The sequence below is a fragment of the Carassius auratus genome, chromosome 2 (genome assembly GCF_003368295.1).
Source record: "Carassius auratus strain Wakin chromosome 2, ASM336829v1, whole genome shotgun sequence".
In the NCBI taxonomy this organism is placed as follows: Eukaryota; Metazoa; Chordata; class Actinopteri; order Cypriniformes; family Cyprinidae; genus Carassius; species Carassius auratus.
Window position 1 is genome coordinate 20,120,302 of NC_039244.1, and position 126,010 is coordinate 20,246,311.

The 126,010-nt window shown below is 37.0% G+C and overlaps 13 protein-coding genes across 21 annotated transcripts; 6 read left to right on the top strand and 7 right to left on the bottom strand.

Moving 5' to 3' along the window:
- Positions 1-6,480: 6,480 nt before the first annotated feature.
- Positions 6,481-20,490, bottom strand: LOC113119896 (apoptotic chromatin condensation inducer in the nucleus-like). Of its 4 annotated transcripts, XM_026289609.1 has the most exons (19): positions 20,278-20,454; positions 19,322-19,387; positions 19,093-19,204; positions 18,482-18,540; positions 16,564-18,282; positions 15,340-16,500; positions 14,562-14,711; positions 14,325-14,413; positions 12,261-12,321; positions 10,403-10,448; positions 9,799-9,947; positions 9,546-9,686; positions 9,265-9,442; positions 8,980-9,125; positions 8,750-8,857; positions 8,561-8,668; positions 8,124-8,439; positions 7,566-7,666; positions 6,481-7,463 (listed from the first exon to the last, which is right to left on the bottom strand). In XM_026289609.1, exons 1-19 carry the CDS (start codon positions 20,413-20,415, stop codon positions 7,158-7,160), a joined length of 5,154 nt encoding a protein of 1,717 aa, XP_026145394.1. In that variant the 5' UTR covers positions 20,416-20,454; the 3' UTR covers positions 6,481-7,157. The 4 variants fall into 4 exon arrangements, with proteins under 4 accessions (XP_026145394.1, XP_026145420.1, XP_026145410.1 ...); XM_026289635.1 differs by having other exon boundaries at positions 15,340-18,282; positions 18,482-18,534; positions 20,278-20,490; XM_026289625.1 differs by having other exon boundaries at positions 15,340-18,282; positions 20,278-20,486.
- Positions 20,491-20,496: 6 nt separating this feature from the next.
- Positions 20,497-23,378, top strand: c2h14orf119 (chromosome 2 C14orf119 homolog). Of its 2 annotated transcripts, none has more exons than XM_026289712.1 (3): positions 20,497-20,629; positions 21,824-22,242; positions 22,969-23,378. In XM_026289712.1, exons 2-3 carry the CDS (start codon positions 21,826-21,828, stop codon positions 23,140-23,142), a joined length of 591 nt encoding a protein of 196 aa, XP_026145497.1. In that variant the 5' UTR covers positions 20,497-20,629; positions 21,824-21,825; the 3' UTR covers positions 23,143-23,378. The 2 variants fall into 2 exon arrangements, with proteins under 2 accessions (XP_026145497.1, XP_026145487.1); XM_026289702.1 differs by lacking the exon at positions 20,497-20,629 and adding an exon at positions 21,203-21,483.
- A 278-nt stretch (positions 23,379-23,656) lies between these two features.
- Positions 23,657-37,295, bottom strand: LOC113119913 (myosin-11). 2 transcript variants are annotated; one of them, XM_026289657.1, is made up of 47 exons: positions 37,178-37,295; positions 35,306-35,332; positions 35,169-35,212; positions 34,576-34,614; positions 34,427-34,436; positions 34,160-34,234; positions 34,000-34,065; positions 33,809-33,892; positions 33,626-33,715; positions 33,452-33,508; positions 33,209-33,274; positions 32,985-33,071; positions 32,796-32,885; positions 32,579-32,665; positions 32,401-32,478; positions 32,201-32,290; positions 32,034-32,096; positions 31,692-31,754; positions 31,511-31,570; positions 31,335-31,409; positions 31,153-31,239; positions 30,983-31,060; positions 30,656-30,718; positions 30,353-30,442; positions 30,113-30,202; positions 29,941-30,030; positions 29,740-29,829; positions 29,507-29,596; positions 29,325-29,387; positions 29,177-29,236; positions 29,024-29,083; positions 28,783-28,851; positions 27,832-27,918; positions 27,667-27,747; positions 27,490-27,558; positions 27,261-27,350; positions 27,094-27,171; positions 26,543-26,632; positions 26,330-26,419; positions 26,105-26,194; positions 25,702-25,848; positions 25,452-25,541; positions 25,283-25,360; positions 24,882-25,028; positions 24,713-24,784; positions 24,598-24,630; positions 23,657-24,481 (listed from the first exon to the last, which is right to left on the bottom strand). In XM_026289657.1, exons 6-47 carry the CDS (start codon positions 34,209-34,211, stop codon positions 23,928-23,930), a joined length of 3,834 nt encoding a protein of 1,277 aa, XP_026145442.1. In that variant the 5' UTR covers positions 34,212-34,234; positions 34,427-34,436; positions 34,576-34,614; positions 35,169-35,212; positions 35,306-35,332; positions 37,178-37,295; the 3' UTR covers positions 23,657-23,927. The 2 variants fall into 2 exon arrangements, with proteins under 2 accessions (XP_026145442.1, XP_026145434.1); XM_026289649.1 differs by lacking the exon at positions 37,178-37,295 and having other exon boundaries at positions 35,306-35,466.
- Positions 36,938-41,050, top strand: dhrs1 (dehydrogenase/reductase (SDR family) member 1). 2 transcript variants are annotated; one of them, XM_026289681.1, is made up of 9 exons: positions 36,938-37,021; positions 39,100-39,243; positions 39,330-39,473; positions 39,602-39,681; positions 39,783-39,915; positions 40,068-40,211; positions 40,319-40,388; positions 40,523-40,603; positions 40,707-41,050. In XM_026289681.1, the coding sequence occupies exons 1-9, from the start codon at positions 37,001-37,003 to the stop codon at positions 40,841-40,843; spliced, it is 954 nt and encodes a 317-aa protein (XP_026145466.1). In that variant the 5' UTR covers positions 36,938-37,000; the 3' UTR covers positions 40,844-41,050. The 2 variants fall into 2 exon arrangements, with proteins under 2 accessions (XP_026145466.1, XP_026145475.1); XM_026289690.1 differs by lacking the exon at positions 36,938-37,021 and adding an exon at positions 37,343-37,476.
- A 139-nt stretch (positions 41,051-41,189) lies between these two features.
- homeza (homeobox and leucine zipper encoding a) lies at positions 41,190-46,654 on the top strand. Its single transcript, XM_026289667.1, has 2 exons — positions 41,190-41,920; positions 43,820-46,654. The coding sequence occupies exon 2, from the start codon at positions 43,849-43,851 to the stop codon at positions 45,823-45,825; it is 1,977 nt and encodes a 658-aa protein (XP_026145452.1). The 5' UTR covers positions 41,190-41,920; positions 43,820-43,848; the 3' UTR covers positions 45,826-46,654.
- Positions 46,655-47,465: 811 nt separating this feature from the next.
- On the bottom strand, positions 47,466-50,503 carry LOC113110961 (RING finger protein 212B). Its single transcript, XM_026275296.1, has 13 exons — positions 50,251-50,503; positions 49,956-50,077; positions 49,788-49,840; positions 49,060-49,134; positions 48,810-48,916; positions 48,673-48,733; positions 48,559-48,587; positions 48,436-48,479; positions 48,314-48,338; positions 48,176-48,224; positions 47,996-48,056; positions 47,827-47,857; positions 47,466-47,725 (listed from the first exon to the last, which is right to left on the bottom strand). Exons 2-13 carry the CDS (start codon positions 50,053-50,055, stop codon positions 47,650-47,652), a joined length of 711 nt encoding a protein of 236 aa, XP_026131081.1. The 5' UTR covers positions 50,056-50,077; positions 50,251-50,503; the 3' UTR covers positions 47,466-47,649.
- A 210-nt stretch (positions 50,504-50,713) lies between these two features.
- On the bottom strand, positions 50,714-53,143 carry zp3f.1 (zona pellucida glycoprotein 3f, tandem duplicate 1). The gene is made up of 10 exons (XM_026289763.1): positions 53,034-53,143; positions 52,728-52,906; positions 52,211-52,308; positions 52,000-52,091; positions 51,744-51,924; positions 51,512-51,617; positions 51,354-51,442; positions 51,199-51,290; positions 50,977-51,055; positions 50,714-50,891 (listed from the first exon to the last, which is right to left on the bottom strand). Exons 1-9 carry the CDS (start codon positions 53,092-53,094, stop codon positions 51,006-51,008), a joined length of 948 nt encoding a protein of 315 aa, XP_026145548.1. The 5' UTR covers positions 53,095-53,143; the 3' UTR covers positions 50,714-50,891; positions 50,977-51,005.
- Positions 53,144-53,758: 615 nt separating this feature from the next.
- On the bottom strand, positions 53,759-56,165 carry zp3f.2 (zona pellucida glycoprotein 3f, tandem duplicate 2). 3 transcript variants are annotated; one of them, XR_003294538.1, is made up of 11 exons: positions 55,938-56,165; positions 55,454-55,635; positions 55,275-55,378; positions 55,094-55,185; positions 54,837-55,017; positions 54,627-54,732; positions 54,463-54,551; positions 54,276-54,367; positions 54,106-54,181; positions 53,970-54,009; positions 53,759-53,871 (listed from the first exon to the last, which is right to left on the bottom strand). XR_003294538.1 is itself a non-coding variant. In XM_026289737.1 (11 exons), the coding sequence occupies exons 1-10, from the start codon at positions 56,011-56,013 to the stop codon at positions 53,973-53,975; spliced, it is 1,020 nt and encodes a 339-aa protein (XP_026145522.1). In that variant the 5' UTR covers positions 56,014-56,165; the 3' UTR covers positions 53,759-53,871; positions 53,970-53,972. The 3 variants fall into 3 exon arrangements, 2 of the variants coding, with proteins under 2 accessions (XP_026145522.1, XP_026145530.1); XM_026289737.1 differs by having other exon boundaries at positions 54,121-54,181; XM_026289745.1 differs by having other exon boundaries at positions 54,116-54,181.
- A 150-nt stretch (positions 56,166-56,315) lies between these two features.
- Positions 56,316-57,457, top strand: nedd8l (NEDD8 ubiquitin like modifier, like). The gene is made up of 4 exons (XM_026289777.1): positions 56,316-56,459; positions 56,700-56,747; positions 56,834-56,916; positions 56,998-57,457. The coding sequence occupies exons 1-4, from the start codon at positions 56,442-56,444 to the stop codon at positions 57,089-57,091; spliced, it is 243 nt and encodes an 80-aa protein (XP_026145562.1). The 5' UTR covers positions 56,316-56,441; the 3' UTR covers positions 57,092-57,457.
- A 369-nt stretch (positions 57,458-57,826) lies between these two features.
- LOC113119957 (AP-1 complex subunit gamma-1-like) lies at positions 57,827-68,079 on the bottom strand. The gene is made up of 22 exons (XM_026289724.1): positions 67,830-68,079; positions 66,473-66,681; positions 66,141-66,265; positions 65,355-65,496; positions 65,135-65,231; positions 64,948-65,024; positions 64,770-64,865; positions 64,576-64,656; positions 64,397-64,495; positions 64,226-64,281; positions 62,979-63,092; positions 62,743-62,883; positions 62,242-62,296; positions 61,580-61,702; positions 61,272-61,361; positions 61,009-61,136; positions 60,317-60,421; positions 60,089-60,233; positions 59,871-60,003; positions 59,440-59,591; positions 58,644-58,742; positions 57,827-58,546 (listed from the first exon to the last, which is right to left on the bottom strand). The coding sequence occupies exons 2-22, from the start codon at positions 66,671-66,673 to the stop codon at positions 58,427-58,429; spliced, it is 2,379 nt and encodes a 792-aa protein (XP_026145509.1). The 5' UTR covers positions 66,674-66,681; positions 67,830-68,079; the 3' UTR covers positions 57,827-58,426.
- A 7,785-nt stretch (positions 68,080-75,864) lies between these two features.
- On the bottom strand, positions 75,865-84,589 carry LOC113119990 (protein arginine N-methyltransferase 5-like). The gene is made up of 16 exons (XM_026289789.1): positions 84,376-84,589; positions 83,322-83,440; positions 81,947-82,032; positions 81,460-81,594; positions 80,460-80,572; positions 80,204-80,253; positions 79,961-80,124; positions 79,728-79,889; positions 79,550-79,627; positions 78,935-78,993; positions 78,695-78,817; positions 77,978-78,153; positions 77,666-77,869; positions 77,450-77,560; positions 77,108-77,172; positions 75,865-76,569 (listed from the first exon to the last, which is right to left on the bottom strand). The coding sequence occupies exons 1-16, from the start codon at positions 84,471-84,473 to the stop codon at positions 76,417-76,419; spliced, it is 1,896 nt and encodes a 631-aa protein (XP_026145574.1). The 5' UTR covers positions 84,474-84,589; the 3' UTR covers positions 75,865-76,416.
- A 1,222-nt stretch (positions 84,590-85,811) lies between these two features.
- On the top strand, positions 85,812-87,070 carry psmb11a (proteasome 20S subunit beta 11a). Its single transcript, XM_026275310.1, has one exon. The coding sequence runs from the start codon at positions 85,838-85,840 to the stop codon at positions 86,999-87,001; it is 1,164 nt and encodes a 387-aa protein (XP_026131095.1). The 5' UTR covers positions 85,812-85,837; the 3' UTR covers positions 87,002-87,070.
- A 778-nt stretch (positions 87,071-87,848) lies between these two features.
- On the top strand, positions 87,849-96,350 carry LOC113120000 (proteasome subunit beta type-5). Its single transcript, XM_026289799.1, has 3 exons — positions 87,849-88,109; positions 90,111-90,417; positions 95,529-96,350. The coding sequence occupies exons 1-3, from the start codon at positions 87,894-87,896 to the stop codon at positions 95,813-95,815; spliced, it is 810 nt and encodes a 269-aa protein (XP_026145584.1). The 5' UTR covers positions 87,849-87,893; the 3' UTR covers positions 95,816-96,350.
- The last annotated feature ends 29,660 nt before the right edge of the window (positions 96,351-126,010 follow it).

Consider the following 126,010-nt stretch of genomic DNA (forward strand, 5'->3'; position numbering starts at 1 on the left):
AAACCAACATTACCAAAACCAACTTTAGGGTTATTGCTAAATTCAAGTTTTTACACATTTGTTAACGTAAACGATGACAGAATTAATTTTTTTTTTTTGGGTGAACTATCCCTTTAACATGTTTGTTTAGCTCACTCGCTCTCCTGCACAGAAGAGAGGTGAAAGGAAAAGCGGTTCTCGGTCCTAATCTCCAGCTGCTCCTCTTAACCTGCATCCGAGTCCAAGCCTTCTTGCCTTCTTCAGCCACATTTTCCGAATCGCTTGTTACCTCCCAGAGTCCCCTGTAAGAAGCGTGTCTCACATTAGCACATCTTATTCTGTTCCTCAACTTATGACCACGCAATAAGACAAACACCCTGCTTAGATGCCCATACATAAGCTTATTTCTTTTGCATAGAATTGCCATTTTTTCCCCCTTGTCATTTCTGTCCATACTACTTTCTCCTACTTTTTGCTGGCACTCGGAAACACTTGGCCATATAATTGGGACGGAAAAAGCAGGCTAGGTCCAAGGATTAAGTGAAACCAGGAATGATTATAATTCTGTAAACCCTTTTGGCATTCTTTTCAAGGAAACATATCTGCTATAATGTGAGTGTGTGCATCTCTGAAAATAATTCAACTTCCAGATACTTATTGAGGCTCAAATGTGTGTAAGAGAGAGATGATACTCAATTAATTGTGTTTTTATCCATTTTTATGAAGACAGCCGAATGTACTTGCTGTGTGGAATAAGCGTCTGGAGATGGATAATGTTTTGGCACTCTGGGTCCAGTCACGAGGCTTTGGGGATGCAAGGTGGGGGCGGACATTCAGAGGCCAACGATCAAGGAGAATTCCATCAACAACATCTGGAACCCAAACTGCCTCAATACCAGCACACAACGGGAGAGAGGGAACAAAAACAGCTTATCTGTACTCATACTGTTAATGTAATGCAAATTATACAACCTTTAATTTGATCAGACATCTGTCTAATCATAAATGTTGAGTACAACCCTAAATTTTTTTAAATAGTAGTGCTTTTGTTGTTCCTAAAGGCACTGTGTTTTGTATGTATTGCAGTCAGAGTGTATCCTGCTACACAAGTACTCCATCTTTTTCTGTCTGCACGTTTTAAGCAAGTTCAGACTTTTCCCAGCTGATTCTGCAGTACGAAGAACAACCTCAGCACTTTCTGCTCTGCCCACAATTCCCTCCATTTCTCTCTCTCTTTCTCCAGGCAAGTAGAGTTGAGTTTCCTCAGTTTGTGCTAAGTGCCTCACTTTTTTTTCTTAAACAAGGCTTAACTGAAAACATTAGCAGCACCACAAACACTTCAAGTCTATCTCTTATAACACATTATTATTTTTATTTTTTTTATTTTTTTGAAGGTCCCTGGGCAAAGAAAAGACTACCCTGCTATTTGTGATCCAGTTTGTTGTCATGCTGTTCTGATGTGATCTGTTCTCATTCAATAGCAAAAGATGAGATTTTATTTTCATTAAAGAGGTTAAACAGACAAAATGCACAAAATCAAACCTGGACCATGGCTTCAGAGATAGCTTATTTTTAGCCATTTTGCTAACCATTTTGGGGAGTCGGCTAGTGAAGACTCATCATGTATTTATAAGGTAGATGGCTCTCATGAATGTTTTCATTTTTTAAAGGATCTGTTAATGGGAAATGTCAAGAAAAGAAAAATAAAGAAAAGAACTGTGTTGAATGAACATGAGGCATATGAACATGATGTTCCTCAGTGGAAACACATGCTTTCCACAGCATGTATGGTATGGAAATTAACATCAATAAAGCAAAGTCAAAAATATGTATTAATCTGGGATACATATGGGGTTTTATATCATTATGCCATAAAACAGTGAAATGGAGGTTGTATTCTGTTCTACACCTACATACAATAACAACAATAAAATTGGCAATCTCATCTCTATAAATACACTTCAGTATGTAAAGCACTAAAAGTTTAGGAGCAGTAAGATTTATTTGTATTTTTTATTTTGAAAACAATAAATACTTTTATTTGGCTAAGACAAATCAAATTAATCAAAAGTGACAGTGAAAAATATTTATAAATAGAATTAAATAAAAATATATAAATAAAAAAATAAGTTTTCTTCTCAGCTATCTGTTCAAACCCTGAACAAAAGAATGTCTTGAAAGAATGAGATGTGGAAGAATGTAACGGGCCTATGTTAATTGAAAATGGCAAATTAGATGTATAAACTGTATAAGTGTATAAAATCATTTTATTCTTAAATGTCATGTTTGTGATTTTTTTTTTTTTTATTTGTTAATTTGTTATTTAAATGAGTAGGCCTACAAATTAGGAAACAGTAAATTGCAAGCCTCAGTCACAAAAATTATTTTATTATTTTAATAATTACTTTAATTATTTTATATATATATATATATATATATATATATATATATATATATATATATATATATATATATATATATATATATATATAGGAAAGGGGAAAAAATCATTGTTTGGACGACTGGCAACAGCTGGTCTTAAATTATTTTGACACTGCATACCAAACAACTATAAACACCGAATGAAAATGCTGACTGAGTTCAAAACATTCATAATTGGCCTGACAGTGTTTCCCGGCTTCACAGAATGAACCGGTCCGCGCGTGGAACTGAAAGTTGCCTACGCCCCAGGGTTATGCTGAGTGTGCTAGAAATGCACATAAAACAAAAGGGGCACCTGCATTAACATGTTGGGCTATGGGAAACATGGCGTCTACACTTAGGGTGTGGTGTGTGAGCGGAGCAGGTTTTTTCCCTGTTGTTCCAAAAAAGAGAATGTGGGGGGGAAATAGGTTTTAGGAAGTAAAACAATCAACATCTCTAAGCATGTTTTATACAGTCTATGCTCTAAACTCATAGCATTGGTTCTTTCCCTCTTTGTTTAAAAGGTAAACACTTCCAGAGTGGGCAGGAAAAGACTCCCCACCAGGAGCTGCTGAATAAGTCTTTTTACCCTCCCCCTGCCTACTGAACCAAACCAAGCTACCCTCACCCTGACCCAGTCACATCCTCCAGGAAACCCCCCTGCTTCAGCTCAGGCCTACAACAGTTAACTGGACTCTTTCTTCACCTTATGACTTTAATGACTGGTCTGCCACATCAGAAGCATGAGGAACATGTTCCCCTCCTTGTCTGTCTTTAATATTTCCTTTTTCTCCTCAGTTCTCCTTCAGTTCTCAAGTTGAGTTGCGTTAGATTCTTTCGCCCCTCCTCCAACACTAAACCACATATGGTTCTCATATATAAATCCATGTCATCAAAGTCTAACTCAAAGCCAAGGAAACGGATGGGAAACGGTGCACAAATACACTAAAAGTTTACATCTTTTTGAATGTGTCCGTTTAATGTCTAAAAAGCAGTGGTTTCCAGATTTCATGCCATAAGCAGAAATTCTGCATGAAGATTTCAAGTTTTACCAGCTTGAACCTAGCGGCTTCGGAGGTAGCGAGAGAAAGAAAGGAGGTTAGAAAGAGTTCTGAGATGCCACATCAGAGGGGGGCTTTGAAAAAGGAGCCTTGCGGTTAGTTTCTCCAACTGCTGGACACAAAAGGCAGTGTGGTGGGAAGGGGCAGCTGCTGAAGATTGCTTAAAATCTGTTGACACTGCTCATTCATCAGCAGTTATCACAGAAATGACAGGATGTGGTAGTGTAGCATGATCTGAGGGCTGGGGCAATGGGGGAGTATGCTATCCTTACATTACCTGTCCTAGACGATATTTAAGATAAAAGACACAGTTGTAGTTCTCCCTGTAGGCAGGTTCATACGAAGTTAAAGGGATAGTTCACCCAAAATGTACAATTCTGTCATAATTTCTTCACTCTCATGTTATTCCAAACCTATATGCTGTTATTTTTTTAATAAAAATGACACATTTTGTATAATTCAGTGACTTAATTGAGTTACAACAAACACAAGAACCATTACTGAACAATCCTTGTGTGAAAATTAAATAAGCTTATGGAATTGGTGAACGTCAACAGATGGGAAGACTATTAGTGAGTATAATTCTTTGATCTTGAAAGATGGGTTTTGAAATGTTGACAAAAAACTTTTTTTTTTTTTTAAATACATTCTTTGACATTAATACATTTTCTATGGAAGTCTATTTTTTATTTAAAAAGTTACTGATTGATTTTATCTTATGATCACATGATAAAGGTATGTTTTATTGTTGTGGATATACTCTAAAAAGCACTGTAGCATTTATCTCAGTTAGACTGACCTCCATTGTAAATGCATTACTGTAAACACAATTTCTGCTTGTTTTTATAAAGTGAGATACAAGCCAAAGTAATTCTGTGGTAACTGAAAGTATGCCACAGATTCTGTCGGCAGCTTGTACTGAACCTGGAATATTCCCATGTGAAGATATGTTCCCATGTGCCCTTTATATGTGGTTTGTGAATTACCATACTGCAATAAAGCTGCAATAAACAAACCAGCTTCTGAGGACTTTTATTTTGGACAAAAATGAACACAGACTCTCTTCTGAAAAGAATGATGCAACAAGTGCTGCCTAATCCCAGTCTCCGAACTGTCTGACGCACACATAAACATGTGAACTCCCTGCAAAAATGAACTCCTTTCATCAAGAACTGCAACAGACGTGAGTAATTTCTCTGATAGAATCTAGTGCCCGAGCTTCTGTGAAGGAACTGTGGGTCTGGGCTGGGCTGTGTGTGGGCACGGGAGGGTCGACCCAGTTCAGCTGCCCTATGCAGAGCATGTTGCATCAGGCCGGAAAAATGCTCCACTCAGCCACCAGGGCAGTAATTACAGAGGACCTATGCTGAGCTCGACAAGAAGGACGTCAAAGACCAAGCATGGGGATTGAGGGAACGAGGCAAGAGAGAGAAGGAGAAAGAACATCGAAAAAGCAGTGGAGTGAGGAAGTGGGCCCTTGACGGCTAACAATGCTGTAAAAATAGAAGGGTAGGAGTTGAGACACAGACAGGGTGTGAACATTATATTTACCTTCTTATGTGCAATATGTAACCAGCCAACAATAGGTTTCAGAGATAATGAGTCTGGAGCTGTAACAAATAACCTCCCTGTTCACACAAGCAATCATGAGCTGCACATGAAACACACTCTGCCTATACAGATCCGCAGAGAAGCTGTTAGTAAGGTTCTGTGTAGAACTGAATGAGATAAAGGAGCTGGTTTTCAAACTTTCATCCCAACTAAAAGGGAAGTCTGTGACTTGAAACTGTAGATTTGTGGAAAGTATGCCTCCTTGTGGCATGTGAACAATGATACTGCTTCTAAACTCCTGGCAGGCAGTAGGTAAAAAATTTCAAATGGTAAATCTTTACAATTAAATTAATTTTGTTAACTGTATTGGTATTTACTCTACAGTAAAAAGGTTTGGGGGTCAATATACATTCTTTGGGGGAAAAAAGTTTAATTCAGCAAGGATGCATTGAATTGATCAAAGGTGACTGCAAAGACTTACATTTTTTTTTCTACAATACATTTATATTTATTATTTAGACATTTCCTACTAAAGGATACCAGTTAAAAAAAATAAAAATCCACAAAAATATTAAGCAGCACAAATGTTGTGAACTGATGATAAATCTTTCTTAACCAGCAAATCTTTGTATCAAAGTGGCTCTTTTAGGATTATGTGATTGAAAATATAGTTTTGCCATTATGGAAATAAATTACATTTTTAAAATATATGAAGTCAGTTGACAAATTGTAATATTTAACAACATTACTGTTTTATTTATTATTTGACCAAATAAAATGCTTGGTTAGTATGAGACTTCTTTCAAAAACAAAATATTACTGGCCTCAAACTAGAGTATAAAAAGTATAAATAAACAGGTTGTAATATGAATCTAGGGTAATATTTCTAAATATACTAATATCTCAACTTTTGTTTAAATTAACAATTAATGCATTGACTTGGCAGTGAACAACTGTTTAAATTAACAATCTACATTTATAGAAGTATGAAATAGTTGTGAACTTATAACTAATGCAATAATGCTAAACAACATCGTGAAAAGTTACCAAATTGTAATACTAAATTCGATATATGGTTCAACTGTGAACGAATCGCAAAGATGAGTTTCCACAATTCAGTTTGACTAAAATACACTGTTATAAAAAATAACTATTAAAATGTCTAAATAAAAAAAAAAAGTGTTAAAACTGTATAGTTAGGATTGATTTAAAATAGCAGGCCAAAAACTAGAAACATCAACTTGCTCTGATGCAACCAAGCATAGCAAATAAAACTCATAAAACTGTTCATGAAATATGTAAGTTATTTCAGACAAACAGAAATTAAAGTGGCAGAATAAGCTTGAAAATAAAAGTGGGGCGACTGTCAAATGAATCGGTACATTGGGTTCCATCATGTGCGATGGAGACTTGTAACTCCAGTAAGACATTAAAAGTTGATCAACAAAAAAGGAGAAAGAACTGGTTTTCAGTTCTTAGATGTAACCTTTTTATTATTTGTACATTCATCACTTACAGGAGTAAACAAAAAATTAAGAAAACAAAATGTCAGCTTTTATGCTAAAACAATAATAAAAAAATTTTTAAAACCAAATGTGAAAAGGTTAAATATGCATCCCATTCTCCAATGACAACCTGGTAACAGCAAAAAGGTGGTAAAAAGACAGGAAATTCGGCACCAAAACAAAAAACATTACAAGGAATGAGGAAAACAAGAGAAAAACGCAAAGTAGTGATCAGGACTTAAATCACACCAAAGCCTTTCAGAATATCCCTTTCTGAATCTAGCATCACTCTTTCAGTTCTGTGTTGACTACACCGAAGGAGAAAGAGGATGTCACCAAACCTGGAGGGTGTCCTGCAGTCAAACCCACTTATAACGGAAGTCCATTAACACTGTGACAGAGAAATGAATACCAGGGGTCTTAAAGTTCAATCAAGAGACAATGAGACGAGTCTACATGGAGACACAGCACCACCGTGGTCCCAGTGTGTGTGAGTGCACCCGTGTGTCTTTACGCAGAAAGTGTGTGAATGAGTGTGTTTTTATAAAGTCTGAGTTGGTCCTCAGGAAGGTAGGCATAGAGCTGTTACAGCAAATACAGGAACAGGGGTCACAAAGTGGACAGTTCCAGACTTCCCTTAGCGTCGTCGTTCTCTTGGTGGAGGGTCGCTGCGGCTTCGTGACCTCCTGCTCCCGCTTGCACTGTTTCCACCAGGCCTACGGTATCCCTCCTTCCGTTTATCCCCCTCTCGCTCCCTTTCTCGACCTCGGTCTCGATCTCGTTCTCTGTCACGGTCTCGGTCACCTTCCCCTCCGGTGGGCACGCTAGTCTTCACCTTTTCTCGCTGTTCCTCCTCACGTTTCTTATTCTCCTCTTCCATCTCCTTCCTCCTCTTCTCTCTTTCCCTCATACGCTCAGCACGAGCTGCTACCCTCTGTGCTGCCTGCAATGCAAAGTGCGTTGGGTATTGTGCACTGGCATAACATCATAAAAATGGGGGAAAAAAGTTAAAAAGCTAATAAGTAACTGAAATGTGCAAAAATACCTGCTCCTCAGTGAGGGGGAGCCAGTAAATGCATGGAGCCGCTTTGGTTTTGCGGAAGAGGTCATCCAGCAGTTTAGCAGGTGGATCCTCTGCTACTTTTTCTAAAAAAAAAAAAACACACAAAAGAAAGTTCACTACTAGTAATGGATTTTAATATATTTATAAGACATTTATTTTTAACATTTCAAATTAAATAAAAAATTATACAATTTAAACATCACTAAAAGTTAGCATTTCTAATGCTAAAAAATTGTAATTAAATAATTGAATGATACATATATTAATACAAATGTCAAATAACAATGATAACAATGACAATACATATATGTAATTTTTAAATATGAAATTAAAATATACTATTTAAATATCATCTTAAGTTCAGAAATAATAAATTAAATATTTATATAATACATTAATATATGAAATTTACATATAAATACACATCAATAAAATACTCCTTAAATAAATACCAATAAACAAACCAATAATAAAAACCAGAACAACTTACTCCACTGCACAAAAGGTGACTGAGGGACTTTTACACTAAATTTTCCTCACCTTTCTTATCGGTTTTCCTCTCTTTGCTCTTCCCTCTTTCCTTGCGCCGCCTTTCACGATCTCGTGAACGTGATCTTCTGGCCCCAGCTTCACGCTCCTCTCCAGCTTTGCTGAAGTCTCTCACTTTATCTCTGTCCCATTCTCTTTCTGCACGAGCTCTCTCCCTCCTTTCCATTTCCCTTTCTCGTTCTGCCCACTGATCACGCTCTGGTAGGAGAGGAGGGGGTACGGGACGGCCAGGCCCAGCAGCTAGCGCCCCACGAGACTCCTCTGTTGGCTTTTCGCCTGCTGGACCCAAACCCCTGTGGAAGTCCAACTGATGGAATGTACCAGGATTGAGGGAGAATTAGTTTCCATAAAAAAAGGAGGAAAAAAAGAAAAGAAAAAAGAAACCCGAATCTCATCATTAAACTCCCCCAATTAAATAAAATCCTTACCTCCTCTTGTGTGCAGAAGTCAACATTGAGAAATTTAGGGTTACTCTGGGGCCACTTAACCCCATGTAGTGCTGTACGAGTGGCCATCGCCTCTTCTGCACTAGAGTACTGCAAAAACAGTGAGAGGGTAAGTAAAAGAAATTCACAAAAAAAACTAAAGGTCCGGAGGGATGCGGGGAGGACACTTACTGTAACGTAACAGTGAGATTTAATCTTGTCAATCCAGAAGCTGTCCTCCACTACAGTCCCTGTGCGGTTCAACAGCTCCTTCAACTGCCCCAGCGTAAACGGCCTCACCTTAGAAACAATAGAAAAGAAGCCTGTGGTCAATCAACCTGGAACAATGAATCCCTATGCATGTAGCCCCTCTTCCAGAATCATCTGTGTGTGTGTGTGGTGTGTATATATAAGACACATACCAGGTTGCAGACATGGACAATGTTAGACATCTTGCCACGAGGAGGAGAGGGTTGTTTGGCTGTGCGGACTGGGTCATCGATGGTGACACTCACACCTGACTTCTGCTGGCTAATGGAACGCCGAATCAGTGTGTCACTGGGAGAGACTTAAAGCAGGAAACAAAATAGGAGAAAAGGGTAAGAGAGGCTAAAAACAGACTCTGCTTCAATGGAACACAATGTCAGACTATTGGACACACACACAAACAATTTTTAATAACTCAATGTTCCTTTTGCAATTCTCACCCGTTTTTATATCGACGTCTCGCCCGGGGGACAACGGATCTGTCTCCATGGAAACCTGAATGGAGCTTTCCATCTTTTCCTCTTGGCTCATCCTATCCTGCCCTTCACTTCTTTCTTCCTCGTCCTCACTTCTTTTAGATTCTTTCTGTCCATTCTCTTGTGTGTCAGAGGGCACAACCTGTTCAGATGGGGGTGGGGGATAGATATTTTAACAAAAGATTATTCCAACATAAAAATAATCAAACACACATATTTACTTCTAGAAGAGGAAAAACATGCACCTGTGTTACAGTTCGCCTAATTTTCAGGTCTTGGTCTCCCCTCTCTCCTCCGTCCTCTTCCCCGGAGAGCTGTATCTCCTCCGGATGCAGGTCTAACACAGCCTCCTGACCCAAAGCAGGCTTGATGTCTGGTATAAGAGACTAAAGAATGAAGAATGCATTATGTTACTATTAATCAGATGAAGGATGACTTTTGGTGTGGATATTTTTTTTTCAGAAAAACTCTTTAATTTTTATTTCTTATTTTTCAGACCTTCAGAGAGTCTGTGGTGATACTGATGGAGGGTTTCTTGGCAGTGACAGCTGTACTGGAGCCCCATCTTCTCTTCCTGCCAGCACCAGCACTGCTTGCGGCCTCCGCTTCTCCCTCCGAACTCACCACCCCAGGAGACGGTTTGCTGCCTGAGGGAAGACAGCATATGGCCATCGTCGACATCTTTGATTCTACAGCTTTTTGGATTTCATACTTATCACCAATATATTATTGAGACTCTGTAAAATATCTTATTCAAGAGTTTGCAGGTCAACAAAACTTTTTTTTTTAAAGATATTAATACAGCAAGGATGCATTCAATTGTTAAAAAGTTACAGTAAAATTGTTTAAATTAATTTTTTAAGTTTTCTATTCATCAAACTGTTCTAAAAACAGATGACAGAAAAATTAAGCAGCACAACAATTATAATAAGAAATGTTTTTGAACACCAAATCAGAATATTGGTAAATGATTTCTGAAATACCATGTGACAATGAAGACTGGAACAAATTATTACACAACCTCACATCTTTTAAACAGGAGTGTATACAGTGAATAATCTCTCCAAATTAATCACTTCAGGGGAAACGTGGAGATACTCACTGCCGAGAGAAATCCTTCGGGCCGAGAAGGTCTTTGGCGTGGTGCTCTGAAAGAGAACAAACACACCCAAGATCCGGGGAAAGGTGAGATAGTATATATGGGAAGAAAGCACAAGATTCAGAGTGTGGAAAAATGTGTGTGCATGTATGAAGAAGATAAAACTGAATAACAAATAGAGACCAAAAGAAAGTGAGCCATCAACAAGGAACTGAGTAAACAGATATGAAAGAATATCTATTAGGAAAGACCACTTCTTCAGTCAGGGTGTGTGTACACACACTGTGCGCATGTTCTTCATGTGTTTAGAATCCATCTATTTCTATTATGTAATCTATTTCTGCTCTGAAGATGCAGTCTTGTCCTCTCCTACACAAAAACACTTGTTTTTACATTAGCTCTGCAGAGCCCTTATGTATAAATATACATCTACTTTTTATCCTGTTGTCTAGGATTACCAGGGATTCTTGGCAATTATTCGTATTGTCTAGGCAAAACATTTAAAGTAAAAAATGGAGAATGACTACTTATTTCCCGGTACCATTGACACATGTTCTTCACTCGGTTGGGAATGGCCCAATCGCACGTCTGCATGCACTGTATCTAGGCAACAACAGTCCAATCAAAGAAGGCTGGGAAGTTTGGGCAGAGATCTGGGAGCAGGCTGGCAGAGGAACTCTTATGTAGAACAATGTGGGTGGAGTTTGAGAGGCTCTGAGTGTCCTTTTTTTTTTTTTAAGTCCATCGTATTGGCATGAAAACGGAACGTGGGTGTAGTTTTTCAAACAAACTGCTTTCAGAAGACCGAGTCGCTTCAAACTCCCGTCGGTTTTATTTGTGAAGATGTCCATGTTACGAGGGAGACTGTACAAGGTTTCTGTCTGTTCGGGTTGAATGAAGCAGTTTCAGTCAAGCAGCCACAAAACAATGAAACAGATCAAGTCCATTTTCAAACTATCAGTCAGGTTTGATCATGATAGTCCTCAGAAAAATTAGAAAGCAGTAAAATCCTGCACATCCAGTTGTTGTGCTAAAGTGCAATGATATCAGAGTTCAAAATTTCCTTGGGAATTAAGACAACACATCATGGTTTTTCCGCAGGATAAAGAAATAAACTAGTCCCATTATATAGCGAACAACTGGGTGAGTCGCTGGAATTGGTCTCCATCAATGCCAAAAAAAGTCACGCTGAACAGTTCTGAAGATGTCCATTTATTTGTTTATGGTTACTGGCAACCTCATTTCCACCCTTGCTGCCATCTTGAGCCAAACTGGCACAGGCTCATGAGACACTCAGCGAAACATCCCACCCACATTACTCAGCCTTTCATTATCAGTCCAATCAACAGGTGCTTCCAGCCAAGCCATTGAGGAAACGTGAGCATTGTTGCCTGGTGTGTTGCACTGCAGAGCAGACTCAAGGGTTTATCGGGTAAAGCCATGGTGATTGGAGACAGTGGAACAGATGCTGTAGTAGAAGCAGTAGTTGTATGCAGGTACCAATAAGGGCAATGGAAGAAGCATGAGCACCTTTACAACAAAGCAATCAAGGGGGTTTTAAACATCAGCCAAAGTGAGATAGTGCCCCCTGCTGCTTCTGTCTAGGACAGCTTCAGCAAAGGTTAACACAACATCATCTGTGACCACAAAAAGGGCAAACAATACATAGGGCTGCTAAATTAGCTTATGTAGAAGTGAACATAATTAGTAATGCCTGTATGTACCTGTAATAATGCCTTTGTATTGAAAAATAAAGGGGAAAGCTGACAGCCATTTATAAAATGTTGTCTGCCTCTTAATGTGGGGGATAACTGATGACTGCTAGAGTTTGCGTAAGCCCAGCACTCCTCTGTGCTCTTACCTCCTCACTGCTCTCTGGAACCTTCTCAGGCTCCGCCATGACAGCCTCCTTCACCTCAACACTGAGAAAGACAGAAGCAAAGAGAAAAAAGGGGGGGGGGGGAGAGGAGTATGTAAAAAAATAGCCTCAATTTGCTATAGCCACAGTAACTTTTTTTACAGGGATAAATTGTTATTTACTCACCCACAACAGATGTTAGGCAAAATAAGAGTCTCAGTCTCCATTCACTTTCATTGTATGGAAAAATAAATGCAATGAAAGTGCTTGTGACTTAATTTAATAATCTGCCTAACATCTCATCCTCTTTTCCATTTAAGATAAAGTCATACAGATTGAAACAACATGAGCGTGAATAAACTGACTATAAACAACCCATATATTTTAGGCAATTTAGAAATCCTGGCCAGGACCTGTCTGTGGGAAAAGAGAGTACCTATGGTCAAGCCTACTGAAATGACACTTTTAAACGAACACTATGCTGTATATTTATAACCTTGCGAATGCAGTTTCACATTGACCTCCGAATTAAAGCTCCAGACTACATCTCGACTAAATGTAGCGCTCATCCCGCTGAGTGAAGTGACACGCGTGGAGAAGCGTTACTGTTTTTCTTTTTAAAATCTCTTTTAGATCGTTCAAATGGCTGACAAAAGAAACAAAAAACGAGTCGGTTTTATATAAAGTGCACCCTGATACTAAAAAATTATTAACACAGAGAGACATGACAAAAACCGCTCCGCCGCATTGAGGGATGCGAGTACATGAGTGTAGCGCCGAGCATCATCTCTCTTTCCTCTGCGTCGAGCAGCGTCATGCATTGAGATCACGCACCTATCCGCGCTTCTCTATTGACTACAAACGGACTGGACTTCGCATATTCACTGAACACCGCTCGCCCAAAGCTAACGGACCACTCTGAGCCCCGTTTTATTGGTCAAACGCGTAGGAGCCTACATCCATGTTTAGATGAGAGAAAGGGAGGTGCGCGAGACTCACTGCGGCAGGACCCCATTATCACCGGCTGAGAGGCAGCCGCACTGACTGCCTGTTTTTAATCCACACGAATTCAATAACGTGCTCTTGAAACGATCTACATGCCGTTTTTTGGAGGAACTAAAATGCTAGCGACGCCATTAACTTTTCTACATTAGTAGCGCAATAGTAACTGTTTGAAACAGTGTAATGTAACACCGTGTTATGTTATGTTATATTGTATTGGAAAGTCCGATTAATTTTAGGTGAATCAGTTTGATCAAACTGTTCAAAATGATTGGCAGATTCGTTTGATTTAATTGTATCTTGAGTTTCGACGCAAATTATACAATATAGATGAATATATAAATTAAATGATTGTATGTTTTCTGGTTTCCTCCATTATTTATCCATAAATGCAGGTGAATCAGAGGGGTAAAATTATGTCTCATTCCATCTCATAAATGTAATATCTGAAGCAGGAGAACAAACGGCCATATGCAAATTAATCAAAACAGCCATTTATAACCTCTATTTTGACAACATACAGAACTGTGATGACAGCAATTACAATTCCATCTCATTTTGCATTATCTCACATGTCTATTTAGATTTTTTTTTAAATGTGATGCATGTAACTGTAAAATTCTTCTCTTACCTCAGTTTAATGTGCAAAGATATAAGTAAAATATGTGTAGCATAAACAGCATTTACACTAGCTCTTTGATGTTTCGACATTGCTGTTAGTTTTTGTATTCAAAGAAAGAATTATTGCATATTGCTGATAGACTGGATCAAACTGGCCTCCTTGACAAAACAGGGCAATAATTGCAAGTGACAGGATACAATTTGTATGCGTTTCCTGGGTTCAATAAATTGACTACACAAGGACTCAGGCAGGCAGATCTTTTCACTTAATTTTTCACATTTTACATGAAGACCTTAAAACTGTCAATCAAATTCTTTCATCTTAACCCACTACACAATCTCCATATTTTATAGCCATCCCTTTTCAACTGCATTAGAATATGGTTTTCATTCAATCCCTGATATCTGTTGTACAAATATAATCAAAGTAGAATGTAGACAGACCTGGTAGTGTCTTTGTTAGTGTCATCTTCATCGATATCGTCCTTTCTTCCCCTTGTTTCCTTCTCATCTTGTAGTTCACGACAGGGTTTCTAAAATATATAGAAAAAGTAGAGTAAATAAAAAGGTTTGTTCAGTGTCTTGCACAGACTGAGCCAATGAAAGTACAGTTACTCTGACTAGATGTAGGGTGTTGGAACCATATTCATTTTTTTTTTTTAAATTGGACTGCTTGCTAACCTTGGTTTGTATGACATCCTCATTGCCCATGTCTTTTTCTTCCTGCTCTGTGAAGACAATTTTTTTGCGTTGGGCGGTTGGAGGCTTTTCAGCCACAGTTTGACCAAGTTTTTTCGTGGCCTGAGATGAATCTTTCTGGACCACTTTAGACTGAGGAAAATAGAAAGTAATCTTAAGATATGCTTAAAATGTTGTGCATGTAAAAAAAGCATTTTGCATGTATAACAAACTAAATAAATAAGTGAATTAAAAACAATTGTTGAAATTATATAAAAATGAAAGCATTTTTCAACTCTTTCCTTAATTTGTATTTATTTGTATGCACTGTGAATATAGATTCTGGAATGTTCCTTTTAATGTTTTACCCACCATTGTAGTGCTTTAGTTTAGAATTCAGTTTTAGAACTCAAATTTTAGAAGTTTATGGTCTTGCAAAATGAACAAAAAGCTGAACGTTTTATGTAATTTACACATTCAGAAGAAAATGAGACACACAAAAAAAGCCAAGAATTAAAAGGTGGAGTCTCGAAATAGGAAAAAAAAAATCTTAATAGCTCAGGCAATCTTTATTATTTACTTTATGCCCCGTATGCTAGATCTATTAGTGCTCATGTTCTTCTGTCTTTTATTTCACCAGTGACTTAAATAAGAGCATGAAATTATAGATAAATTCTGACACTTGATTACAATGCTCATGAACAATGTCTCCAAAGTGTTTAAAGAGAGCAAGAGCGAGCAAGCCTAACGGGAAAAGATGAGAAACCTTCGAACCACTCACCTTCCTACCATCTGAAGTCGAATGACTTTTCTCCTCTTCCTCTGATGATGATGATGAACTGGAGGAGCGTGAGGAGGATGAAGACCCAGAATCAGAATTGGATGAAGATGAATCACTGGAGGATGATGACTGACTGACTTTCTTCTCCACCTCTTTCTTTTCCCTTACCCTTCCTCTTTTCTTCTCCTCTGGAGGTGGTAAAGGAGATTTCTCCTTATCCTCAACTCTTCTGACTGTCTTACGTTTAGTGTCTTTGCTTGCCTCACTATCCTCTGATGTCTCCATCTTCTCTTCCTCCTGTGGTGCATGTGTTTGGGCAGACACTTTGAGGGTTTTGCTCTCAAGTTCATGAGGGACTGAAACAAGGACTGATGTTTGACGGACATGAGCAGCATCTTTTTCCTTAGATTTCAACGTTAATGGAATTGACGGGGCTTGTGGCATTGGGCTATCTGAGAAAGTGCGAGGTCTCTTCAGCACAGAAGTTGGAGAAGATGGGAGAGGAGTTGTCAGAGGTGTATCTCTAAGGAAGCGGGACTTCTTAGAAGAAGATTGAGGAGACAGTTGTGTTGCAGCTATGGGTGACTGCTGTGGGACAGGCTCTGTAGATCCAGCATCTTTGCCAGTGCTCTGAGGTTCACCAGTCTCACTCTCGTCTGGCTTCTCTGTTGGACGTTCCAGAGAAGCAGCATGGGGCACTGGATAGGAAAGACCACCGATATCACGACCACGCTTCAACAGAGGAAGACGACTTTCTCTTTCTTTCTCCCGTTCCTCCTCTTTTTCATGTTTCAAAGCCGTTTCTTTTTCCTCCTGGACTCTTTTTTGCTCTTCTTTTAAAGCCCTCTCCTGCTCTTCTCTCTCTTTTTCCAAAGCTAGCTCTCGCTCTTCCTCTGCTTTCTTTTTCTCAATTCTGTCTTGCTCTTGCCTTTTGCGTTCGAGAGCGGCTTCTCTTTCATGCCGTTCTCTTTCCAAAGCCTTCTCTTTCTCCAGCCTTTCCTGTTCTTTGGCCCTCTCCATTTCTTGTCTCTCTTTCTCCAAAGCAGCTTCCCTTTCCAGTCTCTCTTTCTCCAAAGCTTGCTCTCTTTCTTGCTTTTCTTTCTCCTGCCTCTCCCTCTCTAGAGCTTGTTCTTTTTCCTGCCTCTCTCGTTCCTGCCTTTCCTTCTCAAGACGCTCTCTTTCCAATCGCTCTCTCTCTAAAACTTGTTCTCGTTCTTGTCTTTCCTTCTCAAGACGCTCTCTTTCCAATCGCTCCCGCTCTAAAGCTTGTTCTCTATCTAGTCTTTCTTTCTCAAGTCTCTCCCTCTCTAACGCTTGTTTTCGTTCTTGTCTTTCCTTCTCAAGCCGCTCTCTCTCCAATTTCTCCCTCTCTAACGCTTGTTCTCTTTCTAGTCTTTCCTTCTCAAGCCGCTCTCTTTCCAATCTCTCCCTCTCTAGCGCTTGTTCTCGTTCTTGTCTTTCCTTCTCAAGCCGCTCTCTTTCCAATCTCTCCCTCTCTAGCGCTTGTTCTCGTTCTTGTCTTTCCTTCTCAAGCCGCTCTCTTTCCAATCTCTCCCTCTCTAGCGCTTGTTCTCTTTCTAGTCTTTCTTTCTCAAGCTGCTCTCTTTCCAATCTCTCCCTCTCTAGAGCTTGTTCTCTTTCTAGTCTTTCCTTCTCAAGCCGCTCTCTCTCCAATCTCTCCCTCTCTAAGGCTTGTTCTCGTTCTTGTCTTTCTTTCTCCAGCCTCTCTCTCTCCAGCCTCTCTCTCTCCAATCTCTCCCGCTCTAAAGCTTCCTGCCTCTCTCTCTCCAGTCGCTCCTTTTTTTGCCTCTCTCGTTCCAGAGCTTGTTCTCTCTCGAATCGTTCTCTCTCTCTTTCCAAAGCTTGTTCTCTTTCAAGCTTCTCTTTCTCTTCCCTCGCCTGCTGTAAGGCCTTTTCTTTCTCTACCCTTTCTCGCTGTAAAGCCCTCTCTCGTTTCAGAGCTTCTTCTTGTTCCTGTCTTTCCCGTTCCAAAACTTGTGCTCGCTCTTCTTCCAATGCCTTCTCCTTTTCTAGGGCTTTCAGCTGTCTCTGTTGTTCTCGTGGTCTTTCCCTCTTTTTGTTTTCTTGCTCCCATAAAAGATGGCTACTCTCAACCTGCTTCGTTCCATCACTCTTTTCCACCATCACTGACCTAACAACACCAACACCTTGGTTTGAGATCACTGAACTAGGGTATGACAAAACTGAAGCTGCATTAGCTGTGTGCATAATTGCAGACACAACCCCCTCATGGTGGCTTCTGTGTCCATCCATTCCCTCCCTATCATGCTTTCCTGCCCCAGAGAAAGCTCCCTCAGACTCCATCTTGCGTGCCAGTAAGGTCAGTGGGCCTGGTCTGCGTTCTGTGGAGTCGCCTGCTGGTTCAGGGCTACTGCTACGACTGTCACTACTTGAACTACCAGAGCTTGAAGAACTAGATATGCGCTGCCTAGACGGGGACTCTCCAGGACTAGGTGGGCTCTGTTTAGGTGTGTCTGGGAGTGGAAAAGAGAGTTCAGGAGGAGGGGATGGAGGAGGAGTGGGCTGTCTGAGCTGCTGTGAAAGTAAAGGTATGTGTTGGGGGGGTGGCTGCTGCTGTTGCTGTGAGCTACCAGATCTTTCCCTCACCGGTTGGCTTTTTGGAGGCTGTGCTCGACGGCTCCGTTGAACATTGGCGTTCCACTCCTCCTCATCGTCATCATTGTCATCCCCGCCTTCACCGTCATCACTGTCAGCTGGTACATGGCTTGAAGTTGGTCCTCTTTCATCAACAACACGCACAGATAAAGAGGCTATTGCGCTAGGCTTGGCAGGTGTGGAGGGGGACGGCTGCCCAGGGGTTTCTTTTTCTGTGAGCTCAACACTCTCACTCCCAGTCACCCCAAATCCCCCAGACACTGCTGTACCTCCTTTGTGTTGGTCAGCTAAAGAGGGAGCAACATCCTGGTGGAAATATGTGTTGGACACAGAAGGTAAGTTCAGAACCCAAAAATGGCTTTGTTTTTAATCCAAAGTAAACAAAATCTGGAGAATATTTAACCTTACCTTGCATAATTAAAAACTGAAATACACATTTTGAAAGAAATTGTGGCCAAGACCAGAATAAACACTGTAGCAGCAGGGGATTGATAATATTTCTAACCTGGTTAGGGGCAGCACAAATACTGTCATTTGCCTCTGTGTGGTCTTCATGGTCTGTTCCTTAAAAATAAAAACAAATAACATAAACCATAACAACATATGTTTACAGACTAAACAGCACTTTAATTTAAAAGTTCGAAAAGCTAGTATTTCATAATTAAAAACAGTATGTAATTTTTTTACATATCTATTTTGTATAAATATATCTATATATCTAGGTTACATTTTAACAACAAAAATTGTTATATACAACTTCATAATTCCCATCTTTTCAATCAATCATTTTCATAGTACACTGATTTGAATGGTCTCTGGAAAACCAACTACTTTATTTAAGTATAGAGTAAAATTCTAGGAGATATATCAAAGGAAAAAGTTATTTCATCATCATTCAATAAAACCATTTGTAATAAATTACACAACAACTAGCATATGTTGAGAGTACTTGTAATTTATCAGTGTTTCCATATTTCACCTTTACCATCATTTATACAAGGATGCAGCATTTTTGCTGGTTAACAGCATCACACACATGCAGCTTCAAAAAAAGAAAAGAAAAACCACTCACACTGGTACAAGTTAAGTTTATTTGCACTATTATCAGATACTCACCATCAGTTTCAGCTGCCTCCCGTGCTTCTCTCTCCAACCGCTGCCTGAGAAGCTCTTGCTGTTTGGCCAGGTACTGTTTAATGAAGCTGTTCTGACTCATTTCCTCCCCAATCTAAATAAACACACATTTAATCCAAAATGTTTTTTTTTTTTGAGCAGTTAAGCCATCCACACAAGAACAAACAGTAAGATGCTTGTTCATACTGTAAAACATTGCAGTTCAGCTCACCCGGGAGTTAGGTTGAAGGCCAATATTTTGAGTTGAGGTTTTCTGAAGGTTCTCCAACATGAGAGCCTGTTGCACGAGGAATGACAGGAGCACATACTTAATTATCTACACCAAATACTTGTGCACACCTCACAGCAAAGGTAACAAGTATAAGTACTTGGACAACACACAGTGTTAATTAGAGTACATAATAGACACATACATAAGAAATCATCATTCATTAATATTTAAAGTGTGTATGTATCAGAGTGAATGATCAAATAAGGAAAAAATAAGTATAGATATAAAAAGCATGCACTTATTTATGAATCATTATTAAAACACACATATGGATTATTTCTGATAATTTTCAATTATATATGAAACAAGCAAGTGCACGAAATAAGAACAAGACGGTGATAGACGGAGATTTGTTTACATCCGTTCAGTAACAGCAACTTCAGATCAAACTTCAAAGCATCTGCGGCACATCAATCAATCAAATCCTCCCACCGACGCAAAGCAACAGCGATACGACTTCAGTGTTTATTAAAAAAGCACATGTCGTTCACGCAGTAAGAGATGTTTAATCTTGCAATAACTTAATATTTCATAGTTTTTAGCAAGCGCGTCCCCGTATCATAAACCCCCACCCCCCTAACACCTTATGCACTAACAAAGCGCGAGCCCGCCGATAACTTCACAGCTCACGTCCATCCAGATATTTGTAAACACAAACCGCATAGTCCTGAACTCTCAGCGACCTCCCTAAACTCGCATGCATGGAAAATAAACGGCGCTTTTGCACGCCACACACATAAATAGGCAACAGCGGGATGATATTATAACACACTAACAAACTGGATGAGCACCCCAGCTAGTGCGCGCTAGCAGTTAGCGAGAGACCACCGACGCTCGGCCTCCGAATCACGGTCCTCGGACTCTGCGGAGACGAGAAAACAGCAACTTCCACTCACCCCTTTAAGCCTCTTGATGAGTGCATTCTTCTGTCCGCTTTTTGGAAGCCCTCTTTCTTCCAATGCCGCTTTCAAATCCGCCACCCGGAGCGAATGCAGCGGCCTCCCGTCCAGTGTAACGTCTTCGAGGTCCGCCATCTTGATTCCCTTCGCTCGTTCTGTGGCTCACGAGGACCGCAACGCCTTCCCCACCGACGTCAGCGCGCCACGAGCGCTTCCGGAAAAGGGGGAGTGGAATGAGTGGAAGCACAGAGAGAACCTCAAAGTTGTTGTTTGGTGTTTTACAAAGTAACAGTCAGTAACCATGAATCAATATGCTTAAACCACGCTGGACATGATTGAATTGCTTCTTGTAAGTTTCCAGTTCAACATAAAACAATTGCAAAGGCAAAGAAAGATGCCATTAAAACCGTTATTAACATCTTGTTTGGCATTTATATTCTGGATATATTCTTGCATATAATATGTGTAATCATTAAGATTTATACTGAAATTAGTCCTCCAATATTACCGTTTGTATTTTAATCTCCAGGCAATCTACCTCATGAAATGTTTCCTCAATAATATATGTTACTTAATATAATATATACTGAAATTAGTCAACCATTGTTTTGCCCATCACGGTCTAAATTGGTCTAAACACAACAGTTTCCTCTATAGTGTGAAAATCGTGTTTTTTATTCTTAAAAAGAAAAAAATTCAATATGGAATTTTTAAAATTCTGCATACAAATTCATTTCAGCACATCGGTTTCCGTTCTAGTAAATCAGTTTTTAAAAACCATCTTAAAATCAATTCATTTCGCAATCAATCCTATCTAATCATAACAATCCTTGCTATGTTTAGCCTATGTGTGAATCAGACGTGTACCGGCTCTCGCTGAGTCGTTGACTCGACTGATTCAGTTCATATCATAAACGAATCATCCAGTCTGATTCGTGAGCAAGACGTTTAGATCTGTTTTGTGAACACTGTGAAAAGATCCGATCAAAAGAAAGATTCATTCACGAATGAACCATCGCTAATATGCAGAGCCAGGGGGTCTGTATCAGACTCGGAGCCGATGCAAGCGGTTTACTCAACACAGCTTCACGGCTCGCTTTGAGCTTCACGGCTCAGTCGAGATTATTTCCCATCTGGTAACCGACGTAGAAAGCATCTACATGCTGTTTTCGACGAAAGGCGACAAGTCCAACTAAGAAAAGGGTATTGTTTTCTTTAGAATGACATTTTGAGTGAAATAATATTTAAAAATGGAGGTTACTCGTTTGTTTTGGTCAGCTAGCTGTCTGACGTTAGCATGCATAGTGTGTCATAACAAGGAAGTAATATATACGTGTAAATACGTATGGTACGATGCAAAACAAAACTAACAGTTTTATGATGTATGTTAAAAAGCATAAACGTGGTTTATTCAGTGTTCCAGTTTGTGTAAAAAGTTATTAAAATGCTCAGCAACGTTAAGACATCCAGTTTCTTTTAGAGTTATTTTTTAGTACCATCCATGATAATCCAGCTGAGATCTTCCTTTTTCTGTCTTTGTTAGAAATGGCCTGGTTCCACCACGCGTTACAAGGCTCGGGCCAGCCGGATGGATCCATGATGCCCTCTGCAGTGGAAGATCTGTCCCATTCTCAGGTCTCCAAGCACACCATTACACAGTTAGGGATGTCTGATGGACAGGGTTGGTCAACTCTTCCCCCAGTTTCCATCACAGACTTTCCACCTGTTTCAGGAGGCATTGTTCCCCAACGTCTGGACGCACTGTCCTGCACATCCCTCAATGTGGGCTCCAGAGAAGACTCTGTGTTGCTGTCTTTCGTGACGCTGCAGGAGCAACGATGTGTAATAAGTTGGTTTTTAGGATGGAACGCTGTCCAGAAGCAACGCTTCCTGGAAGATCTGATTTCAAAGGCTGTGCCTGGAAAGGTGTCCAGTTTATTAGACCAACTCAACACACTGCAGGTGTTTAAGATGCCCTTTTCTTCATTGTGTGATACTCTTGTACGTAAAGGAATAGCTGACCCAAAAATGAACAGAATTGGAGAAATGTAGAATTAAATCCCTTGCTCATCAGTGGTCAACGGGTGCTGTCAGAACAACAACTGATTAAAAACATCATAATAATCCACAGCCTAGTAATTCACACAACTCTTGTCCTTCAGTTAACATCTTTTCAGTTTAAACAAATTCATTATTACTGTGTTTTAACACTTTCGGACAAAATACTAGTCCAACATCCATAATAACACTTCCTCCAGTGTGAAAGTCCATGTCCTATTTTCCTCTCACATTAAGATCCACCAACATATTTGTTTAGATCTATTCTGGATTATTTAAAAAAAAATCCACTTGATTTGTTCATATTTCTCTCCTGATTCAGATGAGACAGATTTTTCACTCAAGAAAGCAGCATTATGGAAAAAGGACTTGAAAAGGATATATATTTTAGCAGTAAGCAACAGGTTGAAGTTAAAAACATCTTAATAATGAATTTATTACAAACATGCTTTTCTCTTACAAGACGCTACTTGATGGACTTGAGTCGTGTTGATTACTTATGGAAAATCGAGATCAGCTTTTATCAGCTGTTAATGGATATATTTATGCATCTATCTGACACAATCAGATCATGCTAAGCAGGTTCATATGTATGATAACATGGATATCTTCTTTGTCTCTGCATTTCAGGTGAATGATCGCCCACCTAATATTTTTGAATGCCAGTTAAGGCTGTGGACTCAGTGGTTTGAATCATGGAGTGAGGAGGAGAGAAATGCCTTTTTGAACAGCTTAGAGGAGAAGGATCCAGCCTTTGTTGCATTCTTCTATAACCGAGTTGCTGGAACAGCAGGCAGAGATTGAGCGAGTTTGTACAATGTTTCTTGTTTTTTTTCACTCTTCAAAATGAAACCGAAACCAAGTCCTGAAGTAGACTGTTCTACTGTTAAAAAGAGTTTTGAACAGCATTGTTTGTTATGCATGTGACTAGTTTTCAAGCACTGTTGACCCCGTTTAGATGCAAAAAATCTTGTTATAAAGTTTTTTTTTCTAAACGTGTTTTTTTTTTCTAAAAATAAATAAATAAATGCATTTCACTATTTATGTTTCCTCTGCATGGATTATCTTCTACAAGATTCACATTCATACTCTCTTGATGTTGAACTGACAGTTCACCCAAAAATGAGAAATTTGTTATTGTTTACTGACCCTCATGTTGTTCCAATCCTTATATAGGCATGTATATGTTTTTCTTCTGCAGAAAATAAGATATTTTAAAACAGTTCTGGTTACCGTTGACTAATAATAAATAAATATATATATATATATATATATATATATATATATATAATTTCCACTGAATAAATGAAAACACTGAAACATTTTGCAAAGTATCTTTAATGTTCCAAGTAAGAGAGTAAGTCAAAATGAGGGTGTGTAAATTATGACTGGCTTTTCATTTCTGCATGAATCATCCTTTTAAAGGTTAAAAAAGACCAACATATTAGAAAAATATTTGTCTTTCAAATAAAGATGATTTATTAAAAGTAAAGATGTCATTCTAGCATGCAGTTCCAAGTAATAAGCTGAAATATCTAAAGCAGAAAGCATTTTCTTTGGATGCAAAACGAACTCCTATTATCTGGAGATCACTGCTTGAGCCAGTCGGTGGATTGAGGTTGCTTAAAGATCAAGGGAGGCTCATTTAAATTCGTATCACTGCAGGTTTCAATATATGGATGGATTTTTCCCTGCAGCACATTGCCAGTGAAGCTAAAGATTTCAAGCTTCCTCTCTGCATCATAAAAAGTGACCTTATTGTTTCTAAAATCCAACAGTACCCCGATTACAGAAAGTTCACCAGTTTTTAGTTGAACATTCCTGTCAGCCATGGCTATAAGATTTGAAGCTCTTTTCTTCAGAATGACCCAGTAGCCAACTGAAGGGCCATATGTCAGAATACCTTTTCTCTGAGCGGACGCCCTGGCTGCACCCACAACATAACAATTTTTTCCAGTCACACCTATTTCCCAGTAATATTTTCCAGAATTATATCCGTCTTTTCCGAGAGCTGCAATAGCTGTGTCGTAGCGCTCCGGAGTGTCAGTTACAGACTGAGGGAGTAAAGAGGGGCGTGCTTCTTTCACGTCCCGTGACAAGACCAGTCTGCGGTGGGCAGTGTTTGCATCAAGATCCGGCCATACTGACGTGGACACACAGACAGAAGTTTTTACGTTTGATTGCAATTTTATTATTGTCTGACTAATTTTTTTATTTTTTTTATTGCATATTATAAACAGATTGAGATCACAAACTTACCACCCGTAGGGCGTTCATATTTTTGTAGAGTTTCTAGATAAAAGAGTCATAAACAAAATTAATTGTGAAAATAAAGCTAGTAATACTTTTTGCTTAGATAAAATAAATATCTCACCCTCAAGTTCAGCCACTTTCTTTTGAGTCTCAGTCAGGTTTTTTTTAAGTTTCTCATTCTCACTGATCACACCTATAAGTGTTTTGAAAATATTAAAACCTCTCGGATCACCTTCTACACATACATGCAAAAGATTTTCGGTCTCGGGCCATCATTGCACCCCACTTACCATTTAATTTGTTTTTCTCTTCATTAAGCTCGGCCTTTGTATCAGCGTATTGCTTTTGCAGTGTAGCAATTTCATTGTCCTTCTCCTGGAGTTTCTGGTCCTTCTTAGCAAGTTCTTGTTTTTTTGCTTCTAATGACTTTTCTAAATCTGATGAAAGGGATGAAAAAATACTTATTAGTCTTAGAAAGTTTTGTTTTTTGAACGCAATATAATGGACCAAATTATAAAATCTAAAGCTGCAGAGCACATTTTTAATCTGCTGATTGGGCAGTGTAAAAGCATGTAAAATAATAATAATAATAAAATACTGGACGTGAACTTTATCATGAAATAGAGACTGTATTATCATGAAATATAGACCGTATTTTTGCTTCTGTGGTAGTTTTACTGCATTGTCATACCAGAAATTTGTTTCTGTAATTCATTTTTCTCCTCTGTAGCCTTTTGTAGTTCCTTTTCTAGTTTCTTCTGCCTGAGAACTAAAAGAGCAAGAAATATTACAATTACAAAATTATATAGGATTTTTTTTTATCAACAATTCATTGCATTATTCAATGACTTCATTCTTACTCAAGTCTTGGTTTTCAGCATTTATCTCCTTTAGTCTGGCTTCAGTGTTAGCAAGTTGCTGGTCCTTCGTTTTAAGCTCTGCCTCTAGCTCTGGACAAAGAAAGTTAATATCAAGTATCATACATCAGTTGTGTGATTTGTAGATCATTATACTTTATCGATAGCAAATCTTATTGACAATACACTGAATTTGACAATTTTTGAATCAAATATTCATCTAAATTCAAGCGCAGGATGACCGTTTACTGACCTCTGTTTTTGTTCTTTACTTTTTCAAGCTCACTTTTCATATTGCCCTGTTGTTTTTCCAATATATCAATCATTTCATTTTTGTTCTTCAGGGCCAGTTCCTTTTCAGCAAGCTCATTTTCCTGTTTTTTCAATTTCATTTTTAAATCTGAAAACAAAAAGCAGTCTGTTAGTAGTTTTAAATGAATGGTCAAATAGATTCCACCTTAGTATAACGGGTCAAATTTGATTTGAAAGACTGAGGTATGTCATCATTGGCACTACTGTCAGTTTGTTTCTCACATGCTGATCATTGCATCTATTTATCAAGACCAACATGTCTATTCACTCCAGCAATCTTAAATATACTATAGTAACTTTATAATCAAGCTCATATCTCTGGTGTTTTGACAATGTGGTCATACCAGCAATTTCTTCTTGGAGTTTCTGCACTGTAAATTGTTTCTCCTCTTTGAGTTTCTTTAATTCATCATTCAGATTGTTCAGCTGTTTGACTGGAACGAAAGACACAAAGCTGGAATTCTTGGAATGACTAGTAATGCAAAGGTAACATGGATTATAACATGGATTCGAACATAAATGTTGGGTTGATTAGTTTTGCAATGTTGTCTTAATTCAGATTTTCTTACTCAAAGCAGCGTTTTCAGCGTTTGTGTTTTGCATCATCTCTTCAGTCTTAGCAAGCTGCTGGTCCTTTGTTTTAAGTTGTTTCTCTAGTGCTGAGAAAAAAAAATGACATGACATTTGATAACAAAGCTATGTACAACGTTGAATGTGCATCATAACATCTTGTTTAATAAATAAATCAAAGTTATTTGTGAGGGTTTAACAGTGAAACTTACATGCAATCTTATCATCTGATTCTTGTTGCAGTTTTTTAAAATTTCGTTTGCTTTGCTCGAGTTCCTTTTCTAGTTGTTGTATCCTGTCATCTGTTCATGAAAAAGGAGCATAAATTATTAACAACATCTTAGGTTAAAATGCAGAGTACATATCTGGTAGCTTAGGAAATATGCAGTTAGCCATTCCTGTGGGGAAATTAGTTCAACCAAAAAATTCAATTTTATCATCCTTTACTCACCCTAAAGTAAGTGTAGTTACCTACAAAGGAAGATATTTTTAAGAATGTGGGTAACTAAACAGTTTCTGGTCTCCACTGACTTCCATGGTATTTTCCCCCATACTATGGAAGTCAATGGAGACCAGCAACAGTTTGGTCAGTGGTCACTAACATTCATCAGAATTTCATCTACTTACCTCAACAAAAGAAAGAAACTGTGAGGGTGAGTAAATGATGACTGAATTGACATTTTTTGGAGAATTATCCCTTTAAAAGATGTGTAAAATCACTTTCAACAAAATGATTTTTTGGCACCTTTTCATATTTACTTACGCAGCTTTTCTGACAGTTCGCAGTTAGCCTGCAACAGCAAAATCTCTTTTTCTTTTTTCTGTATTTCATTCTCTAGTCCTGACCAACAAAAATACCTGTTTAGTTGTCTTTTACTCCAACAAATGATCAACAATCTTCTGATATTGATGCATTTAAGATGAACTTACTATTGATTTCCTTTGCATATTTCTGTTGCATTTGTTCTTGTGCTTGTTTTAGTTTGAACATTGATTCCTTTATAGACATTATTTTCAAGGCTGTATTAATGTATAAGAAAAACATTTACATGAACACATTTGGCAGACACTTTTAACAACGGTACACAATTCTCCAGTTTATGTGTTCCCTGAGAATCTCTGTGTTTTGCTAGCACCACGCTCTACTGGTTGAACTCACCCAGTCCAAGCCCTTTCTCTCCAGAGTTTTGCAACTCAGCCAGCAAAACATTTAATTTATCTTCCAGTTCTAAATAAAGAGAAGAACATCACTAAGTGTAAGACAATTTATTAAAGGTTTTTTTAAGGAAGAAAAAAATGATTACAAGAGTACATGAATGGGATTGTTAAAACTTACTTTTAATCTTTTCTGAATTATCTTCAGTTGGATTTTCTTGCAGCTTCCCTATATCAGTTAGTAACTCGAGTACAACCAGAGCTGTAACAGAACATTGTGTTAGTGTGCAGTGGTTTCTCTTCACATGAAGAAGTCCCAAAACTGGTAAAATGGGGTTAGACTCACTTTTGGCTGATATTGATCCCTCAGCTTTCAATTTCTGCTTTGCCTCCTCCAGTTCTCTCTTCTTTTCTTCCAATTGTAGTTTCAGTTCTAAGAAGCAGATAACCATATATTGAGAAAAAGGTCCAAAACATCTCAAATCCTAGTCCATATTTTTTTCATTCACATAAATTGAACAAAAACAAAAACCTGATCGAATGATTAGTGTTTTAGGTATTCTAAAGTTAAGGTTTTTGGAAAAAGGCAGTGTATGTCTGTTAGGTCTGTGCATTGTTTGTTCAACTGTCACAATTAATGCTCAGACGTAATATTCTAATAATAATTCTGATAATAACAAATCATTTGAACATAATTGATTTCACCCCTCCATAGCTGCTGTCAAAAGAAAGCATGGAAAGTACACAACCATTCGAATGTTTGGGGTCAGTACGTTTTTTCCTTTACAAAATTATTACATTTGTTCAGCAAGGATTCAGGATTGGATGAAATTGGTCAAAAGTGACAGTCAAAAGTTTAACAATTATCATTTGAGTTTTTCAGATTCAAATAAACTGTTCAAATATGGTTTATTCATCAAAGAATCCTGAAAAAAGTATCTGTTTTACAAAAATATTACGCAGCACAACTATTTGAACATTGATAATAATAATAACGGTTTCCTGAGCCCCAAATTGGCATATTAGAATGATTTCTGAAGGAGCGCGTGACACTGAAGAATGAAAATAAATGTCATTGTCAAAATATATTTAAATGGAAATGATTATTATTAAATTGTAATATCTTACAATAAGTGTTTTTCCTCCATTTTTGGTGAGCATATAAGAGACTTCTTTTAAAAACATTAAAAATGTAAGTGTCTGTTCACCAGTTGAATCTGCTTTTTAAGTGTGCAGTATGTCTAAAAGTACTGCAGTTTATGCGATATCAGGATCAATGGACAAACAACTTCATTACCTGGGACTCCTTGTTCAATTTGCTTATCCAGGTACTGAATTTCATCTATTAGATTTTTTATGATATAAGCTGAAAACAAACAAGATTGGACAGAGATAATTATGTGACAGTAGTAGATATAGACATTAGGTTTAACACAAGATTAGTTTTAGATTATTTGTGTGTGTGTGTATTCATGCCAGTAATTAAAATAATTTGTGATTTCACTTAGTCATTAATTTAATTATAAATCTTCACTCACCCTTCTTAAGAATCTCATTGTTCAGCTTAGAAATGGTATCGTTATATTCAGCTTGCAGTTCTGTAACACACAGCCACCAAGTATTCCGTTCACACAACTGTCCAAATCCAGTTTACAAAATGTCTTTTTACAGCAAACAGAAAGATAAGGTACCTTTATATTTTTTCTGGAGTTCAGGGCATTCAGCATTATCCAAACACTTTTGTTTCAGCTCTAGAGAGAAACAGAACACGGAAGGTGAGGGACTGTTCTTTAGATGATGCCCTATATTGCTGAAGACTGTAGTAATATGATGTTTTACTTTCATTCTCAGCATTAATTTTGGCATTTTCCTCCTGCTTCATCGTTAGGCTCTTTTCAAGATCTAAAAAGAACAGGAGCAAGTTGTGTTCTTGAATTAATGGAGAGCCCCAATGTTGATGTGCTTTCCTTTTAAATGAGTGACAAAGATTGTAACTGATGGATAGATTGAATGAAACTCACCAGCTATTCTGGCATTTAATAGTGATTCCTTTGCTTGCACTTGCTGTTTCAAGGTTCTCACTTCGTCTAAGAGAGTGTTGATCTTTGTAACTAAGGGGACATCAGGGTAAAATGTTAAACAGCAATAATCTGACTGGACATTTGCAGACAAATCCACAAAAGCGTTTTATAATTTATAGCAACGGATATCCTTTCTGATTTGGTGAACTGGGTGAATGTCTTCAATAACGTACTTTGTTGTGATAGTGTGGCATTCTTCTCTTTTATAGAATTATTTGCATCATCCAGTGCCTTGTCACTGTTTTTGAGTCTTTCTTGAAGATCTGTGAAAGAGAAGACAATTGAATCAATTATTTTTAAAATGATTACTTTATGATAATTTTTATCATGAAAAACAATTTATGGATTGCTGTTGAATGATGAATGCGCTCTACCTTTAATCTTGTCCGTTGCAGCCTCATAGATTTCGTCTATTCCAATTTCCAATCTCAAAACTTCTTTCTTCAGAGTTTCAATATCTTTCTCTGTAAATCAAGCATTTTAATGACAGCTAAGATTGCCTTTTCAGTTAATATTTGAGCTCTGAAAATGAAAGGTTTCACTCACGTAGCTGACTGATGTCACCGGTCGCAGCAGCCAGCTCTTTGTTTTTTTCATTCAGCAAATTTTTCATGTCATCCAGCTTCTTTTGGAGCTCTGTCAAAAGTCAGTGTAAATATAGCAATGATCCAACCAGTGTAACAGTCTCTCAATTCATTTATTAATTGTGTAAAACTAAAGAATCTTAAGAAATGTTACACCATTATTTAAAGCTCTTTTAAAGTACTGGAAAGTAACAATGCCAACCAGCTTTCTGGATCTCAGCCTTTGCAGTCACAGTTTTCAGCATTTCCCTTATCCAGGTTACATCAGACTGGAGAGCAATGATTTTCAGCACTGAGACAAACAGAAATAAAGTAATATTGACTGTTCTGCCCAAAATATCTGAACAAATAATGCATTTGGTACATAGATGAACTGATTTAAGTTTGTGTAATACTTATAAGGCATTTAAGTGTAATTATTGAACTATCCATAGGTATGAGTGTGAAGATAACTGCAAATAACATCAGCCTTAGTTCCAAGCATGGACCATAATTCTGCGCTCACTTGGTTTTGAAGCCATTTTATCGTCCAGTTGGCTAATCAAGTCCATGAGATTCCTCTGCAGATCTGAAACCAAAACAGATTGTGTGCTGAAACCGACAGCTGACCGACTACATTATGTTAGTTCTCAGATGTTCCAAGACCTGACAAGCGCTGATTCAACATGTGAAATCACCCAAAAGAAGCACAGACACCAACCAACCCCAAAAGAGGCCAAAGGGAGAAACATGTCTGTTGCCGTTTGTCAGCATCTGTCTGTGTGCTGTGACCTTTACAATCATTTTTTTCCATTAGCGTAACTATTGCATGAGTGCTGCATTATATACTCACTGCTGATTTTATTTAAGTTGTCTGGATCTTCACTCTGTAGCTTCCAGATTTCCTCCATCTGCGATATCACCTTAAGAACTGACAAGCAGAGACAAAAACATGCATGCTTAGATGCGAGTCAGAAGACATAAACCTTTATGGTAGGTATTAATGCAAAGAGAAGCGGTCACTTTTGTCAGAGCTAGCGTCACTTCGCTGAAGTTCCTCCTTTTTCAGCTTCAGTTCTTTGAGTTTTTCATCCCGTATTCGCTTCAAATCTATAAAAAAATGTACAAAAAAAAAAAATATATATATATATTTATCACGCTTTTCAAATTAAATCATAAAAAGTAGTATAAAAAAAGAGACATACCATCATTAGATGAGGATGCTTGAATTTGTTTCGTTATTTGGTTTATTTCGAAGCCTAGCAAAATGATCTGTACAACTGTGGAAATAAAATGTTGCCATGTATGTCAAATTAAATGCAACTAATGGGAAGTAAATTATATATATATATATACTCACCTGACTTAAAATATAACTCACCTGACTTTGAGGTTTTATCTGATATATTATTTACTTGAGCCTCCAGTTCAGCTTCTGCATCTGGAGGAGACAATACAGAAATAATGTATTTATAATGTTCATATCTCCTTCTGTTGCTTTCATGTGTACAAAGCTTTCATATGGCTGCTTGCTGGGAGGCAAGGAGAGTAAAATGTCTCACTCATGTACAGCTCCATCAGGTCTTTGCATTGTTCTGTCTGATCAAACAGCTTTTTGCGTAAATCTGGGTGTAGAAGAGATTACAAATAAATGTACAATAAATGCTTCATGAATATTGTGAATACTATGACAAAGTGTGTGTTTATTTTTCTCGGTTGTAATTTGAATTGGGCAAAAGAGTCTGCTAAATAAATAAATGTATAGTAACGTTTACAGAAAAGTGTTTTTTCATCGTATGGATTAAGCATCCGTGAGCATCCATATTGCATTTGCTTTAATTGTTTTGAGTAGCAGCTAGTGATAAATTGTAAACTACGAGACAATCTCTCTCTATATATCTTACGTTTGTTGTCAGCATCCAGATATAATGCCCTGCTCTGTTCCTTTTCAAGCTCTTTCTGGAGATCTGGAGATAAAATCACATAAACATGACAGTTATTTTAAAGCTGCTTATGAAAGCCTGGCTAAAAAAATAACAATTATTTATTTTCAAAAACATTCAGATCTCACCGTTTATCTTAATTTCATCTGCTTTCACTTGTCCATTTGCAGTAATTAGTGCCTCCATGAATTCAAACTGGAGTTTAAGAATTCTAGAAACTAAAAGTAGCAAAGAAATTACAAATAGTACTGAAGATTCAAAAACAGTGACACCAGAAGCAATAGTTTGCAAGAAATTAGAATTGGGGGTTGAAATGAAAGAAACGTACTCATCTCATCTTTTCCTTTCAGTTTGCCGATTTTGTCCATTATATCAGTTCTATTCGCATCCAACCATTGTGTTTGTTCTACAAGATACAAATGATTGGCAGGATGAAATAGTGATTCCCACATCTAAATATAAAATACTGAATTATTCATAAATAAAAACTAGTCTGAATCCAGTACCCTCAATCTGAACAAGTGTTTGTTTAAGAGCTGATAACTGAATGTTCAGATCTAATATTTCTTTCTCCAGTGCTGCTATGAGTGCATCTGTGAACACAAACCAGAAAACAGAAAGATCATGCTGTAGTAATCAAGAACCTCATTATATATGCTACATTTATTGTGGAGCTACCAAAAAAAAACACAAAAAAAACAACAACACAAACACAAACCATACCAATTTGTTGGATCTTCTCTTTGCTCTCTTCTCGCTCCTCTTTCAGATCTGATAGGAGGCCATTTTTGAACTCCAGTTTGCTCTTAATTACTATAAGACATTCAATATGAGATGAAAGTCTTAAAACTGCAACTTCATAACCTTGCAAGCCTGATAAGGATCTCGTGTGCATCAGTACTGAACACTCACCATCCATCTGTGCTTGCGTCTTAAATTTATCAGAGATACGTGTCTTCAGTTCCATTGCTTCAATTTGCAGTATAACAATCTGCAGCACTGAAAAACAAAGCGAATTGTATAAAGTAACCTATTGTGGAAAGCAATCAAACTGCTACTGCACATTTTAAAAACTTTATCCCCAATCCCTGCTAAAGGCATTTGTGATCCACTGTTCTCTTTTTTATTAATCTCACCCTGTTTTGCAGTGTCCCCTTGTTCCCCTGGTTGTCTGAGCTTGTTTTCCAGGTATTTCTTTAATTCTGTAGATGAGATATAAATAAATAGGCATGTGCAAAACTCACTGTAAAGTCACATGGATGGCATTTCAGTCAGATTTGGGCTTCATTACTTATTTTGTGTATTCACTGATGATGATACAGTTGAACAGAGCATATGGATGATATATATCAAAAGTGACCTTTTTTGGTCATACACACCATTAATAAGAGTTGTCGCATTATCGCTTTTCAACATCTCTGCGTTTATCTTCGAGACTAGATGAAGAAAAATGAACAAACGATTACTTCGATTTCCTTTGGTCAGGAATTGAGCAAAGGCTCAAAACACAGTGTCAGTGTGGTATTGCTCCATGCACAGGGGAGTATCTCTACCTGCCCGCTCGAAAATTTCAACACTTCCTGAAAATCCTGTTTTCATCTCTGCTAAGTCTCTCTCTGTTTCCTTCCGACGCTTGTCTAGTCCTGTTGATATTCATGTAGACACTATGTGTTTATGCATGGAATATGGAAATGATATTCAAGTTAACAATAAAAAGTAATATTGTTGCAACACACTTTCAATCTTTGCTGCATCTTTCTCAGTGTTTAATATTGCATCCATCTCCTGTAGGTCAATGACTTTCTGAAGAATGTTTAAGACTGAATGGGTGGAACACAAAGGTAAAAAGTGTCAACCATTGTCGCTTTGCTAAACATTATATATTAGAAAAATTGTGTGTTCACCGGTATCATTATTTTCCACATACCATCCTTGGCTGGATTCTGGGTTGCACTGACTTGTTTAAAAAGACCATCCAGTTGGCTTTTAAGACCTGCAAAGATTTTTGATGAGCATGAGTCCGAGATGGAACTGCATGGTTAAGATATACTTTTATGTTTGTGTAGAATGAAGATAGGTTGACTTACCATTGATATTGTCCTTTGCTATTTTATATGCATCCTTACATTTAATCTTCATGTCATCAAGATCCTTCTGGAGGTCTAAAGAAGTATAGATGATCTAAACATAGTCCTTTCTAATCAAGTTGTAAAATGTTTTACTAGAATGTAAACCATGATTGAACTGGCTGAAGTTGAAACGCCACATTTTCATATAAGACTCTAATTTGTGTTTAATAACTGAATAAAATGCTTTTGAATAAAATATAATAAGGAAAAATATAATTCACATACCTGAACAGTACTTAGTAGATTAGAGAAAGATAATGATTTTATTTAAAAAAAAAACAACATCAAGTATATTTCAAAGTTTATGCATGTAAAATGAAAATGCAATGGTAAAAACAAACAAAAAAACAACAAAGATTGAAAAACAGCCATACCTCTCTGTCTCGTCTTTCTCTTATGAAAGCCCTATGTGCCTAAAATGGGCAGAAAATTTAACTTTAGAGTTTTTGCACTATGAAATACATTACAATATAAATATAGAAATATAACATTTTCTAATGCTTTAATTATTTAGCTTAATTTATCAAAGCTGCATCGTTTGGTTTTAGACACACAAGATAAAATTCTCATGTACACTAACATTCAATAGTCAAGTAATGTTTTTGAAAGATATTAATATTTTATGTAGTAAACATGCATTAATACATTTATCAAAAGTGACAGTAAAGATATTAAGAACAGTATCACATTTTCCACCAAAAAATTAAAATAACTAAAAAATGTAAAAAATAGTAAGCGGCACAACTGTTTTCATCAATGATAATAAGAAGACATTTTTCTTAAGCACCAAATCAGCATATTAAATTGATTTCTAAAGGATCATGTGACACTGAAGACTGCAGTAATGGCTGCTGAAAATCCATTGCTGCCAACATAGGAATAAATTACATTTTAAAATGCATTAAAATAGAAAAATGTAAAAATATTTCACACTCAGAAGAAAAAAAAAAACGTGTCGGAAACCTACTACAATTTTTTCCACGATCCTAGCTGAGTCTGCATTTACAGGACCTATAACATATATCATATAAATATCATATCAGACAATCATTCCTTCTCTTGTCCGGAAAAACAGACAGAAAAATAAAAGCAATGGTCTCTTACCACAGTCAGCCTGTATCAGCAGGTAAACTGAGACAAAGAAAGAAAAAATCAGGAGATTCTCTGTCCACCCCATTACGGTGTGTGAAAGTAATCTCACAGTAACACTGGAGCTCATGAGTTGTGTGCTTTATATACGGTCTCTTATTGCCCAACTCTCACTTTAACTGGGTTTCGTTTACATCTCATGCAGGAAGAATACACTTATAGAGTGACTTAGCTAGTGCAGTTCCGACTAATTCAGAATGATCTAATACAGGACTAGACAAGAAGAACGTCCCAGGGCCAGACAGATGTTTTGGACCAAATGTTGCAAATTTTAATTTATTAAAACCTTTTTCTTTTTTTATCTGCATTGTCACTACATCTTACATGTGTTGATCATGTACATGAATTTGTATTCCAATTTTTTTTATATATATATTTTTTAAATATGCTACCAAGTCATTTAGCTGGGTATAACATTGCCATAACTGTCTAGCACATGTGTGTGCATTAATAAATTTAAAGGTAAAGTGGTTTAATTTATTGCTTCTGTTGCTAATTAAAAACTAATCAATTAAAAATAAGAAAAAAAAACTTAGCATATGAACTGTATAAGCCACAAAGTTTGGGCATCAAAAAATATGCTGTCAAAAAACTATTTCAGTATACTTACTATTTTCATCAAAACAAAATTTAATTTCAGGTGATTATGCTAATACTGATAGTGATCTTCATTGCAAAAAATTATTCATATTGCACAAGAGGAAAATATGTGTATAAGGCACACCCAGTCTTGAGCTGGTTGATAACAGCGTGGTTTTGTAAACTTCAATGACATTGTCACTTTTATTTGTAATGCAATTCATCAACTGAGAACCAAAAACTTGTTTCCAAAAATGGAAGAAAATGCAGCACCTTCTTATAACGCTGCAATGATTTATCATTTTGAGTTCAAATACTACGCAAAATGTAAATTTCATATCAAATGTTTTAGTTTATATTAAATGTTTCCTTTTTATGACATTGAAAGCTTCGCAATTTTGTATTATTAGGGTTGCAATGAAAATGATCATGCAAGTAAACAATGTTTTGGGTAGCAGCTAGTGATAAAGATGTATTTAAATGTATTTAAAGTATAGATTTTAGGTTTGAGGTTTGGCTATAAACGGCTATTAATAAATAGCTTCTTCGATAACAAACTGTTTATTTGTTATATACAGTATAAAACAAATAATCAGTTTATGAGCTTAAAACAAGTTAACAAGACGATTTATGACAGCGAGGCCTCTGCCAGTACATTCATTCAAATGATGATGCGTGTCACTCTTAACATAGTTTTCATTACCAGGAATAAACACTATATGTGCATATATGTGCATTGATTAGCATTAACCACTGTTTGGTTGCTTAATACCCAACCATGTGTATTGTGCACCTTAAAAACTGTGAAAAGGGGTTACTGGGCGACTATGTGATGCTACAAACTATTAAAAATGGTGGCATGTTGTTGACTTTGGTATTTCATTATCTAATGATGGTAACATGCAAGCAGTTTCACGTGACTCTGCAGAGAGGCATCAAAGTAGATTGAGCACAAAGGTTATCTGGACTGATGAATGGCAAAGTACACATTACCTTTGCTGTCCAAGTGCCCACAATAACAAACCTAAGTTCTAGTTTTATGATCTGTGATCGGGATCTCTGCATCTGAATATGCTAGTTCTCTACTACACAGTATGTGAACAACAGCAGTCAACACCAGAAGAGTAGTATGTCTGAATACACAGTATAAAAATAATAAATAAATAAACAGTAGGCGAAAAGTATCCGAATTACACTTTTAATGGTTGTGAAATAAGTTATTGGTCAAAAGCACGCTAATATACCTACTCTGGTTGTACTCTGGTCCTGGATTTCCTTCTCTGTATGATTATAAAAATAAGTTGAACAAATGGGAGAAGGTCGGAATTCGCGTGACCTACATTTGTGGTTAAGGAGTGGGTGATTTCTAGTCCTGTATGGTTGAAATAATTTTGGGAAAAGAACATTTACAAAACGCAGTGGTTTTATATTAGATGTATTACGGGAATAGGAGGATGGCCATTTGCTTGTTGTTTCCTGGCTCAAGTCTAGATCAGATTGCCTGAGAGACAACAGTTCATCGGAGGTTTAACCGCAGCGTTGATCAGGTAGTCTGTGTGTTGCGTTACATGTAACCTACATGAAGCTAGCAAGTAGGATTGTCATTAAATATATATTCAATATATAGCCTATCATTTATTTGACATCTGCTATCTATCATATACAACACATAAGAAAGTCAAAGTCGAAGATTTCGAACGAGTGGCAAAAGATATTCAAGAATACGTTTAAAACTGCATGAAGCCGTGGTAAATAATTGTGATGATGCATCAGACGCGTTTCCATTGCAGATTTGCGCAAAACTTCGATAAAAAAAAGTATTGCGAAATGACGGCGTTTCCTTTAACCAATGTTATGCGGCTAAAACGTAAGCTTTTGACTCTTGCGATATGTCATGGCAACCGATTTTGTTTATATTTATTAAAGGATACGTATGCAAGTATCTTTACAGAAGCAGCACAGATAGCTGCTTCAGAAACGTGCGTGGCGCGGCTAAAATAAAAACAAGCATTGACGATTTTTATTTTTAATTCGCAATTTCAATTTGCACAATTTGAAGGGTAACGTTAGGCTACTAATGAAAACGCGCCTACTGTTTAATTTTATTATAATTACAAGTTAGGCCTTTTTATGCAAATAGAGGGATATTGCATAAAAAAGTTGAATGGATGCCAAGTTGTCCATAAATTCTAAAAATGCGCATGAAAAATTGAGTACGTTTTTATCCAAAAAGAAAAGATGTGGGTAAACTAATATTGAAATATGCTAAAGTTACATCTATGCACAGCAAAAACTCTTGTGCCTTAACAGATGGTGTGACTGGATAAACTGGACTAACAGCGCCAGTCTTATCTCGAATATTGTTTAGTCATACTGAAGTGCCTGAGCCGACCTGTCATCAAAATGATTTGGTAAAATTGCCACACAGAGCTGTCTCACACGATTGTATTACAAAACGTAAGCTATATTATCCAACGTACAAATTTGCATGGAAGCATAGCTACTGTGAAGGAAGGTGACAGCAGGGTGATGGTCTTTTATTTTTCAATGCTTCTTTATTTTATTTTTTGCAAATATATTATTAATATTAATATTATCATTAAACATGGACTGCAATGGTTTTGGTTTTTAATAAAACCAAAGATAAGATCACAAATCAACAGATGCATAAGTATATTGGATAAGGCATTCATTAACTATAGATGTTTGCTCTAACTGTATATAGATTTTCACAAACAAAACAAAAAACAAATATCCTCATGTGACTGTATTCCTCGTGACTATATTAAGGCTTTGCCACTGATGATTCAAATGCGAGTTTTGAGCAGTGTAGAGTAGAGCTTGTTGTTTATTGTTTCTCTGATCACAAATGCAGACAAAAAACTACGAGTCTCAGAAAGACGGGATAGCGGAAAAACAATAATGTCCAGTCTGTGGAAAATGTTTTTTTTTTAACCTAAAACCGCACATACACAATTAATTACGCCTAATACACAAAACAATATTCTTTTTTGCAACATCATATGACCCCTTTCAGGTGAGTCGGTGAGTTCTTGACTCAAGAATTGCTTGGGTAGATTCTTAAACAACTCGTTTAAACTTAACCAACTCAGTGAACTAATTCTAAAGATCCGACATCGATATCACTGGCATCAATTTGTGTTTGTCAGATGGCACTTTCAGGATGGATCTGTGTGGTGACTGGGGCTTCCAGAGGAATCGGAAGAGGTATTGCCCTTCAGTTATCTGAGGCTGGTGCTACAGTGTACATCACTGGTCGACAGGACAAAACTCTGAAGCAGACAGCAGCAGAGGTGTGGAAACTGATTGTGTCGGTAATAACCCTCAACTTGTAGGAGGTGATACTGTTTTCATGCTTCTTTTATTTTCATGATGACAGGTGACAGAGAGAGGTGGCCGGTGTCTCCCAGTGGTCTGTGACTCATCTAAAGAGGATGAAATCAAGGAACTGTTTGATCGTGTCCAGCGTGAGCAAAATGGTAGACTTGACTTGTTGGTGAATAACGCCTATGCAGGTGTACAGGTCAGTCACAGCTAACTATGAAACAAAAACACATTTTTTTCTGCATTTTTTTAATTTAAATGATTTATACTTTTGAAAGTTTCATAAAATACCTGTTTTACTATTGTTGTGTTATGCCTTTGTGTTAGGTTATCATGGACAACTTGAACAAGAAATTCTGGGAGGTGGATCCAGATATTTGGGACACAATCAACAACACTGGACTTAGGTACAGTACAAATCTGGAGGTGACTCCAAATGAAAATATCCATAGTAATTATCTTATACCTTTCAGAGCCATTCCAGAGATCATGGTCACTGTTTTTACAGGGGTCACTATTTCTGCTCAGTGTATGCTGCTCGGATGATGGTTGCTCAGGGCAAAGGCTTGATTGTGTTCATATCATCCATGGGTGGTCTGCGCTATCTCTTCAATGTACCCTATGGGGTCGGCAAGGCTGCAGTGGGTCCATGCACACAGCATTATAAATTCTATATTTGAAGTCATTTTCAGTATATAATTTCAGATGCACAGAATTCAACATCCATTCTTTCTGTTTGTAAACTATTCCTTCATTATTCTCATAGCATGTATGCTCCACTTTTTTATTTTAGTGTGACCGAATGGCAGCAGACATGGCAATAGAGCTGAAGAAGAAAGGTGTGGTTTCTGTAAGCCTCTGGCCAGGGGCAGTTCAGACAGAGTTAATCAATCAGTATATGTCTCATGGCGAGGGTCCTCTGGGAATTGATCCTAAAGTAAGACTTTTTTTTTTGTCGCATGCAGTCCTCAATTATCATTGCTTTTTAAGTTCATGGAAAACAATAAAACATATCTTCCTAAATATTTAAATCTGTTTTCTCAGTTAAAGGAGGTGTTCAGTAAGGGTGAGACGACAGAGTTTAGTGGACGATGCATAGTTGAGCTGACCAAAGGTTGGATTTTTTAAAGACTGAATCAGTAGTTCATGTTTATATGGTTATGAATTACCATGAAAGTAATTGGTGAGAAATGAAGTGTTTGGAGGCTCTTACTGACATGTTACTTTCTGCTTCTTGTTGACAAACAGATAAAAGTCTGATGTCAATGACTGGGCAAGTGTTGATGACCTGTGATCTCGCTTACCGCTATGGACTCAAGGATGTTGATGGTACGGTGACAAATGTTTATACTGGAGTGATAGTGTTTTTAGTTAAAATAATGAATAAAATTAAATCCAACACAGGGGTTTTATGTGTTTCTTGTTGTTTCAGGTCGCAGTGTAGTGGACTACACCTCTCTGAAGTTCCTCATTTCCCAGATACCCTATGTGTCCTGGCTGTCCGTATTCACTCCTTCATTTATCAGAGTGCCTCGTTCCATTCTGAGTCTTGGCAGTGGCAAATTCTAACATATCTCAGTAAAAAGACAGTGCCTATTATTTTGCCATCTTGTCATTTTTCAAAAAATAATTTTATTCTAAAATTATTGCAGTGTCCATCTTTAAAAATGAGCAAACTGAATATACTCATTTAACTTGAAAGGGAACAATTAACCCTGCTCTAGATGAATGTATACTTACTAAATGAGTATTGTAATAAATACTGATATTTTTCAAGTCTTTTGTGTTGTATTCTTGATAGACTGATATGTCACTCTTAAATACTTGATTCTGATTAGTCAAACGCCCAAGAAACACTACATAATTGCCCACTCATCTAGCAAAACTTAAACAGTTGGTTCTCATGTTTTGTATCTGCAGTCTCTTCAAGTACACAATTTAAAGTACTTTCACTCAAGTCAGTATTTCATGTGCACTGTTAAATAGCCATGTAATAAGTTGGATAATGACAAAGTCTATCATTAGCACAAAACACACAATATCCAGTTTTCCTGGACATTCTTTCTTCTCATATTAAAAATGGTTCATTTCAGATCAATAGTGAAGGTATATTAATTAAATTGTTTGGTAGCCATGTATAATGCAGGATAATATACAGTCAAAATAAACCCTAATAGGATTATCAGGACCCTTATGCAAAGTGAATGACTTTTGTATCACCCTGAAGGATTTTAACTAATTTGTAGATTCAATGAATTGCTGTTTCCTAAATCAGAACATTCATAAAGTTACCTTTGGCATGTCTGATCAAAGAATATTGACATGCATCCTTATCTGCAGACTCCTGTAACTTATCATGTGGCACAATTCACATGGTAATCACATCCCAGATGGGAAGTGCATCCACGGGGCCAAGTTTCAGCTGTGCTCCTCCTCCCATCTCTCTCCTTCCCGGATTGGACCTGCACGGCCACGGCACCGTCATTGCACGAGAAAGAGGGGGCTGGTCCGAGAGTTTCCTGATCTTCTCCGTCTAGCCTCGGTCTGACTGGACAGGCGAAAAACATTTCCAGAACAAAAGCGACATCGGACAATACAAACCAGCTGGAGTGGCGTATCTGGACAGTCTTGAGAGAAATTCAAGCGGTGAGTATTTTTTTCCCAAGCTAACTACTATACAGCTTACATTTGTAAAGTTTTTAAAGCAGAGCCGTGACGGAATTAGGGCTCTCGAAGCTTGTTATTGCGTCTCTAAAGCCACGCGAGGAGTCCGGCGATTTTGTCTTACGTCGCATCGTGTTCACGTTATTTGAAGGATTTGTTTTGCCCAATGTTCAACGGGGAATGTGGGACAACGGGAGTTTGTTTATGTGCGTTTACTGAAGCGTGAGCGGATCCTGCGCCACAAAAGGGCTGGTGTACAATAACTGTTTTGGCATAAATCCCTTGTTTATTACTGAAGGGTTCGGTTTATGATTTCAATTACACCTGCTTGTGTGTTGGATGAACACATTCTCTAGTGATCCAATCTCACATCCTACGACTTGCGTCAAAAGTTCCCCACATAAGCTGATTATATAGAGGCCATGGACAAACATCGACTACTGACGCAAATTCCAACCAGGCTAACCAAGTTTATTAAAAGTAAACCACACTGTATGTCTGTTTCACATAGTGTATACGAATGATGTCAGAAATTATATTAAAATAAATACTTGAAATATATATATCCACAAGTTGATATAGCCTATATGTAAATTGGACACTAATGTACAAATGGTCACCCTGCTAAACAAAAACTGCACTGGTTTCAAGGGACTTTACGCTTAGTTGAGTCATTCCAAGTCATCATCTTATAAATGAGGTCACCACAGGCGGTCGGGAATTTATCCTGTCAAGTTCACCTCCAGCTTGTTTTGTTGATGACTTGCCTGCTCATTGCATGTAGTGGTAAATTGTCTAAATTTGGCAAAGCTTTTCCAAGCAGAATTGCCTAAGACCGTGCTCACGTAGACTACTGGAAAAGTTTGTTTCTGTGGTTCACAGTTCAGCTTTGTTTTGGCCTCATTAAAGTCATAGGATGCCGCATGGAGGTAAAACTCAAGGTACTGTGTTGCTGATTTACAAATTGGTGACCTTAAGTAGTTAAGATGTCCTATCCAGGACAAACTTGAAAATAAACTCATGGCATGATTAGATTTTAAAGTAAAAATCTAAACCTTTTCATTTTAAGCACCAGTGCAGTAATGGGATGGCCAACATCTGCTGTTAGGAAGGCAAACTGCAAAACTAGCAAACAAAGCAGCCTGACAAATTGCACCAACTTTTGTTGCCTTTATTTAACCGAGACAGACTCTTACTATCTCTTGGCCATCTGGTGGAAGGTTAAGCGAACTTCTATATGGTTCTACAGGGTTAGGCAAACGAGGGAAGTGGACCATTACAAGCACTGGAAAGGGGCAGGGGAGCTGTGAAGGGCAGGGCCCCCATCTCTCTTTTGCCCAAGTCCGCCAAAGTGGGGGTTGGGTGTGCATTGGTGTAGAGTATACGACAGGCTTTAATAAAAGGCTAATGTGTGGAAAAGAACAGCAGGGGGAAGGGGGTGACATCTGTCCTTCTTTTAACTTTAGAGAGAAAAGTCATTGGCTGGACTGTAGAGATGACCCAGTTTAATGTCAGCATTTCTCAAAAGTCTCTCAAGTAAGTCACCTTGAGCCTCTGGTAGGCATCAATAATGTCAGATATCCTGAGGATAAGTTTACAAGGAATTCTATTGTAGATTTGTCCAACCTAAGAATGACCAGAACCCCACCCATTAACCCCCTCCCCACAGCACCATCCTAGCACCCATCAGCCAGCAACAGCCCACCACCCCCCAGCATTCCAACCTTTTCACCCTTCACAAAATCCGGCTTAGAAACAAGAAGATTTTAATTGTTACCAAAATTCACTTTTAAAGGCAAGAAATTGCATTATAGGTATCGCACGTGCACTACCATGCTGTATTAATTCTCAGTTAACTGAATCTTTTTGTTATTTTTACAGTCTGTGGCAATACAGGAATAATATTTCTGATGGCGACACACAGTGACCATGACTTGAAAGTTTTGTCTTTAAAAGGGATGGCTGCAAAAAGACAAGATGGAAGCATCACCATTGCACGCCAGCAAAAATCACCACACTACCACAATTATGATGGAAAGCAACATGCAAGCCCTTCTAATCGCAGACCAAGAGAGAGCAATGGTGGTTCTGCAGTAAGCTTCAGCACTAATAATAACTCTGTAGTATGTCTTCCTTTGGTATCTGAAGGACTGAAGCTAGTGTGGACCCAGTCTGATCAAACACGTGAGCTGGATGGTATCCCTGAACTTGTTCAGGCCTTCAATATCTTCCCCTATCCTACATCTCAAGAAGTCACCACCCTTGCCCGTGTCTGCGCTCTTCCGCTAGATAAAGTCAAAGTGTGGTTCATGGTGCAACGCATCAAGTATGGAATTAGCTGGGCCTCGGAGGACATTGAAGAGACGCGGCTCAAGCTGGCTGGACCAGTTCAGATAAGTGAGACTGAACACAAAGAGAGCAGTGGAAAGAGGAAAAATGGTATTGAGGATTTAAAAGAAACTGTAGAAGATCATGTAGAAGATCTAGTGCAAAGTCCACAAGTGCCTCGTAAAAGACAAAAAACTGAAATCACAGAACCAGCAAAGCTCTTTCCTGTTCCCTCACATTTTCGTTCATCTCTCCCACCTCCCCAGGATTCATACTACTACAGAAAGCCAGTAGAAATTCCAGAAAAACCTCAAGTAGTCACTCCACCTACTTCTACAGAGTCTCCTGTTGGATCTGAGCAGCCACGTCATGGGCGCTACAAAAAGTCCAAAGCCCAGTTAGCTGCTTTACGTAAGAGTTTTCTACAAGAGAATTGGCCTGATGAGACCGAGCTCCAGCGCCTACAAGACGAGACGGGCCTTAGTCGTAATGATATTCGAAAATGGTTTAGTGACAGTCGCTACCAGCTGCGAAATGGTCGGGGGTTGTCGACATCCTTTTCTGCTACTCAAGGAGAAAAAAATGACCCCAACTGCAGTCTATCATCTCAGTCTCATGAAGTTCAGCCCCTTCCTCTCACCACTAAAAGGCAAACTACAGAGCAAGTTGATGACGAAGGCAAGGAAAAGTTTCGCGTGAAAGGATCACGAAAGAATTGGCCAAAGAACTCTCAGTTTTTCCAGATTTTCCTCTCTAACACACTTGAGGCATTTGAAGACGGAGCATTAGTTGTGGATGAGGAGAAATGTTCAGAAGAATGTGACATTCAGAACAACGAAGCTGGAAGCGAACAGGAAAGTGAGAGATGTTGTTTGACACCTCCAGTGCCAGCTGCACCTACTTCCTCCTCTTCTTCTCCATCAATCACCCCATCTAAAAAACACTTGGGCAGGTCATTAAAATCTGCACGTTTTGTCAAAGCAAATGCTTTGAACAACTCCCTAAACCCCTCAGACAACACTTCACCTTCTTCAGTATTAACGGCAGCTGGACGACCAAGGAAAACAAAGGAGCAACTGGCTGTCCTAAAGGAACACTTCCAGCGGTGCCCATGGCCAAAAAGTGACGTATACACACAGATTGTTGAACTAACATCTTTGCCTCGTGCCGATGTTATCCAGTGGTTTGGGGACACGCGTTATGCTGTAAAAAATGGCCATGTACGCTGGGTGCATGCTGATGTACGTGACCAAGTGCTTGCTGAGATAGCATTGTTACAAAGTGGTGGGGCTGCTGCAGATGCCACTGGAACCCCAGGAAGTGAAGGCAACAGGAAACGTAAGTCACACGGGAACAGCACACCAAAAACACAGAAGTCTGCAACAGATTCTGTAGATCTCAGTCCATTGGAGCAGTATTATCGACAGACGGGACCACTCCAAGAAAAAGACCTTGACAATCTCTGTCGTAAGTCAAAAATGAGTTATCAACTGGTCAGAGACTGGTTTGCATCTAAAGACAGCATAACACTGGACACAGAGATCACTGTTATTGATTGATTAATATAAGAAATGCTTAAGTCTGTTAATCTGCTGTGAGTCCTGTAATAAGGCAAAACCCCTTTGAAAGCACAGTATAAAATCACTTAATGCAATGCCCTCTACTAAGTAAAAAAATAAAATAAAAAAAACAATAATAATGTGAAGGTTTTTTAACAGCCACTACATCATTTGTTAATTTGTTATATGACAGGAAGAATTGAAATGTAAAATGTATTTTGATCTTTACCAAATATGAAGTAATATTCCTGTGACACTCTCATCTGTACAATGGTTGTTCCTCCAGTTTGTGTTTTTGGTATTTTTGTTAGTAATCCTTTAGAGCCTTAATTGCTGCTTCTTAGAACTAATATGATACTTAAACCTATTTTTCTAGAAACATTGGCTTGGTTATCTATTAGGTACTGTAGTTTAGTTTTTTGGACCAGTAACTGCAGCAATGCCAGACTATGTTTTTGTACATTTTTAGTTTAACTCATAGAAGATCCATATGGCACTCTATATTGATTCTTTGCAAACAATTAACCTTATGTTTTTTTTATTTTTTTTTATTCAGTTTACATATATATATATATTTTCCCCCAATTATGTTTCTTTCTTTAACATTCCGCACTTAGAGGTTTATGGATCCATCTCTCTACTCTGTACTCCAATCTCACTTCTTTGTGAATATACATTTCATTTGAATACATCCCTACTCCACTGCAGTGAAAAGGCAACAAAAGCCATAGTTTTTGTAAAATCGTGTGCCTTATTGTCTGTAAATTTGTGTTTCAGGAAGCGAAACTGTTGCATTGAAATAAAACCTGACCGATTAATTTCAACTCAATGATGCATTCTGTTCAGTTTACCCCTTGACATTAAATGTGTTAAAAATGTTGCCTGAAAGAGATGTTTTTAGGTGTATTTACCAAAAATGGTAAATGTACCATATTGACAATAGTATGCTAATTTATAAATTACATCTCAGTTTTGTGATCAAATTTCACCTATAAAAAAGGACCACAATACAGCTGTTAGTTATATTAATTATACAATAAACGATGCTGAAGAGTTCAAGACTCTCTTCTTTCTCATTCTTTGCGTAATGTGGATTTAATGTTTAGCTTTTTTTGATTTTATAAACTGGGGGGGAATGCAATTTGTTAGACTGATTTATTTCTGACATCCTTTTTTGTTGTAAATGAGCCAGACTAACAAAAGTTTTGATATGGTAAAATATTTTGGATTAACGCCTTTAATGGTTTTCTATTTTTGTAATAATTTGCACAGGTGTAAAGAGTACCTGAAAACCACACTTGAATAAAATGACAAGTACCTTACAGTTAAATTACCTCACTACAAGTTACAAAGTCACCAATTACAAAACAACTTGAGTAAAAGTCTTAAAGTATCTGAAGTGAATAGAACTTGAGTGTATTACTTATACTGAATATAGGTTCAAAGATACTTTAGTCAAAGAGACGTGCAAGTGAAAAACTGGTTGATTTGATTTGCGAGAAGAGCAAATGCGTTTATTTTATAAAACCAAAATAAAATTGAACACCTCAAAAATTTTAGCAAAAAAAATAATCATAAAAATTAAATAATAAATACAATAAAATAATGCTACCTTTTTTTTTGGGGGGGGGGGGGGGGGGGCTTATATAGCATTTATTTACTCAAAATCTTAAAAACTGTATTTTTCAAATAAATTAATGTCAATACAATTAGATCTACTGATATGAAGGATGGATGAAGTAGATCACTCATCTTTTGAAATATTGGTGCGATATTGATGAAGTGGCTTTCTAATGACCCAAATTAGCTACAACTGATTATTGGTTATTGCCTCGGGGACTGGATTGTAGGCCTAGCCAGAAGCTGGAACTGAAAGTTGTTTGGGGTTGTATGTTGGGACCTATAAATCATGAGAAGATGGACAGTGCAATTGCTTAGTATAAAACTTTAAATTTGGGGCATTAACAAATGTTTAGTCTTTGTAAATGCATCGAACGTTACCTTGTCGGAGTGTTAACTGAGCTGGGTGTCCCTTTAAGATATAAAGAGAACATAAGCATACTATGAATCTGAACAGTAGATTGTCCACCTTGAAACAATCCTTACTTTATGCACCCAAATAATGATATCTGAGAGATATGATTAACAATGTCAGTATTACATCACTTACTGAAACTTTGTTCGTGTACTGAACTCATGCTAGACATAGAGATGGATGACCCTGGGGGTGTCTAGAACAGATTAGAAGTAAAACACAGTCACATGAGGATTGCTTATTTCCATACGACTTGAAAACTGGCTATATTAAACTAAAACTATATACTAGAATGTAACCGAGAAGCTAACTCACTGTCATGCCGAGTCTGGAATGTCTAAACCTCTCCAAAGTGTCACCCGAACTTGCACAACATCAAGAATTGAATTGTATTATTTGGAGGAAAGTAAATCTACTATAAAAAAATCAATGACATGATAAAATGCAAGCTACCTGACAGCTCTTGAGCGAGGTGTGACTGTGGAGATTGGAAATGAAATGCCAATATATTTAAAGCTTTACAGCGTTTCAATCTAGGAGATGAAGGTTCTGTCTTAAGCTATAAAACTTGCTACCTGGGGATGTGACAGCCACAGGAAGAATCATCCTTGGAGTTCCTCTATGTATGGACAGAATATATTTTAAGTGTATATTATGTTATGACATATTTATGCACATAAAGACAATTCTGTATTTACCCATTAATTGGGAACCTCCCAGGAGATGTCTGTGTGGAGGGAAGAAAGACTATAGGATTTAAAGAGAACGGAAGTTATCAGGGAAGCATGAGACACATAATAAGAAACTCTCACCCTCCTCTGAGAAAGCGGTTTCTTTAGTTCTTCGTTCTCTTGTTTCAGCTCAGACACTTGCCTTAAATAAACCACAAGTAACTAAACAGTCAAGTGCCACTAAATCTATATTTTAGATCTAAGCCACAAATGACCACCTGTAGCACTGATCACGGACTTCTTTCACTTTTCGTTCTAGTTCCACAGACCTGCTCCTTAGAAATGCAATGACTCGCTCCTTCTGCCTTTTCTGAAAAATAGCAATCTGAAACAAATGCTTCTTAAGTTATAAATGGCAGAATTGTGTTTGCTTAGGGCAGAGCCCCCCCCCCCCCCCCATGCATTTAGATGCAGTTAATTATAAATTAAGTGGGACAAATAAAATGTATTTGCTAAGCAGAAAATGACCTGTGCAATATGTTCCAGTCGAGACTGAACGAGTTTCACTGGATCTTTGAAAAACATCTTTTCCTGTGGCTTCATCTTAAAAAAAAAGAAAAAAAGGAATGGAACATGTAAGGAAATATATGGTTGTTTAAATGTTGGTTTAGGCATAGGTGAGGTTGGTAAAGGTAACCAAAGTTAATCCTTTTTTTTTCTAATCAATAATAATACATGTAACCATAGTGAATATAAATGTTAAATAAATACATATTAGTATTGAACTTAGGATTTTAACAACTCAGTCTGCTTTTATCACCTTTTTAGTTTTAGTCTTTTAAACAATTATATTATCTGCTATTTTCTGCAATTTTTTCATTACAGATTTGTTTTGTTTTTTTGATCATACGTAACACATCAACTGAATTTGTTCTCAATCTGACCTTAATCTCTCGTACATAAACAGTGTATGAACAGAATCATATTTTGCACTCCAAAGAAGCCCACCTCCAGTGTGGTTTTTCCTGTTTAACACTGTAAAGCTACTTTGACACAATCTGTATTTTATAAAGCACTAAAGACGACTTGATTTGACTTGTGTAACAGGACCCTCAGGGTAAGGCTGGAAAGTTGGAGGGTGGGTAGGAGCATAGTTTAAGGTGGGCCAGACTCCCCTGTGGAGCAAATCCTTTCTAAAAAAAAAACAATATTCCGTGTGAATGTTGCCGAGATCATCTGGTTTTGACTTAACGTACCTGATCAGATATATGGAGGTAGTTGCAGTTGCCATGACAAATTCCGCACTGACCTTTAGGAGATTACACTTACTTAATGATTGACACTACTCTCGAAAATAAAAATAAAATGCAATAAAAAAACACTCAAATTAGCAAAATCTCAAAAAGAGCGTGTTGCGTACTGACTTGTATTTACGCAGTTCTCACAAAATATATGGCCACAACTGGACACTACGAATTTTTTCCCCTCTCTCACATAACAGTTATTACAGTGAAACCAATTCATTTCACTTCTGTAAAGAGGCCACCTAGAAAAAAAAAAGAATTAACATAAGAGATGTAATGTAACATGTTATGCTGCAATAACATGCTTCTTGCTAATCTTGCAATGCTAGCTAATTGAGGACTACATTTAAATATTTATTTGTCATAGTAAAAACAATTTACTTTTACGAATGGTATGCTTATTTGAATAATTTACCTGTAACTGTTAAGAGTAACGTAGAAAAGATCTCAACTTAGCCTCGAGTGAGCGCTAGCGTTCCTGAACTAATTTACCAGTCGATGTCGCCATAAACCGTTGGAGAATTCCTGAAGAAAACGGTTTTGGCGCCATCTCTTTGGCAGTGTAGTGAAGTGTAGTGAAAACCATAGACGTGTAAACGTGGTTTTAAAAACGTGTCTGCGATTAGTTCGTGTGAAGGCACAAAATCACTAGCCAAATTCATACTCTATGCTTTTGTCTATCACAACTGCGGGATCAATACAGTGTGCTCATTTGTTTCCAGAAGTTAGAAGAGAGAGAGGAAAAAAAAGTATCATTTCAGAATGTTTTTAGTAGCAGGTCTTTTTTTTTCTCTTCCAGGCCTTATTTCACAAACCAAAATGGTTCTAGAGCGGTTTAATAATAATAATAATAATAAAAAAATAATAAAAACGATGCACATATCCATCCATAGCAGAAGCACAAACTTTAATATAGGTAATGACAAACACCCACTTTATTTATTGTGTTTTTTTTAAACAACACTCACTTCTCTTGAGGTTTATTACTCTCAAGAGAAACAGCAGTTGAACAGGAGCTCCACCCTTAGGATGTCCAAAAAACAGCTTGGATGCAATCTTTGAAAGTAATTCAACATAATAGATGTCACAACATACATATATACATACACATTAGTAAATAAAAAACATTAAGATGGCAAACCTAGTTAAATCCAAGGTATGACCCGGTCCTCAGTTTTTAATAACCAGAGGCCCAATAACCGAATTTAAAGCTGTGGAATCTGTAGATCATGCAGTCAAGTCAGTTCATGACCAGTAGTAAAACTCAATACATGATTTTCACACTTGTAAAATAGTGCATAAATTTGATCTTCACTTAATTGCAAGTTAACATATGGTAAGCAAAAATACAGTAAACTGTGACCTGCTAGTATTTCTCGTTTCTTCCTTCCTTGACAGTTAGTGTCACAGCAGCTGCAGAGAGAACTCTGGGATGGATCATCAGTCAGCACCCATCTGCAAAAACAAAAAGAGCCTATTCATGTAGTTCTGCAAGAGGCTTTCAATTTGAAATTATACCGTGAGCTGATCCGGTCATATTGACAAGATTTCTTGCTACCATCCAGGTCGCTTGGGTCCCATGCCACAAGCCTGCAGTGCAGGTAGACCTGAGGATGATGCAAAATAAATTCACACATTGAAAGAAAAAAACAAAAAAAAGAAAGAAAGGAACTTGCTTCTTCTCCAATGGCAAACTTGAAAGCTTGAAGACTTAGCCTGATCTCTGACAACTGCTTTCTTGGCAGAAATCTTGAGTTTGTATTTTTGCTGTCTACAAGACACCTTGAAAGAGAGAAGAAAAAAAAAAACCTTGAAAGGGTCTCAAGACTAAGCACTGTGCTACTCACTCCACTGCTGTGGAACAACATTTTTGGCTCCAGAAAGCCTACATCTTGTTTTCGCACATACCCATTATTGGTAATGAGTGGGTAGACATGAGAGTCTGGACCCAGTTCTGGTGTTGTGGATGCCAGACATTCATCTATCAGCAGTATCAATGGTTGATGGTTCTGCTGGGCAACTGAGGCAGCAATTGGGATTGTTGAGCCTAGTGAGAATGTTGTTGTAGTGGCCACACCACTAAAGTCATCTACCAAGAGAAAGTTATAAGACCATTTTATATTCAAGTCATCAAGAACATCATCATAAGTGTATACACACACACCCTTCATGAGTGCTATACGAAAGGCCAGATCTCCCTGGCCATGCGTATGAAACAGCAGGGGATCATACAAAGGAGGCACCCAGTCTTCTGGCCTGAAAGAAAGGCAGCAGTTTTAATTTACATTAATCATAGAAGGTCTTCAAGAAGTAATATGCCTTATTAAAACGGAGCAGGGCCTCTTGGGTCATCAAATACATTAATAAAAGGTCACCTTTCATATGCACAGGCCACAGGGTAATAAATTGGTGTTGCTTTTGACAATGTGGGAGAAGTGATCTCAGCCTCATATATAATCTCATTGGTTGTCACCTATGAAGGGAAAGAGATTGAAGAATAGATTACTGAATAAATTAATACTTTTCTATACTCTGTCACCATTTGAATGCATTAAACTATATGCACAACTATATTTTTTTGTTATCTAAACCACTGTTGAATCCAACAAGAACAAGTGGTGTTGCTTTTTCCTCAGCAGATAAACCAATCTCAGTAAATTCTAGTCATGTCTCTATTTTCATGTACAAATGTCTCAAATGCAAAGTTTTAAGAGCTGAATATGGCCCAAAGAATTCCTTTTTAAGAACGGTCAAGTACTTTTTTGCTCCTCATTTGAAAGCGCTTTTAACTAATAGCCCAAGTGGTTCATACTTCCAAACACAAGTAAATCAAAAGGGCAAATCTGTTACCCTTTACTTCTAAAGAATAACAGGGAAATACACTGAACTCACCTGCCTCCTAATATTACAAGCCCAAAATTCAGCATCGAACACTGCCTCGGAGCCTTGAGATTTCACTGAAAGCTGGGTTGGGGGACAGTCACCCAGGCGGAGTAGGGATGGATCCACCTGAGAGTCTACATCAACCCATCGTACAGAGACAGAATTTTTGCCGCAGTTCACAGTGATTGCTGATGGGAGAGGAGTTTGAAGATAGACTTAGAATCAGTGTACAAAATTCAGCAATAGTGTGCAATGTTAACCCTACATGCTTGGTGTTAAAATGCATCATCTATTAGAAACCTCATGTTATATTACCTGCTTGGGCAACCAAGAAAACAGCCAGCATTAAAAAACCAAGCATCAAAAAGGAAGGCATTGTAACGGCACACTGTTGCCTACTTCAAGGACATACTTATGCACTTTGATTGATCGCTAACCTAATTGAAGTGTTCACATCTGAAATGCATTTAACTTGATAAACATCAGCTGCCATTTGTCTGACTCTGATCATATAAAATGTGACAAATTTTTCTAATATAGTGTTTAAGAAATTAGTGTCGGGTAAAATATTCTGATGTGAACTTTGATTTGGATACACATTTAGTTTTATACTGCTAGGTTATGGAGCCGTTTGAATGCCAGGTAGATTTTTTTTTTTTTTTTGCTACAACCATTTTTTTAATTAGAATTTGCTTTTTGAAGCAAATCACTCCCAGTCAGCATTAAAACAGGTTGCAAAAATGTAGTTTTTACAAGCTCAGGATCTGAATATCCACAAAATGTGATTTCTGTACATTTTAATTTAAACTTTGACCCGAGCAAGCATACAATTATTAAATTTACCCCCCCCCCCAAGAATTTAAAGTTTCAATGAATTTTAGTCTACTCTTAAAGATTCCTACAATGCATGCTATAACCAGCTCATTTAGCTGGGAAAAATCTATTTAATGATATAACTGTTGAAATATTGGAGGCAATTTATGAGCAATCTTTAAAGACAAATGTGAAGTGACCAATCACAGCAAGAAAGTTTCAAATAATAGGATGTTTCACAGCCTTTTAATCAACAAGATGCATAAAAGATTGAGCGGTGAAAAATCTGATGACTTCTTGGGCCACTCCTACTCAATCACTCCGATCAGGAATCCAGCACCTGAGGGAAAAAAAAAAAAAAAAAAAAAAATTACAAAAGTAAATGCACAAATGGTCACTTATTACAAGAATATCATGTATGGCGCGCACTTCACTGACCTGTCAGTTATCAATTGCATCACTATAGACAGCCACTCGCCTAGAAAGGAGGACAAACCAACCACTGAAATATGCATAATACTATAAGACAAAATTAAGTTATTCGAAGAACAATTACAAAAGAATAATGTACAACATGAAGTTACATCACAGTGAATCTTCTGTAAATGTCAAAGGTCCCAGCACAGACTTTAGTACCAGTCCTTGAGGTGCTGTAATCCAGACACATTACATGTTAACTTAGAACCATATTCCAATGTTTGCCATATTTAACAACAGTCATTCGGCATTATGCTTTTGATTTACTAGAATCTGTGTCCCTCTTTCCACGGCCTTGACATGTTGATTCACAGCATTGACAAAGAGAACTCTGGAATGGGTCGTCTAAAAGCTCCCACCTGTTAATTAAACAGCATTACTGGATATTTTCCAATAAATCAGATTCACTTAGAATTAATAGTGGAGTTTAATTACAAATCAAATTTACACTTACGCTCCTGCGTCTTTATTATAATTGCAGGCCTTCTTTTCTTCACTGAGTTGGTCAGGGTCCCATGCAATTAATTTGCAATGGATGTAGATCTGCAGGAAAAGAACAGCCAGGAACAAGTTGAGGGTTTAATAACTTGCCATATTCCAATGAAGGGAGTCCCTCACCTCTTGTCCCACAGCGAATTTAAACGCTTGAAGGTGAAGCAGCAGCGAGGAGGAGTGATACCTTGGTAAAAACTTGGAGAAGCTTTTCTTACTATCTACAAGGCACCTACAATGGGTTCACATCAAGTCAATAATAGAAATATGGCCACTATATTGTAGAAAAGAATGAGCTGACTAATGGATATTTCAATTGTTACCAAATGTACACACCCTTTATTGGAGATGAGTGGGTATGTAAGAGTATCGGAGTACATTTCGAGTGTTGTAGAGGCTACACATTCCTCTAGAAGCAGCAGCAGAGGCTGATGTGCCTGCTGGTTAACACCAGCCCAGATAGGTACAAAAGATCCCAGTGGAAAGACATTGGATTCTGCAGGGCCACTGAAATCATCTGGAGGGATTAGGATATGAAATTTATTGTTAGAAGACCACCAATAGAATCAGCAGATCAAGAGTTACCTACTTACCGTTGAGAATTTCCATGTGGAAAGCCAGTTCTCCATGACCTTGGATAACACCCGTAGAAGAGCTCTGGAAGGTAGGAGTCCAACCCTTCGGCCTGATTATACATTTGAAATAATTTTACGTTAACGGCAATGTTTTGGAATCGAGAGTCCTTGTGAAGATCTGTAGTTTAGTTGTGGTTACCTGTCATACACACATCTAACCGGATAGCTGAAAGAAGGAGGGGAGGGCTTTGGCAACGGCCTGTAGGTTAGCTTGTTCTCATACACCAAGTATTTCCATGTTGCCTAATTGAAATGGAGAAAAAAATATAATAAAATCACCATTTTTCAGGATTCAGCAATTAGTGGAATCAAACTTACCATTCGTCTGAAGTCACAAGCACCAAGTGGATAGTAAAATTCTGCTTCTGCTCCACTTGATTCATTTGTGAAGCGTGAAGGAAAGCAACTACCCAGGAAAAGACGTGCAGGATTGTCAGTCATTGGTCTGTCCACTTTCCACTTAATATGAACATTACTCTCTTCACATGTGATTTGGATATCTATAGAAGAGGGGAGAGAGAGGGATTACTCATTGCATGCCTGAAAGTTGAAGAAACTCAAACAATTCTGCAAAAATCTAACTTAATTGGTATCAGTGTTTAGAACCTGGTTTGAAAGCAGATAAGAAGCAATAAAATAAGTTTCTACTGGGTTTTTAAACGTGGTGGTCAGTCAACCAGCTAATGATAAATTACAGATTTCCAAAGCACAACTATCAGCTAAAGTTGGATCCTTCTAGATGTTAGTTAACTTCATAATGCATATTTTTTCTAGTGCCATTAAATAAATAAATAAAAATTACCGTCATTAGTATCTTTAGACGCATCCAATGTTGTGGCAATTGCAAAAACAAAAAAACCTAGCCATAGGTACTTCATGATCAGATAATCCAGACCCCAAGTGAGATGCAAACCAAATGCTCCCTGTAAGCAGCTGAAATGTGCTACCTGGTCTAATCAGTAATTTATAACAGCTGGCACTTGACTGGGGAGGAAATTAAAAATGAGCAGTATTTACTCACTTTAACGGAAACGTAAATATTTATTTATTTAATTTTATTATAAGTAGCTTTTTAGAAATCCACAATGTTTCTATAATTTTGACAGGGTTACACTAAGATTAATTTCGTTGGATTTAACAAGACGCCGAAAAGCGGAACTATCGCGTTTCTACCAAAACACCCGGAGTTTATTTCAGATACACCGGAAGTCAGGGAGCTTTTTCCTGCATAAGCCTTTTAGCTAGGTTCACAAGGTTTTTAACAATTGCTACTTTAATCTGTATGAACTAAAATACAGCAATCAATATGTTGATTAAAGTTAAGGTAAGTGATTTTTGTCTTAGCTTGTAGCGGCCTCTGTGAGTTTTAATATATTTTTTTTAACCTGGTTTATTCTGTCCAATATTACAAACATGTTTAAACCGTTGGTATTTCATGTGTGTTGAATGTTTAATGAAAAGTAAAGAATAATTATTGAATTAGTAACGTTAGTTGATTCCGGTGTATTGGCAAAAAAAATATATATAACGTTATATATAAATTAAACATTGTATCGTGTCTCAGACACTCACAGGCAAAGAAATAGAAATTGACATCGAGCCTACAGACAAGGTATGATTGTTGTGCTTATAATTTAAATCAATTTATTTATCTTTGTTAGTATTTGGAAATTTATTTTCATCTCCTTTACCAACAAGGTGGAGAGAATCAAAGAGAGGGTGGAAGAAAAGGAGGGGATCCCACCACAACAGCAAAGACTCATTTACAGCGGAAAACAAATGTAAAGTTCCCCGTTAATACATCAGTCTGAATTCAGCTATTGAGGGGAAAACTCATTCTTATCTGTCCTTCTGTATTTCAGGAATGATGAGAAGACTGCTGCTGACTACAAGATCCAGGGAGGATCTGTCCTGCATTTAGTTCTGGCTCTCAGAGGAGGCCAAAGCCTGCACTAGCCCTGCAGTCACCCAGTGTCTTTCCTCTAATCTGTTAAGATTGTAAATAGAAGAAATCTGTGTTATCATGCACATCAAAACAAACAGCAGGATTCAGGCTCTGGTGTTTACAGCTAAAAGTGGACATTTTGGCTTTTCATAAATCACATTATGTTAGTGTGATCACAGTGAACATATGCATCCCGCACACTGTTTACAACCTAGATTTTAGATCATATTAAAGTTTGTGTCTGCCCCTTTCATTCTATAGTATATGACAGTAAAAAAAACTAGTGCACATGAAGAACTGTTTACTTTAGTTTTAAGAAAGATAAGTTTGCATTATCCCTTGCTGTTTAAAAAAATAAATTCAACTCATTCTCCTCATCCAGCTTTTGACAGTGTTTAGTACTGAGAAACTATTGTAGTTTTTAGAAATATTTTTTTACTTTTTTTTTTTTTCTTAAATTTAGTTTGTTGTATGTCTTTGTATTTAGTTTCGTACATCAAGCAAAACTAAATTAAAATGAGAAATGTTGCTATGGCAACTGGTTCAAATAAAATAAGTTTTATTTGAGTTTTTATTTATATTTTATTTCAGGTAACAAAAGTGGTTTAGTTAAGTATAATGGTTTTAATCACGGTCACAAAGGCTTTAGTTAACAAACAATCCTGGCTCTTAAAGCCATGTTGTATCATTACAACTGGCTAAACCATCATCTTCCTAAAACTCATTTTTTTTAATGCACTGCATTATACCGTATATATTATTTATTGTATTTTTTTCTTCTTAGGATGAAAGAATGAATAAATGGATATTTGTGCTTTCACACATACAATGAGGTTGAGAAATTTGAATGGTACATTCTCAAAATGTGAGATGGTTAGTTCACATTCACTGTCAATAAAATGATACAATGGTGCTCCAGGAATATATTGAGACTTTGAAAGGAAAAGGTAAAATGGGAATAAATGATGACAAGAAAGGCTTGATAACAGTAACACAATTGGAGCTCTGGAACTGACCTCTCAGCTCATGTTGTTCATTCCCAGAATCAGTTACAGAGGTACACATGAAGATATCAGCAAGGTATTCAACTTATTTAGACAGTGTATAAATCTAATGATAGTGTACATTTATTTGACTGTTTATTTTGTGCAGTAATGACAGCACATGAAACCACACTTTGTTCAAGACAATTCAAACCAAGATAACATAAAAACCCATTGTATCAAATCTGTGCTGGGACAGCATTTAGTCCATGATAGTGAGGTTGACAGACAGCTGCCAATTTCCTTGAATCTCCATTTTAGTGGAAAATACAGTCATGGAGATGCTGGACTCGTGTAGGTCTGTCACAAAGGGCTGACTGATGGGGGACAGGTTGGGCTAGGAAAGGAGTCAATTTGTACTGTGTCTTGATGCACTGCACCCTGATTTGAGTAAGACACTCGGATGCGCATCTTAAGACTGACCTGTAGGGGCAATGTAAAAGTATAGTCAAGCTTGTGCATAAATAGTGCTGATTGGTTCAGTAAGACAGCTGCATAAAAATAAGCAGATAAGACTTGCCTTGTTAGGATTGTTGAGTACAACAGTCTGTGTGACTTGACCAAGGCCATGTGCTGGAATCACATTACCACTCGGAGCCTTCATTTGCAGCTGAACACTCTAAAGGGCGATATATTATTGTTTTTAAGAGATGATAGCATCCAAAGGCTTCTGAAATATGTTGATCGCGTAAATAGATATTTTAAAAATAAAATAGAAATAGTAAGGCCACCTTTACACAAAACATGAAGCACTTTTTAAATGGTTTTTGTATGTTAAAGGAGATTTTAAGCAAATTAAAAAGAACTATTAATCAAGAGACCAATTTTCCAGGTTAATGATGATAAAAATCATCTTGGGTTCTAAAAATAGTGGGGTTTTAAAAGGAAAAAATCTTCAAAGCTACAATGTGATCAACTGAAGGTAACTAGACAATAACAGTAATTGTTTTTAATACATGCCATAAATTATAAAATGGTTATCGGGAATGCCATTAAATAAATAAATCTAAAACTTACTGTGAAATATAAGATACATGTGGAAAACCACATTACATCCATATAGTTATTAATGTACACAGAACGGAACCAAAACTCTGAAGTACAGACTATAAACTACTTAAATACTGTAGTTTGGATTTAGTGAGTTTCCCTGAGCTCAAAGTGCAGCATATAGCAAAAAAAGTGTTCAAAGCAGTAATAATATTTGTGAACAGTGTGAATGCTTTGACCTGTTAATATGGCTGCTAAAAAAATGAATATCTCATGCTTGTGTGTGCTAAAACAGGGCTAGGTGTGAAAGTGGAGCAGGTACAGACCTTTGGCACTGCTGCTTGAAGAGTGAAGTTGGTGATGTCATTCTGAGTGGAGTTCGAGCCAATAAGGGTGACCATGACCTCGGTATCTGTTTGTTTGTCACATTGGATCTTCAGGCTCAATCCATTCTTCTCATAGACTGTCTCAGTGAGAACTACATGCACATAAACACAACGTTTCTGCATTTCTGCCTCATATTTTTGTGGAAACCGTGACACATTTATTCTTTGATTAATAGAAAGTTCAAATGAACAGCATTTATTTGAAATGGATACGTTTTGTAACACTGTAAATGTTTTCTTTACTGCCATTTTTATATCCATTTAATGCATTTTTTTATCTTTATAATCCCAAACTTGTATAGCTTTCAGGGTAAAAAAAATAAAAATGCAGCTGGAGGAATGGGGAGTTCTTTAGGAATCTATGTTCCCACCTGGTGCCGGCTCCAGTCCTCCCAGCAGGTCAAGAAGATCTGCGCTAGAGGTAGTTGTTGGATTGTTTGTTGGGGCAGGGCTGGGCTGAAGAGGTGTGTCAGTCCCATCCAAGAGATCCAAAAGGTCACACACCTTTGAATACACGTTTAAATACAAAAAAAGATTTAACTATTGTTTAACATTTCTATGTCTAAATACAATATCCTATGATTATTACCTGGCTTGCTGGCTCTGAGAGCAAACCTGCCTCAACTGGTTTGAGTTTGGATGGGTCAGTCTCCTTAATAACTCCTGATGTGTCTCCATTAGTGTGACCAGGTGAGTTCTTATCCATCACAGGCATTCTCTCCAATACAGCAGCTCTGAGAGTAAACATTGAAAAGCAGCACCATTCATGCATGTTTTTTAATGAACACTAATATGCTGTGAAAACACACGGCGGTACCTCATGTGGTCATATTTCCTAAAGAGTGCATTATATTCGACCGCTCTCTGCTGAAGTTCCAGGTCAATGCAGCTGCTGTAGTTACTGACAATACTTCTGATTCGGCTGATTGAGAAAAAACAAAAAACATATAGATGAAAAAGATAAAGTACAAAAAGAAATTATGTTTGTGTGAGTGATTTTTTTCCCCTAGGGATATACGTATTTGATACCATAACTGTTATCAGCCTTTTTTAGCTGTACTTAGCTGCATTTATTTTATGAAAAATACAGTAAAGATTTTGAGATATAATTACAATTTAAAATAAAAGTTGTATATTTTTAAAAGATTTTAAAAATGTTATTTATTCCTGCAATGGCAAAGCTCAATTTTCAGATTCTTCAATGAATAGGAAATTCATCAGAATAGCATCTATTATAGATCTAATATCTCTTACAACGAAAAAGTCTTTACTGTCACATTTAAATCAACTGAATGCTACAGTAAATCTAAAAAAAAATGAATAACACCATTAAAAGTCATCTTTAGCAGATCTCAAAATGAGATTTTGTGATACCTAAACTCACTTGTAGCACTTGTTTTTTAGTGTTTTATTTTTGATATACTAAGAAAAAGCAAGTCAAAAATGATTGGCTGAATTGGCTCATCCATAATTTTTTAATTCTGTTTATTTGATAAAAGCATGTCTCACTCGACATTGTCTGTGATACGAGTGCTCAGCTTCATGGTAGCAGTGAGAGCGAAGCCTCTGGTTGCGGGCGATGACATGTGAGACTGTAGGACTGTTTCCAAGGCATCCAGGACGTCATCCTCAGTCACCTAGCAACAGAAAAGGCCCAAAACTCAATTTACTCTATCCTTACAAAATAATAACCTTGGAGGTAAAGAGGTGGCATCAGCTATTAGTACCATGGTAATTTCATACAGAGTGTGATAATCTTCATATCGGTTTACCTGCACAGGCTCAATCTCCTCACACTCGCCCTTAAGCAGCAGGTCTCCATATTCTCCTATACACCAGCACGCAACTTGGACTAAGGACTGCTGTGAAGATAAACTTTCTATTACACGCAAGCACGTACAAAGGGCATATATAAATCCAAAAAGCTTGAGAAAATGGGACAACAACCTAAAAATTTTGTATTCAGTGGCCATAGATGCTCAATGGCCAAAACCCATGGCACATTCACACAAGATTCCAGAATTCATTTCACATGTGTCATTTTGTTTGCAGACCAATAAGCAAATAAAAGTATCCTTACCTGTGAAATATCTTTTACAAGTGCTCTATAGAGTTTGTGAACAGTGTAACAGTGAAGCTCAGATGCAGTAGTGATGAGTTGGATTAGGTTGGGCACAGTCTCATCTCTTACATCACCCCCTGCCTAAGAGAGGTGTACATCATATACATATAAATAACTGACTCTCTCGTGTTGTTCAAACTCATTTTACAAAGCCCTGAACATGACAAACGGAGGAAAAAGAAATATTGTGTTTCTATCATTTTAATTAAACCAAAACAAGAAAATTTATTAGCACAATGTGGCAAGGAAACTAATTATTATAAGTCATAGGAACAATTTCTTAATTTGTGATAACCATTTCCTAATTATTGACTATAGCAAAATATATTTGTCTGCATATTTGTCTACCAAACAAGGTTAAAGTCTGTTCATCATACAAAGCTATAGAATGGCTTCAGAAGAGATTAAATAATGCACACCAATCGAATACTACCATTTGCTTTCATTGCATGGAAATGTGAGTTAACATTGTACTAAAATAATATTGTGTTGATTGTTATTATGACATTTTTGAATGAACTAGGATCAGATTTTACACTGTTTATTTGTCAAGGGGATGACTTTTCATCATATTTTAGAAGGTATATAACTGGTTTGGTTGCGTAGCAGTGGCTATTTACCGTGGTGAGTACATGCAGGATGGTATCAATGTGCCAGCGCTTAGAAGGGGAATACCTGTCCAAGACACAAAAACCAGTGCTATTCAGTGCCTGTGACTTGCCTCATACACAAAGACAGATAAGTTAACACAAAAAACAAAAAGAAGACAATGGAAATATATTGAGATTCCTACTTCAAGCGTTTTAGAATGGGTGGGGCAATTATGGTGTGCTGAGACCTCACAAAATAGCAAAGACTTGAGCTCATGAATTTTAATTAGCTTACAGTACACAGACATTGCCAGTTAATGAAATGATGGGGATGTATATTAAAGGTAGGCATGCTTTACAGAAACCAAATCACTGGACATTGTCCTGTATGAGAGCAAACGTAAGAGAGGCACTTGCTCAGATGTAAGTGTTCAGTAGGAGAGACACATTGACAAATGAACACGGCCGAGCCACAGACATATAATAGATGAAACTAACAGGTAGATATGAAGTACAAAGGACTGATGATACCTTTCAGCGGCGTTGAAGATGCCGGAAGTGGTATGAGATCGAAGCTCTGGGGGACAGGTTGAAAGAAAAATTAGCAGCTCCTTCATCATTGAGCGAATATTCACAGCAGACACAAGGGCAAGTGACAGTTCCAATGCACGACTGCAAAAGAAACAGAGCAGAATAACTGTAATTACACGACCCTTTGTATATGTCTGTAATTTCAATGAATCTTCACTTTTTAGAATTTACAGTACCGTTTCACTGAGGTGTCTTGGTCTTTCAGACAGTCCACAATGGTGCCTCTGTGCCGCTGCACTGCATTGTGGTCCGTCTGCACTATCTTCTGGAGAGATGTCATTGAAATATAGCTGTAATGGATTAGAGGAGACAAAAAATTTAAATATTAAAAACACATTTTTAATAAACACAAACGGCCAAATGTTCACTCAAAGAAAAGGAGTAACTTTTATTCTTGCTGTTCCTGCCGGCACCATGTGGTGAAGACGCTGTTTCATTGTGAAAGCGAAAATACTTTGTTTGGCCTTCCAAAAGAGGTTTTATTGTTTTTGTCTTGTAGCGCCAGTGTTCTGACCGGGACACGCATCACAGTATGGCAAGGGGCGTAACATTTCCGTCATACGCTTGAGGCATTTGGCCAATCACAAAGCACTGGATAGCTGGCCAATCAGAGCACACCTCGCTTTTCAGACCAATGAGTTTTGTAAAAATTGACGCGTTTCAGAAAGGCGAGCATAGAGGAGAAACAATAAATGTACAATATGTGGAAAATAATGTGTATTTTTTAACCTTAAACATCATAAACATATTTAATTACACCACATACACAAAATAATGTTCTTTTTAGCAACATCATATGACCCCTGTAAAAATTACATAATTCTGAAATAGATCTGCACTTATTCCAAAAGGACACTGACTAAATTTGAAGATTCACTACGGTTTAAAAGTTTGGGTTCAGTGAGAGAGAAAAAATATATAGTGAAATATTATAACAATGTCAAATAAATGTTTTCTATTTTAAAATTCAGTTTAATCCTGTGATGGCAAAGCTAAATTTTCAGCAGACATCATTGTAGTCTCATAGAAATAATTATAATATGCTGATTTGGTGGTCAAAAAACATCTAGTCAATGTTGAAGACAGTCATGCTGCTTCATATTTATGTGGATTCTGTAAAAAATTTTCAGGATTTGATGATAAATAGAAACTTCCAAGGAGTAGTGTTTATTTTAAATATAAATCTTTTGTAATACTACAAATGTCTTTACTCTCACTTTTGATCAATTTAATAAATCCTTGCTGAAAAGTAAATAAATGAATAAATTACTAAAGTAAGTAAATAAAGTGTACAATCGGTTCACGGCGGTAGTGAACCAAAAAATGTATGTGGTGTTAAATCATAAAATAACCATTAGATCTAATTGAATTAAGATTTTAAGTATTTTAAATATTGAAGCATTAAAATAAAGAAGAAACTTACCGAATATTCCTGTCATTATTAAGTAGAAATCTGCCCAGGATATTTACAGCAAGCACCTTAAAAGAGATAAATTAAATGCATTTTAAGTCCCAAAATAATCTACACAAATTTACGCTCCAGTTTAAATCAATCCCCACTCAACATAAAATTGAATATGAAATTGTAACCAACCCTGAGCCCGCTCTCTGAGTTGATGTCCATGATAGTTAGGACTGTTTCATACAGCACAGCACTGCCTGCAGTCTTACTGCTGTCTGTATTTGTAGCCACCTGTGCATAAGAATCATCAAGATCAAGCTGCTTTAAATACACATAACGACATTACACAGGGTGTGTTTGTTCTGTTGTACCTGTGCCAACAAGTCATTCATGGCATCACTAGCGGTGTCATTATTGTGACCCAGGATTCTCAGCAGTCTAAGAATCCGAACCTGAGGGACAGAGAGAGACCAATCAAACCCTAATATTTAGAGTGTTTACTATAAAATATAGAAAGTGTGTTGTAATAAAGAGTGATATTGAGTTCGACTGTAACCAACAAGACCTGTAGAAAAGGGTCGCTGATACCAGCTACATTGTGCTCAGGAGAATAACTGGATGTCACAAGACCTTTCATAATCTGAACCAGTTCAGGAACAGCCTAATGAAATGGTAAGAAAAAAAAAAGTCTGTATAACGGAGTAGTTAAACAAAAGGTTCTGGAGAAAATTCACTTGAATTACCTTGCGGAATTGATCAAGAGTGCCAGGATTATGCTTACACAGTTCAGTGATAAGAACTACAGCCCCATGCAAAACCCCTGTGGAAACATTTAGGCAATTATATTAAAAAATATATAATAATATTAAAAACACTACACATAATATGATTTTTTATGTTTATATACAGGCTGCAAAAAGAAACACTAACCATGGTTCTTTTCAGAGAGCAGAGACCTTGCTGAAGGAGTAAACATCTCTGCAAGCTCTGGGACCTTTCTTATTATGTGGACGGCACACAGCGTGGCCTAAATAATTAATCATGATCAACAGTACACACAAATAAAACATCATTTAACAGGATTGTGTTAGTTTGGATGCTGACATGACATAAACTATAAGTTTATAGACATAAAATGTCATGAACTGACCTTTTTCTTGATGTAAGAATTAGAGGCCCTGAGGAGCCGTTCAATCTCTGGTGCCAGATCTCGACACATCTCGGCTGAACCCATGCAGGCCAGAGTGCACAGAGCCAGAGACTGAACATACTGACTGCTGTGGGAAAGGTCACTACAACAGAGATAAAATGGGCAGTCAGAATAAGGATTCAAAACTAGAATTATAATTAAATAAAAGCAAATAAAAAAAATAAGTAAATAAAATGTGTTTATATAAAATAAAAGCACATTTATTTAATCATTTATTTAAATGTACACTCAAAAATGTTAATTTGCTGAAAACTTACTTATACTTAAGCCATCATGTTTCTTCATCTTCAAATTTTGCATTACATTATTTGCTCACGAATGGATTTTTGGATCAGAATTAATTTCCAAAAAGCGGTTGTAAGTTTAAAAACATCATAATGATGGATTTGTTTATTCCAAAGACAAAGCTTTTTGCTTCACATGATATTAATGATGGACTGGAGTCATTTGGATTACTTGTGGATTATGGTGATGCTTTTATCAGCTGTTTGAACTCTCATTCTGACAGCACACATGCACTGCAGAGGATCCACTGGAGAATGAGCGATGTAATGCTAAATTTCTTTAAATCAGTTCTTATGAAGAAACAAACTCATCTATACAGTATCTTGGATGGCTTGAGCAGGAAGTAAATTTTTATTTTCGGCAAGCTATTATTTGGAAATAAATAAATAAATACATTAAATTACAAAATGCATTCTGCTTAAAAACATTTATAGTATTTACTTCTTGATAGAGTTGGTAATCAGTAAACTAGCATCCTGCTTCTCATCTAGGAGCATCATGGCACCCAGGTAACCAATCCGCTTCTCGCTGTACCTGGTGCTGGCAATCAGACGTACACACTCCATCTGCAGAAGTCAATGCTAAAGTTATCATATAAAGATATAGAACAGGTGAAAAGATGATCAAAAAACATAATATGAGCACAGGAAGAGAAGGATGTATAGACAAGAAATAAATGAGGTGGTATAATGTGATGTATCCATAATCAGAGATGCAAAACCTCATTAGTCATCAGTGCAATCGCACAGATGCACACACACGTTGACAGTTACCTGGCCGAAGTGTGCCGGGTAGCCCAGCATGTGCACGTAGAGTAGTTTTGCCAGACTGTGTGAACGCTCCCCATTGTCACCCTGGCGAAACTGTGCTCGGATATCCGCACACTCTTTTTGGATGATGCCCCTCTCCTCACCTTGCGTCCGGGCACTTCGGATGACCCGGATCATTTCCTGTAAACGCACTGAGGAAGGCATGACTGTATCTGTAATCAGAGAGATTGAGAGAGGCATTTCATAGAAACAGAAAGAGGAACCACACAAAGCATGGACTTTGCATTGACAGTTTCTTGGTGCTTGATTCATTTGCATATCTGTAAATAAACCTGACTTCAATTACTATTTTAGATTAACTGCAAAGGTGGGTTTTACCTGGTTTCACTTAAACTAAGAACTATTTCTAAGTAAATATGGACTTAAAATATGTTTTTTTAAATATGTCTTTTATGCTCAAGGTTGCATTTATTAAATAAAATACAGTAAAGATTACTCCATGCTAATTACTCCAGTCTTCAGTGTCATATAATTCTTCAGAAATCATTCTAATACGATGAATTCGTGCGCAAGAAGCATTTCGTATCATTCTCAATGTTGAAAACAATTTTGCTGCCAAATATTTTTGTAGACACCGTAATACATTTTTCTTTTATGAATACGAAGTTCAAAAGAACGAAGAAAGAGATTCGAATTTTTTATTATTATTTTGGTCTGCAAAACTTAAAAAAAAATGTTCTGTAATTGAAAAGTAAATGAAGAGTAAATTAAAAGTAATTGATAGAATATTTGGGGCTGTCACTTTACTTCCTCTCCAGGTGAGGAACATAGCTACACCGGCTTTCACTTCAGATTTTCCCAGGCGGACTACTTTCATGCCCGCATGCGCATCGCGGCCTTCAGTCGCTGTGACGTACGTTCCTATCATCAAAACGCATTGCACATCTCATTATCGTTTTGACATCTAATACACCCTTCATCATATATAATTTACAGCGCAGTCCATGTGTTCATTTACAGACAGTTTGCGAAGTCCACCATCTTCAAACACAAACGCTGTGTGTGCAGCCCAATCAGATGCAATATAATAGTGATGAAACGTCAACAGTCAAACGATTACGACAGGAAAGACTTGAAACACATGAAAACTGCGATAAATTAGCGCTGCATGTCGCTCTCATCGTTTGCAAAAGATAGAAACATTTCTTGCTTTTGTCGAGCACAGCATATGTTTGTGGTTAAATTGAGTAATACTTATACTTTTCTATGGCAAGTCAAGTTTGTTCAGGTCTCGAGTGTTGTCAACCTGTGTTTCAGTCGGCTGATGTTCCAGCAGCTGATCTCGCGCTCATCGTCTTACCTTTTGGCAGCGCAGTAATCTCAATCGCCGAAGCTGTCAGCTGCTCAGTGCCTACATCCGCTCCTCCTCCGCCGTTTAACCTTGCGATGTAACCGTTGGTAACCAGACGAGGATTTTACCGTACGAGTAACTTTACGCTGTAAGAGTATTTACAAATGTGTCCATAAGCCTCATAGTACAAGCGCAACTTCCGCCATCCGGGTGTGCCATTCATTCCTGTCCAACTGCTCTGGAACTGGAAAAATGCTTGTGAGCAGTGTGTATTTAAAGGGCCCATACACTATTTACTGATTTTTCGTATATTTTTTTAAGGTAAATTATACAATGAATGTAGCAGAGTATGACACGCCGTCTGAATGTTTATTCCTTAAAATAACTAATATAATTTTCTGGCTGTTGCTGATCGGCCTACCTACGGCATTTCAATTACTAGTACGCTACTGTGCAAACGTTTGTGGTCAGTAATGTTTTTAGTCTTTTGCTCATCAAGGCTCCATTTACTTGATCAGATATGTCATTTAAATTGTTTAAGTGCAGCCATTATTCCAGTATTCAGTGTATCATGATCCCTGAGAAGCTTAGAAGTCATTCTAGTATGCGGATTTAGTAGGCCTACTCAAAATAAATAAATAAATAAAAATTCTTACTACTTTTTTTTCTGTTTTTTTTTTTTTTTTTTTTTTTTTGTGAAAACTGAGATACATTTGTTTTGGGGTTTTTTTTTTCAGAATTTTTTTGTAACATAAAAAATGTATTTCACACACTTGCTATATAAAAGTAGTCTATTAATTTTCTCAGGGAGAAAAAAAAGGTAGTGTAACTTTTTGGTTCTAGAAACTGGCACAAATTAGATACTACTCTCTCAAAAACAGGAAGGTACACTGGAATAAGATCTGTTATTAGGAAGTGAAATCTGAACCACATCCATAGAATTAAATTACCAAAAATGACAATTTGTGGCAATAGAGCAATAGTTACTTGTAACTAGAAAGGAAAAAGTACTACTATTGAACAGTGTTGGGTAGTAACCAGTTACTAGTAAGTAGTGTAACTAATTACTATTAAGATTTCAGTAATAATATTACAGTTACCATCCATAAAACAGCTTGTAAGTTACTTTTGACGTCTCAAACCCCTACTGATTTGAAATTCAACAATTCCTAGATTATTTTCTTAATTTTCATGACTCTCACAAGCACATGAAGTCACCAGTGCATCAGGAAAGCTTTGACTATGGATAAGCTTATTATTCAGGGGATGGAAATATTGCCATTTGATTTGATTTTGTCAGGACAAAAGGTGATGTGAACACAGATGTGTATGTTCACGGTATGTTATGGCATTACTTTAATTTGGCATTACATGGCTTGTCCACCCATACCCCTCTGATCCTGATATAAATTATTTTACTATACTTAAATCTTATGAACTTATGAGATTTCTTTTGATAAAATACTTTGTGAAATATGATTTCATATGGCTAACAGAAATTTTAGCTACACATGACAATTAATATGACACGTTTACTTAAAATCGCTATCATTGAGTGTTTGTAAAAACTTCTGACAGCCATTCATTGTAGATTTTGGTCTAATGATGAGGCAGAATTTTATTGTTAGTAACATTTTAGAAGAATTTAATGGGGAAGATACACAATTACAAGTTCTGTGGGTCGTGAAGGAAAAGTAATATAACTAGTAGTGTAACAAATTAATGCTGCCAGAAAGTAATAAGTAAAGTAAAAATATTACTTTTTAATTTCCCTGGACATTCATTTATCCATTGTTTGTTCAGGAGCTGAACTCTGTACTTAGACAGCACTGTGCATTGGGGGGATTGGGGGAAGAACTTGTTTGTTTTCCGAAGAATGGACATGACTGTAGTGAAATAAAGTCATACTGTTTTAAACACTGTGGGACCTGTAGAACAATAAGACATTGTATAATGTATTACAGTATATCATGTATTCTAACTAGTAGTTGTCACACATTCTGGTCAATACTAACTACATTAGTTGACCTACATTTTTTAACTTTATTAAATAGTTTTCTCTAAACATATTTTCTTTTACCTTGATAAAGGCCTGTGTGCTGAAATGGGTCGGTTTAAAATAAAGAGTAAGTTCTCCAATTGACAAATAGTGGTTTACCTTCCCTTCACTATTATAAATTCAAGGCCAAAAATGTAACATAATTATGGACGTGTTTTGTCCTAGTCCAACATGAAACCCGGGTGTGGGATGTGGTGGGTTATATAACACAGCAGGCTATTCTTCCCATTTACTCCTAAATTACAGACATTTTCCCTGCTGGCAAGATTCCATGCTGGTAAATAACACACATTCAATTCAGATTTCATTCTCTCTCTCTCTTTCTTTATTTGCTGTTTGTGTTGTTTTGGGTCATAATTTATTTTCAAGAAGTCTGAAATGTGAACGCACACGCACACAACAAATGCAAAACATTGTTTATCTTTATATTAATTCAACCATTTCATAATAGAGAATAAAACGTAGGGGAATACAAACATCTGAGTTTGTTCAAGAGAACATCAATAATATACTTAATATTAAAATACAAAATCATCCCCAATAGTGACAGTAACAATATTTATAGTGCATCTACTAAACTTGCCAATGGGAGGCAGTATTTCACCAAGAATGTGTAAGGCCAGTCTTTCAAACGAAAAACACTTTTTTAGTTATCAAATTATTCTCCACACTATGTGCATGTTTGTTTTGCATTTTCAAAACCTACCAGACTCAAACTGCTTAAGTTTAGCTGATGAATAAATATACATTAATGAATCAGTAAATGTACTTCCTGTAAACCTATCCAGCTTCCTCTTTGTCTTCATTTCCATCTTCACTGCTCTCAGAGGGATATACCACCACGAACAGCTTCTGCCCCAAGTGTGTCAGTTTAGCTATGTAGACAGACAACAGCAGATGGAGTGTCTTTAGTAGCCTCAGTAGGCTTTATTCACAATCCATTTAGTGCAAATATAACTGATATTTGTACATACCAACAAATGAGTTGAAGCTCTTGGGCTTGTTTTCCCAATAGATGCCAAATAAATATACAGGAACACCTGACAACATGATGGCCAGACTTATGCCACACACCACAGGCTCCGAGTACAAAGAGATGATCAGCAGGAATGCCCAGAAAATCAGGAAAATTACTGGCCATGCAAAGCTCACCTGTGAAGTGAGACCTGTTGATTAAGGTAAAGGACTACAATTGTACAGTCCCCCTACCCCCACCCAAAAAAGAAAATGTATAATTATACATCATTACTGTTCACAGCAAATGCTGAGATCCGACAGCTCTTGAGGTTTAACGCTGTAAAAAGTACAAAATAAAGTAATTAGGATTCAGTCTTACCTTGATTGGCCGATGAAGCAGTATTTGATTTGAATATAACCACCTACTAACACATTCAATACCATTTACAAAATCAACAATTTTTAGATTATTTAAAGGAATAGTTCACACAGATATTTTTTTCATTTGCTCAGCTTCAGGCCATCCAAGATGTAAATGAGTTTGTTTCTTCATCAGAACAGATTCGGAGGAATTTTGAGTTACTTGCTCACCGGTGGATCCTCTGCAGTGAATGGGTGCCATCAGAATGAGAGTAACATCATAAAAGTGCATTAATTAATGCATTTGTGAGAAACAAATCATTCAGGTATTTTAACTTTAAACCGTGCATTACGTAATGCTTTCTACAGTGAAAAAATGTTACGGTGAAGCTAAAAATGCCTTAATGATGAATAACCTAAGAAAAATCAACCTGATGATACAAAGAAATCCACTGACATTAAAATGTAATGCAAACTGAATGAGTATTTGAGAAATAACACCACATCAAGACTGACCTAGATGATGTGAAAAGTGAACTATTAACCCCGTCGAAGGAGGACGGAGCCACAGAGGTGGGCATGATCCATGATATCACACCAAACAGCTTTTCACCAAAGGTCTGATGGAGATTAAAGAGAAAAAGAAGGCAAAAACGTCAGATGGGTCAGTCCGATCTACTGATGAATAGGCGGTTTAATTTCCTGATGAAGGAAGAACTCATTAAGCTTATGTGAGCAGAGCAACTCACCACAGCAACAGTATTGGAGGCCATCAGTTCCTGAGGGCTCATAGCTGTAACATATGCAATATTCACAAATACATAGACGAAAGTGGCTAGAAGGATTGAGATGAAGGTTGCATGAGGCACGAGTGTAAGTCTTGGGCAAAACTTTTTGTCTTAAAATGCTTTCCATTCAGTTTCAATGCAGTCTAGGAGAAAAACGATATACATTTTTCAGCAATTAATTTCAGATGAACCAAGTTACGAGGTAAAACAATGTGTATGTGGTTATGGTGTACATTATACATGACAGTTTACATGACAGCGTATTTGTATTTATATTTGTTTTAGGGTTGGGGAAAATAATGTGTTATTTCTATTTAATGTGTTAATATCCTTTCATGAAATCCTTACATAAAGGTACTGGTACTTGTTTTTTATTTATTTATTTTTCATATTTCACATATTTGGCAAGACAATTATTGTGTAAAATAATTCCAGAGAAACATCTGGAGTTATTTCCAGTAATTATTATTTTAATGTTTTTATTTTGTGATAATGACTCTCTCTTACTGTCCATTTTCCCTGACAGATGGAAATGTACCTGTAGGGGTCAATGAGCTCTTCTCTTATATAATAAAGAAAGTTCCAGCTTGAATAAGCGAAGGAGCCCTGGAGGAAAGCGAGTGCAATGCATGTTCTGGTTCCAACCAATAAAAATGACCTGGAGACACAGGACAGGACACATTTTATGTGCTGTGCCTGAATGAATATGTAAAGACTGTCTAAATGAATGGAAAAAGTTGTATTAACTATGCCATATTCATTTGAATTTCTTCTCATTACATTTACTGCAGGAAAGCATAATATACATCTATCTCGATACAGATATATATGAAACAATTCAAATGTTTTTTCACACTTTTATTCAGCAAGGATGCAGTATGCAGTAAAGGCATGTATAATGTTGCATAATATTTCTTTTTCAAATAAATGCTGTTCTTTTGAATTCTTTTTGATTTCATTCATCATGGCATTCATGAGCTCTCAGAAAAATTGCACATATCTCACTCTCTATGAAATGCCATTATTTATATCAGCACATCTTCAAATGCCCACAACTTTATGCTGATAGTGCAGAAATAAATAAGGCACATGTTATGGAAATGTCAAGAACTAAAACAGTTTGGAATAATACATTTGTGCTATTATCATAAATTTTAAGGAAACAACTCAACTTGACTGTTTGGTGATTTAAGGTGAGGTTGATTTGAAAGAAAAATATAACTTTATTATTTATGACTGCAGCTAAGACATGTAGTTTATATAAACATTTCGGTAAACAGCAACTGAACAAAAATAATGCTGGACTGAGTTATTGTCATATATGCAACCAAAATAAAAAATAAATACAAGTCGAGCTGACAAATCTGTTCTATATAGAAAACAATATCAGTGAAATATAAGTAAAATTCGTTTAAGTGTGATGTTGAATATGACTATAGATGCACTATGGACTGCACTGTTAGCAGTTAATCCAAGTTAACAGTACTACAAGGAAAACTAATTATAAATTACACTGAATGAAGAATAAAGTCGGTCAAATGCTTGGGGATAAATAAAATAAAATAAAAGTGAACTTACAATTAAGTGAAGGTAAAATAAAAAGTGATTAAAAAAACTATATATACAAATTGTAGTCCATTTTGTGATTGTGGGTTCAAATTACACGACAAGCATTGTAGTTATTTTAGATAAAAACATAAATCATTTTTACAATAACAACAATCAAGATAAAAAACATTCTAAAATAGATTTTTATTGTTCACCTGCATGTCATATGACATCAGAAAACTGAAAGCATGCAATGTGACTTAATTATTAACTTATTACCTTAAAATTCAGGCGATACTGCAGGTAAATATATTAGGTGAAAAAGTTATCGCTGACAAAAAAGTTTGAGAAACCATGACTTTTTATCAAATTTGACCGACTTGGTACATCACAATACTGTTTGTTTTTTTCTCATGTATTGGGAATGAGCCTCCACATAGAGGTGGGAACATTTTTGGTTTAATATATATATAATATTTGGAAGTCTTTGATAAATTATGATCTGAACATTCATTTGTAAATATAGACAGCACACATATACTTACATAATAGGGCTGTAACAATTTTTTTCAGGCACTCAAAAGGCCACAATTATGTTTTCTATGGGCCCATGTGACAAAAATGATCTCTCTGGCAAAAGAACAAAGCTTCTCAGTCAGCCATGCAATTCAATAATCTTTGTGAGCTGCCTGAAGTATCAGTGCCAAGAAACTCCCTAAGATGATCAAAGTAGATCTAATATTTAGACACCACACAATATGTGACATAATATCTGTGCCAGATATTTTTTTCTCCCGACTGCAAACAGCGACTGAGCTCAACTGGCCAGACTGGGCGCAATCCATCCTCAAGACCAAATTTCATTTATAATCAGCCTAGCAGTCATGTAGTGTGTCCCCAGCTTAAGTAGAAGAAACCAAGACTCAGCTGGGGAAGCCCACCTCATCCGACTGGCACATTTTAACAATGACCTAAACAACACATTGGCTTGTAAAATGTAACTCCAAAAAAAATTTTTTTTCAGAATATCTGTATAAAAATGGTAGAAGTCACTGACACAAATTACATTCATAATTAAATTAGATAAAGCAATCACCTTTTGTGGTGTCTTCCAAAGTTTCTCACCAAGAAGACAAGGATCACAATCAATGGTACTTGAATGGATATTTGGGAAAATTCCCCTCAATGATAGGTTCAGATGTCTTGGCAGAAAGTTGTGGAGAAATCTTCTTGTTTACAAGCTGTGCTCTCTTAATTGGTGTTCAGGAGTAAACAGAGAAAACTAAATCAGCGCTGATGGTTACCTGCCTATAACTATTTAGGTACAGATTACTTCTGTCTCTAAAATACATTAAACATCTAATGTGACTGTTCTTTGCCCAAAAGATATTTTGATGTTTATTTACATTTTATTAATTTATTCAGCATTTAAATGTTCATGTAAACACAGTGGCTCTGTTTGAGCATCCTGACCAGTCCCACAGCAACTTTGGCTCAACTACGAAAGTCACAGGGCATACAGAATATGAAATAATTATGGCAAAAAGTCATAATTGAAAGTTAAAAAGTTGAAAACATGAGATACGAAAAAACATAGAGATAAAAGGTAAAAATTATAACAGAAATGTAGACAAAAAGGAAATTTTTATATAAAGCAGAATTAAAATTTCATTTCATTGAATTTTATTTTGACTCGTCAATTATGACTTTGTTTCATGAGTTTTGATGATCTTTTAAGTCTTAGTATGAAATTATGATAGGATTAATGATAAAAAGAAATAATCACACATAACTGTACATAAAAATAAACAAATAAATGTTTTGTGTTAATCGCTATTCCTGCAGACAGAATGAGAGTTTAGGTGCAATACTGCCACTACCTACTGTCGACTAAAAATAATCATTATGACAAAAAGTTATAATTATGAGACCGAAAAGTTCTAATTGAGAAGTCATTTAGTCAATTTTCACTTTTCATGTAATAATTGTCTTTTTATCATCATGTCATAAATATGATTCTTTAACATTTAATTTGTTAGACTCATAACATTTAACTTAATTTTTTTCATGTAATAATCTGCTTCCTAGCAGGTGCAATACCACCACTTACAATACTGGAGTGTCAATACTGACACTGGATTATTTACGACATAATTGTGTGTGTGTGTGTGATATTAACACAATATCAAGCTTTAATTATTTTTTATTTTTTTATATATTATGGTTATCATTAATAACTGTATATTGCAACACCCCTAGACTCGTAGATTAATGAAATGGAGTGAGTTCTTCCTGGGGAAGTTGATCAAATATAGCAGAGAGAAAGATCACATAATTTTGCACCTTTTTTATTCACCTTATATGACAACAGGAAAAAAGAAACCATATAAAAGTATGGAATATGTTTCCTAACTGGGGAAATCATACTATGATTATTCTCATCATGGGGCATTTGCAGGGAACTGGTGGACAATTGGAAAATAAGGCTGATGTATAATGTAGAATGACAAAACAGATTTCCAGACTCACATAATCAGTTCTAGAAGTAACAGTATTCAAAAATGAACAGCTTTTGTCTTATTTCTATATTTTTGAAATATCAGAGGAGTTTGAACTAAGAAAGAGCACCATGATATCACACATTACTTTAAAGGATACCTCACATAAGTGCTGTTTTAATTTCCATCCTTATGAACATTACAGAAATGGCTAAAGATACATAGCTGTCATGGTGAATGATCTCCTTGAGTGTAGAATGGCCCTTGAAACAAGATATTTAAACCTGCCGCTTGACTGAAAATCAGACTGTTTATTAAAAAAAAAAAAGACAAAAAACAAGTCAGTGTAACCCCATGTGTCAGTAGATGTCAGCATGTGAGTCTTGCTACAGGCCGATGGTGTAAGAGCGCCCGGCAGGGTTGTGAATGGCAGAGCACACAGGCTCAGTCACAGCCCATTCATACCAGACCTTCTTTCCATTGTTACACCTCCAGAACCTCACACTCACGCTATCCCCACAGGACAGCGGGATCGGCTGCTGCATTGGGGAAGAAAGAGAGAGAGGGGGGAAAAAAAGGTGTTAGGATTACACTCCCAACGTGACTGTACACTTCAGTGCATTAACTGTGGAGTCGATAAAATGCCACGCTTTGACAGTGCTTAGCTGGCTCCTTTCTTGCTGAAAGTGCTAACAGTATTTATGTCTGTCGCAGACGTTCACACCAAAAGGTATTACAAGAAAATGTATTATATGATTTATAATCAATGTTGGAAAAGCAATAGTTCTGCTTAATGTTTTAGTGGAAACCAAGGTTTTTTTCAGGACTCCACGATTAATAGAAAGTTCAAAGAACAGCATTTATAGGAAATAGATTTTTTTGTAGCAATGTAAAAGTGTCCCTTTTTATTAATGCAACTTTGCTGAATAAAAATATTCATTACTTTTATAAGTAGTGTAGTGTAAGCTCATTTAGTACAAAAATATAGTAGTAGTACAGATTTTAATGCCATGTCAGTATCTGTAGCGATCTTCAAAAGCAGATTTATAAAAGCAAAATAGTTTTTCATGAACTTACTTTCAAAGGGAATAGGATGGGGAACCAGGAGAACATCCCAGGAGAGTGTGTTTCAGGTTTTATACCTGCAAGCATGAAGAAAGGGATATTAGTTGTTAAAAGTGTCACAAAAAGCAAGAAACAACACTCAATACAGATCATTTCAACACTTTGTTTAAAGTTTAAAGTATTCTGTGTAGATTAATCACTTTTTGGATGGAAAGTAAATGTTTTCATTATGTACATGATTTTCAATTGCCCTGTGGTAACGCGTAAATTTATGAACAACGCAAGCCTTACATTGTGAAACAAGCTGAAAACTGACATTGTGTGCCACAAACACTGCTACTACAAAATACTTACTGAGTGTGACATCTTTGTAGAGTGTGGCCTCGAAGTATCCAGCAAAGCCGTGAAGCACTGAATTACACCCAATGGAGAATCGTAGACATTGATACCGGTTATTATTCATATCTGTAAAGGGTAAAGATCAAAAGTTAGTGGCTTCATAGAAAGGGGGTTTCACAGTACATATGGTCTTTGTGGCATCCATGTGTCGGTCTCTGCATGATCTTGTACCTGTGGTGGGATGTACAAAGGTGAAGCAGGGTTTGGGGTCTGCAAGCTGGTGGAAGTTGTGTAGTCTGACAACATACGGTGTTTCAAAATGGCACTCAGGGTCTTTGTCTCGCTCCCGACACCCACGCACTTCATTATAAAGTTTAGAGGAGGACAGCGGAGCCAGGAAAGAAGTATAAGAGCAGGGAATGCTTATGCCATCATCTAAAAGAAAAAGGAAAACATCCATGAGCTGATCAAAAGATGTAAAATAGAGCAAATCAAAAATCACAGAATTCGAAAAGAAAAAACAAAGCTGATTTCATATCAAACCTTTGAGGAACTGCTGTGCTCCATCAAGGCACTCGGGTGAAAGCTCATTGTCTCCGAATGACCCTAAAAGCTCGCTCACAATGATGTCTGCTTTCTCTGGAGCCGTCCATTCCCTCATGTCACATGACACAACAGTCACCTGATCACCCCACTCCTCAAATTTCCAGTTCTCCAGCCTGAGAAAGAGAAGGGGAACACCAAAGGGCTGCTGATTTACCAAAAAAAAAAAAAAATTACACCTGAAATCAAATGAACACATCTGAAAACAAATGTACTTACATTTACTTATTCAAAAAGTTAAAATAATATATATATATGAAAAATGACAGACAACTAGTTGTTTCTACTGCTAATCTATTCATTCATCAATGAATCCTGAATAAATAAGCACAATTTTCTACAGAAGAAATAAGATGATAATATTCAGACTAAATGTTTCTTGTTCACCAAATCAGCATAGAATGATTTCGGAAGGAACATGTGACACTGAAGACTGGGGTAATGGCTGCTGAAAATTTAGCATTTACATCACATGAATAAATTTAATTTTCAAACATACTAAAACAGGAAAGTGTTTTTAAATGTAATTAAATTTTTGCTGTATTGTAAGAGACTTCCTTCAAAAACATAAAAAAATTATTCAGTTCTAGTACTGAATTATCAAGAGGAGGGTGGGGAATAATAAAAAATAAATCACACTTTGATGAAGTTACTTACGTGACAACAGCATTTGGGTTCTTCTCAACAGCATATACGCGTAGTTTCCTCTTAGCCTGTTTTGCAGCGCGAAGCGAGGCGTTTACCAGTGGACCACGACCTGCACCTAGTACCATCAAAACCCTGTAAAGAAAACTCAGTGTTTACATAGTCTGCCAAACAAAACAGCATATCTCCACAATCTCTAGTTCATTAAGAACTGACAACTGGACACTGGGACAAGTGTGTGAAGTCACTTACTGCACATTGGTTTCTATCTGTTCTTCAGGAACTCTGTCCAGCAGACATCTATATACAGCCTGTTGGGAAAAACAATTCACATTTTTTGTTTTGTTTTCTCAAGTGGTGCCTTTCCTTCACTACAGTGATTGATGGGTGTTGCTACACTACTGTTCACAAGTTATGAGTCAGTAGGATAAACACAGTTAAAACAGTTAGCATTATTACGATTTAAAGAACTGGTTGATATTTTAATATGCAACTTATTTAGATGAATACTCAGCAGCCTTTACTCCAGTCTTCGGGCTTAAGTCTCAAGAAATATTTATTTTCATACATATATATATATATATATATATATATATATATATATATATATATATACACACACATTTCCTTAACTGTCACTTTTATCAATTTAATGTGCCCTTGCTGTATAAAAGTTTATTTTAGGGTGGGAAAAATCTTACTGACCCAAGCTCTTGAACAGTAATGTATATGAATGTTCAAACGTTTGCTTTTAACACATTTTAACACATTTCTATGTGGTTGCTAGGGCATTTCCTTACAAATTAACAAATTAAATGCTAAATGAATAAATGTAACAGAGAACCCCAAACACTACATTTAACTCACCTGTTGGTACTGTGAATATTTGATGGGATCCTTTTCGAAAACTTCATACGTCTGTGATTCCAAATTGTCCATTAAAGGCTGAAAAACAATAAGGCAACACATTAGCATAACTGAAACCAAAAGAATCAATTCTGTGCTGAAAAACTCACTCGGCAAACATTTATCCTTTCAGACAGACCTGCAGTGGTGACTGAAGGTAATCTTCATAGCCTTTGGCGAAGAGCTCATAGGCATTAGGCGCAGGACGGTTTTGGTTGAGGTACTCCAGATACTGAAGGTACGAGCGCAAATCTTTCTCATTGTGGCGGTTTTCCCCTGTGAAAATAAACTGAGCCTCCAGCTAGGGAGACCCCAGACTGTTAGATCACCTCCCTGAACAGAATGAATGTGACATAACTTGGTACCATTTACCTTGAAGAGGCGGAAGATGATTCGCTGATGGGCTTTTGAAAGAACTGGAAACCCTTTTTTATTGGTTAGAAATATGCTGGTGGGGAGAATGGCTGCTTTGATTGGCTCTCCAAGCCACTTGTCGATCAGTGTGTCAGACGGCAGGTCTTCTCCAATTTCAATAGCTTTACAAAGAAAAAAACAATTCTAAAACTCTTAGTATTCACCACTAAATATCTCATTATAAGCACTTCACTTACTTACCAAGGCAAATCCTCTTGTTATAGTCACAGAGTGTTCTGAATGAGTGCCACCTGAAGAGGAAAAGGGAAATTAAATGAACAGAGGCCAAAGACTGCTTTGTTCTCCATGTAGTTGAGTGATTTAATCACACAGCAGACCCTAATATGGACTAGGAGAGGAAAAAAAACACTCGTATTCATTTTTTAATGAGAGGTTTTAATTAGATATTTAATATCTTTATTTAATTGAACAAATGGCTTTGTTTCAGCTCCCTCACCATGTCCAGGTCTTCTCATCATTGCTGCCATCATCCATTTGTTTAAAAGGCTCGTTCTCGATGAGATCTTCACGCGTGTCCTCGGGAGCTAACAGTGGAACGCGTATCCAAAACTATGTAATTAAAAACACAATCAACACTGAACTAATTAATTCCTAATCAACAAAGCAAGCAGCATTACAACCAATAAAAGAGCAACCAACTGACAAAAAAAATAAGCAAATGGATTTGTTTGTGCTTGCACACTGATGCATTACACGTGGCTTAGCATTATAATTGAGTTTATACTGTAACCTTATGGGAACAGAGGTTGCGTCTTTGTATTTTGTACCAATGTTTCTAATAAATTACTTTCTAGTAACAGGAAACACTGCCACTTCAAAGTTCAGTAAAATTTTTGCAATGTTTTTAAAAAAAAATCTCTCACAAAGAATGTATTAATTTAATCAAAAATACAATTAAAAAGGCAATACTGTAAAATATAATTATAATTTAAAATGTTACTCATTCTGTGATGCTTATTTCAGTTTTTTTTTCAGAAGCTATTAGTTCAGTCTTCAATGTCACATGATCCTTCAGAAATCATTCTAATATGCTGATTTGCTGCTTAACATCTTAATATTTTTGTGATTATATATATATATATATATATATATATATATATATATATATATATATATATATATATATATATATATATATATATAAATTAAGCACATTAATGCATTAAAACAACAGCCCAATAAATACTGTAAAAGGATCAGATCACTTCATCACTTCATGGATAATGCACACAGTATTATTTTAAATAACAGATGGACGGCAAGTTAAAATGATAAACGGTCTACTCGCACCACTAAATTTCCATCAGCGACAAAAGAAAAGGAAGCAGCAGGAATGAAGATTATGTGGAAATGATGGGCCCTTGGTGTATAGATAAACAAATAATGTTGTGTTCTGAGCATATTTGTTTTCATTCTATGCTACAGATTGCCATTACCATGCAAGAGTGGTGTCCCGTGTGGATGTGGTTGAGCAGGATTCGAGCCAGGTTGGCACAATGTGGACCACTTAGGGGGATCATGAAAGCTGGCAGCCCCAGATAAGCACAGAAACTGAGCTCCTGAACCAGTGCCTGAAGCAGGGGCACAAAAGGCATTAGAAGGAGTGATCACATCAAAATAAACAACAAATCTGAACGGCGTCCTCTTTGTTGGGCAGATCTCCAATAAATGGCCCTCGTCTGCATCTGACTCTTGATTACAGCTACAATGACACTGCAGGGTGTTTGAAGAAGCACTTATCAAACACCCAACTGGATATTGTACATGTGTATGCATCATTTGTGACAACAATAGGTTACAGCAAATTAAGAATATCTTTCAGATCAGACAAGGAATATATTTAAATTATCTGAAAATAAAAATAAGGACCTCAAATATATAGTGTATTACAAAATAATAATAAACAAGTCATTGTGAACGTACTGCTTCTGAATTCCTGCGTTCTGTGGTCAACTCGGAGTCTGTCTCAATCCAGGGTGATAGCTTTCCCACGATAAGAGTGTTCCAATCTAATAAAGAAAGAATGGACATCTTATTACAAAGATATAATCTTAACGTCTAAGTGTATGTAATTCTGTAAATGTAATTGCATTTATCATAGTATCATGGACAAAGAAAATGGAGAACACATTAGCTATTTAGTCTTTAATAATAAAAAAGAAAAAAAAAATCTAAATCTAGAAATCTAAGGGTATTTTTGGGGCCTGGAGAAGTTTTGTCATGGCCTGACATTTGTGCTTTTTTCAGTTTCTTATAAACATCTAAATGGCTGAAGTCTAATCTCACGGTGATCAGCACAAACTGGGCTATAATAATATGTGAAATGCATGCATGTACATGATTGTGTTTTTGAGAAAAAAAAATGTTATGCGTGGTTAGTGAAAAACTAAAAATGTGAAATCACTTAAATAAGGCAATTAAACACATACAGAACAATGGTTCCCAGGACTTTTGAGAACTGGAGCTTGTAGCCTAGAATTCTTCTTTCTAAATTATGTGAAAATCATCTTGTTTACGCACTTACAGAAAACAATATATCGATTAAAATTTTCTAAGACACTTTTTGTTGGTAAAAGTCATATGCGAGTAAGCGTCAAGCTATCATGAAAATCATTGTGATTTAAAAGTGTAATTTAAGTTCTTTTTGGGGGTTATCGGGAGAAAATGACTCATAACACGTATACGCATTAATCGACTTCAGAGGGGTTAAAGGGTGTTATCAAACGATCTTTAATCATTATTAAATTTTTTCCCGAGTTCATTTAAAAGCTAGTTAAGTTCGTTTTTGTGCCATGATTTAGATTTCATAACCACCTTCCACTCTCTTTCTGACCCTTTTTTTCCCCCAATCTATTCTTCAGTAGATGGCTTTTAAGTCTGTCTCTGAATGTGAAATGTGATTTTATAGTATTTTACTCTCATCATTAATGGTCTTAATACTATCTATTTGACCTCCTCTAAATTATCTCACCATCATTGGCGGGACAAGTTTCTGAATACCAAATAGTCAATGATATATTATATATTGATATATTATATAATAGATAATGTTGATGTGCATTAGTATTTTTTCTTTCTATATGACATCAGAAATATGCAGATGTTTTGCTTCAACAAAAAATATTTCTGGACTAGAACAGTTCCAATGTGTTTTACATGTTTTCAAAGGACATTGAACTTTCACTTTCTTACTTATGACATGATCCCATTAAACCTCAGAAACATTTTTTTCCCCTCAACTGGCAGTATTGCATGAGTGAATATGTAGAATAGATGCACAGAGTTTCTCATATCTCACCTCTGCCACATAACAGCAGGTCAGAGCGTGTTTGGGCTCCGGGCCGTGACTTAGCAGGGTCCAGTTCATACTCCCTTCGGAACCGCGGGTGGAAAAGCGGCATGCACAGGAAATCAAAGCTATAGGACAGAATGATATGCATCAAGACAAACAGACCAAACAAAGAAAACAGATACTGGTGGTATTTTAAGTAAATGCTTGCTCTATTCTTTTTCTAATATATCTGTTTTCTTTTTCTTTATTATATTATTTAAAAGCCCTTGCTACGTTTACTGTGTTAAGCTAACTGAGACTTGTTATAGCACTTATATATCATTGCTCTTTTTGTTGATTTTGATTGCTTCCACTGTCCTCATTTGTAAGTCGCTTTGGACACAAGCGTCTGCTAAATGAACAAATGTAAATGTAAACGCCTTAAGTCTTCAACGTCATTAAAGAGGAGGGGTATTCCAATTTTGTCTTGGACTTTATTGGTCCTTTCTTAGGAATCACTTAAGTACATATTTTTAGTTCGAAAAAAAACAAGTTTGTGTGGCATTACAAAACAAAAAGCGTATAAATACAGTTACAATCCCATTAGTCAATGAGGCCAGATCTTTAAAATATTTAAATATAATCTACGCATTTCTAATCGCCTCCTCTTTGAATAATAACTGAACATATGTAAATTGTAATTCGTCTGTATTCAGTAATAATTCTGCAACACTTTTTGTGCTGGAAAACGAATGTCTCATCAACAAGACTGAATTAATCCACTCAAAAACATCTATTAAATATTAAGACGAACCAATAAAAATATTCAATCTATTCTGCAGGTGTTATAAAGGTTTCAAAAGAAATCCGAATGTTATTGCCCAAAACTGGTTTGCAAACACATGAGTGAAATAAAAGCAAATCTGAAGAAGCCGCTAACAGTTAGCAAATGCTCATGAGCATCACGTGTAGCGACCTAACGTTAGCCGAGCCATCTTAAAACTGAGCATATTTCACTTCCTTTAGCCACAACGTAGATATAATTTGCCTTGTTACAGTACCGAAGGCTACCTTTGCTTACCCTAATTTGGCGACCGCCGCAAGGGTATCCGCCACTTCGGGAACACAACTCAAATCTCTCCCGCAGGAGACCCTGCTACCTGCACTGCCAGACGCCATCGTTAGGAGACAGGGTGGGAGGGAAAATGAAATTGAGACAGGGCTATGGGGAAACTGACATCATTTCGGCTCAATACAAGAGCGCTTGCATTTTAGCAACAACGTGGGGATAGATCCAAAATGGCGATTGCCTGAACTGCAGTTTCTCTTTCTCGTACGACTCTCGCGAGACTTCAGAACGAGATCAGACAGACCACGGGTGCAGACGTGATGCTGCAGAAAAACCTGTTTTTTTATAGTCTATGTGAGAATAACCAAAGAGATTATGCGCTCGCTGACTAAGTCGAATTTGCTCCAATAATTTTGAAAGAACGTTTAATTAATAATGATTGACTCGTTTATGTAATAAGCAGCTTGTTTTAATACAACACCTCATTCATTATAATCTGAGTATATCCACGGCAACTAATTATTTTAAATTAAACTGAGCTCTGCTTGTTTCCAGATAAAACATGTGTGTCAAAAAGATTTTTCCTACAAATTATATTTGAAGGCTTTACTGTTGCCTGAAGTAGAATAGATATCCAAAACAGATTGAGTTGCTCACATCTCTTACGCCCCCCCCCCTCCCCCCAAAAAACACTTATCACTTAGATTTAAAGATTAAATACTTTTATTAATAAATCTGATTCTGCAATACTGAATTAAAAGCTTTCAGTTTCATGACATTCAAGCATGGTTTGTGTTAATTATAAAATTACAATAAAATAGAAGTAAAACACAATTCTCAGAGTGTAGCCTATTCTACTGTATTCAGATTTGTGCAAAGTGGGTCTATTATGCCCTCTTTACACTTTGTTTTCCTAATGGCTCCTGGTTGGAGGAAATAATTTATGAATCAAAACCACAAACAATATGTTCCTCCATGAGATCACCAAGATTCTTTATTATTGTAATCAAGAAAAAAGATTTAGGGAAATGGCAATACTCACCTGCATAAAGAAAAGCACTGTAAAAACATTTAATCAAACCATTAAGTAGTTTCATGGTCAATTACTCACTTAGTTTGAATTTAGTGTTGTAGTCCATATAGTATTTTACTACAGCAAATGTTTGCATTTGAGCCCTGTATGTGTGTGGAAAAACATCTGACTCTTATCTCAGCATTTTCATGATTATGTTTGAAGAGTCGCTTCACTGTTGTGCCTCAGCGGTGACCACAGAAGCATATCAAGTATAGCCAAGTGTAGCAAAGATTTTTGCTGAGACATCACCTGTGTATTTATGTGTGTGGGTGTGAATACTCTCCACTTCATATAAATCCTTGGCCTTAGAGGAGTCTTTTTTGTAAGTACGACTTCCATGGGTTCCAAGGCTCAACTCTGCACCAAATTTCTAACCATTATCTCACTATAAATGGAAAAATGGCTCTTCAGGATGTTTGTGGTTTCCTGGAGACTTTTGATGACATCAGCCCATGCACTTACCAACCAAATGAGATGGGATACATGTGGAGGACACCGTTCGAGTTTGACAGAGATAGTGCTTTTCATTTTGTTTCCCCCCCTCAGCAGTTCAGAAGAAAAAACAGAGCACCAAATCTTTTCTCTTCGACTTTCTCCAGTCTGTCACCTCATCAACCCTTCCAGCTATCCCATGGTACCACAACTTTGGGTTTTATATTTCAGGATGGTGTGATAGCCGCTGCAGACACCCGTGCCAGCTGTAAGGGTCTAATTTGCTGCCCGATAAGTCAAAAGATTATGCCTATCCACTCTCACCTGGTGGTCAACACCTCAGGCAGCGGTGCTGATTGTATGCTGTGGGAACGGATTCTTACCCGTGAGATGAGGCTTTACCAGCTTCGCCATCGTAAGAGACTAAGCGTCAATGGGGCTGCAAAACTGCTCTCCATGATGCTTCATCCATTCAAAGGCACTAATGTGTGTGTTGCAGCTACTCTATGTGGATGGGATGGAGAAGAAACGCAAGCAACACTAAAGTCCTGCATGGAAATCACAGATGTTAAGGAAGCAGTGGAACAGGATAGCAATGCATCCACAATTTCAGATGAATCTGCTCAAGGTAGTGTGAAAATGGCCTCTATAAATGAGCAGGCCGAGATCTCGAAGGACACTCAAGCACTGAATCCAACTGTGTCGGATCAAAATACAAACAACGTTCTGTCAACTTTAGGACGACGTTCTGGTCCCAGGGTGTGCTATGTTTGCAGTGATGGCCTGCAACTGAAAGGAGAGATAATATCAGTGGGCTCAGGGTCACCCTATGCATACGCTGTGCTTGATGATGGTTGGAGATGGGGAATGACTGTGGATGAGGCAGTGGCACTGGCCCGGGAGGCTGTTTTCAGAGCCACTCACTGGGATGCCTACTCTGGGAATAATGTAGACCTTTTCCACATCACTGCCCATGGCTGGCGACGCAGAGACAGAGAAGATCTGAAGGAGGAGTACTACAGAGAGAGGGAGAGAGAGAAGAAGAAGATCAAAGAGAGGGAGAAAGAGAGACAGAAAAGAGAGGGAGATGAGCTGGTTGAAGGGGAAGCCTATTCAGTACACTGTGGATAGGGACACAAACTGTGGGAATACAAAAAAACATGAATGGAAATTGAATGTGATGGACAGGAATAGCATAGTCTTTTCAAATAGTCTTGTTTAGAACAATGTCAGGCTGCTCACTTGATAGCACAGATAAAAATAATCCATAGTGCACAGGGAAATAAAACAAGTTTCTCATAAACTGTCTGTATTTCAACCAAAAAATTAAATAGTTATCAATACACTACATTTTCTTTTCTCAGATAAATAACTGTATCTACAAACACATTGGATTTTAATTGATATTGTAGCAAAGCACCAAGAATCGATTTGATTTTGTATTTATTCCACTTTATTTGTTTTAATATGAGTCAACAAATGTAGTCCATGTACAATAATTGACAATGTAGCCTAAATGTGCAATAAATGTTGCCTTGTAAGTTAATGTGTGACTCAGCAATATTTTGATGAATCAATGAAACAACCGATTAAAAAAATATAGAATCGAAATGTTTTGAAAAAAAAGATAAAAAGAATTAACAAATTGATAAAAAAAGACGGCCAAACAAACAAACTCATTCAGATTTTTACAAATAAATAAATACATAAATATATATATATTTAAAATTATTAAATGTCAAATTGTTAAAGACAGCATTTGTTGACAGTATACTTTATGAAGCGGTGACATTCTATTACCTTTTTTCCAAGTTAAAAACCGTCACCATGACACATTACAGAGTGTATGTCATTTGTGTGAGTAGTTTAGGCATACCGGTATTTAGTCAAAAGTAGAGTCCCGCTAGTACTATCACTCATCCTATGCGTTAGATGGCGATGCGGTGCCCTTTTTCGCGTCTTCAACATCTAACTTAACATACAAGAAGCAGAACGCCGCTTCCGGTGGTCAATTATCTGAAACATGGCGCTGTCTAGTGTACTGCGGAGTGAGTCTGCGGATTTTGTAGATCGCTTTAACCAGCCCTTTGCGCACGGATGCGGTCTTAACCAGAAAGACCTCGGCTTTGGAACAGCACTGGATGAAAGTCTGAACTTCGCCGTGAAACCGCTGGATGAAGCGGATGAAGCGGAGAGAAAAATCGAGTTTCTCCACGGCACGACCACTTTAGCATTCAAAGTGAGTTCGATTAGCCAGCAGCTAACAGTATCTATTCCAGCTTAAAACTGTTTACTCTTAGTATTTTGACTCAATCAGAAGCGTGAGGCTTTTATAAAACCATCTCAATGTTTATGTACGGTGTATAATGAATAGAAATAAGGCTGAATGGAAAACTGACTAGCAACTGTGTTAGAGCAAAAGCTTAGTTAACATACAGTTGCTAAGTACGCCAGTGTTTCCACATTTAACTGGTTTGTTTACTCGCTTAGTTCTTTTGACAAGTTTGTATTGTATGAATAGGGATATTATGCACTGATGAATGGATTGAATGAAGTGGTTTTGTCTATGACTCCTCAATGGCAGCGCCCCAGTCATTTCAGTCACAGTAACCGCAAACTTGTGTGTCAAACATAATTAAAACGTGTTTATAGTGCTGCGAATTCTGCAAAACTCTGCATAAGTTTAAATTTGGGCTGATTACAGTATGAGTTCATACAGAGTTCAGCTTTGCTCCAGAATTAAAAAGTGAAGCGAGATGTATATGGCAGATAATGACACAGCAAAATGTGATTTTCATTGAGGCCTATTAGTGTCCAGTTGTTCGTTTTCTCAGAATCTTATGGAGAGAGAAATTACACGTTTAAAATACTTTTTAATATTATAGATCAGTGGGCTGCACGATTCTGGATAAATTGAGAATCACGATATCTTTGGTCTCATATAGAGATCGCGATTCTCCTATGATTCTTTAAAAAAATATTATTACTATTATCATTATCAAAAGTATAGAAATTAATTGAACAAGTGTGACAAAGACATTTATTACAAAATATTTTGTTCTTCTGAACTTTCTATCAAAGAAACCTGAAACCTTTTCAACAACAACAATAATAATAATAAATGTTTTTTTTGAACAGCAAATCAGAGTATTAGAATAATTTCTGAAGATAATGTGAAACTGAAGACTGGAGTAATGATGCTGAAAATTCAACTTTGCATCACAGAAATAATTTACAAATTTAAAATACATTCAAGTAGAAAGCAGTTATTTTAAATTATAAAAATTTCACAACTTTACTGTTTTTGCTGTACTTTGGATCAAATAAATGCAGGTTTGATGAGCAAAAGAGACTTTAATAAACATTACACATCTTATATCTTATGTATATATAATTTATTTAAAACCCCAGTTTTTTATATTAGAATGATGAAAAAGTTGTTTAAATCACTGATTCAACCACTCACTCATAAACCTACTTCCCTCGTTTCATTACTGGATGAATCAGCGTTTTTGAAAGATTCTCTAGAATGAAAAATTAATTCATTGACACATAAATGAAGACACTTGTCGCCACCTAGTGGTGAAACAATGCAATCGACACGGACGTTATTTGAGGCGCGGTACTTTCAAACGGGGATTTGCTCTATTTTTGCTCTATCGCTGCCATACAGACATTAATGTTTATATCTGATCTATAAACTTTATCCCAGTATTTCTGTGATAATATAAATGACTGTAATACAGAAATATTACTGTGTAGTTGAAAAGACCGTTTGTGAAGATGTTTCTTAACCAAACATGGTAACTGCTCTCTCTGTGTCAGCGGCAGTGCAAGCGGATCGAAAGGGTGTCTGAATCGAGTTTGCGATCTTTTAACGATTAATCGTGCAGCTCTAATTCTATGTATATTTTTAGTAAAAAATATTGTCCCAGATAATAGTGACGTGAAAAACAGTAGACAGGACAGTATAATTCTATTTTATGGTTTTTGAGGGAATTCCTACATTGTTTATTTTTAAGACAAATGTCTGTATATGGCATCTTTTGAATGACTCTCAACAAGCAAAGATGCTTTATAGATCCAGATGGATTAGTTTCATAATCTACTAGCTAATTGTACCACACTGTACCAAGCCTTGACTACTTAGTTCATTTTAAGATTAAAAGACATTATACAAAAAAAGGTTGTCTTTTTCTCCATTAATATTACGTTTTTGCTTATTTGTGTCATCTCTCAGTTTCAGCATGGTGTGATTGTGGCTGTGGATTCCAGAGCGACAGCCGGCTCCTACATCGCTTCACAGACAGTGAAGAAGGTGATTGAAATCAACCCGTACCTGCTCGGCACCATGGCCGGCGGAGCCGCGGACTGCAGCTTCTGGGAGCGTCTGCTGGCTAGGCAGTGCCGCATCTACGAGCTGCGCAACAAAGAGCGCATTTCTGTGGCAGCTGCCTCCAAGCTACTGGCTAACATGGTGTATCAGTACAAAGGCATGGGCCTCAGCATGGGCACGATGGTCTGCGGCTGGGACAAAAGAGGACCAGGTACATATCTTGTGTTTGTGTTAAGCTGACAGTTCATCCAAAAATACAAATTTTCTCATGATTTACTCAGTTGTTCCAAACCTGATTGACTTTCTTAATTCTGCTAAACACTAAAGAAGATGTTTTGATAAATATTGGTAACCAAACTATTGATTGTAGTCAATGACTTCCATTTTTTCTTCTTCTCCATAATATGTCAGTCAGCCGTCGGCTGTTTATTAACATTCTTTTTCTTCTTAAAAAAAAAAAAAAAAAAGAAAAAAAAAAAGAAACTCGTACATGTTTCTTTTATCCCTTTAAGTGGATTAAAACTTTTTTGGCCTTGCTGCATTTGGCCACATTTATTTTACCATCATGTTTTATGTAAATTGTATATAATTAATATAATTGCTTAAGTACTAAGCTTCTTATAATACAAATATATAATGCTTATAAAATATGTACAGATGTGTTATTATTTGTAGTAAAATATAATAGAAATGTATATTGTAATTTATATTTTAATATAATTTATTTAGAACCGCTTATGTATTTTTTTTTTTTTTTTTTTTGGAGCTGCTGGTAATCATCCTTTGGTATTATTAATGATTTTTGTATTAATCATATAATTATGATTTCTAGGAAAATAAAATAACAAATTATCGTTAACATGATCATAAATATTAAAATGTTATGTAAAATGTTTCACAGCTATGAGCTATTCATACATTCTACCCGTTTAATATTCTCTTATAAAATTGACCTGTGAGCCATGGGACTGAGAATTATGTTATTAAATATTTCATGATGTTATTTACAATAATATTTGCTTTTAATTAAAGGTGTTTTTCGGCTTTAATTTCCTTTTTGCTTCCATCAAAAGCATTGATCAGAAACATTTCAGCTGTAATCTGTCTGCATCTGCAATAGCTTTGTGATGTAAAAGACCGTCAAGGGACCTCGCTTTTCTTTTTTGCCATTTATGTTTTGACTGATTGCTGCAGTTGGCATGGGGGCAAATTATGTGATTATTTTTCTCTGCTGATTTGACCCTGCCTCTCTGCTGAAATAGCTTTGTAAAAATAGCTCTATCACTATAGCTTCCTGCCAGTCTCCACTCTCCAGCAGTTTTAATGTGCAGCACAAAGATTGTTTTTTTTAGATGAATCACAAACTTGCACATTAATGGACCTTTGCTTTTCTAGACCATGATTGATGTCCATTTTTCTTAATTGGACATTGCATTTAGATCTATAAGAGGCTTTTAATCTAATTGGCTTAATGGTGAGCTTTGCCCATTTTCAGTTAATTTTATTTCTTCCTAACATGAGGTGTGCAAAACTATAAAAATATATAATTTACTGCCACAGAATGCGTTCATCAGCATGAGTTTGCAGACCAGGGAGTTGTTTTAGACAGGACCACCAGATGGCAACATAGCGCTCCCTGATAGTGATGCATTCCTCAATAGCAGACACTTGGGTGCTGTAACGGCTCTACATCACGGGCGATGTGTTTAAAGAGGCCCTGCACAGTGACACAGTAATGGGAAATCAATATGCCAGTGACTGTAGGCCAGGAGGGAGCAATACCATGATGGACGCGGCTCTCAGCCAGGGCAATTGGGTTGCATGCAAAATCCGTCAGCTCGATCAAATTGGGTTTATGCGGTGACACAGGCTAGCATTGTCCCCCCACCAAAAAAAACAACCTTTGCCTAGCAGGCAAACAAAAGTATGTGGTAAATCTTCCAGTCAATTTTGATTGCTGTTAGAAGTTCAATAGCAGCACTGGCTGTTACAATGCATCGTGATTCAATCGAGAGGTAAATGTTGTGATAATTAAATCAATCTTTATTAAACAGACCACTTTTACTCTGTTAACAATGTCACCCTTATTCCTGTGATAAACTGTCTATTTGGTCTTACTTCTGTTGAGACTACCGTTGATTCCCACGAGTTTTAGTCTGTGTGGTGTTAGGGCTGTTCTACTGATGCATTCTCTCATTGATGGTCAAGCCAAATTTATGTAATTAAAAAAAAATTAATATGAAAATGTAAATATGCTAAAATAACACGATTGCATGATATGAAGTGGTAATATTTACATTTACATTTATTAATTTAGCAGATGCTTTTATCCAAAGTGACTTACAAATACATGGGAAAAACATGGAGTGCTTGCAATACAAAGTTTTCAAGTTATCATTTGGAATGCTAGAATAAGGAAGGATTAAGGAAACGTGATAGCATCCTTGAGTTTATGCCTCTCTGTGACGGTTACATGAGATGCATGTTGAAACACAGGTGTTTACAAGCCCAATGTGACCCACTGGTCTTAAGTAATTCAATTGTTTCATTAGTGATCTGGTTCCTTTTAAACAACCGTTATGATCTGTTTATTTCTACAATACAAATTCATTTTGCATCTATTATAATTTGTAATCCGATAGCTACTTCGAAAATATAGACAACCTCTTTCCTGCCAGGAACTGCAAACATCAGCAGGACTGCTATTGCTAAAGATGTATGAAGCTCCCTCACCAGGCAGCTTTTTATGTTGTGTAGACGCGGAGTGCTGATGTGCATGCATGCTTAGATGTCTGTACACAGAGTTGCTTTGCTTTCTGGGCAGCTGCTCTCTCTCGTAAGTGGCACTCTTAACCAACCATGGCCGTGTGACAATCAGCAAAGCATCACCTGTGTATGTTCCCTCCTTTAGTCTTGAAGTTACGTTTCATTCATGCAGACAGCCACACTTTTTTAGTCTGGCACATCTAACTGCCTGTCACCTTTGTGATGGAGTGCAAGGAGCCAGGCTGTCGTAACATCCAGAGATCACCCCTGCTTCAACGCCTCTGCTTTACGATGGCTCGCAAATTCAAGTGCCTCATTTTGTTCACCTTTACATGAGACGGCATGAGACGGCCTTTGTGTGATAAAACGATCCCAGGTGTTGTACGGTAAAAAACATTCCAGTCTGCCGAAGTACCATCGCACTCTGCTCTTAATGAGAACTGGTGCCTTGTGGGTGAAAGAGACGTCCTATTGCATTTTTAACCTGTTTTTAGTTCTGACACTTGGCTCTACAAAATGGTATATTACCCTTCATATATTCAGGGTGCTGTAACGATTATCAGGTCGAGCTAACGATGCGTACTTTTCGCTTGTTGAAGGCTTCTGTGCCTCACTTCCTAAGATTGTCCTGAAAATCTCCCTTCGGGTCCTTGAACTTTACTCAAAGTTTCCAGTGTACAGAGGAATATTTTAGATTTCGTTTTCAGTGCTAGTTATGTTCGAAATAGTCTGTCGAACCAAGACCTTTAGACTGATGGCAGAAAGTCTGGACCCAAGCAGCTTTCATTGGCAAAGGACCGCCCAAGAGGCTGTCTTTCTGTAAAGCAACCAGTCACGGTTTATTTTGTTCCGCGTCATGTTTAAGGGGCGTGACAATGTAAAGTTGATGCTCCTACAATAACAAAGAATGATGTCTTTAGCCATCAGGAGTCTATGCAGTGAGCTTTACATACTTATAAGAATCCAGTGTTTAGTTGATCCAGATCATTGTGGCAGTTGTAGACACGAGCGCTCTTCATCATTGAGGGGGTTTGGTGTGACATTTGCTGAAAATGTACTCACCCCCAAGCTATCCAAGATGTAGATGAGTTCATTCGTCAGAACAGATTTGGAGAAAGTTTAGCATTACATCACTTGCTCACCAGTGGATCCTCTGCAGTTAACGGGTGCCAAACAGCTGATAAAAACAGTAATCCACAACATTAAATAATGTGTTTGTAGGAAACAAATTATTTACATTTAATCATTTAGCAGACACTTTTATCCAAAGCGACTTACAAATGAGGAGAACAATAGAAGCAATCAGACAAACAAGAGAGCAACGGTATACAAGTACTGTGCCAAGTCTCAGTTAGTCTAGCACAGTACACATAGCATTTTTTATTTTTTTAATAAATGAAAGATCATGTTAGGTAAGTGCTAATATTAATTTGTTAGGTCCTGGTGAAAAAAGCATCTTACCCTTAGACCAACACTTCTGGCTAAAATACCAGACCATAATTCATAATAATGCTTCCATCAGTGAACAAGTTCATCCCCTGTTTTCCTATCACACAAAAATCCACTCATATTTTAGTTGAAAGCAATGGTTTGAAGTGAAGAATTTCTTAATGATGAAATGCAGCTTTTCGCTTCTCAAGACATTAACTGATGGACTCGTGTTGTGGATTATAAGGATCTTTTAAACAGCTGTGTGAACTTTGAGATTTTGTTTTCACTGCAGAATAGAAAAGAAAAGTTTTTGTTTTGTTTTTGGTCCATATAGTCAGTGGTGTCCAAATGTTGTTTTGGACTCCATCCACTTTCATTGTGTGAACCAAAACAGTCGAAAAATTCCAAATTCCTTTTTTGTTCCAAAAAGTGAGTAAATGATGACAAGTAATTTTTGGGTGAACTGTCCGGTTAACAGTCCATCTGCAGGCTAATTCTGCTTGCACACAGATGGGAACGTAGTCACCATTACTGTAGGAGTGAGATTCGTCATTGCGCGGCCTCACAAACACTTGAAACCTTAGGGTGATCTGCTGCTGGACCAGTTCACCGATTGTGATCTGCATCATCCATTATGTTTGGTGAGAGGTCAGATCTTCAGGTTTAGATCAATAATTAATTCTGTTGTTTTTGGAGCGATCAATAGCATAGCACCTCAGGCGGTGCCCCAGGGTGGATGCTATGTTTGCCCGTGCCTGGTCTGCAGTTTGTTATCTTACTGATTATTAGCTAAATGTAAGCTCTCTTTCTATAACTCTTTCCTGCTGAAGCCCCTAGGTACCACCAATACCAAACTCCATCTACCAAACACCCGGCTGTCAGAAAAAATAGTCCAACCTTTCCCATGATTCCTTTTCTCAAATGTACTCGCCAAGATGGATTTGATCTTGTATTGTTCAGAACAATCATTATTTATAACCTTGTGTTCATAACATAACATCGATCTACTGAATTCTCTCTTTTTTACGCTTTTATCTTCCACGGAGGCGGCTGCCTTTTTAACACAGCAGGACGTAAAGCATTGCTGATGGTCTCTTTCTTCCTTCTGCTTTCCTCTGATCGCAGGGCTCTACTATGTGGACTCAGAGGGCAACCGAGTGTGTGGAGACCTGTTCGCAGTTGGTTCGGGATCCATGTACGCCTACGGTGTCGTCGACAGCGGCCTTCGCTATGACCTGACTGTAGAAGAAGCATGTGACCTGGGTCGCCGCGCCATCTACCAAGCTACTTACCGTGACGCCTACAGCGGAGGCCAAGTCAACCTCTACCGCGTCCACAGTGATGGCTGGGAAAGGGTCTCTCAGGAAGACGTGCTTCAGCTGCACCTTAAATACCAGAGCGAGAAAGCATAGAAGGAAGGGTTGGGAGGAGAAAAGGGATGAGGGGAAAGGCCACAGCGGTAGCTAGGTTTCAAAAGGAAAGATGAGGAATGAATTGCAGATTAGTGATACAACCTGAAAGGCACTTCAGTTAACTTAATGAAATCAAATCTGCTTCCAAGAAAGTTAATGCCATCTCTTTTGTAAGAGTTGGCTCTTCTGTAAATGAGAACACGAGCAAGGCTGTCTCTCTCCCTCTCTCTTTCTCTCTTCCTCACATCTCTCAAAGTTAAACCAGTTTCCGTTATTATTCTCACGTATATTATTTGTCGAGTTTTCAACCAGTTTCAGTAGCACTACAACCCCAGCCATTACAGTTTCATTTGTTGTTTGTGATAATAAAATAAGGGGGCGCTGTATCCCTATGGACACCACTACAAGCCAAAACTCCAGTTGGCCAGCTCTCATTGAGTGGGTGTGGACTTCTGTTCTTCTCATCTCACATGTATCTGCTGTTACCACAGTTACTAAACCTGTTCTCAATAAACCTTGGATTTTTGCTATTTAAGTGTTGTTGTTGTTATTTTTTTTTTTTCTTTCTTGATCCTGATGTATCGGTTGGCAAGTGTTTTGACAGGTGTTTACAAGTTTGTGCAGTGCCCCAAAATGAATTTTTAATCTTAAGTCACACTTGATGTATAAATGCCATTGCATTAGATAACAAAATATAAAATCGGCTGCATCTGCACAGTGCTAGCAAATTTTCTCAGAACTAAGATTCTTTAAGATTCTCTAAGATTTTTTGGTACGGTATATTTTTTTTTTTACATTTGATTGATAGAATAATTTAATGTTAAAATTACAGCAAAAATACCAGAGGCAAAATATTAGACCATATAGTTCATACACGTTACATGAAATATTGTGCTGAGTTGAGGAACACTCATCTAAGTACAACTCTTAAATTTCAACAGTTTATTTGTTGTATTATAATTTAGAATACTCCTCTTTGGGAAAACGGAGACTGTTTGTGCTATTTATCATTAAATGTCACTTGGTTTGATATTTTATAAATTTAGGGCTGTCAATTAAATTGTGATTAATTATATACAAAAATGTGTTGGCAAAAATTAACGCAATTAATCATGCCCCCTGACCCGTATGTAAATTCCTTAAGAGATTTTCCTACTTTGGGAGCAGTTGAAGCTTGAAATACCACCATAATGTTAGCGCCTCAATAATGTCATGTCTTGGAATTTATCAATATTTTCTGTGAAAGAAACTCAAATTAACATAATTGCTTTAAAATGGGAATATATACAGGTCCTGGTCATATAATTAGAATATCATCAAATAGTTGATTTATTTCACTAATTCCATTCAAAAAGTGAAACTTGAATATTATATTCATTCATTACACACAGACTGATATATTTCAAATGTTTATTTCTTTTAATTTTGATGATTATAACTGACAACTAAGGAAAATCCTGAATTCAGTATAATCTAAAAAGTTTAACTTTTTGAATGGAATTCGTGAAATCAACTTTTTGATTATATTCTAATTATATGACCAGCACCTGTATACACTGCCATCCAAAAGTTTGGGATCAGTAAGATTGGTAATGTTTAAAAAATATATATATTTTTTAAAAGTTTATTATTCCGATTGAGGTTGCATTTGTTTGAAACTTGATTTGACAATATACTGCCGTTCAAGAAAAAAATGCTTTTATTTAGCAAGTGTAAATGGTAAAAAAGCGAGAGTAAAGACTTACATCATTAGAAAAGATTTAAAACAAAAATTACTGTTCTTTTTAAGTTTTTATTCATCAAAGAATCCTAAAAAAAGTATTACAGCTTCCAAAAAATATTAAGCAGCACTACTGTTTCCAGCATTGATAATAAAATCAGCATATTAGAAAGATTTCTGAAGTTACATGTGACACTGAGGACTGGAGGATGGGCTGATGAAAATTAAGCTTTTCACACTGAAATAAAGTGCATTAAAATAGAAAAGCATTATTTAAATTGCCGTAATATTTCACAATATCACTTTTTGTTTTTGTATTTTTGAAAATGAATGCATGAGCATAAGAGACTTCTCTTAAAAAAAGAAAAGAAAAAAACCCACCTTGAAAATCTTAATAATGCCACATTTTGAAACAGCACATATAAATTATGAACAAATGATTTAATTTTTAAATGTACAGATTGTATCAAATGCAGTGCCATTCATACATTTGTGTCCAATTACATTTCTCTGTTATTTTGTTTTTATTTCTATTTTCAACATTTTGAATGTCAGCTCAGATGGGTTTAAAAAAATAAATTTCAAACATTTGTAATGGGATTTGTTTTTGACCATCTTGTCCAGTTGTCTCCATCAGCACAGGAGCTCTGAATATTTTCCTTTTCACTTTTGCCTGAGGCCCTGAATTAAGTATCTTACTTTTTCCTTCCTCTTGCCATCACTGCCTTGTAATAGTATTTTAGAGATTCAAATAGTGCATTGTGTCTTTGTCTGCATCAATCTTGTCTTGTGGGCTATTAGTGCTTGCACAATCTCTAACACCTCAAGCTGACAGGGAAAAAAGTGATTGTATTTTCTGCTGTTCTCCAATTGTCCTCTGACTTTCGGGTCTATGGACTTAGTCCTTAGATGACTTTTTTTAATTAGAGGGTAAATTTATTTCAGATTTTAATTTCAGCACACCTAGTTTCCCAACACCAAAGGTCCTCTATCACATTGTTTTACAACACAAGGGTTCACTATAGCCCCCATGCCCCCCCACCCCCCAGTAGTTTTATAGCTGAAAATAAACACTAATAAAGGCTATGGGACGATGTGATGGCCCTGAGCCCCAGTGATTGTTAAAAACTAGTTTCACAGGTGGCTAGTTAGCAGATGGAAAGCAAATGGGATTCCAATAAATGTAAATGGGGAGTTCTTCTCCATTACTTAGCTTGGAGAAAATGAAGAGATGAGAGAGTTGCTTACAACATGATTACAAATCACATTTGCTAATCATGTTTTTGTAGTCATGTAGTTGCAGAACATCTGCAGCATCAAAATGAAATGAAATGTCGGGCAGGTCAATCTTGAAAGCATTATGAATACTCATCAACTATCTTTAATTATGCATTAATGGTTTGATTTTAGAAAGTGCAATTCTCAAGTTATGGCAAAATATTGTTGTTGGGTGCATTGCAATGGGAGAAGCACTGGTTAGACTTGATGACCCAGTTACCATTTGTCTCTCTCGCGAGTAATTTGTATGAACCTCCACTTCAAGGTTTAAAAATGTAGCAAGAGCTACTTGAATTTCAATAGCAGCGTGCGTGCCGGTGATATTTATGGATCATCTTCACACTATTTGTCCTGTGATTCAACAAGGAGCATTGTGATACAATCCATGTAAGTCTGCAGTGATTTGGATAGTCAAGCTGTATCTTAACCGAAGCCAAACTGAAGAATATGATTGTGTGAGAGACCAGCTGGTTAGTTTGTTAGGTGCCAGTGAGATGATTTTAAGAGTGTCAAAAAATAACCCCAATGCACCCACGTGCCACCATCTGTCAGGTGGCCACAGTATATACATGATACATCTCTCTTGCTTTAATTTTTACATCTGAATTGAATTTCACAGAATGTGCCCTGATGAAAAAAGCATCTTAGACCAGCTTAAGATGGTTTGCTGTTGTATGATCTCCAAGCCTGATCAGGCTGCTCATGTTAGGGAGGGATGTAGCATTTTACAGCAGATTCATCTGGGAGACCAGCAAAACATCTCCCTTCTACTAATACAGTATTTTCACTTTGTGAATTTGTTTTAGGCTTTCTTGATCTATTATTTGGTTTTATTTCATGTCTCAAAATGTGTTGTGGGTTTCTCTTCAAGGGGAATGTCATTCTGGAAGATGTAAGCACAGATCAAAGAGAAAAAAACGGTGAGGCGTTTTGTAAGTCTGTGGTTGAACTTGTGATTGAATGTACGAAAATAAAACGTATTTTACCTTCTTCCACAGGCTGTCCACAGCTGGGTCGAAAACAAATGAGAGGTCAATTTGGCAGGAAATAGCTCTCCGTGCGATGTAGTGTCCAACTAAAGACTCTCGAGGCTTTGTGTAATCAGCGTGCTTCAGTCCTTGAGCTCGTGCCTCGTGTAATTGCGTTTGCCGCCACTCGCGCATCTCTTCCCCTCGCCTCGTGGTGAGAGGTACCGTTTTTCATCTATGGAAGGCCAAAAGGGTCAAATTCACGTGAATTTTAACGCGTCAACAACACGTTAAATACGTGTATTTCACACGTAAACAACACGTATTTAACGCGTTAAATACGTGTTGTTTACGTGTTAAAAATCAGCGCGTATTTAACGTGTATTTCACGCGTAAACAACACGTATTTAACGCGTTAAATACGTGTTGTTTACGTGTTAAAAATCAGCGCGTATTCAACGTGTATTTAACGTGTATTTCACGTGTTAAATACACGTGAAGTACACGTGAAGTACGCGTTAAAAATCAGTTTGAACGGGTCAATGTCATTGGCTGCTGAGGACTTGGGTCAAACCACTTCTGTGAGCTTAGAGGGGTGTACCATTCACAGACAGGCAACCATCATTTAACATGCTATAGATCAGCTTATTCAGCCTTATTATTTTGTCTTTTTTTGTATAGACTATAGAAATAATATAATTTAATTGCAGTTTTATGAAATATTTATTTTTTAATAAATATTAATTAACATTTTGTGGTGATAGTATAATGTTTATAAAAGTTACAGTATTTTGCAATGAAACAGGACTTTTTGTTTAGCTCTTGACTCGTCAAAATATACTATTTAAATACTGTTGCTTTCTGAGTGCCATACACAAAAATACCAACTCATAACTCCACGAATATAGCAAGGAGAGTCAAAAGTTATAGTCTGAATCTACTGTGACGATCCAAGGGGCTGTAGTATTTTATTTTGCCCAGCAGGTGTCATGGGGTAACACTTTTTGTGTCTTTAGGTTAAGTGCTGTGATGCAGGTGTGGAAAATTGATTGTGATTAACAATGCTGCTTATAAGATGCTGGCTTTCTTACCCTTTGGAGGGAAGGAGATTGGTGCTCGGTCTTTGCTGGTCTTGCTGTTTGGTGGTCAGGCGGACTTTCTCACGCGCTCCAGTCCAAGGCTTGATGTTGTGTTTTTGTATCTTTATATTTTTTTTATGTTTTACCTCAATGTGGTTATGGCTGTTTTCTGATTAAAACACATATTTGTGCAAATTTGATTATGTTGTATGGACTCTCTATTCATGTTGCTACTCCTTGATCCAAGGGGTTGTAACACTACGTTCTGTGAAAATGTTTAATAGAGCTCTCCAACTGATTCATGGGTTTAGATATTATTTACATATGAAAGATCATAATGGATTGTTTTGATTTTGGACTCATCTCAATCTGGAGAATCGGCTGTAAATAATGATATGCCATTTTTCACAATCAGAGCATGTTTCATGAAGTTATAAAGGTAAAACCTTTTAAAAAAAAAGTTTTTGTTTTGTTTTGTTATAATTCGATTACGAATATCTTCAAATCTGAATGACAGATTATTGTATAATTGGGCTCATTTTAATCGAGAGAATTTAACACTTTCCACGAGCTATGCATGTTTCATGAAGTTATGAATGGAAACGTAACCTATGTTATTTTCTCAGTTGAATGATTTCATGTGTGTGATAATATCGTAAGTAATATATTTAGATCAAGTGAACAAATTATGATGAATTTGAGCTCCTTTTAATCTGTAGAATTTTGTAAAAAATGACATATGATTTTGCATGATCTAATGTTTCATGAAGTTATTAATAAAAGTGCAAAGGGAAACTAAAGTTATTTGTTGTGCTGTGCCTGTTGGGTTTTATGTGTTATAGCAATATATTTGGATCTCATCCATGGATTACAGTATCTCTGGGCTCATTTCAATTGGGATAATTTTCTGAAAATAATGATCTATGCATGATTCTTGAAGCTATGAATGAAAACGAAACGTGAAGTATCGAGCTGTTTTTCTTTGCAGCCTCAGTGCGCCAGTCTGCTTTCATGTGTCACAGCTCTATGAACGAAATCTTTCGATCTGATCATAGGATCTATGCATGTTTGGTGAAGTTAAGAGGCACGGGACTGAAACCTCTGATTTTTTTTCTTTTTTTTTTCTAAGATATATTACCTAAGTTTTTTTCTATGTGTTATATCTTTATGAAATATATATTTAGATCTAAATGATGTTTTATGGTGAGTTTCGACTGTGTTTAATCTGCAAATAGTGACTTGTCTTTTTTATGATATAGCCTATGCTTTTTTCATGAAGTTATCAGTGGAAAGCCTACATGACAGCTAACATAGATTTTTGGCTAAACTACATGCTCTCTGTGCAGTTTTATGTGCGTTATAAATTTATGAGGAAAATCTTTAGATATAAATGACAGATAGTTTTGGGCTCTTTTAATCAGGAGAATATACTTTATTCAAAGCCTCATACAATTTCTCAATGGTGCGACTAAAAAAAATTCTGAGGTCGCACCGGTGCAACGAGCCATTTAAGGGGAACCCCTCGAGCCGGGCTTCGATTGTTCAGATGTGGGCTGGGCCTCCAGTCTGTTTAGACTTCTTCTTACTTTTATATTTTAGACATTCGTCAATTAACGATGAAAAAAAAAACTTGCTGCCCTATTGGAAACAACAGGAAACCTTGATGCCACGGCTGTAAAGAGTGGCTCGACGGTGTTTTGTGTCCCGCAGCAGCACTGCTGAACAGTTCTGCGTTCAAATAATAGGCTTAAGAAGAAGATATTTTAATTTACTAATAAACTAGTGTTTTCTGAATCTGTATCACAAGAATGAAGTTGCTGTCACGGAACAGAGAGAGAGAGAACCCAGGAGGCGAATGGCAAGTTAATGCTCTTTTAGTAGAAATAAGGCAAAGCCGCAACGGCCAAAAAACAAAGGCAGAGTACAGGGATAATTCCTGGTCAAAACAATGGAGCCTAAAGTGGCTGGTCTAGGAAACCTGTGATCAGCGAGGGTACAGGTGAGCCAGCGGACCCCTCGTTATGTCACAAGGTGACGATCTTTAGGGGCGGAACCAAAATTCGGGAAGTTTGGTTCCGCCCGGACCGGAAAAACAGAACACCGGAACGTCCGGTAGCGCCGTAAGAGGGAAAATCAGGGAATTTGATGCACCTGTGCCTAGTTAGGGACAGCGGTTGGTGATTGGAGGATACGCTGGACAAGGCAGTACTTAAGGCCAAGTTATTTCACAGTCTGGGAGCTCTTTCTGGTGTGTGTGAAGCACTGTGTCGTGCCCGTCTTGGTGCGCTGCTGGTGGCTGTCTAACTCTCTCTCCCCCTCAGGCTGGAATTATATGATTGTGAAGACATTGCAAACCTTAAAGGTTGAGAAGTGAACGGATTATACGGCGAATTGAGACGGCGTGAAAAAAGGGGATTGGAAGCGGCATTGATGTGAGTACTAAGAGCAAGCCGAAAGTGCCCTGTATATTGACCTGGCGTTGTGTAGATCTCCCCAGGAGGAGGAGGGTGGCCCTACCCCTAATATAGCGTGGTGGGAGAGCCGAAGGAATACTTATTGAAGTAGTCACAACGACGACATCACTAGCTAGGCCGCATATTCCATCGCCAGATCCGAACCAAGCGAAGTGAAGGAAGACGGGTGTCCTTTTCGTACACTGGGTGTGGTGGGTGAGTCTTCGTGCTGTGAAAACCTAAAATTTTGACGTGGTGCTGTATATTGCTGTGGGTTGCTGTGTATTGCCGTGTGTCCTGTCAGATAAACCCCCGTCTTCACGCACTCCGTCGCGGGAGGACAAGGAGACTGCTGGTTCTAGCCTAGTTCAGTACAGTATATGTTGTGAGCGTGCTTCAGATCTCCGGAGATAGCATGGTACGCTGTGTTCAGCCCAGAGGTGGGAGCTATTCAAAGCAAACTAACTGTGCTATTGTGCCCAAGTTGATACCTGTGGAGAGAAAAGGAGAGAGAGTGAATAACACGAGGAGGAATAGAGCGAACCCTGTACTTACAGTACGTTGTGTCCAGCCCAGAGGTGAAAGCCATCCAAAGCAGAGTAACTGTGTTTTGTGTCCAAGTCGATACCTGTGGAGAGAAAAGGAGAGAGAGTGGGTAAGACGAGGAGAGACCGAGGAAACCTGTACTTACGCCGCTGCCTGTGGAGAAAGAGAACGCGAGTGAGCACCCAAGGAACGAACTGTGTGAACCAGTACTTACTGTGAGCTGCAATCAGCGAAGAGGTGAGAGCAATACCAAGCCGAATTAACTGTGCCTTTGCGTCCCAGCCGTTGCCTGTGGAGGAAGGGAAAGAGAGTGAGCACCCCGAGAACGAACTGTGTGAACCAGTACTTACCGTGAGTTGTATTCAGCGAAGAGGAGGAAGAAGGAGGGCGCTACGGATACCTAAGACTCTGGCCGGGCCCCGAGTCCCACGCCCCGGATCCCCGTGGCCCCCTTGCTCCCTGACCTTTTCCCGGCCATAGCCCATCTGGAGGGCCGAGTCAGAGTTTAGTTTTAATTGCCCTTTCCCTATTCCCCAAGCTATTTTTAAATATTTAAATAAAGATTGTTTTATCACTTGTTCTCGTGTTTGGCCATTGGGTTGGCTTTGGGGACCTCCTCGAGGTGGAAGTTGAAAAGGGGTGTGGCTTAGTCAAAGCATAGCCGCCCCTGGGTGTGACAGTTACTCCTCACGGCAGATAACTGGGGAGAACAAGACAGGCAACAAACAGTCCATACAAAACTCTCCCAACGACTAGACTAGACTAATGGTCTGTAGAAAAAGCACAAAAACGTCAGAAACATCCAAAGTGGTTAGTAATAATCTAACAGGGAATGGAAAGAGACAGAGCTAGAAATCGAGAGCCTAATGATAGGAGATAGAGAGCAGGTGAGCGGAAGAGAACGAGGAACAGCTGAAGATGATGAGAGTAGAGATAAGTGAGCGCAAAGGAAAAGAAAGATCCAGCAGGTGGAGACCGAACTGGGATTATGACAGTTGCAATCCCGACTCGTCATCTCCTCAGAAACGTTTTTAGAGATAAGTACATCTTTATGGGTTATAATTATAATGAAAGTTTTTGTTTTTTATTTTGTTAAGTAGTTATTTAAAGCTATATTTATTTATGTATGTGTATATATGTATATGTTTTCACTGAGTTTCGGTTAATTTTTGTACTCCTATTAAAGACAACACGGCAGAACGAGCAACTGTTTTGTTGATATTGTGTGTACAGTTACGAATAATGTATTACTTTTACCTTTTATAAGCAAAAATGATGGCATATCCAAGGAAAAAATTGCAAGTGATCATGCTGCCGTCTCCCTGTCCTGAAGCATCTCACAAATGATTGGATAGCTTACATTTATCTGGGTCTAACAAACACTGTCATAAGCTTCAACTGTTTTATATCTATAGATTTTATTTTAGGCAAGTCGTGATGATTTGAGAAGGCTAAATTCATCAAACATATAGGCTCACTGTCTGCCGCTGGCAGCTTGGTCATTACTTAAAAAAACCTAAAACTTATATTTAACAAACACAAAATGCTCCAAACGCTTTTCTAACTTAATAAAATATATTATATTAACAAAATATAATGACTTTTCTATTACATATAAAACTGAACTATTTTAATAGCTGATCCAATAAGTGTAAGCTGTTTAGGGACTGTTCACCTGTCCCATAAGAATCAGTGTAGATGGCCAAGTCTGGAAGATTTTGATGCTAGAGAGAGTGTGGCCAGCTGGATTAGCAAAGGCCAAAGATCAAGAAATCAAGAAGGAATTGTCCATCTGAGGGGCATGTGACTGCAGTGGAGGATAGTCCATAAGACATTGAGCCATGATATGTTCAGTTTGAAGCCCTTAAAACCCTTCATTTAGATTTTCTTTTTATTTCATGTATCTTGAAACGTTTTAGGTTTAAATTTCACCTCAGTGAAACACTTTAAGCACCAAAACTTTTTCAGTAAGTTACCTTTCTTGTAGAAATGTACTTCTAATACATTATGTTGACCAGATTGTTAGTTAATCTTTTAGGCTACAAGTCAATATTGTTTATATGGACAGCGATTAAAAAAAATATATATGATTAGTAATATTGATGTGTTGGGGGGGGGGGGGGGGTTAACTGTGGTAGCAGTAGAATACTTCTGTTGTCCTGACCCTAGTACAAGCTCTCATTCTAATCCTGAAAGTCTTAAACGCTTATGTCTTATAACATCACCTGTGTACCTAATTAATGATTGTCTGATGAGTGCATCGCTGAACAAAAAGTGCAAAATTGCTGAACAAAAAAAGAGGTTTCAATAAGTGCCACCTGCTTGGTGATTGCTGTAAATGTAAGCACAATAAAAGCTGTTGATTCCTAAGATGATTGTATTCTAAAGACATATTGATTTCAATGGTTTGTATCTTAAACCTGAATTGATTGCTTACCTCCATTGTAACTATTTCCCCCACACAAATGTTAATGCTCGATGCTAACTTAAGTCTTATACTATCACAAAACATTTGAAACCGGTACTTTAACTAAACTTATGTATGTCCTGAGATATTGAATATCAAATATGATGGATATAAATAATTTATCTTGAACACTATATTTTTTCTTACATTTTGTCAGTTATTTCTCAGCAGGAGAATGTGCAAATATATATTTTTATTTACTGAAAGTCAGAGTTGAGCAGTAGTTACTAGTAATTTAGTTATTTTAATAATATTGGAAAATTAAAAATTCTCTCGATTAAAATGAGCCCAATTATACAATAATCTGTCATTCAGATTTGAAGATATCCGTCATCGAATTATAACAAAACAAGAAAAAAAACTCCAAATACACACATGCTACAATATTCTCATGGTTTTACCTTTATAACTTCATGAAACATGCTCTGATTGTGAAAAATGGCATATCATTATTTTCAGCCGATTCTCCAGATTGAAATGAGTCCAAAATCAAAACAATCCATTATGATCTTTCATATGTAAATAATATCTAAACCCATGAATCAGTTGGAGAGCTCTATTAAACATTTTCACAGAACGTAGTGTTACAACCCCTTGGATCAAGGAGTAGCAACATGAATAGAGAGTCCATACAACATAATCAAATTTGCACAAATATGTGTTTTAATCAGAAAACAGCCATAACCACATTGAGGTAAAACATAAAAAAATATAAAGATACAAAAACACAACATCAAGCCTTGGACTGGAGAGCGTGAGAAAGTCCGCCTGACCACCAAACAGCAAGACCAGCAAAGACCGAGCACCAATCTCCTTCCCTCCAAAGGGTAAGAAAGCCAGCATCTTATAAGCAGCATTGTTAATCACAATCAATTTTCCACACCTGCATCACAGCACTTAACCTAAAGACACAAAAAGTGTTACCCCATGACACCTGCTGGGCAAAATAAAATACTACAGCCCCTTGGATCGTCACAGTAGAATCAGACTATAACTTTTGACTCTCCTTGCTATATTCGTGGAGTTATGAGTTGGTATTTTTGTGTATGGCACTCAGAAAGCAACAGTATTTAAATAGTATATTTTGACGAGTCAAGAGCTAAACAAAAAGTCCTGTTTCATTGCAAAATACTGTAACTTTTATAAACATTATACTATCACCACAAAATGTTAATTAATATTTATTAAAAAATAAATATTTCATAAAACTGCAATTAAATTATATTATTTCTATAGTCTATACAAAAAAAAGACAAAATAATAAGGCTGAATAAGCTGATCTATAGCATGTTAAATGATGGTTGCCTGTCTGTGAATGGTACACCCCTCTAAGCTCACAGAAGTGGTTTGACCCAAGTCCTCAGCAGCCAATGACATTGACCCGTTCAAACTGATTTTTAACGCGTACTTCACGTGTACTTCACGTGTATTTAACACGTGAAATACACGTTAAATACACGTTAAGTACGCGCTGATTTTTAACACGTAAACAACACGTATTTAACGCGTTAAATACGTGTTGTTTACGCGTAAAATACACGTATTTAACGTGTTGTTGACGCGTTAAAATTCACGTGAATTTGACCCTTTTGGCCTTCCATACTCATCTCTGCACGCGACGGACACGCTCTTATCGTTCCTGTTGCGTGTCCCATCCCCCCTCCTCGTTTCTTCTCCTTCCGTTTCATTAAATGTTTCATTAATTGTGGTTGTGCTCATTAATTCCAATGAAAAGGCGTTTAAAAATAAATCTTAAAACCTTGCGACCTTGGGCCAAACTTCCTGAATTTTTTTATAACCCACAGCTGGCCATGTCCTGGGGTTTCAGTCATCCCGTATTTAAACCCATTCTTCTCAAAGTATCTGTCTACACTGAACAAAATTATAAACACAACACTTGTTTTTCGTCCCCATTTTTCATAACCCTAACTCAAAGATCTAAGATTTTATCTATCTATCTGTCTGTCTCTATCTATCATTCTATTGTTCTTGTTAAAGTATGCCTGAATGTGTATGTTTGTTTGTGTTTAATAAAACTTTTGTGAACAAATTCCACGAGTTTCTGATTCTGTCACTGGCTACGTTTACATGCACAATTTTTGGTTCAGTCGGACTGAATTAATTTCTGATTGATGAATCTGAATGTAGTGTTTACTTGAACATTAAATAAAGTTAACGGGTTGATGTGCTCGTTTATATGTCACATGCTTCAAATCAGAATGCCCCTCCTCATCCCCAAAACGGGTTGCCTGTTGATGAGTATCCAAAACAAGGTTGTCCTGCTTCACTTCACAGCTGCAGAGTGAATTATACACTTTATTAAAAAGGAAGAGCCACTCATACCACGCGTCATATGTTATTATGTTATTTCTGTGTCATTGCACATGCACATTCCTTTCAGTTTCGTGGTTCAATCCGATTGAGTGTTCATATGCACTCTCAATCGTATTAGAAGAGGAACGAACCACCCCCTGATCGAAATTTCTTTCTGATCGAGCTCATTCGGATCAATTAAGGTGTTTACATTAAGGCTTTTTCATCCGATTGTGCTGTCTTTCCGATTACAAATTGATTTTTTGGTTGCATGTAAGTGCAGATCACATGATTCTTGATCTTGTTGCATGCTCTAATCAATTGTAAGAAAGTAATAATGCGTTAGATGTACTGTGTAAGAATGTTATTTTCTTTGGCCACATTAATAACATTTCTTAGAGTTCATATGAAATGTGTATGTTCGCTGAATGAACAGATTAGTTAATTGTAGGGGAGAGCGGGGTCGAAAGTAACGTGGGACGAAAGTAACAAAGCGATTTTCTCTGAGCCTCTTTCTGCATGTTCATTCCCAGCTATGACAGATATTCAGCATGCAATCCTTGACGGAGCTGAGAAATATCACGTGATTTCCTCATCGTTTCCCAAAGTTAGGACCGTAAAACTGTTTTCGAGTACAAAAAGTAAATTATTGAAGCGGTCGTTTTTTTAAATTAGTCGTGTTGTTTTTCTTGTTTCATGTGTCACAGTAATGATCAATCTACAGGTTATTTAGTGCTTTAACACATCCTAAAGTTTGCATTTTCAGATTTTTTTGGTATAAAATTAAATCGAGTTTAAAAATGTCAGGAGTTCCTGTCGGGACGAAAGTAACAGTTGTTACTTTTGTCCCACTACAGTCACAAAAAGTATTTATTTTGTTCCGGTGCATGCTATATTGTGACTTTCTGCATCTTGCATCATTTCTTATAAATGTTTATGTCATATTATACCAAAAAAAAAAACATGTCTGAGTGAGGGTCAGAAAGACAGACAGAGGTCTGGTTTTATCCAGATGTTTTTGAGAGGGTGATTCTGGACATCGAGGAACATCACTCTCTGGGCAGCTGCTACGTCACATTAATATCTGGGTATTAGCCATATCTTAGCCTTTACACCTCCACCTATGAATTTGCAGTGTTTCCATTTGTTTTAATGCACATTTTCAATTTATGCATTAAAACAACTCGATGGAAACATAAATAGGCCTACCGTTACATTATGTTTAGAGTTTTTTTTTTTTATTATGCTAATGTAATTACAATTTTATATTGTACATTCTGTTAATTTTTTTTATATATAAAAATACATTGAAATTGATAATAAAAAAAATACAGTCAGGTTTTGAGACATCTGATGAGACTTAAATTTAAAATGAAAATATGAAGATGTAATTTAATATTTTTTTTGTTGCAAAGATAAAGGACAAAATATGTTTGCAGTTACATATTAACAAGGTCGCAATCAGGTATACTTAAGAAAAACAAGAGTAATAGCAAAAAATCTAGCTTATATTGTTGTGTTACTTTTGACCCACCTGTGTGTTACTTTCGTCCCAACCGATGGGGTCGAAAGTAACAATGTTCAACTTATGTTCAAAGTGAAATTATACTGAAGTCTTTCTACCTTTCTACAAAATACCACCTGGTATTGATAGACCACACTTCTGAGTTACTGGCCACAGCAGAAATATATATCTGTCTACAACATTATCTTTTAAAATGATATTTTTCTGAAAAATGGTACTTTCGCCCCTGCTCTCCCCTAATATAAATTATGCTGTAGTTGCTACTGGCAGCTGATATAAATAATCATAATTAATTTTAATTAATTTTAATTATTTATATACATTTACTTTTTGAGCTAATTACATTGATTACCTTTATTGTACCTGTTACTTCCAGTTATTTGTATATAATGCTCTGTCCATGTCTTTCTGTCTATGGGCACTGTAGTGACTCAAGAACCTCAGTGCTCTCCATGTCTATGTCTTATGTCTCGTTATTGTCACTGTATGTCCGAGCCTCGTCACAAGCATTTCAATGCCGAGTTTTCCCCATTGTTAACTATGCAAATGACAAATAAATGCCTCTTGACTCTTGACTAATTTGCTGAAGAATGTGGTTAACCAAACAGATGTTGGTCCCCACCGACTTCCTTATTATATGGAAAATAATACTATGGAAGTAAACATTCTTCAAAATATCTTCTTTTGTGTTCAGCAGAAAAAAAAAAGAAATTCATTCAAGTTTGGAACAACTAGAGGGTGAGTAACTGATAACAGAATTTACATTTTTAGGCAAACCATCTCTTTAACACCAGATCCCAAACTATTCAACTGCTATTAAACTTTTTCTTGTCGTAAAAATGGTCGCGGCCATTTGTAAATTCTATGGGTCTGGTTTCCAGTCTCATCTGTGTCCACTGCGCTATTTTTAGCTGAACAAAACATGAAAGTTGGTGTGGCTTATCATATTAATTTAGTGTATTATCTTAATTATGAACACACTGGTTTGTAGTGCAAACAATTTTACAGTTTACTGCATGTTGTTATTCTCCTTGTTATTTAACTATAGCGGCTAATGAAGCGGAAGGCTCACCCATAGGCTTACTTACACATTAAAGAAAAAGGTGGATGGAGAGAGACCCCACACTTATGAATGGATGTGTGTGTATAAATGATCTAGAGACTACATATTTATAATATATGGACTGCATACATTGAATATTGACAATAGAATAATTTATTCCAAAATTAAATGTGTATTTTCAAATGTAATGTATGTACCTTATAGCAGGCAGAAGCAGGTACCGCTGTGACTGTTGGTCAAGCTTAAAACCTGTGAAATAGTGTTTGATGATGGAGGTTTCCAATGATAATAATAAAGAAGCTGTAAAAAGATCCATCATTAGTCATTACCTGTCTTCTGGCTATCTCAGCACAAGATGTTCACCTCTGTTCATGACACTTGACTCTTAAAAAGGCAGCATTGTTTTGTTATCAGTGTCTCTATTTCAAGTGGTGCGGTGGCCCTGGTGAGGCGGGCGATGCTGTTGTCAGAGGAGCAGAGTTTAAGACTGATGTTTGCGGCTGTGGTCACTTTGCTTTTGTATATTTTTGTTCCTTTGCTCTCTGTGTCCTTTTGAGCATGCCCCACAGACATGACCAGCAAAAAAGCCCTTTATTGTTTTTCACAGCGGGTCACAGAGTATGCAGCGCTGTGCATCAAGCTAAATCGCATAGGGTGGTTGGTGGGACAGGAATGGTGTGGCGTTTTGCTGCCAGCTATAGAAAGTAACCCACTTAGCAAAACACCACTAGTATATTGCTGTACTTCCTTTATAGATTGAGTGTGTGACAAAAGTTATTTACATTTAGCATGCATGAAGTTTCGAAACATGTGCAACTATCATGTCAGAACAGTTTGAAGAGAGTCTTGCTGTATCAGCAACCATAGACGCCTCTTATGATTTGATCTTTTGCTTATTTACAGATCTATACACATTTATTTAATCTAGCAATACTTTCTGCAGTCTCTGTTGAGACTCTGATATAAGTCGGTTCTCTCAATATTAGTGCAATTTCATTTCAGCTGGACAGATTTAGTCTCGTGAATCTAGTTACCTTCTTAAATGTTTTGTTGCTTTCAAAAGCAGTTACTTTTCCACAAATTCAATAGATGTAATTGGTGACTCAATGAATTTTTCTCTGGTGTCCTTTGAGAATTATAAATTTGATCTGATGTGTAGCATTCAGTGAGAAGATGCAATGAAAAAGAAAATCAGGATGGGGGCAAAGGCCCTGTTTGCACCTGGTATTAAGATGTAATTTGTTAGATCACATCACATTCCCTTTTACACCTGCTGTATTAATCCATCGCTTTTTGCCAACCTTCGACCACTTTCCTGATTTTTTTGAGGGGAGGGTCTATCGGCGGGTTTCTACATGGGCTTTTTCTGAACGTTCAATCAGAGCGCTGTAATGCACAAAATAGTTTATCTCAATTATATCACACGTGATTAAACAGACATTTTGTTGCTTTGCAGCCTGAAATGAAGACAGACACAGTTGTTATTTTATCCAGCTGTATTCACCGTTGTATTCATCTTATAGCATCCAAGTGAAAGATAACAACAACATGTCAGAAAAATATTTATTAAATAAATATTTAACCAGAATTACTGATTTGGAAAAAGGATCACCCACTCTTAAAAATCACTTGTAAACTCAATCAGGTGTAACTAAGCAACTTCTCAATGGCACACAATGTCATTTGACTTTTAACTGTGATCATCTGTGGTCATTTTGATTAGCTCAGCATGAAAAGAGCTTTCCAGGAGCACTTCAGTCCATAACTGGAACAAACAATCAAATATAGGTTGCAAGTCACTGTCAAAAGACCTCCGGGATAAAGTTGTGGACAGGCACAAGTCAAAGAGATAGATACAAAAACATTTCAAAACCTTTATCAATGCCTAGAAGAACAGTGAAGTCTAATATTAAGAAGTGGAAGATATCTGGTACAACACAAACCCTCCCAGGATCAGGACGTTGCTCCAAAATGTATGAAAAAACCAGGAGGAAACTGGTCAGAGAGGCTACCAAGAGGCCTACAGCAACTCTGAAGCAGTTGCATGAATCTCTGACAAAGAGTGGTCATTGTGTGCATGTGACAACAATATCACCAATTCTTCACAAATGTGGCTTGTATGGAAAAAAGCCACTCCTCAAGAAAGGCCACATGCAGTCACGACCGAGCTTTGTAAGAACACACCTTGAAGATTCTGAGGCAGATGAGACGAATGAGAATTATTTGGCTTATATGTCTGACGGAAATCCAATACAGCTCACCATCCAAATAACACCATTTCTACAGTAAAGCATGGAGGTGGTAAGATCTTGTTATGGGAGTGTTTCTCTGAAGCAGGGATTGGAGCACTTGTCAGGATAGAAGGAAAAATGCATGGGGCAAAATACTGTCAAATTCTTGAGGGAAATCTGTTGCCCTCTGCCAAAAAGTTCTCAATGGGAAGAAGGTTTAACTTCCAATATGACAACGAGGCAAAGCACACAGCAAACTGACCAAACAGTGGTTGATGGAGAAAAAAAAAAAAGTCCTTTGAAGATCTTGTCAGAGCCCAGACCTAAACACCATTGAAAATCTGTGGAATGACTTTAAATCTGCGGTCCACAAATGGTCACCATCAAATTTAACTGAACTTAAGCAGTTATTCAGTGAAGAGTTGGCAAATATTGCAAAGTTAGCAGAGACATATCCCAACAGATTAAAGGTTGTAATTAAAGCAAAAGGTGAATCAACAAAATACTAACACAAGGGAGCAATCTGTGATTCCTTTTTTTTAAATATAAAAATATAAATTAATTCTGACCTTTTGGTGTCATATCATTCACGTGGATGTTATAAGTTGCACTGAGTAGATACAACTAGATAAAACAAAAACTGTGTCCGTCTTTATTTCTGACGGATGTCTGACCAAAGTCTAACATATCATATTTGACCCAAACATATTCAACTATTTTTCTAAGAATGGTTCATGGATAATCAATAAACATAAGTTGCTTCAGTCCAAAAAGTATTAATCTTGAAATAAGGATAACAATATAAAAGTTTTTAGAATACTTCCTTTTACTTGCTGAAAAAGTTGAAACAATCAGATGAACGAAGGCATAGATACAGTATAGTTATAGTAGCACAGTTTTGATCATATTGCTTATTTAGAGGTGTTAGAAATTGACATATGAGATATGATGCAGAAGTCTTTGCTGGGTTAAATACTGATGTTCGTGGTTGTAACATATTGAATGTTCAGTACAGCAGCACCATTTGCTTGGTCAGTCATTCACGTCTGTGTACTTCCACAGAGTGCATTTCTTCCGCTAGTTCGGATAGTTTAATATCTTTGTGGCTGCTGTGAAAGGGATGATAGATGCAGAAGCAGCATCCTTCTCACCTTAGGCCCGAGTCTCTGAGGCGTGAAGTCCTCTCCTTTCCTGTAGTTTCCTAGTTAATCTCCCTCGAGCGCCCTGTCTCATCGGCCATCTCCTCTGCGCTCCTGTTCAGGCTAATCAATGCCTCCACCCTCCTCACGGCGGTTGAGGACTAGCCTTAATTAAGGCCCTCCAGCTCGTTACTCAAGCTATTCCCCTCCACTGCAGGCCTCTCCACCGTCGCCGCACTTGTAATTCTCCTGGCCCACGACATGAAGGTAATGAGAAGCAATGCGTTCGGCCTGCCACCACTGATGGATGATCTAGTAGGCTGGACATCCAGAAGGTGATTGACAGCCGCAGGACTGGATTGGGTATAATTGACAGATCTAGTAGGGGATTGTGTGAAAGTTAGTAGTAATGGATGGGATGGGATAGGTGATGGGATAGGATTTGGGAAGAATGACAAGGTCAATGGATCACGGATGAGAAGATTTGATTCATATCGTTCCAATTCCACATCAGTGTGGAAATAAATAGATCATGTTATGGAAATCAACTGTCTTTGTTTAGGACACAATGAGCTGAGGTATGGGGATGTGTTATGCAAATTTCAGGTGTATTTTTGGCTCGTCCTTTACCTTGAAAGCCCATGTCGCTGTCCTTTGTACATCTAGTTTACCTGGCTGCTCTTGTTTTCCATTTGCTTTTCACTGCCTTTCTGTGTAACCGAATACTAGCTTGAATATCCAGCTGTGTTAAAACCTTGCCAGTTGCTATCTGGCCTATAATGTCGGCTTGTCAGCGCTAAAGCAGAATCCTTGAATAACTACATATGCCATTTCTTATCTTCTGGCTTCCTTCTCCTCTATCTACATCAGTGATTGTCTCTATTTGACTCCTTTTGGTTATTCTCCCTAGAATCTCACTTTTTTATCGTGCTCTCGCTTCTCTACCCACCCTTTCTCATTTGATGATCTTTCTTGTTCTCAGAAAGGACATATCTCCTCTCATTATGGTGATGGTGATGGTGATGATTCAGTTCACTGGCGTTCTTTCCCTAGTGCCTCTTCAAGGCATTTTTCAGCAGTCTGCTCATGAACCGTTTGTCTGTTCAAGGGCACATTGTGATGCCTCAGTCCACAAAATTTGCTTATGTTCACACCTACATGTGCACTTAGCTAAAGATGCACTTTGATTCCATAACCTGTGGTGTTTAGTGCCTTACTGAACAGTGACATCCGACCTTGATGTGAGGTTTTGGATCATACACCTTACACTTTACTGTGATATTTGGCCTTAGTTTCCCCTTTTGTGGGAAACTGAGTTGCATTGAGTTGTTGGTAAAAGTACCATTGCCATGGCAGTGTAGTTTTAGGGCCCTATCTCCACATTCCAGTCACTTTAAAAGTTATTTAAAATTCATTGGAGTCACTTAGAATTTTGATCTACATTTAATTTAGCTGATAATTTATATGATTTCATTATGGTGTCATATATTCAGTGACTGGAATGTGATTGACTGATCTATTCATCTTGTTCTTTACTGAGGCAAGCAGAGTTTTCACCTTTGACTCGGTATTTCAGAAGTGCTTTTGCCTTCTATGTTCTCTGCCTGAATATTGAAGCTATGTTTAAAATAGCTCAGATGAAACTATAAAGAGTGATATAGGTTTTTACAGAGGTCAGAGGGAATACTTTTTTGAAACTCTGCATATAAAAATGTGTGTTAAATTTTATAGAAAGCAAATGGTGATAACCAGATCAGAGCTGTTTCTTTCTCAGTTTCATTAAATGCCACAATTCACAGGCAAATGATATATAAACACACTATTTATGTTATATAATATCAGTATTATTAAAACAAATTCACATTAAAATGTATGCTTTGAAAAAAGTTTTTTTGTGACAGCTTCGAAAATAACTAAAATAAGTAAAAATGTATTTATTTATTTAACTTGTTTAGATATTATATTTTTTCATAGATACTAATTCTATACATATAATATTTACCCTTCAATTCAAAGGTTTTGGGTCGGCAATGTTTTTAAAGGCATTTATTTATTTATTTACAGATATTATTGCCATTTAAAATAACTATTTTATATTTTAATATATTTTACAATTTTATTTATTTCTGTAATGGCAAATCTGAATTTTGAGCAGCCATTGGTCCAGTCCTCAGTGTCACATAATTCTTCAGAAATAAGTTTAATATTCTAATTTGCTGCTGAAGAAACATTTCTTAGTATTATCAGTGTATTCATAGAAACCATGATACCTTCTTTTCAGTCTTCTTTGATGAATAGAAACTTCAAAAGGTCAGCTTTTATTTGTCATAGAAATGTATACATTTGTATTTCCTTTATACATTTTTTGTAGACATTATTGTAGGTGACATATTCTTGTAGATATTATTTGTTTGGCTATTATTATTAATTGACACATTTTCAGACCATTAGTCAATACGTCCTTAGAAAACCTTGCAGATGTTATGTTGATTGCAGGCACAGAGGTGCAGCTGTGCTCTCAGGAAAAACCACCTCACTCTCAGATCATCTTTTCAAGTCATTTAACATGGTAATAACTGAATGGGTGCGTTGTTTACTTTAATTATTTTGTCCATTTTCACTATCTCAGAAAATGGTACAAAAGCTGTCCTTGGGGCAGATCCCATTCAAAAAGTACTAAAATGTATCCTTTAGGTATAAAAATGTACACTTTAAATATTAACATGTACCTTTAAGATACTAATATGCACCCTATAGTGGAGAATAAGGTTACTACCCCAGTGACAGATGTACCATCTTCTTTTGTTACTATTCAGGCCTGTTTGTAGACTGAATGTCAACATGAATGTGGCCTTTATTGCTCTGACATGGTAATAAGCCAATCAGTGATGAGCACAAGTCCAGTCAAAGTGCAACTGAGACACTACCTCCTCTCACATGACTTTTTACCTGTATCTTGCTGTTAAGGAGAAATTTTCTCTCTGTGAAACTTGTGTCAATGTTGCAGAGTTGCTGTATACACAATTTTATCTCATGTTTTGTAATATTCATTTTGTTTTATTTTTGCATTGCCCATTATTTTCTCATCCAGATATGTTGCTGTCTCTTTGGAGAAAAATGCCTCTGGCAAAGACTATTATACAGTGTCCCAAAAAAGTATTTGGACATTTGAGCCACACTTACAATTTATGCCATTGCAGCAAATCACAAAACATCAAATTAAGTGATGTTTTCTAACTTCTATGTTTGTGCCCACGCAGAATCTGTGCTCCCTGCAAATTTTGTACATTCATCATTCACGTACATTACAGTCGTTCTCCATGTTGGCTGTCCCTGATTAAAATATATTACCTAAATTGATTGTTTTTAGCCACTTACATTTGATTTAGCACTTTTTATCATGTTTAAAACCACTGAAACATGTGACCCACAAGTGTTACTTTCTCTCAAGTGCGTGATATTAAGTGTGAACATATTGTGCTATCATCTGACATTCAGAAAGTGTGACAGTAATTTTTGTCTTAATTTGTCTTTTTTTTTGTATGTTAGAACTAAAGCACGAAACAAACTTCCTTTTGTATGCTTGTGCAATATTTATTCCACATTAGTTTCAGATTTTATTAACATGTGACATTCAATCATTTTTAATTAAATGTCAAAGTACTTTCTGGGATCACTTATACTAATCAGCCTCAACATTAAAACTACCTGCCTAACACATAGGTCCCCCTCATGCTGCCAAAACAGCTCTGAAGTGTTCTGTAGTATGTGGCATCAAGACATTAGCAGCAGATCCTTTAAGTCCTGCAATTTGCGAGGTAGGTCTTCCATGGACTTTTCCTACCTGCTCAGTCGGTTTGAACCTGGGGAATTTGGATAGTTCACCTTCAGTTTCTGGAGCTCACATGCCCATTATAGGCACTTTCTGCAGTGGACAGGTGTCATCATGGGCACTCTGACTGGTCTGCAGTTACGTAGCACCTTATGCAGCAAGCTGTGTTTTCTGGCATCATGTGTCACCTCCACCGTGCATCAGTGAACTTTTGGCGCCCATCACCCTGATGTCAGTTCATCAGTTGTCCTTCCTTGCATCGCTTTTGGTAGTTACTAACCACTGCATACTGGGAACACCTCACAAGACTGTTTTGGAGATTTGGACCTTGTCAAAGATCTTTTCGCTTGCCCATTTTTATTGCTTTCAGCACTGACAGTTCCCTTGCTGGCTTATATATATATGCATAAAAGTTTTAGAAATGAGATCGAATGCTCCAGAGCTTCAGAAAAGCAATTTGTTTTAAGTAGGCAAGATTTTTTTTTTTTCTAAAATCATTTCTGAATCATCAGATACGGTAAATAAAAGTGTTAGTTCACCCAAAAATAAAAACCAGTCCATAAGTTACGCACCCTCAAGTCAACCTTCTTCTTTCAGACGAATTCAACGCCAACCTCATTTGTCATCCGGAACTGCTTCAGTGTACAACTGTTGGCACAAGCTACAGTATGTTAAAGTGAGTATTACATTTGGAAATATGGAATTATTATTATTATTTTTTTACAAAAACGCATCAATTCGCTAAATGAGGCCTTTGTTCACCCCCCAGAGCCGTGTTAGAACTTTTTTTTTTTTTTTTTTTTAAGGATGGGGACTTTTATTTAACTACTTTGGACTGATGCATGCAACACCCGCTGAGTGGCATTAAACAGCTTGAAAGATTTTTATAACTCCGAAAAAAAGTCATATACACCTAGGATGACTTGAGGGTGAGTAATTTATTGGCAAATTTTTTTATTTCATTTGTGTAAACTAACCCGTTAAGGACAGGTTTTTTACTTGTAGTTTCTTTGCAGAAGATCTGGACAGTCGCACGCAGTGGGTATTTGAGAGGAATCGTCCACCGTGTCTTCCTTCAGCTCTCAGATTTATTTACCTTATTAGTAGATATTAAGTGTCTGGTAGTGCATCTGTGCTGTAATTAATTGTGTTGTGCAGTCACAGGGTGTGTAGTACTTATTGGCCTGTGTATGTGATGACTAGAGTGTCCCTTTCTGAGAGACAAGGTTTAATAAAGACAGAATGACTCCTAATCTGCTGTTTACCACTGCTTCTCACCCTTGCTGCTTCTGTCTTCATTCCCATTTGCTGCTTTAATTAGTTTTACTAAGTCCCGGTGTCTGTTAAAGACACACACAATCGTTCTCTGCCTTACGACCTGCCGCACATCCACTTACGGCTTGACGTCTGCTTCGTTTCTAATCTCAACGGTTTGTTTGTTAGCATCACCTGACTTCGGTAATTCTTTGCTGTGATCATGCCCATGTAGACTTGGCTTTCATCTTATTAATTGGCAAATCTGTGCTGTCCTGGAAGCTCGCAGGAACACCATAAGGCCTGGGCTGGATACCAAGCTTCGAGCTGAATGCCTCCGGATGCCTAACTGATGCGTCAGCGTGGGAAATGAGATGAAGGGGCAGACGTCCCCTGCTTCATCATGCTCCTCATCCTCCTCCTCCCCCAATATGCTCGAGATAGCTGGAGCTACACTCATAAGCAGAGGCAGATACTGGAGATGGTTGCAAGGTGGTGCGCAGGTGTCTCAGACTCCATGTTGAATGCTTTGGAAATTGTGCCTCGAGGGTAAAGATGTTGTCACTGTTCATCTAGTTTCATTATCACCACTGGTTTAAATGGGCTAAATTGACCTGGAAGTGGGTAATTGTTCTGACATATAAATTATGACGCACATTTTGCAGGCTCAGAACCTTTTTGCTTTTTACTATCTTTTACGTGACCTTCCATCAGTCCAGAAAATAAACATAACTTTCACCATCACTACCCTTCCAAATGTTTGGGGTCAGTAAAATGTTTTCTTTCTTTTAATAAATTATTTTTATTATTAAGACGTCACAAAAGAGTGCCCTAATTGGAAAGTGTCCAAGACTTTTTGTTTACATTTTTAATGACAAATCTCTTTTCTTTATAATATTGCAATTTGTTCTGATATTTTGTTATGTATAGTGCAAAGACGTGTGTATATATTTTTAATTTTGGTTTAAGTGTCCGAATACTGTATAGCTAAATATATCAGACGTATGGTCATCCATAAGTGCCTTTTAACTTTTTTTAAAGGGGTCAAATGAATGAAATTGTTCCTTTGAACTTTTATATCAAGGAGCTTTGCATTTGGGGCTCAGATGTTCTTCATTGAATTTGATTTATTGAATTTAACCTGCAAAAACAGCTTGTTCTGAACTTTAACAGCTTTCTGATTTCAGACAATACACCAGCACTAAATGATTACAAGGATATGGACTAGCTATTGAACTTCCTGTCCCCTTTGTTCTACAGTTGTTCCCTTATCTATTGTAGAGTCACTGCAGTTTTATAGAATTGTGGCTGATGGTGATACACTGTATGTGTTGGAACTTTTTCAGAGCAAGTTAGAAAATGGAAATGGACCATCCCATCCAACTTCTCTCACTATCTGACTACCTCATGCCAGAACCTGCACATGGAGCGAGTGTCAGGTCAGTAAAATCATAAGACAAACACAATTACATGGTTTATTGAAACAATAGGTGTAATTATAAAGGATTTGTATATCAGTCTTTGTAATTTAATTGCAAGAATTATGTTCAGCTAGATCCATGATCATCCAGCCATACTTCAGTCATTCGTTTCAGTGGAATTTTTTTTCTTTAATCTGCTACAATGTAAAGTAGGCTTTGCAAGTAGAAAGTGGAAAATGTCAGTGAAAAAACTAAAGTATGTATTTTTTTTTTTTGCACAAAAGACTTTACATTTACATAATGGAACTCAGGGAAATAATTAGGGGACTTGTTCACCTAAAAATAATTAACCTCATGTCATTCAAAACCTGTATGACTTTATTTCTTCCGTCAAACACAAAACTGATGAATTATGTAAAACTAGTTTTTCCCCATGGAATTAGTCCTCATGGGCACTGAGACTTTCTAAGCTTTAAAAAGGAAACAAAAGCACCATAAAAGTATCATAAATGGCATTCACATGACTCACAGACTATATTCGAAGTCATCTGAGTTCACATAATAGCTTTGTGTGAGAAAAAAAAAAAAAATCGAAATTCACAGAAGTTCTATGTTAACTCATTTTATGATGCTTTTATGCCCTTTTTAAAACGTGAAAATCTCAGTCTTCATTGTAACTGAATGGAAAGAACAAGTTTTTATGCATTTTGAATGACACAAGTAAATAACAACAGAATTTTTGGTGGAACTGTTCCTTTAAATAAAAAGAAATGTATGACTTGTGCTTCTTACATCTGAACAACTTTGGTGGATACCATGAAAACTTACTTGCACAAACAGATTTTGAAGGCTAAAGATGCATACACAGGGAAAGAGAGACATTTTGGCAGAGATGGAAAACCCTCACTGCGGTCAGATCAGCTTATAACCAAACACGCCGCTTGAGATATGCAGCATGACCCAGCGCGAGAGATGCTTGAGATACAGCTAAAGAGATTGAAAACACAGATTATTCTTTCATTTTTTTCTCCCATCCAAGAAGAAGTGGTGTCTATGTGTAACCTTGGGGTTAATTTGGTGTGACTTTGACATTTATGAAATGTATGAACTATGTGGTTTGGACCTACACTCTAAAAGCCAAGGGGTATCAGGAGAGATGGAGATGGAGGTAAAGGCAGGGATAGCGAGAAGAAGGGAGCAGATGGGTCAGCCATCTGGTAGAAGGAGAAAAGGAAGAGAGATGAGAAGAGGAGGGAGCACTGGAGGGAGGCAGAGAAAGAGAGAGATCCATGGGAAATATATATGAGAAAGAATAAAAACATCAGATTAGCCTGTATATATGTGTGTTAGATGTTTGTGTTAGATATTCCTGAGACTCAGGTGTGCGTAGAGGAACCATGGTGAGTTGTGCTGCATGTAGTTTGTAAAACTGCACAAAATTACAGATATGTCTTCATTCAATCTGGCAGCCAAGCTGTTATTTAAAAAAACATCCAAGTCCCAAATGCATGACTGATGTCACGTAACACCAACGACACAGTTAAAAAAAAGTTTTACTCATCTGATTTAATTTTTTTGTATTATTATTATTATTATTTTTTTTTATCAAAATAGAAAACAGTTATTTTATATTAAACAAATAGTTGTATTTTAAACACACACGCACACACACACACACACACATACACACACACACGTATATACATATATACGTATATATGTTTATATATATATATATACACATACATGATGTAAATAACTGAGCTTTATATTATCATATTACTGTTTCCAAAAATCATAAAAAAATTATGAAAGATATTGACTTTGTATTAAATAGATTGTGTATCTTTTTGCTATCCACTTCTCGTGTAAGAAATTATACATTTTCAATTCACATTCATTTGTTTAGCATAAGTAAGAAGCATAAATATTTTTATTGAGCAGCTTTACTTGAAATTTTGGGAAACTCCCTAGAAAGATACAACAAAACATATATAATCAACAAAAAATCAACCTCTTATGAACTTCGACCGGTCTGTCCTGTGTTCTGCAGAAGAGCGAAACTCAAATGGGTTTGGTACAACACAAGGGTGAGTGAACAGTGTTCATTTTTATGTGAACTATTGCTTTAATTCCCTTAGATGTATTTTTTTGCACAAAGTGTAAGAATGAGGGATTACAAATGAAGAGGCTGAGAGAAGGGACAGATGAAGAAAGTAGAGGTCTGAGAAGATGTTATGCTACAGGGAATGAAATGGCAGAGTGCGAAGGAACAAGTCTCAGAACCCATTCTTGTCGTAAAGTCTAAAAAGATCAAAGTAATGATCTTTAAAAAAGACCAGATGTCAGGAAAATAGATACCAATTTATTCTAGGCAGCCAAAGTCTTGAATACACCTTAAATTGCACCCCTCTTGGCCTGACAGCCGCACACTATAGAGCATATTAGCAAGGCAGCCTGTAAACCCAGAGGAAAATAGGTCTCATCTGAGGACAGCTATACATGCGTGGTGTCTTTAGAAGCTAATTTGTGTTAAATGTTCTCATGGCAAGAACAAGAGATAAAGGCTGTCTCGTTACAAAGATGTGATGTCTAGAGCATATAACATTTATCAGCTTTTTGATGTTTTACAGTTTCCACCTCCCATCTGTCTCCATCTCTAAACAACTGTATCTTCTAGTCTAGATTATTCTCTTGGCTTGGTTAATGATGATTTCTAGTGCTATTCATTACCATCAAAATCAATTAAAGAAATTATCGAATTTAACCAATTCAAACACTATTTTTTAAAGTCAGTTTAATAGTCAGAATGACTTGTACAGCCATATTTGATTATACTTCAAAATAAAGTTGAAGTAGGTGAATTTTTTTTTCACAATTTGACCCCTTGAACTCTTTGAACCTTGAACATGACTCTGCTGCCGGGTGGGCCCTGGCCCCATTTGGGAGTTGGAAAGGGTCAAGAGACAGGTCAGCGTGTTTAAGTGTGTCCGATTCAGTGAGATCTCTCCTCCTCGAACACCGTTCCTGTCTGACTGTTCAATATTAGAACAGCGGTTGGTAGAATAACAGATCCGATGAGGGCACGATAACAGCTTGAAAAGAAGGAAAACATGTGGAAAATATTTCACAGAGGTCCGCTTCAGCACATTTATTATTTACAACGCACCGCTCATAATCCTTCTCACCCCTCGCTAGCTTGAAACTTTTTGAATGCATCGGCCTCTGAACAACAAACCGTCCCCGGATCAAACACGTCCACACACCCACACGCCGGCACAAATGTGAAGGGAGTCAGCGTGTTTGTGTTATTGTCTGCTGCTTAGGAAAGGACTTCAAATGGTAAGTGTCAGCAGGAGATCAAGGCAATGAAGCCTTATGGGCGAAGCCTTAGTATTGTCATTGACAGCTACAGGTAGACAGGTGGAGATAGACAGCATGTTCGTTGGAGATGGAGGATGGGAGATATCAGCAATTTTGCCGCCTGCTTTCTCAGCTGCATCTCTGTTTGTGCTTTTTTGTTTTGGCTGAAAATTCTTGAAAATAACTGGCTCGGTTGATTTTTCCACTTTCATTGCTTTCCATACTTCAGGGGATAGTTCACCCAAAAATGAAAATGCTGTCATCATTTACTTTCCCTCATTTTGAAACACACCTGAATAACTTTCTTCCTTTTGTGGAACACAAAAGAAGTTATTTAGAAGATTGGTTTAAGGTGCAGTAAAATTGGTTTAGTTTTTTCTGGAAAAATCCAGTCATTTTAAAATAGGAAATGCAACTGAGAATTTATCCTCAGAGTCGAAGGAATTCCCTACACACATTTAGCAACAGGTTCAGGTTGGTTATGCAAATTTGCCACAATGACGAAAAGAAAACTTGGTCTTATGACTTCTGTGTTAGCTTTAATGAATTGAGCTAAATAATGATACTGTTGTCTTCTGCTTTATAGCTGAATTGAATTTGTTCAAATGGAAGAAATTTGCAACATCAAAAACTGTTATTGAACTGAATCGAATCAACACAATTTGAACAACACTGCTGTCTAAAGTAGAGTTGCTTATAGCTAAATTCAGTTTGTTTCATAATGAATTGTCTTGCTATATAATTAGAATTTGACTCATTTTTTAAGTTTGCATCCTTGATTCTGTTACTTTGGTGTTTATTACTGTGAAGCTTCTTTGAAATGATCTCTATTGTACTAAGCACTATAAAAATGAAGGTGACTTGACTCGATTAATGTTCCACAGTTTCCACTTTGCATCTGTCTTTTAGCTAAGCAACTGTAATATCTTCTCATCATGATCATTCTCTGGGCTCCGATAATGATGTTTCTGTCTCCCTGTCCAACTAACATTGCAAGTTGTAAAGTGTAAAGTTTATTTTAAAATATACTTTACACTTCCCAACTTGCAATGTTATTTGGACAGGGAGAGAAAATTATGAAATATATATATGTATATATATATATATATATATATATATATATATATATATATATATATATATATATATATACACACACACACACACTGTTACTCCCATCATACATCAAGTCATCATTAAAAAGAAGGGGTCCTGTTTTAGAGACAGCCATGCATGCCCATGCCATGACACCAGCTCCACAAAGCTTTACTGATGTATGCTTAGGATCTATTGGAGTTCCCTTTTTCTCCACACATTTGCTTTCCAATCACTTAGATAAAGGTTAAACTTTGTCTCATCGGTCCATCAACTCAGTTCTAAAACTCTACTGGCTCACATTTGTGAAGAATCTTGCCTTTCTATTTTTGGTGCTGATCAGAGGTTTGCATCTTTTTGTGTAGCTTCTGTAATTCTGCGTCAAATTCTCCTGCGGACTGTAGATTGACAGAGCATCACCCCAGCTTCCTGGAGGTTCTTGGTGATT

Bases quoted from the DNA above. Each gene is read 5' to 3' on its own strand.
- LOC113119896 (XM_026289625.1), bottom strand. From the start codon at position 20,415: ATGGCGGACCTCGAAGACGTTACACTGGACGGGAGGCCGCTGCATTCG. The intron at 10,449-12,260 runs GTAAGAGCACAG...GTTCTCTTTCAG, and splicing joins TTCCAGAGAGCAGTGAGGAG to AGCACCACGCCAAAGACCTT. The intron at 9,126-9,264 runs GTGAGAATTGCA...TCCTGCTTTAAG, and splicing joins AGACGTCGATATAAAAACGG to TCTCTCCCAGTGACACACTG.
- c2h14orf119 (XM_026289712.1), top strand. From the start codon at position 21,826: ATGGCCTGGTTCCACCACGCGTTACAAGGCTCGGGCCAGCCGGATGGA. The intron at 22,243-22,968 runs GTGTTTAAGATG...TCTGCATTTCAG, and splicing joins ACCAACTCAACACACTGCAG to GTGAATGATCGCCCACCTAA.
- LOC113119913 (XM_026289649.1), bottom strand. From the start codon at position 35,420: ATGAGCTCCAGTGTTACTGTGAGATTACTTTCACACACCGTAATGGGG. The intron at 31,755-32,033 runs GTAAGATATATA...TTCTACACCCAG, and splicing joins TCTGGATGCTGACAACAAAC to ATTTACGCAAAAAGCTGTTT. The intron at 31,571-31,691 runs GTGAGACATTTT...TGTCTCCTCCAG, and splicing joins CCTGATGGAGCTGTACATGA to ATGCAGAAGCTGAACTGGAG.
- dhrs1 (XM_026289681.1), top strand. From the start codon at position 37,001: ATGCTAGTTCTCTACTACACA. The intron at 37,022-39,099 runs GTATGTGAACAA...TGTGTTTGTCAG, and splicing joins TGCTAGTTCTCTACTACACA to ATGGCACTTTCAGGATGGAT. The intron at 40,389-40,522 runs GTTGGATTTTTT...GTTGACAAACAG, and splicing joins CATAGTTGAGCTGACCAAAG to ATAAAAGTCTGATGTCAATG.
- homeza (XM_026289667.1), top strand. From the start codon at position 43,849: ATGGCGACACACAGTGACCATGACTTGAAAGTTTTGTCTTTAAAAGGG.
- LOC113110961 (XM_026275296.1), bottom strand. From the start codon at position 50,055: ATGAATTGGTTTCACTGTAATAACTGTTATGTGAGAGAGGGGAAAAAA. The intron at 49,841-49,955 runs GTCAGTACGCAA...AATCTCCTAAAG, and splicing joins TGAGAACTGCGTAAATACAA to GTCAGTGCGGAATTTGTCAT. The intron at 48,339-48,435 runs GTAGCAAGTTTT...CAATCTCCACAG, and splicing joins TGTGGCTGTCACATCCCCAG to TCACACCTCGCTCAAGAGCT.
- zp3f.1 (XM_026289763.1), bottom strand. From the start codon at position 53,094: ATGCCTTCCTTTTTGATGCTTGGTTTTTTAATGCTGGCTGTTTTCTTG. The intron at 51,618-51,743 runs GTATGTGCGAAA...CTCTCTTTCAAG, and splicing joins CCACTCATTACCAATAATGG to GTGTCTTGTAGACAGCAAAA. The intron at 51,443-51,511 runs GCAAGTTCCTTT...CATCATCCTCAG, and splicing joins AGTTTGCCATTGGAGAAGAA to GTCTACCTGCACTGCAGGCT.
- zp3f.2 (XM_026289737.1), bottom strand. From the start codon at position 56,013: ATGAAGTACCTATGGCTAGGTTTTTTTGTTTTTGCAATTGCCACAACA. The intron at 55,379-55,453 runs GTAAGTTTGATT...CATTTCAATTAG, and splicing joins CTTGTGACTTCAGACGAATG to GCAACATGGAAATACTTGGT. The intron at 54,010-54,120 runs GTGATGTAACTT...CCTCCTTTCTAG, and splicing joins ACATTTACAGAAGATTCACT to GCGAGTGGCTGTCTATAGTG.
- nedd8l (XM_026289777.1), top strand. The intron at 56,748-56,833 runs GTATGATTGTTG...TTTACCAACAAG, and splicing joins ACATCGAGCCTACAGACAAG to GTGGAGAGAATCAAAGAGAG. The intron at 56,917-56,997 runs GTAAAGTTCCCC...TCTGTATTTCAG, and splicing joins ATTTACAGCGGAAAACAAAT to GAATGATGAGAAGACTGCTG.
- LOC113119957 (XM_026289724.1), bottom strand. From the start codon at position 66,673: ATGCCTTCCTCAGTGCGTTTACAGGAAATGATCCGGGTCATCCGAAGT. The intron at 64,282-64,396 runs GTTGGTTACAAT...ATCTCTTTTAAG, and splicing joins ACTCAGAGAGCGGGCTCAGG to GTGCTTGCTGTAAATATCCT. The intron at 58,547-58,643 runs GCAAGTCTTATC...TTGCCCCTACAG, and splicing joins TACTCAACAATCCTAACAAG to GTCAGTCTTAAGATGCGCAT.
- LOC113119990 (XM_026289789.1), bottom strand. From the start codon at position 84,473: ATGGCGTCTGGCAGTGCAGGTAGCAGGGTCTCCTGCGGGAGAGATTTG. The intron at 83,441-84,375 runs GTAAGCAAAGGT...TCTGTCCTATAG, and splicing joins GCGGCGGTCGCCAAATTAGG to CTTTGATTTCCTGTGCATGC. The intron at 77,870-77,977 runs GTTTGATATGAA...TTTTTCTTTTAG, and splicing joins AGCACAGCAGTTCCTCAAAG to ATGATGGCATAAGCATTCCC.
- psmb11a (XM_026275310.1), top strand. From the start codon at position 85,838: ATGGCTCTTCAGGATGTTTGTGGTTTCCTGGAGACTTTTGATGACATC.
- LOC113120000 (XM_026289799.1), top strand. From the start codon at position 87,894: ATGGCGCTGTCTAGTGTACTGCGGAGTGAGTCTGCGGATTTTGTAGAT. The intron at 88,110-90,110 runs GTGAGTTCGATT...GTCATCTCTCAG, and splicing joins CGACCACTTTAGCATTCAAA to TTTCAGCATGGTGTGATTGT. The intron at 90,418-95,528 runs GTACATATCTTG...CTCTGATCGCAG, and splicing joins CTGGGACAAAAGAGGACCAG to GGCTCTACTATGTGGACTCA.